This window comes from Salvelinus fontinalis, chromosome 2 (genome assembly GCF_029448725.1).
Source record: "Salvelinus fontinalis isolate EN_2023a chromosome 2, ASM2944872v1, whole genome shotgun sequence".
NCBI classification, from domain to species: domain Eukaryota; kingdom Metazoa; phylum Chordata; class Actinopteri; order Salmoniformes; family Salmonidae; genus Salvelinus; species Salvelinus fontinalis.
In genome coordinates, this window is record NC_074666.1 from 83,675,244 (window position 1) to 83,819,422 (window position 144,179).

Genomic DNA, 144,179 nt, shown 5'->3' on the forward strand with positions numbered 1-144,179 from the left:
CTGTTTGAGAATTAAAGGGGAGCTGAACACAGTCCTTTAGCGGCGCTTTTCCACGTCCTCATTAAGAAACGCTAGAAGCAATGAGAGTTTGAAGTGGGAGCTGTATGTTTGCTAATGTTGTGTGTTCTTCTTGAAATATCTCAAACAGCCAATGTACGAGACGAATGACTTAGCAACCGCATGACGCAGCATGACAAGCTCAAAGCATTTCCTACTTTCTAGAGTATCAGTATTTTTTATGACAGTTGTGTTCATGATGTTAACGTTAGCTCCTGTTCTTCCAACATAAGTGTCATTCTTTCAACATAACATTGGCTACGATGTCTATGTTTTGTTTTCTCATGTGTAAACATGTCCGAGGCGCTGCATGCTAATGGGTAGTTCTGTTGTCTGCAAATGGCCGGGCTGTATGTTGATTCTGCTGCTATGATTGGATAGAGTGCACTCAGCGCAGCTGTCTCTCAGTGCATGACAATTCTCCCTAGGTGTTACCAACTCATGTTAATGGTAAAGTAGGCATGACTGGGCATGATAGAAATCAAAACCCAACTCTCATATATACGGCTGTCTCTTACCTCGTAAGCATCCAGGATGAGTTGGATCACATTCCCAGAGTCATCCGACAGTGTTCCAACTGTGGTGCCAGGAATGAGCTGGCTGTAGTTCTGAGGAAAGAGGGTCCAAGGGGACATAAGAGATAATGTACCATATCCCTACACCTAGAAACCACGGTGACCCTGGTAAGTCATGTGTACTCACCTGGTAGAGGGGCACCACATTGTTGGTCACAGCAAAAATGAGGTTGATGTTGTTCTCAGACATCTTCTCTGTGATCAGAGCCAGAGAGGGGTAGTCCTGAAGGAGGAGACCATCATTATCATTACGTTTCTCTTGTGATAACAGAAGAATAGAACTCCAACACAAACTCCCTGACACACACCACTCACCAGGGTTGACGACTTGTCATAGTTGTTGTCTCTGTCGATGTGACACTGTCCGTCATTGGGCTGCACTAGACCAGCCAGCCGGCCGTCCAAGGCTATGTGTGTCGTAGCGTCGGTAGTGAACACCAACAGGTGGGAGGCATCCCCACGCCAGCCTATCTTGTCCTAGTGGCAGACGGAGGGAGAGAGAGGGAAAGAAGAGGAGAGGAGAGGAGAGAAACGGTATGTATTCAAGTTTGTGTGCTGTTTCTAAACCACTGATTGTGTGTGCGTGCGTGCGTGCGTGCGTGTGTGCGTGTGTGTGTGTGTGTGTGCGTGCGTGTGTGCCTGTATGTCTCTAAGTGTGTGCGTACATGCGTGTGTGTGTGTGTATCACCTTGCACACCACTGCCTGTATAACCGCGTCGAAGCCTCCCTCTGGAGAGTCTCTGTTACGAGACACCTGCTGCTTCGCCACCTCCTCTGTGAAGCGCTCCACCTGCTTAGTCAGAGACAGCACGTGCTTGTAGCCAAACTGAGGCAGGCACCGCGTCTGGATCCTACACATCACACCCCGTGCCATGCCGAAAACAGGAAATTGACAAAAAGGTGGAGAGAGAAATACATTGCTGTTAGACACAATTTGACAGCTATTAATGAAGCCAAATCCTGAGGGAATTTGAGCATCAACACAGAATATCAACCTTTTCAAATCTTCCCCTCTTCAAAATCTCCTCCTCCTCTCCCTCCTTCTCCTCCTCCTCCTCCACCTCTCTGTCCACTCCACCCCCCACTCACCCATAGCAAGGGTTACTGACAGCTTCCTCAGGGTAGGTGTACATATATGGGGACAGGGGCTTGTCCACAAAGGCCCCAAAGCCCATACGCAGGTTGCTGGTGGTGCGACCCATGGCTGCAGCCAGCTGGCTGCCCAGGGAACGCAGGCGGGCCAAGTCGTCCTTCATGGAGTAGGAGAGGTCCATCAGATAGTACAGGTCAACTGGGTAGTCCTCCACCTGCTTCACTGTCACTGTGAAACGCCTGGCATCATCTGAGGAGAGAGAGAGAGAGAGAGCGAGAGTATGTAACAATTCCTCTGTTCAATGTACTTTAGATGAGTTGTGAACCCGGTGTACAGTATATGGGTGTTTGCATGTAAGCCTATGCTGTGTTAGAGTACCTGGTCTCAGAGTGAGGCGTAGTTTCTGGGGTCTGATCTGGGTGACGTCGTCAGCCGCCCCCGATGCCTTGTCACTGAGGGGCGTGTCTTTCTGCACGGTGAGGGTACTGAAGGGGAACTCTAGCCCCTCCTTCGTACACCCCCCATCCAACAGGTTCTGCTTCAGATCACAACGGGACACACTGGAGCCCCCTTGGCCAAACTCCTGAAACCAGGAGAACAACAACACACAGTGGTAAGAGTAACACTTCCCAATGAGACAACCAGTAAAGGGACAGTGATCAATTTAAAAAAGAGCATCTAAATGCAATACAATGGAAGGGGAGCGCAGAAGATGAATACAGTATTTGGACAGTGACACGTTTTTACGTTGTTTTGGCTCTGTACTCCAGAACTATGGATTTGAAATGATGCAATGACTATGAGGTTAAAGTGCAGTAGGTCAGCTTTAATTTGAGGGTATTTTCACCCATATAGAGTGAACCGTTTAGAAATGACAGCCCTTTATGTACAGTGTCCCCCAGAGGATATACTCACTTCCTTAAAGCACCAAGCACAGCTAGGGTGGATAGCCAAACACTGTCTGCACGTGCTCACCCCTCGAGATGTGCAGATGTTTGAGCCTGAAGTACACACCAACATACACATGAGTGAATAGGTAGGAGGTCCAGTAGTGGGAATCAAATAAGCCATATATGGACACTTGAAAGGAATCATATAGGCTATTTTCTGTATGGACACTTTTAGATTGATTCTTTATTAGCTTTGAGTGTTTCTGACAATGTTATTCCACTTGCAGTCTTGCCAGGTAATTGTGTCTCGTGACCGTTTCTCCACACTGACTCTGCATTTAAACTACACTTCTTCTTCTTTTCTCACGACTTTAGTAGTTAGTTGGGCCACAGACGGTTCCGTTTCTCTACCACACGCTCTCTTTTCTCTCTCGGCTGGTCCCTCCTCCTCTGCTTCCTCTCTGCCCCAGGCTCTACTTCTCTCCTCCTCTGTTGCGCCATACTGCTTGCTACCCAAGCCTGTCCTGTCACGCACATTGTTCTGTAAAACAGCTGTTAACAGGCAATTCGATGCTAGAGGAAGACGCACACATTGCCGGAATTTCCATCACTGTATGACGCTGAAACGTGTCATGTTGACGCTGCTTAATAAGTCGCGGATGTTACACATTATGTCTTGCAACAGTTGGTTTAAAACCTGATTGCAGTCATATCAATTGAAAACGCTGTTTCATATCATTTCTTTCAATGAGATGTATACGCTTTGTCTATTAGACGTATTGAAGTTTAATTATGTGTTAGATATCCTTTTATTATTATTAGGCTATTATTATTAGGCTATTCGCTGTTGTGCATGTTGAAGTGATCGCTTGTCTATATAGCACTTGTTTCTATAAAAACAGGAGGCCAAAACAAATACTATGTGAAATGCAAAGGTGTGGCCTGTACAAATATGAGCGCACTCTGGCACAGCGTTTCGCGAATTAGCGCTCCCTTTTAAGGACTCAACATGCCCAATGTTCCATTCCAGTAGCGCAATACAGTGCCATACAGTTTATTGTCTTAACAAATAAAATCTTCAAAAACTATAGTTTTGTGAGTTTTCCTGTTTCTGAAGACGTATTACTTATTAAAAACATACGATATAACAAAATATAATATTCCGTCGGCTAGAATAGAAAATGTCTTATATAATGGCAGAGGAAAAGTTTTTACATAAAAACTATAGAATGAAAAAGAAAATACTTACCAAGAACTTCAGAAGAAGCTAATAATAAAGCAGAAAATATCCATAGTCGGTCAAAAAAAGTTCCCATGTTGGAGATACGGGTTAGGACTGACTGCTTGACTTTCTCTGCCTGCTCCACCTCTGTAGTAGTATTCGTAGCCTGCTCTCAAACCAGTGGACCACCAATTAGAATGCTTTTCCTCATTCTTGCAAAATGCAATGCTGATTATGATTCAGAGAGGCTCTTGACATACACGGTTAGGCTACTTTATAGAAACGTAACTGTACGACATAATATATAGACTAGAGTGTGGATGTGCATTATATTTACATGTCAATTTACATGTCAATGGCACAGATGTGTCAGTCGCTATAATGGTGGCACGCGTCTGTGTGATTCAAGACATTCAAATTGCCTGCTAATCTTTTGAAGTCTATTCGACAATATCCCCGCTCCCCCCAAAAAAACATAAATAAATAAATGAATACAAACTAAACTAAAATAAACAAATGTATGAATAAAAATAAAAGACACAAGAAATAGAAAATGGATAGAAATAATGACATATTGCCAAAAACAATACATTGTTATAACAATGCAGAGAAAAGTGTTTGTAAACATTGTTATTTACATATTTGTTTGGTTTTCAGCTAACGGCATGTATGTTCATTGATAGGATGTATGTTCATTGACACGCAACCCACGTAACAAAGGTCAGAAAAGTTTCAAAATCAGTGACCTGTGCTTAAAAGCACCCTAGCGGTTGAAACTGATATTCATTTTCAACCAGATGACTGTAGTATGAGTTTATAATTATTTGATTATAATCCCAATTAAATTTATGTATTCATACTTGATCTGTTATATCTTATTATCTGAGGAGATATGAGGAGGTTTGTGCTGTTCTTCACAGGGTTTTGAGCATAGTTTGCTTGTTGTGTATGTGGGCATGTAGGCTGGACAATTTACATCCATTCTCTCCCATCTCTTCTTTAGAGAAGGATGCAGTAGTCCTGTTTGATCCATTCTTCCTTTATCTGAATCTGACCTGCCCAGTGGCCCTCCCAGGCCTGTCCATTATGGAGTGATGGAGCAGGAGAGAAATTGTGTACCTCTAAAATTGCAGGAGGGGGATAAAAACAAGATTAGATCAATGCCCTGGCCGTCTCCAGCCCCGCCGCCACTGCTGCCTACCTGTCACCGTCACCGCCACCCCTGTAGAAATTGACTTGGGGGGGAGGCGGAAGTGGGAGCCGGACAATGCCTCTGTCTCTCTCTCTCTCTCTCTGCCTCTAAGCTTGTCCATTTATTGAATCACTGTCCGTCTCCCTCTATACCCGTTATTCTCTCTGTCTCGCTGGTTGCTAAGCTACTGCCGCTAGACAGTGTTCTGGAATTGCGGCGAGGTGGGGTGATAGAAAAAGAGAAATAGATAAGCTGTAATACCCAGGACGGCAGGCAGTGTGCATGCATTGGGCTCTGATTGCTCCTGGCTATGTGTGGGGGATAATGCTCCATGGCTCACATTGTGCTGGGTAAAGAGCTAAAGAGGGGGTCAGATGGCACCCAATTAAAACAGTGAGCCGGACCATCGGGAGGAGGGAGGGTGGGGGGGGGGGGGGGGGGGGGGGGGGTTTGGGGCCGGTGACAGGAGATTGGTCTTGACCTCTGTCTCCGCTCCATAGAACACTGGTCAAGCTTTTCACTGAGTCTGAGAATGCAATCACTCTGCCAATATCAGTGTTTGGATAACCAACCGCCACCACGTCACCCCTTTCCTTTTCACTGGGTCTGGATATAATGAAGACCACCTTGTCGTGTAAGAGAGGGTCCACCTGGGATTTGTTTGAACTCAGGTAGTCTATATATCAGTGGGGTTTACCTTCTGAGATGTGCCCTAGCTCTTCTCATGGCGGACATGTTGTTTGTGTTGTGACGCTGTGCCTCCTGACCCGCTGGCCTCCTGCCTGTCTGGCTCGGAGAGCACTGCTCCTCTCCTCAACAGGTGGCCCAAGGTAAAAGAGCAACTCAAATGAGAACGTATAGAGAAAGAAAGACCCTTCACTGGCATTTAACGGAGGGGAGAAAGAGATATAGCGATAAAGAGAGGGTGAGCATTTTTCTTCCACAGGCTCTTTTTAGAAGCACATCCACTCTCTGGCTCAATGGGGTTGTTTCATAGCCTGCTGTGTAACACAGAAAGACGGAGACAAAGAGAGAGAGAGAGGGAGAGCGAGGGAGGGAGAGAGGTGGCGAGAGAAAGAGGGGGCGAAAGAAGGAGAGGAATCAAGTTAGAAAGTTTCATGAGAGATGTGTAGATCTGCCAAAATGTTTAGGCCAGGAGATTCTTCAATGAGGGGAGTGGGAGAGACATTGTCCCTGGAGATAGGAGGCAGAAAAAGCAAGTTAATTCAATTAAGGCTATGCAATTCAAATTCACTGCCCTCGAACACACAAACAGATACACTCATTCAAACAAATGGATGCGCACGCACACACACACACACACACACACACACAAACACACAGGACAACGCTACAACAAATGAAGGCAATGAAGCCATTATCTCCCTGAAACAACTTGAATGACTAATGGATGTAGCCTGTTAAGGGGTTGTTGAGCGGAGCAGTCAGAAACACTCTGCTGCTGTGTACCTGGAGTCTCTGTCAGGGGGGAACTAATGACTACATTTAGCTCTATGTGATCAACTGTCCCACGGGTCACAGTGCCCACAACCCCAGACATGGCCTCTCTCTCTCTCTCTCTCTCTCTCTCTCTCTCTCTCTCTCTCTCTCTCTCTCTCTCTCTCTCTCTCTCTCTCTCTCTCTCTCTCTCTCTCTCTTGGTCTCTCTTTTTCTGTTTCTCTCTTCTATACTCCCTAACCTTCTCTCTGTTTATCGGTGTTTCCTGTTGTTTAATCCCCTCTCTCGCTCTCACTTAATCTAGACCCCCCACTCACACTCACACACAAGCCAGTCGCACACACACACACTTAGTTCATCTAATGAAAACTTGGCTGCAGGTAATCTATTAGACTAATTGAACTGGATCAACATCCTAAGAAGTCTGCCCCCAGCTGCACCTCTGGAGAAGGGATGTCGAGATGAAGGGGTTGGGGGGTGGAGAAGTGTATGGAGGGTGGGGACTTCTTCTCTGCTGTGTTCAGGTGCTGCCATGCCCTGTGTGAAGGCCTCTAAAGACATGGGTGGAGGTGGAGTGGGGAGGTGGAAGGGGGAGGTGGAGTATGGGCTAAACCCCTCCCTGTTGCTAAGGGATGTCTTCACTTAGTTTGTGTTGCTAGGCTGCCAATTCCCCCGTGCTAAGTGGAAGCGTTTTCCCTTCTCCTTGTCCAGGCACCCCATCTCTCTCTCCCTCTCTTCTTCCCTCCCTCCTTTTCTCAACCAAAATAACTTTACCAACCATCCATCACTACTCACAGGGTTACTGTTGCTAAGGAACAAGTCTGGGACACACATACATGTCTATATGTACTATCCATATCTATTTATATCTTTATACACAGGCCTACATGCGGTGTGTCATGATATGAAATAATAATGAGCTCATGCCACCTGTGACCTGTGTGTTGAGTTCTGTATCGCATCTAGTGTCACTAATGATGTAGATAATTGACCAAACCGAACGTGCTGCTTCTCAGAAAATATAACTTCTGTATTCCACATATAAGCCTCGGTTTTACCAACAGGTTGTGTGCAGCAAATGGACGAAAAATATAATTCATTGACTTCAAAGTCTGTGGAAATGTTGTGAACAAGTCTTTGTAAGCAGTTTCATATCAAAAAGTTTGAAAGTAACAGAATTTTCATTCAAGAACTTCCTCTTCACCCTGGCTGTACTTTGCATTGCAACCATATTTGACTTTGCGTGGGCTGCAGTTTAATGTTTCATAAATAGACGACTGTGTGCTTTATCGTTAACGGGGAGGCAGGCTGTATTTACAAAGGAATCGACATTTAAATCCATGTCTGTTTCTATAATGACAATACACTATTAAATGAATGAACAGAATGACATCCACGCCACATTAGTTGATACCGCCAACTGTTGTCATTTACAAGTCCCTGATCGAAATGAGAAACGGCTAATAGGATTATTCCAGCTTGGTGGACACCAAACACTTTGTTTGACCTCCAGTTATTATACAGTGATAAATAAACTGTAATTGACCCCCTAGAAGTGCAATTAAATATATTTGTGTAAAGAGCTAATCGTTGTTTGTACACACGCTTCTCAGTTCGCAGCCTAAAGCCGCTTATAGCCAGACATAAGGTGAGCATCCTAAATTGGTTTTCACAGGCTTTGTTTAGAGGATCAACAGAATATTCGGTCTGGGGTCTTAAATATTCTCTCACATTATCTGAGGGAGTATTTTTTTGAAAGCATCGTCATAGCCTACACCTGCCCACCATAACGTCGGGGCCATTGCTTCTTCATTTAATAGCCTACTCCACAATGCCCAGGGACAAGACGAGCATAAATGACTGTAAGGTTATTATAATACTCCTGTTCAAATATAATAAAGACTGAACCGTGGAGGTTCTGTGTGCATAATAGTAGTGTCTGGTCTATGATGAGAAAATACTGTTTACTACTCAAAATGATAGCACTTCTGTTCCAAGTCAATGTTCTCGACACTCAAAGTCATTGTGGATGCCAGAGATAATGACCTATGAGAATACAGTTCCCCGTTTGGCCATTAAAGAGGGCTTGATGGTACTAAAGATAACAGATGGTAATGGCAGCGGGAGAATAATATTACTGTAGCAGGTGATCATCACGAGAAGAAGAATATGAACAGTTGGATACATTTTGCCTCCTCTTAAGGCTCCTCGTGAGGTCCTCTATCTTGACACAGGCTCAACACCGAAAGGCAAACTGGGAAGGGAAAAAGTCCTTACAAACCATTGACGATATGCATAATATGAGCCTTGGAGACTCTTCCAGTAACTGGAATATGTACAGCCAATCATATAGCCTATCACTAGGGCACATGTACGTTTCTCAATACAAAGGCATGGTTGAGAAGGTTAACTCCATAGGGGGCGAAGACAATAAACTCTCATACCCAATCTCCAATCTGCATGTAGTTGATGGTGATTATGGTTGCGTTCCGTTTGTCAGAGCATCTAAACCTGCATCTCGTTGGCGGTACTGCAGAGATCTTAATGTTTGTCGAGGGAGTTGCCTCCTCGGCAGCTGAACTAGCTTGACTGTGCACTTGAGAGAGAAACTGCTATTTGAATAAGGAATGTTAATAAAACAGAGAGAGGCTGCTAATCTCAGCGAAAGTAGCACTGGCGTCCACACACACACACACACACACACACACACACAGTATGCAGAGAGAGGAGGAATGGAAATAGACTTCTCTGCTGAAAAGTTTGCCCAGATTGATCAACTTGATTACATTTCTCCGTCTCTCAATTCAAGAAGTCTGTCTCTGAATGTGTCTCTCCCTGACTGTGCTTAAGGTTGCACTGTCACGGTGGCATTTGGAGGATGAGTGCAGAACTTGACTGTACAGTACATCAGGTTATTTTCAGACCCCTCCTTTGTTGTGTGAGGCCTCCTGTTTTATTATGCAGTGAATATTAGAACGGTGGCACTTCAGGGAGAAATGCAGCTTGAGCACAATGTTGTAGAGATTGATACACGTATCTCCCATCATTAAGGTTGTAAAGAATTGTCATACTCTACATCCATCAGAAATCATATAATGGGAGTTCTTCAGTGTTGGTGGTGACAGAACAATACCAATCCTTATGCCATTGATTACATATTCTAATAATAACACTCTATAAGCCTGCTGTCACTGACAGTCGATGAGGGCTGCATAAATCGTTCAATTGCCTACTGTTCGCACCCGCCCACCCACCTCCCCCCGTGGAGATCCACCGGGGAACTCATCAGCCCTTTAAAATGCACGAGAGGCTAGCCAGGAAAGCGCACACGCGCGGGCACAGGTGCGCGTGCAGGGCAGTCTTACATACAGACTTACACCTCCTTCGAGATGTCCAATGGGACCCGCTTAAGAGGTTCGAGCTACGTATAAGTTGTGTTCAGTTTATTACGTTGACTTGCAAGTATGACGCTGAATAGGGCATCTGGTTAGGGCTGTGATAGTTTCTCTCCGCTGATACGCACCGACATATCAGCTTTTGGTAGTGCTGCTATTACCGAAATTAAAAGAAGATTATATATTTCTCATTTGATTTTTACTTTGGTTTGTTTTCACAGTCACATGACGCAACGTGCAACTGCGAGACAGGGTTTAGCCGTGAGTGTGTGTCTGTGGAACCGCGTGCGCCCATTGCTGCCATAGCGCTGTCAGACTGACATCCACGGAGACATGAACGGCTCCTTCTTCGACCAAGCCCAGGGCGCACTATTCAACAGGAGCCAAGTCCTCGCCGGTACTCTGGTGAACTGCTGCAACGGGACGGACGTGGCAACCAGTGACGGCGGCTCGGTGGCACTGCCTTCGGACGAGAGGAAACTCTTTATCAGTCGCGTCGTACAGATCGCGGTCCTGTGCGTACTGTCGCTCACCGTCATGTTTGGCATCTTTTTCCTCGGCTGCAACCTCATGATCAAATCGGAGAGTATGATTAACTTTATGGTGAAGGACCGGAGACCTTCCAAAGACGTAGAGGCGCCGGTGATGATAGGACTCAGCTAGTCTATGGCGCCGGGATGGAGAATGGTGTGTAGCCGCGCGCCACGGACCCATAGCTTCAACACGCTGTCTTTGGGGCGGCACGATGATATGCAAAGCGTTTGATTTCCTTACAAAACATGTTTGGCAGTATAGAAGGCAATTGCAGTCAAGCGCGGCCAATTCCTCACCTCAAACGTTTAAGGAGAACCGGGAATGCATCGTTGTTTACGCATAGGCTGTTGGATATTGTTTTGTTTTTGACTGTCAACTTGAAAAAAGTAATGGACTCTTGTGATAAAAATGTTTACACGTTGTTACCTCAAATTATATTTGCAAAAGTCGATATTTCCATGATTGTTTTAACAACTTTACGCATGCATATTGTATATCTTTTCCATTTCAGTTCTGACGGTAGGCTATACATTTTGGACGTGGGAATTCTCTGAAAATATATTTTTCTTGGTCCCGTTTCTAAGTAGCATGTCTGGCAAACACTCAAGGTGCTGGGATCTTGCATGTTTAATAACTAACCCCATCGCTGCCTCAACGACTGTTTTCATGTCCAGCTCAGCATGCACGCGGCTTGGTTTGTAGCCTGCAGTACAAAGTGGTATTTGGACCTACTGTTTTTGCACTTTTTGAAAGCACCTGATGCTGCATGATTTTTGTACCAAGATGAAACTTGAATGAAAAGTGCAGCATGCTACGAATAAACGTGACGTTGTCGTATCTCTTCATTGATATCTATTGTACATGTTACAGGCTACGTGTTGCACGAGATTAGATTGATTCATGTATGGCATAGGCCTATCGCACAAAGCAGCATAAATAGGCAGTATATATTCAACAAGTGAGTTACATTTAAAATGTGATCGAGGACCTTGTGCATGTTATACTGTACTGTAATAGGAATAACAATAACAGTAACAATAATAATAATGTAATGACAGTAATAATAACAACGATGATAATAATAACAATAATAATGTCACTAGTCTATTATAATTATAACAATATATTATAAGGAAATGGTTTTTAGACACAAGTGTAAACTTTTCCGCCATTTGCACACAATTACATACATAAATAACTGTGTAAAATCTAATATTGTTCAAATGCATCGATTTTAATTGGCTGTAAGACTGGTTCGTTTTAATGCACAGGTGAACGATTACTCAAGACTATTAAATATAGTGCACTCATGCCTTGACTTTTATCAAAATGAATTTGTGAATTTCTTATCTGACGATAAAGTGGAGATAATCCACAGAGGCTATGTTACACAGATGCCGTCTCTCTATAAAAACCATGCAGTCAAATAAAGTCTAGGTTGAGTAGAGACATACCTCACTGGGCAGAAACTGGTTGAATCAACGTTGTTTCAATGTAATCTGTCAATTTACTGTGACGTGGATCTACGTGCAAAATACATTGTATTTGAAAAAGTAATCAACTTGTTTTGAGGATGTAATTTCAACCACAGAATTATGTCATAATTGTAACCAATGTTCAACATATACAAACTTTGTATAAAATATGTTGCATTTGTACCGTTGAAACAATGTCAGATCTTCAATGTTATATACACTATCAGAAAAAATACATATAGGCTGGGCAACAACATCTCCTACTGGTCTCCCAACCAGAGATTGGCTTTGATATTTGTCACTGACCACTACCATTGTGCTAACGCGTGAATGATTGATTATCGATAGATCTCTAAATAACTAAATATATTCACTGTTCCTATCGAAGTCATTCCAAAGGGTAGGTTTAAACAGAGCAAATAAAATGTAACAATACGTTATAATTCATATCCTCAATATTATACTATTTAGGCCTATATAGCATTTGCGAAGTCATCAACATCTATTGTTTGAATTCAACCCATGGTTCAACTAAAAATAGACAATATATAAAGTATAGGTCTATGGTTTCAAGCTTTAATTGATTTCAATGTAATCTTCAAGTTAATCATTAATATGTTGGATTCTCATCTTCATCTCAACCAAACATTTAAGTTAAAGCATATAACTAAATAAAACCAAACTTTATTCAAAGTGCATTCAAAGTTTGATTAGGTTCGATTTAGTCTTATTCTTTAACTTGGATTTTTGGTTGAGATGGAGATGTGAATCCAACATATAAATGATTAATTTGTAGGCAAACTGGATATTGAATTGTGTTTGGTTGTCAACGCAACCAGATATAAACATTTGAAGGAGAGGTATTTTCAGTTTGCATAGTTATGCACAGTTCAGACGCCGAATTTATGGCGAGTTGAAGTGACTAGAAATTATGAGCGGGCTGGCACGGTGAAGAGCTTTGCTTGACGTACGGATTGGTTTCATACAAGACCATGTATGAGACCATGACTGTGCTTCCGTTGTGGGTGTGGTAGCGAAGAAGCCTTTATTTGCATACACATGTGTTAATACGCATTGCCATGTCTCCCGACAGTGGAAGAATTTCTCTGGTGGGCCACAGGAAACACCAGCACCGCGCCGAAAGAGCGGCAGAGGCTGCCAAAACTATTATCAAAAGTCCGACGAGGCGGCACTCTATCCCCGCTCTTCCAACGAGACAGTGAAGTGTTTTTGTTAGGTGCGGCGATAGAGCGCTGTTTGTACTAGGGCTAAGTCTGGCTTTAATTCCACTTTGGCTTTAATTACAGTTTGTCTAAATGTTTATAATTGATATGTTGGATTCATGTCTCCATCTCAACCAAAAATATAAGTTAAAGAATAGGACTAAATCAAATCAAACTTTATATAAAGTCCATTTAAAGTTTGATTTGATTTCGTCCTATTCTTTAACCTAGATTTTTGGTTAAGATGGAGACGTGAATTCATTATCCAACAGTTATTCATTTGTAGACAAATTGGAATTAAAGCCAGTCCGTGGCACAAAATATACATCTCTTGCTTTTACAACTGATTGAAAGTGCAGTTCTAACACATTTAGATGACAACTTAACCAAACATCTGATATTGTTTTTCCATTGGAATTTGGTTGTGCTTTTAGATGGTTGAAAGCATAGTGTAAACACATTGGGAATTCAACACACTTCTGGCTGTCTTATTGAGTAGGTGAGTAAAGGTTGAAATCTCATTGATGAATGTCTCAACCAAATATTACCCACATTTCCACTTTGAAATGATGTGGTGTGCCCAGTGGGAGAGTTGCCTATGGTTCAGACTTCAGAGTCGGACTGAGGTATGCCTGCAAGTCTGGTCAAATACTCTTAGCACTCAGCAAGGCGCTAAGTCTTCTCTCAATGCAGGCTCCAGTCCATGAGACTCTTTGGTTGCCACACACTCTCACACACACACTCTCACACACACCCTCTCACACACACACTCTCTCACACACATCCTCTCTCTCTCACACACACACACACAGACACACACACACAGACACACACACACAGACACACACACACAGACACACACACACACACACACACACACACACACACACACACACACACACACACACACACACAGACACACACACACGCACACACACACACACACACACACACACACACACACACACACACACACACACACACACACACACACACACACACACACACACACACACACCCAGGGGCATGAACCTCCAAAGTTATGAGGAATACTGGGCAGTGAACAGCTAACATTGGGAACAGCTAACATTGGGAACAGCTAATATTGTGAACAGCTAATATTGTGAACAGCTAACATTGGGAACAGCTAAAATTGTGAACAGCTAATATTGTGAACAGCTAACATTGGGAACAGCTAATATTGTGAACAGCTAACATTGGGAACAGCTAACATTGTGAACAGCTAACATTGGGAACAGCTAACATTGGGAACAGCTAACATTGTAAACAGCTAACATTGGGAACAGCTAACATTGTGAACAGCTAACATTGGGAACAGCTAACCATATACTCCCGGTCCAAGGCCTACAAGCTAAACTTCAACACTTTTATCCAGTACACTGAATAAGGGCTTGTAAACCTAATAATACAATCATTTACACTGTCTACCTTGAGATGAGAGCCTAGCCTCAGCTAAAACCCATAGGACTGGACTCACACCATATTGGGTTCACAGGATCTGACCAGTTGTCTCTAGTCAAACCCTGCAATTGACTGACCGCATCAGTTGACCGCAATTAGGAACCCTTTCACCCCTCTACACCTCCTCACACCCCTGGTGCATCTATCTACTGGACCCTAAGGACTTTGGTCCAGGCACACTGTCTATCCTCAAGACATCCACATTAATCTCTTTCCCTCAGGATCTAAACAATCCTGGGGCAGAGAGAGGGACAGAGAGAGAGAGAGAGAGGAGAGGAAAGACACACAGAGATAGGGAGACAGACAGACAGACAGAGAGTGAGAGAGAGAGAGAGAGAGAGAGAGAGAGAGAGAGAGAGAGAAAGAGAGAGAGAGGGAGAGAGAAAGAGAGTGCGTATGCAGCTGAATGCAGTCTCACTATGGCTGACATCTCTGGGCATTATACACCCAAGAAACAGCTAAAAGCACCTTCAGACATCTATCCTTCCCTTTCTCTTTTTCTCCCTTCCTCTCTCCATCTCTACCTGCTGTCACCCACAGCCTGTGATTAACGTCTCTTAAAGCAGACCTCACTCTGTTCATCACCAATATTTTTGACCCATCATACTTTCCACCACTTTCCCCGTCTTCCTTGAAGTTTCTTTGCATTTCAAGGAAATCATACCGAGTAGTCTACATCAAAATCTATCCCCCATCTTTCCCTCACCCATATATCCATACCTCTGCTTTCCTCTACCCCCTCTATTCTTGTCACTCCCTCTCCCTCTCTGACTCCCTACTCAGAAGCAACAAATGTTCTCATGATTATTTTATCACTTGTCAGGAGAGCTGAGTCTCTAAGAGGCGGATGAGTACATCCACACACACACGCACACACACACGCGCACGCGCACGCGCACGCGCACGCGCACACACACACACACACACACACACACACACACACACACACACACACACACACACACACACACACACACACACACACACGCACACAAACTAGCTCCTCGTCCACAGAGGTATCCACATCCCCTCAGATTGAAATCCATTTCATCAAACGAAATAATATACCACAGTGTTCTGAGTATGTGGACCCGTTGACATGGAGACCACAAAACCCTTGGACTTAGATTTGAAGCCCATGAAACTTGAAGCCCTTTGTTGTAGATAGGACCATTCTTTGATCATTGGCTAACCACTGCTTATAAGGCACATGTTTCTCCAAGGCCACTGTGTGATCAGGAGAACAAACACACTGTTGTGTTCTGAGAGACAGTCGTGATCTGCAGGTGAATGCTGATTGAGCGAGAACAACGTGCTGCTCTATATTTAGAAGAAAAGGCGGTTCACTTCTTAACTCATTACATGAGACCCCAGACTGCCTGGGTGAGGGAGGTAGGGAGGGAGGAAGGGGTGAGGGGGTGAGGGAGGGATGGAAGAGTGAGAGAGAGAGGGAGGAAGAGAGTCCAGCCCACTGTTGTGTCGGGGGAAAAATAAAATTACATGAGACCCCAGACTGCCTGGGTGAGGGAGGAAGGGAGGGAGGGAGGCGGAGAGGGGGTGAGGGGGCGAGGAAGGGATGGAGGAGAAGGAGAGAGGGAGAGTCCAGCACACTGTTGTGTCGGAGGAAAAACAACATCTATCATGAACCACTAGTTACAGCAGGGAAGATGACAATAACGGGAAAACACTCTTAGATGTGGAAAAAGGAAAAGGGTCAGCTACAACACTCACTGATGGATCATGGAAACAATGGGTCCTAATTGGAACTCTCATATCTGAAGTCCCTTAACGAAGATTAAAGATTAAAAGGAATGACATGCTTAATTATGCAAATTCCACTTTGAAGGGTTGATTGATTGTGTGACAAGGATAAATTAAAATGCAAATGATATGGTGAGGAATGGTGTGGGAGAGATAGGGATGATCGTTTCAATGGGGATGATTGAGAGGGGATGATGGGGATGATTGAGAGGCATCAAGATCATTGGATCGCTGTGCTGTGTGCACGCACAGCAAGTACACTGTACTGTTGCAGGAGCTGTTTCTCATGCAGTCATTCAGTGCTAGACTGACGGACGTTAACCCTTCCCCTTTGTGGAGAATGTGGCCCTTCATTGCTCTGGTACACTGCTCGGTGCGCTCCACAGCGCTATATTAGCTTGTCAGGCAACGTCAGGGGTGACCTTTTACAACAGAAACAGCAGTGGATATAATGAAAGCTACACCAGGACTGGAAACATGACAGAAATAATGGTGAGTAAGCCACGGTTGGTATTTAACACTTAGTGGGATAATGCATTAAAGGATTCGCCAGCATAGAAACTTTGTCTGGAATGAAACGTTCACATATTACACTGGTTTCTAGTGTTGCCAAATATGTTCTGTCTGGGAATGGTTTTGAGAATTTGAGAAATATCCAAAATACAAATTTGCCAGGGAGAGATGATGCCAACCTTTTATTAAAACAAGTAGCTATTCTCCTCGTATCTTGGGGGAGAGCAATCCACAATAAACACATTTTCTGTGCCGGTACCAAGCTCACTACAATTGAAGTGGCCTTTCTCAACCCAATTCAAGTCATTTCTAATGGGACGTGCTGTAGAGAACAGAGACAGCAGAGGCAGTGCAGTGACACTAGGCAATAGCGACATGGAATAGTAAAACCCCTCTTCTATATCTCCCCCTGCATCCCCCTTTCCAATTCTTCTCAGATAGATGGAGATGCATTCCTATTTAGCCATTTTGTGAGGCTGTTAGACATATTGTAAGGCTGGTAGCCATATTGTAAGACTGGTAGCCATATCGTAAGGCTGGTAGGCATATTGTAAGGCTGGTAGCCATATTGTAAGGCTGGCAGCCATATTATAAGGCTGGTAGCCATATTGTAAGGCTGGTAGCCATATTGTGAGGTTGGTAGCCATATTGTAAGACTGGTAGCCATATTGTAAGACTGGTAGCCATTTTGTGAGGTTGGTAGCCATATTGTAAGGCTGGTAGCCATATTGTAAGGCTGGTAGCCATATTATAAGGCTGGTAGCCATATTGTAAGGCTGGTAGCCATTTTGTGAGGTTGGTAGCCATTTTGTAAGGCTGGTAGCCATATTGTAAGGCTGGTAGCCATATTGTAAGGCTGGTAGCCATTTCGACGCCGGCCTTCTTCTTGAGAAATACCCACACGCCAAATACATATTCAGCCAATAAAACAGTCAATAAACTAACACCTGTACTCTTCCATTGTGTCATATATTCTCTAACATAAATATTCTTACTATAGTACAGTGAGAGGGGAAGGTTTGGCCTACTGAATGCAAGTCACTGGTGATTATAGTTAATTGTATGTGCAGTATAATGGCATGCTGTCAGATGTGAGCGGTGTGGATTCTTCAGCTCCAGGGTGAAGTGCATGTACCTGCACAGTCCTGAAGCTCCTTAGCTGTCAGCATGTCCTGCTGTTCTCCTCTTTCCTCCTCCTCACCATCCTCCGTTGTGCTTCTTTCTTCCTCAGCTTTCCATCTGCTGTTCTTCTCTCCATCAGCCAGCCCTGAATTCACGTCACACAAAGGTAGATGTCACGCCCTGACCTTAGATATCTCTGTTTTTCTATATATTTTGGTTAGGTCAGGGTGTGACTAGGGTGGGTACTCTAGTTTAGGATTTGTTGTATGTCTATGTTGGCCTGATATGGTTCCCAATCAGAGACAGCTGTTTATCCTTATCTCTGATTGGGGATCATATTTAGGTAGCCATTTTCCTCATTTGTGTTGTGGGATCTTGTCTATGTATTGTTGCCTTAGTGCACATCAGTAGCGTCACGTTTCGTTTGGTTGTTTGCTGTTTTGTTAAGGGAGTTTCAGTTTATTAAAATTATGTGGAGCTCTACTCACGCTGCGCCTTGGTCTCATCATTATGACGAACGTGACAGAAGATCCCACCACCAACGGACCAAGCAGCGTGTTCAAGAGGAGTAGGGATCCTGGGTCCGGGAGAAAAGAGAGTGGAGGACATCCTGGACCTGGGAGGAGGTAATGGCAGGGGACAAGACCCTGCCATGGAAGCAGGCGGAGGCAGCGAAAGAGGAACGGCGACAATATGAGAGGACAAGGCTAGCACGGAAGCCCGAGAGGCAGCTCAAAAACAAACAAAACAATTGAGGGGGGCACACGGGGAGATTGGCGGAGGTAGGGTTAGACCTGAGCCAACTCCCCGTGCTTACCGTGGGGAGCGTGTGACTGGTCAGGCACTGTGTTATGCAGTGATGCACACAGTGTCTCCAGTGCGCATTCATATTCCAGCTTCCCGTATTCGCCGCGCTAGAGTGGGCATCCAGCCAGGACGGGTTGTGCCGGCTCAGCGCTCCTGGTCTCCAGTACACCTCTTCGGACCAGGATATCCTGCGCCGGCTCTACGTACTGTATCGCCAGTACGCCTCCACAGTCCAGTACGTCCTGTGCCTCCTCTCCGCACTCGCCCTGAGGTGCGTGTCATCAACCCGGTACCACCAGTGCCGGCACCATGCATCAGGCCTCCAGTGCACCTCCACAGTCCAGTACGGCCTGTGCCTCTTCCCCGCACTCGCCCTGAGGTGCGTGTCCTCAGCCCGGTACCATCAGGCCTCTAGTGCGCCTCCACAGTCCAGAGCTTCCGGCGACAGTTCCCAGTCCAGAGCTTCCGGCGACAGTTCCCAGTCCAGAGCTTCCGGCGACAGTTCCCAGTCCAGAGCTTCCGGCGACGGTCTACGGTCCGGAACCTCCTGAGGCGGTCTACGGTCCGGAACCTCCTGAGACGGTCTACAGTCCGGAACGTCCTGAGACGGTCTACAGTCCGGAACCTCCAGCGACGGTCCACGGTCCGGAACCTCCAGCGACGGTCCCCAGTCCGGAACCTCCAGCGACGGTCCCCAGTCCGGGGTCTCCAGCGACGGTCCACAGTCCGGGGTCTCTAGCAACGAGCTGCAGTCCAGAGCCTCCGAAGATGATCCACGGTTCAGTTCTACAAAAGCGGAGGGATCAGTTTAAGGAGGGGAGGCTGCGTCCAGAACCTTAGCCGCCACCGAGGGTACATGCCCACCCGTACCCTCCCCTATAGGTTCAGGTTTGCGGCCGGAAGTCTGCACCTTTGGGGGGGTACTGTCACGCCCTGACCTTAGATATCTCTGTTTTTCTATATATTTTGGTTAGGTCAGGGTGTGACTAGGGTTGGTACTCTAGTTTTTGTATGTCTAGGGGTTTTTGTATGTCTATGTTGGGCTGATATGGTTCCCAATCAGAGACAGCTGTTTATCGTTGTCTCTGATTGGGGATCATATTTAGGTAGCCATTTTTCCTCATTTGTGTTGTGGGATCTTGTCCATGTATCGTTGCCTTAGTGCACATCAGTAGCTTCACGGTTCGTTTGGTTGTTTGTTGTTTTGTTAGGTGAGTTTCAGTTTATTAAAATTATGTGGAACTCTACTCACGCTGCGCCTTGGTCTCATCATTATGACGAACGTGACAGTAGAAGACTGAAATCATTTAGCAGCATGCACCAGGTTTACCAGGTAACAACCGATGAGACAGATGCTTTCGGTGGATTTGAAGAGACTTCAAACCACAAGATATGAAAGGAATTATTATGGATATTCAGCCAGCTAACTCAGCCTTCAGTTTGCCATTCGTCTCCACTATTACGCCTAAACCGACGTGGAATACAGGTCCTCTAAAATACAGATTCTTATGAAGTAATTGACAATATTGACGCCTGCAGTGAAGTTCAACATCATTATAAAATGGAATAATGGGCAGACTATGTCTATGACTCCCTCTCATATATTGACATTCAGACCTCTTGACTTCATTCACCAAACATATAGGATTCTGAATGGAATAGATCTAATGATACTCTAACCATATGAACGTTTGAGACTGAGCATTATATTACTGCGGCGCTCGTTGTCTGCAGAGGCAGCCCTTTGGCAGTGTGGCCAAATCAAATTCCCATGAAGAGGAATGGGCCATCAGAGACTGTATTGACCCATCTATTATCTCTGTTTCTGTATTTAGCTGAGGAGCATGTCCAGGTCAGCCCAATGTTGCAGGATCGAAATAAACAGATGCACAAACACACTAACAAGCTAAAGGGTTTACAGCGCGGGTGTCAAACATACGGTGTGCGGGCCGGAGGGGGTCCAATCTGGCCCGCGGGTGGTTAGAGTTACTTAAAATGACTAACGGTGCATGTACACTAGATAGCGGTAAATTTCCGCATGCCGCTTAGGCTACCCATTGAGACTTGCTTGTGGGCTTGCTGGCAGCACATGGCGGCATATAGCAGCATGTTAGATTGTGCATCAAGAATTCAGCATAGCAAGTTTGTATGAAGGTCTGGTTATTAAATGGGTAGATAGTTCAATAGTAATAAAGGCTATGGTGACAAACAAACTTGCTGCCCTGATTCCAATTGTCCACATGGCTGGGAGAACCTATTCAAGTAAGTAAATACATTTTGAAAATGTAAAGAAAATTATGTATTATTAGCTAACTAGCTACAGTGCAGGCTAACTCAAATAAGCTCCTAAATGAGCTAGCTAGTTGGCTGTGGTGTACTCCTCAATGCTATCGAAGGAATCCCGGAACATTCCAGTCTGTGCTAGCAAAACAGTCCTGTAGCTTAGCATCTGCTTCATCTGACCACTTTTTTATTGCTCTAGTCACTGGAGCTTCCTGCTTTAAATTTTGCTTGTAAGCAGGAATCAGGAGGATAGAATTATGTTCAGATTTGCCAAATGGAGGGCAAGGGAGAGCTTTGTATGCGTCTCTGTGTGTGGAGTAAAGGTGGTCCAGAGTTTTTTTCCTCTGGTTGCACATTTAACATGCTGATAGAAATTTGGTCAAAGGGATTTAAGTTTCCCTGCATTAAAGGCCCCGGTTACTAGGAGCGCCGCCTCTGGGTGAGTGTTTTCTTGTTTGCTTATGGTGAAATACAGCTCATTCAATGCTGTCTTAGTGCCAGCCTCTGACTGTGGTGGTATGTAAACAGCTACTAAAAATACAGATTAAAACTCTCTAGGTAGGTAGTGTGGTCTACAGTTTATCATGAGATACTCTACCTCAGGCGAGCAACAGCTCGAGACTTCCTTAGATATCGTGCACCAGCTGTTATTTACAAAAATACATAGTCCGCCGCCCCTTGTCTTACCAGACGCTGCTGTTCTATCGTGCCGGTGCAGCATATAACCAGCCAGCTGTATGTTGATAGTGTCGTCGTTCAGCCACGTCTCCGTGAAGCTTTGAATGTCCCTTTGGTAGTTTAATCTTCTGCATAGGTCATCTATTTTATTGTCCAAAGATTGCACATTTGCTAGCAGAATGGAAGGAAGTTGGGGTTTATTTGATCGCCTACGAATTCTCAGAAGGCAGCCTGCCCTCAGGCCCCTTTTTCTCCCGCTCCTCTTCACGCAAATCACAGGGATCTGGGCCTGTTCCCGAGAAAGCAGTATATCGTTCGCGTCGGCCTCTTCAGACTCATTAAAGGAAAAAAAGGATTCTGCCAGTCCGTGGTGAGTGATCGCAGTTTTAATGTCCAGAAGTTATTTTCGATCATAAGAGACGGTAGCGGCAACATTATGCACAAAATAAGTATAAAAATTAGTTACAAACAACAAATAATCGAACAATCGGTTGGGGGCATGTAAAACATCTGCCTTCTTCTCCGGCGTCATCTTACATCATGATTTGTTATCAGGTATATTATACTTTAATAATCCACAGTGACCTGGTGATGTAAAAGTCTAATAATTACATTGTCTTCCATATTCCTACAGATACCTGGAGATTCCTTCAAAACTATTGCCTACAGTTAACGTGTAGGTTACTGCAAGGTTGGGTGACCAGGGCCATCTGGAACTGCCTCCTGGAGGAATTCAGGTGTATGAAGGCTACTTGTGTCATGTATAACTTCACGAGGATGGACACGAGGACCAGGAGGGGGGTCTGCAACTCACCGCCGTGTGCCAGAGAAGAAGTCTGCTGTTTCAAGGATGGTGTCCAATAACGCAGCAAGAGAGGCATTCCATGTGCGGGAGATCTTCACCTCTTACTTCTTTGAAGAGGCTCCTGTTCCCTGGCAACACCATAGACTACACTATGCACAACCAAAGGCTCTTTTAAGAGCCATTCACATTGCAATAAGAGTTTTCTTCCATTTACTTAGCTAAGTCAACTGCAGTTATTCAATTCCCAGTTTCTCTCCCTTTGATGTATACTTCTTAGAAGTAGACGGTGCTGTTTAGGTAAGAGTGGGATGTCTGTACAAAAACAAAACAAGCTATTTTAGATCACCCATATTGAAAACATGTAGGACAATTAGACACCCTATAACTCACACCTACACACTTATGTATCAATCTGATTAATGGATTGTGTTGTGCAGTAAGCAGGCTCAGGTGTATAACTGTAGCTCCTTCCATCTTCAAAGAATAGGCAAGAGGGCCAACCACGGAGAATAGTAAGACACTTCATTATTTCTATAACTATGCTATATTGTTTGTCCTCGTGTGTCCGTTCATGTTTTTTCAGTATAAAGTACTTTGCAGCCACTTAGTGTGCTGTGGACACCAGGTTACGCCGCACACACAGATTCCTGTTGAACACTGTCTCTTAAACTACCTTATTTTCTCAATAACAGTCTCTCTCCTTCACTTCCTCCCTCTCTCCTCTTCTCCCTAAATCCTCTAGCTTATATCAGCTGTGTCGGTGAACCCCTCCCGCATCTGAACTGGCTACGTAGATGGCACAGCATGATCAGAGGTGAGAGGTCACTTGGTCAGGTCAACAGGAAGTATTAGTAAAGAGATGCTTTATATTGAAATGCAGATATAAATGCACTGGTCCCAGAGTTAATGACCCATGGTCAGTTTTGCATTTCACCTCCTGATTATTATGATGACTAACAATATTAGAATAGAAAATAAAAACACAACGCTTAAACATGCTATCTCTCTCTGTCCATCTGTCTCTCGTCTGCAGGTATGTTTTGATGCGAGAGAGGATGCCAACCCACAGTCCCATCATCGCCACCCGCTTTTAAGATAACCTTCAGGCCGAATAAAGACACTATTATGTAATTATGATGAACTGAGAGAATATTTGGGTAGCACTGTGATTCATTAATCATATGCTGCCTTCGCTGCTCCTATTTTCTTACCTCTTTCAATTTCTGTCTTTTACACCTCTCTCGCCACCTCCTCTTTCTTCCTCTGTTTTTATAATGCACAACAGATGTGCATTGAAGTACAGATTGAACTTGTATTTATAATATTACAATTATAATGTTTATAATACATGTATTTATAACACTTGGATAATTAACTATTTTCAATAAAGCGTTTCACATTCTCTACTGGTTGAAATTAAGTCTCTCATTTGATGAAATACTACACCTATCCTGTGTTTATCAGATCAATGCAGATGAAGGGAATTAGATATTGAGATGAACCGGGTTTAGAGTATTTACATGATGCATAGGTAGTGTAGTGTACTGTATTTTAAATTCTATTTCTGTATATATGAATTACAAATCAGCCTTTACCTAGTTAAATCCTGTTTCTAGTCTATTAGTTACAATGTGTAACCATTGATGTCCCAGGACCAGGAGTGGTAAACACTGTTGAAGTGTATAATTGTAATACATACATGCAGACACAGCATCATTCAAAGACTGGAATTTGATACTCCTGGTATTGGATATGACTGAAAAATAATCTCAAAGACATTCATACCTGAACTGCACCTTTATTGGCCAAGGTAGAGTACATGATCAGGGAATACATTAAATGTACAGGCTACAATGTAGCCTTGCTGATCTCATGGTAATAACTACATGTATATACAACTTGCATCCTTGGCACAAAGTTATATTATATTCTACTCAATCCATAGGCTTCGTTAATGTCATTAAGACTGTTTTGGAGTTGATACAACTGGCTATGATAGCTGAGGTTCATAGCTAGGTTCTGAACTAATATTTATACCAAACGTTTGGGTCCATACACAGATCGGCTACATAGCTAGCTACACATCCATAGGCATATAGGTATTTTTTATCCTCCACTGCACAATAAGCAAGAACATAGATAGCTACGTTATTTAATCTATCTGCATTGCATGGCAAATATCAGCAAGGCAAGCTTAGAAAATTATACATTCAATTTGCAGTAAATGCTTTAGCAAGCTAGATTCTTCACATCCACTGTTTCACACGACAACAGCCTGGTTTGCTGGTTGTTTCAGGAGTCCCTAAAACATTAAATGACCAGAATTACAATTGTATACTCATGTCACAACACCCATAAAGCTAGCCAGCTAGCTGGCTAATGTTAGCTAGTCAGCTAGCTTGCTAAATCACGGTTTTCGTAAATTAACTTTATGATAAAAAAAATATGCATAATCGTTTGTCTCTACATTAACTAACCTATTCCTGTCAACTGTACATTTTTGCATGATTCATTATGACGTTATAATCACTTAGTATTTTTGTATTTTTGTCAGCCATTTTTGCTGAAGAAAGTCTCCAGCATTGTGTCGCAGTGCGTCAAATTCGTCATGGGAACCACTCGATATGATTGGTCATCACCCAGCGGTCGCCGCTGGGCGTCACCCTCTCCGCTTCTCACCACTTTCCTTCCATTGAAATGAATGGGAAGCGGTGTTTCACTGCCTGGCATCCTGTGCTAGTGTATCATGAGAGTAAAACTGTGTAGAAATGATAATGGATCTACATTTATACCGTTTCTTGACTGTGTCTAGCGTGCTAATAATCACCGGAATTAAAGCTAGACAGCCAGGGAATATGGATAGAGGATGATTTATTTGCAAATTTTGAAATAACAATTTTTTTGTGCGGCCCCCGGACCTCATTGAAGACTGAATGTGGCCCCCGGGGCAAAATGAGTTTGACACCCCTGGGTTATAGGGGGACTGGAATCTTTCTTTCAGTAAAATGAATCACAAAGGTCTTGGGGGGGGGTTCTTTCCATAAGGTATCCCCCCCATCCATTAGCACCTAAAGCAACTCATGAGTAGTTCTGAGATAAGTAACGACAAAAAAATGTACTAGATAACATCTCTTTAAGTGTCCCTAACGAATGGGAGTAGCATAAGGACGGGCATGACAGCTCTGCTACATTCACTGCAGACAGAGGCAGGTATTTTTCAGTATTAATGGGACTCAATTTCTGTGCCTGCCTTTAAAAAAACATTAAACAAACAATGGGTTCTGGAGAGCTTAGAATTGCCTGAGACAATTGACATGAAGGTGTCTCTCTCTGACCCCTCTATCCCAGGAGGACTCTGGGTATTGTGCCATTGATTTCCACTGAAAATCACCTGTAATGAGCTTGCGTAACCACACCAGGGATGTTGGGTAAACAGTGGGAAGAAACATTCCCCAACTCCCAAGCTCCCTCAAAGACTAAATGAGATTGGAGTCTGTTACTAACTGGGTAATGCAGTATTCACGAGCGGAGTGTGTGTACAGAGACGTGTTAATTAGAAGCAGTCGGTGGTGGGGTGCACCACACACATGCTGCCTGCTACCACACATAGTGTGTGTGTATGTGTATGTGTGTGTGTGCCTGTCATTCAACGATTCTCCTCGGGGTACTGACAAGAAAAAGGGAGGACAGACATGTATTCATGGCCTTATCTCCCTCCCTCCATCCTTCCCTCTCTCTCTCTTTCAAAAGGTATATGTCAGATACGGGACCTACAAAGAAAGAATAACATTTACTTAGTCTCTCTCTCTCTCTCTCTCTCTCTCTCTCTCTCTCTCTCTCTCTCTCTCTCTCTCTCTCTCTCTCTCTCTCTCTCTCTCTCTCTCTCTTTCTCTCTCTCTCTCGCTCTCTCTCTCTCTCTCTGAGGCTCTCTCTCTTCATCCCTAGTTGGGTGCATTAATGTTTTAAAGAATTATGAAGAGATGTGTTAGTGTGTGTGCGTGTGTGTGTGTGTGTGCGTGCGTGCGTGCGTGCGTGCGTGTGTGCGTGCGTGCGTATGCGTGTGAAACCAAGCAAGTGAGATAAAGAGGGAGAGAGAGAGAGATGGAGAGGAAGACTGAGAAGGAGAGATTGAGTATATGTTCCAAAACAGGACATATCTATCCTAACTGTAAACATTCATTTTTGTTACACCAACAAACCCCACTGAGCACACATACTGTCACTGCTACCACCATTATCTATGGGCTGCAAGAGCAGGGTAGGGTTGCCATAGAAACCCGGGAAAGGTAATGGCCATGTTCTTGAGCACATGCCGCAGGGGGTGAGGGGGGCAAAGGAGGGGAGGGGACGCGGGGGGTGCAAGTGAGTCAGAATAAGGACCGGTGATGAGGGGTTGAGGTTAAAAAAACAAAACCTTCTCTCGTCTACCCATTCATAACCGCACCCTCAACATTACTCAACACCAGCACACAAAATGATAATAGCATAACATTTACAGTAATGTGATAACATTTGCAGCGTTGTCACTCTATTTTCCGTAATGTGTTCAGTGGAGGATTGAGTTAATGCTGAGTTAATGTTAATGATGTTATCTGTGATGAGAAGGGGAACTCATCTCAGGCATGAGGTTTCATCAGGGGCTTACAGCATTAATAAATGATCCCTAATGGGATGGAGCTAACCCTTACCCCACACTGTCCAGTGTGTGTGTGTGTGTTTGTGTGTGTGTGTGTGTGTCTTCATGAAATATTACTGAAGATAATTTAAGCATAATTCAGATGCAGGCAGCACACAACAGGCAGTGGATATTTATTTAGGATAGCCTACCTGTATTAATGCAGCTGGCCAGGTGTATATTCACTTAATTAAGCACTTTAACTGTATAGAATAGAATTACTTGATTTTTCCAGATGGATCTTCAGTTTTGGCAAGTCAGATAAGACAGCAACGTTCACACATGACTACAAATGCTTACTCGCTGCACATTGTAACGATGATATGTGAACCTTTCCATACAGCCGTTACGTCTTAGCTAGTGGAAAGCCACGGCAGCAATCTTTCAACTCTTGACTCGGAAGAAACAAAGCCTATTATAAACTTCTGTATCCAGTTGCAGTTGGAACACCAAAAACCAGAGAATATTCAGAAAAATATTAAAAACACTTTTTGTATCGAGTGAGAAAAGCCTCTTGCATGTGTGTAGATCTTTGTTTTGGTTGCACCGTGCTTAGAAAGGACTAGTTCCTGCAAAGATGTTGGGAAATGCAAAATGTCTGGCAGCTAAAATGGCGAGGGGAACTTAGGTGGATGGATTATCTTGGCAAAGGAGGAATGCTCATTAACAGGGATGTAAACAAATTTGTGCACAAGATTTGAGAGAAATAAACTTTTTGTGCGTGTGGAACATTTCTGGGATCTTTTATTTCAGTTTATGAAACATGGAACCAACACTTTACTTGTTGTGTTTATATTTTTGTTCAGTGTATAAATAAAGGGGCCAATGTGTGACATAAGGGTGAACATTTCTAAATGGTTTGATATACATTTAAATAAGATTTTCTTGTATCTCCACATGTGTAGTTACAGGAATAAGTGTCTAGATAGGCACAATGAGACCATAACTCCTAGCAACAACAAAACATCTACAAGTAATTTTAAAATGTCACTTTCTTTAGTAAGATTCTCTATCATTTATAGCCATGCTGGACCTTCCAGAAGAATGAAAAAGATAAACAACTGCCTTTCTACGTATTTTTTAATAGTTTATAGAATAATTGAATACAATAATATAATACAATGGGTTCTATCAACAAAATAATTGATAATAATAATAACCAATAATGAAATAATTATAATCAGTAAACTCTTCAAGCAGTGTGTGTGTGTGTGTGTGTGTGTGTGTGTGTGTGTGTGTGTGTGTGTGTGTGTGTGTGTGTGTGTGTGTGTGTGTGTGTGTGTGTGTGTGTGTGTGTGTGTGTGTGTGTGAAATCTATACATCATATTCTTGCTTCCTCTGTCCTTGTTTCCTCCATTCCTTCCCTCTGTGCATTAGAGCCCGAGGGGAGAAACCTGCCCTCCACTCCCCCAATGTGCTTCGAGAGGGAGGTGAGGAATGGAGGAAACAAGGGGAGAATCTCAGTTGCATTTCCTTCATTCCTCACATCCTCTCTCCTCGCCTCCTTCTCAAAACCCATTAGATATGAAGGTGAGAGTGGACCTTTTCTGACCTTTTCATCCAATAGTTTTTTAGAAGGAGACGAGGTGAGAGGACGCAACGAATCAAGGAAATGCAACTGAGGACAGAGGAAGCAAGTATTTGACAGCTATACCTTTTTTTGACAGTGCCAGACTGACTGAGCTACCCTAATGCCAATGGCCGGTCCAGAAACAACCCCTAGCCCCTACTGCCCAGAGTCTAGACACTTGTGGAGATCTGAGAGGGATTGATGGGTGGTGACATGGTGAGAGTTCCACCTTACCCTCTGATATGCTTTGTGGAATGTTGGCGGTATTGCTTAAACCTGTCCAATTCTATCAGATATCCACTAGGGGTAAGGGGTAGGGGCTAGGGGTTGTTTCTTTACAGGACCCCACAACCCTTCAGGTGTATGGTGGACCTACAGTACGACACTTGAGGCGTTGGTTGGATGTTTCATTCCATTGCTATACACACACAGATTTGCACTGGTGTAAACTGGACACACACACTGCACCCTATCAGGCTGATCAGGCAGGTCTGGTTAGCTGGAGACCTGCTGTAAACAGTGAACTGGAGACCTGCTGTAAACAGTGAACTGAAGACCTGCTGCAAACAGTGAACTGAAGACCTGCTGTAAACAGTGAACTGAAGACCTGCTGTAAACAGTGAAAGGATATATTTATATTTATATTATTCACTACTATTCCAGCTAGTTAGATGTGCAACCACTAACCAGTAGCAATTTCAGCATGGAAATCTTGGTGGGGCAAACTTCCAAAATGTTTTTTTTAGATGCATGCAAGCAAAGCCACTACACTACACAATACATTCATTTCACTATAACGGTGACAAACGGTGCCCACAAACTGTTAGGGCCTACATAAAGCTCTCCCAACAGCAGAGCTTTCTTTTCAGCACCATGGAGTGAATCTTTACCCCCACTACACCTGGCTATCAGCTGATCCTTGTCTGGCAGTGAAACAGTTCATTCAGCCTCATTTACTGCCTTTTAAAAAACATAGCTGATATGGCTGACTTGCTTAAACAAATGTGGTTCCTACTGATAATTGAGATGTACAAACTATGGCATAAGGGAACCATTAGCGGATAAGAAGCGATCCATAATTTCGATTAAGACATTATTGAGTGAGCTAAGATGGTCGTAGTCAATATAACTATTTGTTCAGCACTTTTGAAATGTACAGCGACAGAATTCAGAACATGAGCCGTTCTTACAGTGTTCTCCCTGTACACCAAGATAAATAAAGGGGGCACATAAGCAGACAATGAAAGCTTTCACAATATTCGATGATTACATTTCTCTAAAACAGGCTATAGTCTACACGTTCACCACCAAGTCAGAACAGTAGGCTAAGTTATGAGGGAGAAAGGGACCAAATTATTAGGGTGAGACACAAGGGCTTCTAACAGCTTACTACACAACATACACTTAGTATTACTTTCTTAGCTACAGTATACATATCTCCCGGGCATATTACACCATTTATGCAGCAGCATAAAATACATTTTTGGACTCACCTTGTTGTGCTGTGCTCACTTGAACAGGAAGGTGGTGCGGCGGTCCTTCCTGTCAACAATCTTTGTCATCAAAGTCTGGCATTCTCTGGATTTATGGTGCTTTCAAGAAGACTGGGAACTCTGGGAAAAAAACAAGGTCGAATCATGAAGTCAGTGATCTTCAGGTCGGAGCACTAGAAAGAGGCCCGACTTGGAATTCAGCGTCGGATGACCGTCAAAATGTATTTTCCCAGTCAGAGCTAATTTTTTGCCTAGCTCCCAGTTGTCTTGAACGCAGCAAAAGTCATGCTGGATTGACAGCATGGCCAATGTATTCAACTTTTTCTAGTCTATGGTGTTGCATGTGAATGTTTATCCTTTTAAGCTTGGAAAAGAGACCCTTAAACCCAAACTTGGACCACACACCCTCTCCACTGAATAACAGGCTAGTGATTGCTTTTCAACGCTTGCAGTTAGCCACTGATTCCTTCCAAACCACACATTGTTGAATTTACAATTTCTAACATGTTGTGTAATGTTTATGTGCAATGAAGGATGAGCACTGATACGTGTTTATCTATAATCTCTCTTCATATGACAAGGATTGAAAAGGATTTGCCTGTAGATTGTCGACTTGCTTCATGATGATGACTGCTTGTCTAGCTTACTAGCTAAGATTTTGAAAGTATGATCTTGACATGATCAGTCCAATCAAAGCTACGGTAGGTATAATGTCATTTGACCTCATTTTATCTGTGGCCAATGACCTTGAGCCTTCTTGGATGGGCTCTTCTAATGTAAATCTATGGCAGCACCCAATGGGCTTGAATTTTCGACCTCTCCCCGTAGATTTTGCGGTGACGTAGTTTCCCCATGAGTGACAGAACACTGAGCCAATCACGGCAAAACTAGAGAACATTACCAAACCCTACACTTCGTATTTTCCGCTGGCTGCCCCACCACCACAGAAAGCACTGAGCTAGGCTGAAACACATGCAACAACCAATATATATATATTTTCTTAATTGCTCAACAGTGGGGGCTCAAAATAGCTGGGGCTCTGCTCTGTATGACATCATTTAATAAGATTACCAATGGTTAGTTAAGTAACTAGGATATATCAGTCAGTGAACCATTTACAGTAACAGCAGTTCATTAATAAGTCAATACACACCAAATCTTATGCAGAAATTGACCTTACCTTATCTTGGCACTGTGGCATAGTATGAGCAGCTATTATTCAATAAATTAATAGATTCATAGAATGGATTCAGAAGGGTGACTTCCAACTTTGAAAGAACAGGAAGTGTTGGCTGTGCACTTGACCAGGTATTCCATATTTAACCCCACCCACATTTTATCAATGAATTATCAATTCATTTTTTGGTTGTATATGCAAAAATAAATTACATGCAAATTTTTCATGCTCCCCATTACTCCTCAGAAACCAAAGGATCAAAATGTACATAGACCTTAGTCTTACCTCAGGAATCTTGATTTAATGTTGTCAATGAAATAGGCAAATTACCTTGACCGTTTAACAACATAGACACCAAAATGTTCTGTCAATCCTCAAGATCTATATTAATTCCTGCACTTTGGCTGTTTTTAAATTGAGTGCAGTATCACACAAGCTCTTTGTCACTTGATGTCATTCAGAAATCAAATGCAAACCTGGTCTCAGAGCATTTCGTATTATTCTGTACGTAAATCCGAGACAACCCATTTAGTATATGTTACGAATTAAAATTTGTATTATATGTTATGAATTTGCAAAACGTACAATATGTTATACATTTTTCCATGATGAGATTTGAACTCGCTACCTTTGGGTTGCGAGACATTTGTGTTATACGCCTACCCATCCACCGCAACGTAACCATACCAAACGTAACGTAACATACACTAGATGACCAAAAGTATGTGGACACCTAATCGTCGAACTTCTCGTTCCAAAATAATGGGTATTAATATAGAGTTGGTCCCCCATTTTTCTGCTATAACAGCCTACCCTCTTCTGGGAGGGTTTTCCACTAGATGTTGGAACATTGCTGCGGGGACTTGCTTCCATTCAGCCACAAGACCATTAGTGAGGTCAGGTACTGTTGTTGGGCGATTAGGCCTGGCTCACAGTCGGCGTTCCAATTCATCCCAAAGGCGTTTGATGGGGTTGAGGTCAGGGCCCTGTGCAGACCAGTCAAATTATTTCACACCGATCTCGACAAACCTCTATGGACCTTGTTTTGTAAACGGGAGCATTGTCATGCTGAAACAAGAAAGGGCCTCCCCCAAACTGTTGCCACAAAGTTGGAAGCACAGAATCGTCTAAAATGTCATTGTATGCTGTAGCGTTAGCGGGCCTAGCCTGAACCATGAAAAACAGCCCCAGACAATTAATCCTCCTTCACCAAACTTTACAGTTGGCTCTATGCATTGGGGCAGGTAACGTTCTCCTGGCATCTGCCACATCCAGATTCGTCCGTCGGACTGCCAGATGGTGAAGCGTGATTCATCACTCCACAGAACGTGTTCCACTGCTCTGGAGTCCAATGGTGGCGAGCTTTATACTGCTACAGCCAACGTTTGGCATTGCGCATGGTGATCTTAGGCTTGTGTGTGGCTGCTCGGCCATGGAAACCCGAGCAGTTTGGAACTTGGTAGTGAGTGTTACAACCTAGACGTTTCCACTTCACAATAACAGCACTTACAGCAATTACAGTTACAAATACATGGCTGTGTGCTCGATTTTATACACCTGTCAGTGAAGGGTGTGGCCACGTACTTTTGGCCATGTAGTGTATCATACTAATTTGATTTACATTTACATTTACTAGATTACGTCTAGTCTATGAGACCAGGCTGCAAAAGCACATTTAAAAAACTATTATGCATAATTATTAAAGAACCTCATTAATGACAGTATCTATTTTTGTTTTATTAATCATATTAAGGCTGCTATTTCTGTTTGAAGCATTGGATTTTGCAATCACATACATTCTTTTGAATATGTGTGCCCATAAAAAACAGTTTCACACCATAAGATAGGGAGATACGAAATGTTAAAAGGTTACTGTACACTTCTGAGACATCCATACAAAGACGAATCTGACAGCAATATCCAGGAATTTCACAGGATCAAGGTCAATGTATTTTTTTTTTCATGTCACGATTTTTGCCAAATCTGTAGACTCCAAGCATGAGAAAGGGTTTTAAACATAGGTTTTCATTCAACTCATTAATTATGTTGATGCTAATTATTATTAATGACTTTGTAACAGCTCCAAAAACTTGTCCACTACAAGAAATGCTAACTGCTACTCCAGTTTATAGAAAGACCCATCAGCAGTTTTCCTCTATTACAGTCGTTGACAGTCACTCAATTTAGCCCATGTCAGCTAACATTTTATAGGTTGCTAGGTACGTTTCTAGCCATGTAAACTGTGTAGTAATCATGGCCGAATCGCAAGGCACATCCCCAGCAGTCAATTTAGGAAGTAAACTAAAATCCCAATTCAATCATCTAAAAATATTTAAAAAATTCAACAACTTCTCAATAAACTGAAAAGTATAAGCTATTTATTTCAAAAGTGTTTCAAAAAGTGTTTCAAATCACTTCCTGAATTGACTGCCTTCAATTTGAATTGAGCCCAACCCTGGTGTCCAGGGACTCTAACCTCCAGGGGGCCACCATTTATTTAATTGGTCTCTCTCACTCAGAATTTCAGGAAATTAGCTTTAAAATGGCAACATTTTCTCTCCGTCCCATGACAAAATGTGTAGAACTACAAGAATTTCTTTATTCCTCATGACACATTTTGGGTGAATTGGAGGACATTCACTTTAAAGCTGCGATTATTCCTCTCCTCTGCCAAGAGTGGGGCCACTAAAATGGTTTGTCCACGAGGTGGTGGGGCCCCACAACCACATCTCGCATAGGGCCCCAAAAATGCTAGAAATGGCCCTGGTGACTGGGCTTTTTAAAAATAGAGGCGATCATTCCGAGATGGCGCACACATTGATTAATTACACCGTTTGAAATGCTGCGGTGGGGGCGGATGGGATCCGCGTGGGAGACAGTGACAGCATATAGGAGAAGGGAAGGAGTGGAGAGAGAGACGCCGAGGAGGAGAACGGAGATAGCGGGAGTCGGAGTGGAAAACTCGTCAAATGGAAGCCGTAATTAGTGGTCTGTGAAGTGAAAGCGAGCTGGCCCAGGCCTATCCCAGGTGTCCATAACTTAGCCCACTCAATTTAGAGTGAGAGACCTAGGTGGCGGCGGCCCACCTGTTCCCAGACTTCTCCGTCAACGTTGATGCATGTGACCATATGGACTTGCCAGGCTCATTGTCTAGGGGCGGGAAATCCCAATTATAGGCTACTTTTAGGAATTCACTCACTTAACTGCATGGAAGAAGGCTACCTTTGTGCCACAGCTGTCAAAACCAATTCAAGTGTGACCATCTCATTTGCTCTTTTAGAAACTTTTAGAAAGTCAGTTACATCATACAGGCCTAAATGGTAAGAAAATACATGTGATAGAGAGAGTGACTAATTAGTCCTAGTTTAAATATCCCATAGCAGCATAATCATTACAGTGAGTGACGCACCAGCTTATATGTGCTCAACAACCTGCGCTTATTTCTCGCAATTGTTGTTTGCGCTTTGACGCCTTGTCAACTCAACTAGTGCGTGTATACTCCAAGCCTGGGTTGCATCAAAACAAGGTTTATCTTCAGTTACTGTTTACAGCTCTATTTTTACCGACATATGAAACTCAATGGCATGGACAGATGATACTTACCCACAGTTTCAGCAGTGGAACAAGGACGCACGGAATGTGCAGATAATAATACGTTTAATAATACGTTTTTGGTAGCAAAAAATACAGTTGACCTGTTTTCTTGGCATATCATAGAAACTGTAATTCTATGTGATATTTAACACCCACCCTCATTTCCAGAGAAAGTTGGCTCTCTACATGCCATTGACACCATGCGCAGCATCAGCAAGGGAGGCATCTTAGCCTACAACAGCTGTGATTTGAGTATTGTCTTAATAGCTTGATGAGTCATATCTTCTTGATGCATATCTCAGGCTCACTACCTTATAGTTTTAATTGGATGTTTTACCACGCATTGCTACTGTTAACTATGTTGAGTGAGTGGGCTGATATTGCCTGCCTCTCAAAAGTAGTTCATCCATGGCAGTATTAGATATGGGAGATAGATATTCTCCCTGGCTGTATGCCTCCAGGAAGAGATCCTCATTACAGTCTCATGTCTCCTTCCCAGGCTTCCCAGCAGCCCACCACCATCCTACAGCAGCTCTCTGCTGCCATGTCATCTCCCACTCCTTCCATCCGGCCAGCACACGTCAAGCAGGGTGCGTATGGCAGGCAGGCTGTCAAGATCCCTTTTCAGACAGAGCCCGCCTCACTCGTTCTCTGTGTGGATTGATTTCTGTGTTTGTGAATGTCGCTGCAGGTGCCAGTTGGACCTAAGGGCCAGAGCTCAACCATCTATAATTACAGTCATGTTCTTTATAGCACTCCTTCTCCACCTCTAGCCTCACCGTTGCCTGTCTGTTGGTCGCTCAGGCCAGGGCAGTGATTGTTTGCTCTGACTGACCTTTCTGCTCCTCTTACTTTCAACTCACTTATATTGAGGTTCATTTCAGTATTGGCATTATTTCTGATATTATTTAATGAGTAGTTCGGAATCCTCTCGTTTTGACAGAGTTGTATAATATAGTGTCGTTTTGCTAAATGTTGCATCAGGCTGTCGCCAGAGTACCATGACAAGCAGCCAGCAGGCAAAATCTGTATTTTCCTATTGCTGGAAGGATGTCAGACAGAAATTGAGGAATGGAGGGGATAAAACATTGAGGATGGTAGATCTGATTTATAACTCGTGATTGGACACCATGCGGGTTGAAACGGGTTGATTGTCACTTAAAGGATAAAGGACAGCACAACAGGCATAAAGAAGAAGTTAGCTTCCATGCAAGTGCAAGTGTAAGTGTGTGTGTGTGTGTGTGTGTGTGTGTGTGTGTGTGTGTGTGTGTGTGTGTGTGTGTGTGTGTGTGTGTGTGTGTGTGTGTGTGTGTGTGTGTGTGTGTGTGTGTGTGTGTGTGTGTGTGTGTGTGTGTGTGTGCAGATTGCTCTCTGCTATTCTTCAGACCTGGTGGACCTGATGATGATCCAGAATGCACAGATGCACCAGGTCATCATGAACGACATGACCATGTCAGCCCTCAGCTCATTTGGCTATTCCCAGCCCCAGCTCCACCCTCCGTCTACCTCTGAGGTTCAGTCATTTGGCTATTCCCAGCCCCAGCCCCCCCCCTCCGTCTACCTCTGAGGTTCAGTCATTTGGCTATTCCCAGCCCCACCCTCCACCCCTGAAGTACATTTACTGTTAGTCACATGTGCCAACTTATCATCCAGCCTGTCCGTGTGCAGCACACTCATCTTACATTATTCATCTGAAAACATGTGTTTCAGTAGGTAGAGACATACTTATTCTGATATGACAATCTGGAAAAGTAAACAGACCGAGGTCAGAGTGACTCCTCACATTAGCTAATGCACCTAAAAGTTATTTTTGGAGTCTGTTTTGGGTCACACTGTTCCTAGTCAGTTAAGTGGTTGGGTTGAGGCTCCATAAGCAGTAGGTCGTCCAACCCATTGCAGTGGAGAGTGAGGATGAGCCCCAAATGGCACCCTATTCACTATATAGTGCACTACTAGGGAATATGGTGCCATTTGACAAATGCAGTGTCTGAATGGGCTGTTTTTATCCTCCCCTCCAGGCCATCTGTCCCCAAGGGATTTTACAGCTCCCGAGTGGTGCAGCGCTCTAAGGCGCAGCATCTCAGTGCTAGAGGCGTCAGACCCTGGTTTGATCCCGGGCTGTATCACAACCGGCCGTAATCGGAAGTCCCATAGGGCGGCGCACAATTGGCTCAGCGTCGTCCAGGTTAGGGGAGGGTTTGGCTGGGGTAGGCCGTGATTGTAAATAAGAATTTGTTCTTAACTGACTTGCCTAATTAAATAAGGGTTACATACTGCAGGATGAGGAGGAGGAGGATCCAGAGGTGTACCATTACCAGCCTACCCCGGCCTACCTGCCATACCCAACCTGGTTGCCTCCACCCCAGCCTCACCCTAGCCTGGTCTACCACAACACTGCTGAACCCCTGGAGCTAGCACCCTCCCCACACGGAGACACCATCAGGTGAATCACAACACAACCCCATTCATAACCCCTACTGTACCCACACTTACATAGACTGATGTTGTGAAACAATGTGGGCCAGAGATAACAATGATATGTGATGTCATCCAGGAGGGCGGTCCCACCTCCTCCCCCACCCAGTGCTACCAGGACCGTGTGGGGCTGACGTCCCTCCAGCAACAGCTACACAACTGGAACACACTGTACATCTCTGCTGTATATCTGTCTAACACATATCGCGGCACTAACGTTAACACATGGGTGTCCATAGCGGAACACCAGATAAAACATTGGGAGGGAGTTACCATAGAAATAGAATGACTCAATGATCTGTGGTACTGTACATACAGAACATTGAGTGGGGGGGATGGGAAGTCTCAAAGCCCTTATTGGGCATGTAAGGGGCTGCGTAACATTCTTCTAACATGTAGGATCTAACCATAGATATCTTCTTCAATTACTACTACTACTACTAATTCTATGGATCTAACATCCCATTAGCACCCTCTACAGCATCCATTCATCGTTAGCCTTATTATTATAGATTTTAGATAGAATCATTCTAAACTCATAGTAAACAGAATACATTTCAGAGGCACTGCAGTTTTGTTCTTTAATAATAGATATTCATAATATCATGTTTGTGTATCTTGCAGAAATCGTAGAATTCTCACTGCATTTCTGTTTTTTTTTGTTGACACATTTTAATGTGGGCCTTCCTTTTTAGATTGTTGTTCCTTTACATGTTATTTCAAGTAAAGAAAAGGCCAAGCTCATCATTGTTCAGCATTGTTCAATGTTTTTAAGCTGACTTCCAGACTTGTACTGTAGCTCAGTTGGTATGGCACTTTTAACACTAGGGTTGTGGGTTTGAATCCTGACACCACCCATACATAAAATGTATGACTTTATGTAAGTCAGTTTGGATATATGTCTGCTAAATGGCATATATTATTCAATATTATAGCAGTTTTGGGTCTTATTCCTACATGCATTACATAAAACACCCAGCAGGGAGCAGCATCATCTTTGTCATGACAAAGTCAGATGGTGCTTTTCTATGAGCGTGTGAGTTAGTTCACAGCAGGTTGGCATTTATTGTCATGAATCTTGACCTGGAGGCAGCTCTACAGAGAGGTCACTAGCTAACACAGCCACAAAGTCATAAAATCAGATTTTAAACCTAACCCTAACCTTAACCTTAACATTAACCACACTGCTGACCCTACTGCCTAACCCTAACCTTAAATTAAGACCAAAAAGCAAATTTTTGTATTCATACTGTACATGTTTATGATATAGCCAATTTTTACTTTGCAACTGGCTCATCTAGCGGAAATCGCTCAGGTTTGCCTCCACGGCAAGATTCATGACAATAAATGTCAAGCCGCTCGTTTATATCCATGTCTACCAGCATGTCTATCAGGATGTCACTTGTTATTTCAGTGAGTATCTGACAAGTTCATATATATACTACATGACCAAAACATGCTCGTCAAACATCTCATTCCAAAATCATGGGCATTAACATGGAGTTGGTCCCCCCTTTGCTGCTACAACAGCCTCCACTCTTCTGGGAAGGCTTTCCACTGGATGTTGGAACATTGCTGCGGGGACTGGCTTCCATTCAGCCACAAGAGCAATAGTGAGGTCGGGCACTGATGTTGGGCGATTAGGCCTGGCTAGCAGTCAGCGTTCCAATTCATCCCAAAGGTGTTCAGTTGGGTTGAGGTCAGGGCTCTGTGCATGCCAGTCAAATTCTTCCACACCGATCTCGACAAACCATTTCTGTACGGACCTCGCTTTGTGTACGGGGGCATTGTCATGCTGAAACAGGAATGGTGGCGAGCTTTACACCACTCCAACAAACGCTTGGCATTGCGTATGGTGATCTTAGGCTTGTGTGCGGCTGCTCGGCCATGGAAACCCATTTCATGAAGCTCTCAACGAACAGTTATTGTGCTGACTTTGCTTCCAGAGGCAGTTTGGAACTCAGTAGTGAGTGTTGTAACTGAGGATATACGATTTCTACGCTCTAAACGCTTCAGTACCATGACCATGTCAGCCTTCAGCTCATTTGGCTATTCCCAGTCCCAGCTCCACCCTCCATGCTCAGTGGTCCCGTTCTGTGAGCTTGTGTGGCCTACCACTTTGCGGCTGAGCCGTTGTTGCTCCTAGATATTTCCACTTCACAATACCAGCACTTACAGTTGACCGGGGTAGCTCTAGCAGGGCCGGAATTTGCATACTGACTTGTTGGAAAGGTGGCATTCTACTGCCAATGATTGTATATGGAGATTGCAACGGGTGTGGCTGAAATAGCAGAATCCACCAATTTGAAGGGGTGTCCACATACTTCTGTATATTTAGTGTATGTCAAAAATCTGTATATTTTCTGCATATCTAAGCATACTCCTTGAGCTGTCTGTATCCTCCAGACTAGTTGTTATTCTTTTTAAAGAAACTAAATATGGTTCTCTGCATCTCTACTAAAATCTGGGTAAAAGATGGAAAGGAATGTGACTTATTCAATACATTTCGTTATTGCTTGCTTTCTAAAGTTTACCAACCGGCATGCCAGCTGAGACAGTTAGACAGGCTACTCTAACTTGATTGATAGCCTGAATTGCCCTTTTGGTAGTTAGGTTCCTAATCTCCCAACCTCATAACTATCTGGGCTAGCTAAAGCGAACTTCATAAAATTGCTAGGGGGCACAGAGAAACAACAGCAAAATGAACAACAAATTATTAAAAAAAATATTAAACAGGACAAATCTGAGGGGGCCCCTGTGCTTCCCCCCAAAATGTAACAAGAAAAAATTTGCAAGAGACTGAGTTTTGGGGCAGCAGATAGCCTAGTGGTTAGAGTGTTGGGCCAGTAACTGAAAGGTTGCTAGATTGAATCCCCGAGCTGACAAGGTAAAAATCTATCGTTTTGCCCCTGAACAAGGTGGTTAACCCACTAGGCCGTCATTGTAAATAAGAATTTGTTCTTAACCGACTTGCCTAGTTAAATAAAAAATATTTCTCACTGGAGAGAGCAAAAAGAACAGAGACCCTTTATCTCAGTATGTAGCTCATCTATCTGATGCTGTTTGTTCAAAAAGAGTATGACATGGTTATTGCCCGTAGCAAGGGAAGCTAGAGAGCATTTTGCCTCCCTTGATATTTAAAAAATAATAATAACAGCCAATCAGTGTTTGTGCTAAACTGAGTGAGCTCAGCTGTCCTGACGCAACAGAGTTGATAACATTAGCGAACATTTGTAAACCGTTGAAGGAGGAATCATGGACCAGGAATTTTGGAACAGGGAGACATAAAGGTGAGCTTCTGAGGAGGAATGAAGAGGTTGAAGAGAACGAGGAAAGCAGATGTTGAATCTGAATCTGAGGAAGATGGCGCTAAACACGGACATGGGGTTTCGAAGAAGATTGGTGTCAAGTGAAAACCGAGTGAGCCGTGAGCCAGACCGAGATCTGGAGGTAAAATGGAAGTGAATGAGGGCGAGTTAAGTGAGGTGGAAGGTGTGGTGAAGAGCTCGGAACCCGAGCCTGGCATCGATGGATAAAGAAGAATCTGGTCCAGTAGGAGTGCCATTTTTGGAGAAAGTGGATCCTTGCCTTTTGACGGTTCCATTTGTGGTTTCAGGGTGGTTGAGAAAGGAGTTGGGTGCAGTTGAATCAGTGAAGGTAATCTGTAGTGGACTTATTTGTATATATTAGATATTTGTTTGTGTTTCTTCTGACCAGAGGGAGCAGGCGCTCAGTGTCATGCGACTTGGGTAAAGATCAGTGCTGGGGATCGAAAGTGTCCGGTGCGATAGAGGCAGGTTGAAGTGGCCAGAATCAGAGTAGTGCAGAAGGTGTCGTATGCTGTGGCAGTGAAGAAAGTAGAGGAGGATGGGTCAAGGGTGAGGGAAGTAAATCACAGAAAATAGATGTTGTGGTGGCAGCTGCAGAGAAGTATTTGGGTATACGAGATCTGACGTCAGAAGTGTTACAGGGGGTGTTGAGTGGTGGTGTCCCGTCCTCCCAGGCTGTTGGCATGGTTCAGGAGCAGATCAGGTCAAAGTAGTGGAACAGGGCAGTGGGTTTTTAATGAGTGTAGGTGGCAGCTGCAGGGAAGTACCTGGGTGTATGAGATTTTACTGCAGAAGAATTATAAGATGTTCTGAGGCTTTTAATTTGTATGAAATAGTGGTATATGTGTAGGGTTGGTTGGTGGTGCAATTTTATATTTTTTCCCCCTTTTTATTTTTGTATCACAAATTGAACGTGATTGAACACATAGTAAGTGGCGGCATGCACAAACAAAATGTGCAAATACCATGAGACCAAAGAAGAAGAAAAACATGGTCCTGGGTCACCCCAAAAAAAGTGTCAAGGGAAGCCAGTTTGGATTTGGCTTCACACCAATCACATCAGAAACCAAACGTCATTGACAGAAAAAAACTTGATTTGTTGCTTCTCGCTATGTCAATGTCCTCCGGTGGTTAGCTAGCTAGCTAAAATTGGCATTTCCTAAATCAGCCATGGATGGAGATAGGAATTTGGACTTGTGGTTTTATTTAATTCTCCGTACTGGCCAATGACTATAATGGCGATTCTGATCCAACCATAAATTCATACATTGTGCCCCTGGACTGAGAGGATTAAAGTTCAACATGTAGCTAGTTGTAGTACGCTAATGTTAACTAGCTGGCCTGGCGCATCGTTGTCTATGAAAGGAAGTTAGACTAGCAAGCAAGCATTTTAGACAGGTAGCCTATGACAATAAAAACTAAAAGTGTGTACTGTATGACAGTCAGACTATAGGGCAACATGAAAGAGGAGGATGGCCTTGGCGTTTCCCTTCAAGTAGGGTCAGTCAAAATGTGTTTTTCTACTTGCATGCACACACAGAAATCAGTGCCATGGACAGCCACATCATATTTAGCTTACGTTGATTGAACTAAATCGTTTTTTTGGTATATTTTAGTTGTCACTGTATTATACTAAGCATAGGGGATTAGAAGATTAAGTTGAAATGGTGCTGCAATATTGGAGGCAGCTCCTGCTTTCTTTTCGACTTGTGGTATCTCCGTTGTTCTAAATCAATAGCTGTTTAGTAGTCTGAAAATGTTGGAAAAACCGGGAGGACTAGAAAACAGCAACAATGGAAACTCAAAAATTGGGAAAAAAACACTGATAGGACATGACTGGACAAGACGAACTGGCAAAAGACAAACAGAAAACGCAGGTATACAGTAAATACACAGGAGATATTAGGGACAAATGGGATACACCTGGTGAGGGGGGTGGAGACAAGCACAAGACAGGTGAAATAGATCAGGGTGTGACGTAAGAGCCTATTGATTGGTCACAAGAGAATAGAACACATGTTTTGACAGGCGTTCACAGTGACTCTTCATTCTACCGTACTTCAGCACAGAATGACCTCTCATGACCCCCCGAGGGTTTAAATGTACTGTGATGAGTACACAGGGGGGTTAGAAGGCAGGAGATCAAAAGCAAACTGACTCCATGAACCCTGAAGGTGATGAAGAATACAAGGAAATCTGGGGTCGGTCTTGAAATGGGAGACAATAAAGCACATACCGGTAATTCACTCACTCAATGAATGGATGGATTCATTCAATCAAGTTAAAGTTACACACAAGTAATATCTGTGCTAGAATGCATGTACAGTTAGTCGATGGAGTAGGAGATATGGGATGAGGGTTATCTGATGGACTGAGACTTGGGGGAGTCCGTGTTGTGTTGAGATTTTCCACATGAACTTCACTCTCCGTGTCACTGACATTCCTTGGCTACTGGAGGGGAGTTTCGTGACTTGGCAGCGTCTATGGTGGATTCTGTCTCGGCCTGTTTGGGGTGTGGCTGTGGCAGATAGGGTTTAGGGGGGTGGTAGAGGGGGGGAATATTCTAGATATGGGGGAAAGGAAGCAGACCAGATGAACCAAAGCTCTGATTAAAAAGTGAGGGATTAAGAGCTCAGAGGAGAAGAACAGGCAGATACGGCTGTCTCTCTGGCTCTGTCTCTCTAGTGATAGCAATGTTTACCCTGCTAATAATACCTAGACCCCTACACAGAGCCATACTAGACCCCATAACAGAGAGACAAGGGGTGGGCAGAGAAAAGGATAGAGAGAGGGAGAGATGGAGAGAAAGACCAAAAGAAAGGGAAGTGGGAGAAAATGTACAATCCCAGTTGGAGAAACTGTGAGTTGGAAGGAAAGAGTAAACATGAAGGGACAAGGGAGAGAAAGTAGTAGAGAGGTCACAGTATGTGGGTCGAGACTGGAACAGTGTGTCCTAGGCAGAGAGCCGGTGGAGATGTTAGCCTACTGGGGAAAAAGCAATAAAGAGAGATGACAGGGACAAATAAAAAACAGAAATACCTTATTTACATAAGTATTCAGACCCTTTGCTATGAGACTCGAAATTGAGCTCAGGTGCATCCTGTTTCCATTGAGCATCCTTGAGATGTCTCTACAACTTGATTGGGGTCCACCTGTAGTAAATTCCATTGATTGGACATGATTTGGAAAAGCACACACCTGTCTATATAAGGTCCCACAGTTGACAGTGCATGTCAGAGTAAAAACCAAGCCATGAGGTTGAAGGAATTGGCCGTAAAGCTCCGAGACAGGATTATGTTGAGGCACAGATCTGGGGAATGGTACCCAAAAAGTTTCTGCATCATTAAAGGTCCTCAGGAAGACAGTGGCCTCCATCATTCTTAAATGGAAGAAGTTTAGAGCCACCAAGACTCTTCCAAGCTGGCCACCCGCCAAACTGAGCAATCGGGGGAGAAGGGCCTTAGTCAGGGAGGTGACCAAGAACCCGATGGTCACTCTGACAGAGCTAGAGAGTTCCTCTGTGGGGATGGGAGAACCTTCTAGAAGGACAACCATCTCTGCAGCACTCCACCAATCAGGCCTTTATGGTAGAGTGGCCAGACAGAAGCCACTCCTCAGTAAAAGGCACATGACAGCCCGATTGAAGTTTGCCAAAAGGTATCTAAAGGACTCTCAGACCATGAGAAACAAGATTCTTCGGTCTGATGAAACCAAAATGTAACTCTTTGGCCTGAATGCCAAGCGTCACGTCTGGAGGAAACTTGCTGAAGCAGTGAAGCATGGTGGTGGAAGCTGTGGGGGTGTTTTTCAGCGGCAGGGACTGGGAGACTAGTCCGGATCGAGGGAAAGAGGAAGGGAGCAAAGTACAGAGAGATTCTTGATGAAAACCTGCTCCAGAGCTCTCAGGACCTCAGACTGGGGCGAAGGTTCACCTTCCAACCGTACAACAACTCTAAGCACACAGCCAAGACAATGCAGGAATGACTTCGGGACAAGTCTCTGAATGCAGGTATGCTAAGCTTGTAACATCATACCCAAGAAGACTCAAGGCTGTAATCGCTACCAAAGGGGCTTCAACAAAGTACTGAATAAAGGGTATTAATACTTATGTAATGTAAATGTAATATTTCTCAAATATTTCTAAAAACCTGTTCTTGCGTTTTCATTATGGGTATTGTGTGTAGATTGATGAGGGGGGGAAAACAATTTAATACATTTTATTATGAGGCTGTAACGTAACAAAATGTTGAAAAAGTCAATAGATAGAGATGAGAGATGTCCAGCTCAGTCCGTCTACAAGTTTCCATCCTTACGGTAAGATGTTAGGCACTAATTGTATCACCCTGTTGCAGGGGAACTTTAAGGAAATGTAAAACTTGTAATGTATTTGAAGTTTGAGAAATCTTCTGAAGTTTTTAATTTCCACTTTGAAATTTCAGACTTGATTTTCCTTACGAAAAAATATATAAGCCCCTACAAAAATGTCCATTAAATATAATCGACATAACAATTCACATTTCTTGTTACTGCAGGACTATTTTCCTGCTGTAACAAACTTGCTCAAATTAAGATCTTACATCTGTACTCTCCTTAGCCCAGAGCTTGACCATATTTATTCTACCCCACTAATAAAGCTGTATGTTGAAGTGTCTAACCCAGTCCAGCTGTTGCTGCCTGAACAGAAGTCTGTAGGTGCAAGGTCATGAGTCAGCCATGTTGTTTACAGCTGATAATCAGTCAGGCGTAGATTCATCTATCATCACCACTCCCCATGTACTGTGTGTGTGTGTGTGTGTGTGTGTGTGTGTGTGTGTGTGTGTGTGTGTGTGCGTGTGTGCGTGTGTGCGTGTGTGCGTGTGTGCGTGTGTGCGTGTGTGCGTGTGTGTGTGTGTGTGTGTGGTCTTTGTGATGGTTGTACTCAACTTATTTTATTAAGACAGGTCAACACACAGAAAAAAAGTGAAAAGCACTTCAGATTTTATTATACAAAAATTATTCTAAAAACATTTTAAAAACACATGAAAACAGATAGGGGAGAGTGGCATAAGTTGAGCCAAAGGGGTTAGCTGTTTCTTGGAAACCATACACCAACCATACATTAATAATTTGACAAAATATTTAGGAAGAGGTCATCATTTCATGGAGTCTGTGAAAAATTGTTCTATACATAATGTGGAGTCTCTATAAGCTACAATATGAGGTCCTAAACCTGGCATGAAAGTGCATCCTTGTAACTGTGTGGGCTGATATTGTCAAAATGTTTGCCTTGGGGTAAGTTGAGCCAATGGCAAGTGTTAAAAGATGCTTCAAATTATTACAAGACAAAAAAAGCGATTGTGATGGTGTTGAATTGTGTTTGGGAAACAGGTAGTGGTAATATTTCATTCAGTACAGAACTTTGTAAACGGCTTAACTTACCCGGCCCCCGGCTCAACTAAGTTGTGCCAATCGACCCCTTTTTTTGGACAAACTATGCTTTCAAAACTATAATGTTTACATGAATTCTGTTTATTTCCAGGGATACACACACATCCTGAAATACATGTAGATATCTTTGTTAGAACGAATACTATATTTCCCTTGACAGGGTGATGCTGAATGTAAGAAATGGCTCAACTTACCCCACTTTCCTCAACATCAGTAGAGACACATCATTCTGTATGATCTGTTCACTAACTCAACCAGATACATCAGATGTCAACATTAACACACAGCTAGGTGGGCAGATCAGCTCATACACGGTCAAATTACACCTTGTTAAAATATAGACAATAAGTCAATAAGTTGATTGTACAGATGGTCAGTCTATATCAATGAGTTGAGTCATGAATTGTCAGCTCACACACACCTCCCACTGGGCACACACCGGTTGAATCAACGTTGTTCCCATGTCATTTCAATGAAATGACATTGAACCAACGTGGAAAAGATGTTGAATTGACGTCTGTGACCACGGGGCTCCTTTGTCTGGGTTCCCAGTGTGGGATCGTGTTGTACCGTTCTGTCCTCTCACCCAGGATTAGAGTGTGTCAAGGACTTCTGAAGGTCTGGAGGCTCACCAGCTCTCCATTGTTACAAAAGAAGAGGGATGGATGCCAAGGTATGTTGAGCCCACCCCTCCCTCCCTGCCCACTTTCTTGTTCCTTTCCTCTCTACAGTTCCAATTCTCTTCTGCTCTCTCCCACTCTGTCCCATTTGAAGTGTCTTTGATATCTTCATATTTCCCTTCCTTCACCTCCCTCATCTGTGCATGGTCATTCCACATGAATGCATCAATAAATACATCCTCATACACACATTGGTTGAGCATATAAAACATCCTGCTGTCTCAATACTGTGAGGTGTCATTGCCATAATATGACAAGTGAGGTAGAATGTACCACTGCATACAATGCATACCACTGCATACCATACTACGCTGTGTGGCTTATCCACAGCTGGCTTTAGCCAGGCAGGGCGGCAGGGGCAGTTCATTCAGTGTGTAGATGTGACAATGACAGTCTGGTCTTTTCCAGTCAGCAGGGAGATTAGTTTATGGCACAGCTGAAAGAACAGAGCATTTGTCTGCCTTTCTGTCAGTCAAAAGATGCCATCAGATCTCTAAGCGAATAATACCTTGTATAACAAACAGTACGACATTGGACATGTAATACCTACAGTAATGAAACAGGAAAGGTATGCAATGTGACGGCTCTACTAGGGAATAGGGATGGAATAAATGTCACTAGGTATAAATCTATGCACACCCCTCCATGCTATTATCTGATGGGCTGAGCCCCACAATGAACCTTTCTCCCTAACATCCATTCTTCCTCTTCCTATTCCTCTCCTCTTCCTTCACCCTCTCTGGACCTCCTGTGACACGGAGCGGCCCAGTGCTTTGGGCGCCTTGGCGAACTCCATCCTGAGTGGCTTGGCGGGGGGCAGGTCCTGTGTGATCTCGACCACGGCCCTCTTGCCAGGGCAGGCACCGTCGGGGATGGGGAAGGTACGGAGGTCCTCCTGGGTGTGTGGTGCTCCGCGGCCCAGCCGGATGCCCAGCTGTGCGGGGGTGAAGATGGGCAGGGGCAGGGTGTTCCTCTTGGGCAGGAGCTGGTGCTCCCTCACACCCCTCTCCACGGTGCCCACTCTGTACACCCCCGAGGGACAGGCCTGGGCCAGAGAGCGAGCCTCCCACTGACGAGTGTAGGTCTCCCGACGAGAGGCATCGTTCATGTTCATTGTCTGTCTGTGAAGAGATGAGACCGACACAGTTAGGAATGAACAGTTGGACATTGCGCAGTGATTTTCAAACTCTAATCTCTCTCAGTATCAAGCTGAGAATCCTACCAGCGAAATGAAAATCATTACATTTTACAGTCAGCTGATAGATTAGCCTGACAGTTCTTGTAACTAGATACATTATACAGTAGGCTAGTCTTGAGTATGATGACTCGCAGGGTAATATAGGAGGACGTCTAGCTTTATTGATATCGAAGACTTTAAATAAGAAGAAATGACTTAATGTTGTTCAATATGTTACATCTACCAGAAGAAATGAATACAGTTTGTCTAAAGGCTGGGACTCACCTGTCCATGGCCCGGGTCTTCATGTTAACACTGTTCCAGTCGGCTTTGTAGCTCTCCCTCTGAGCCTGGTTCTCCTCCCGTACGCTGCAGGCCAGCTCAGCCCCCACCACGGCCCCAGCACGCTTCTCAACAACGGTACACACCTGCATTATCACGGTTCCGTGTGGGTGAAGTTCTGTCCTTATATCGGATTTATCACCTCCGTTAGTTTCTCAGACTCCTCTATCTGTCTGTCTTGGTATCTCTGTGTTCGGTGTTCTTCTCTCTGGACTATCTGTCTGTCTGTAGTTGCTAGCCAAGGTAATCTGTGACGGTTCAGGCAGGTCTCTCCTCTCTCTTGCGTCTGTGGTGATGGTGATGGTCTGGGGGTCTCTGCTGTCTGTGTCTGGGACCATGCCCGTCTATCTCTTTTATAGAAGCCCTGCTGCTATTTCTAAGCCATGTTGTCACTCCACAGCTAGTGTGTGCTGACACCTGACACCAAGAGCGGCCCGTCTCTGACTTTGTCCCGGGAGTTAGAACTGACTCACTCAGGGCAGCTGTTGAGAAAGAGAGAGGGAGGTGGCTGGGGGAGAGAGAAAGAGAGTGCGGTAAAGAAATGGGAGTGGGTGGGTTACCGGTAATTGTACTCAGAATCCCCTGATACTCAAATTATACCCCCAATCCCCTCTATAATCACCTCGACCTAACATGCTAAATTGAGGGAGATCTGGTTATCAAACGAAGTGGAACGTTTCCCTCATAAGAGCACTATCGGACCCAGTGTTCAGAGACATGTAAATACACACGAGCACACAGGGGGGTACTTCTGAGAGCTGGCATCTGAATAGAGCTCAGGTCTTGATGTACATATAGTAACCAGTGGCAGAACACTAATGTGGAAAGAGATTAGCTCATGCTAATAATGCTGGGTGTTGAGGGGAAACTCTATTGCCCCAAGAGAGAATACATAGATTGAACATACAAAACATGAAGAACTCTTTCCATGACATAGACTGACCAGGTGAATCCAGGTGAAAGCTATGATCCCTTACTGATGTCACCTGTTAAATGCACTTCAATCAGGGTAGATGAAGGGGGGAGACGGGTTAAAGAAGGATTTTTAAACCTTGAGACAATTGAGACATTGACTGTGTATGTGCCAGTCGGGGGGTGAATGTAAGTACCTTTGAACGGGGTACCAGGTGTACCGGTACCAGGTGCCAGGTGTACCGGTTTGTGTCAAGAACTGCGACACTGCTTAGCTTTTCAAGCTCAACAGTTTCCTGTGTGTATCAAGAATGGTCCACCCCACAAAGGACATCCAGCCAACTTCCCACAACTGTGGGAAGCATTAGAGTCAACATGGGCCAGCTTCCCTGTGGGACGCTTTCGAACACCTTGTAGAGTCCATGCCCCGATGAATTGAGGCTGTTCTGAGGGCGAAAGGCAACTCAATAATGTAAAAGTGTTCCTAATGTTTGGTATACTCAGTGTACATGTACATATACTGTACATATACATACAGATTTTGAAACTGACAGTTATCTTGATAGCTAGCAGTGTGAAAATGCTGAGTTTAAGGTTGTCTCTTTCAGTAACCCTGGAGTGCCCTGGCATGTACGGCCTGGCTATATTTGGGGTAACAGTTCCTTTTAGAGACTAGAGATCAAAGGTGATGTTCTGTAGGCAGGTGGTCAGTCTGTTTTGGATGAAGCTTAGCTATACGTGCTACGCAACAGATACCAGGCCAAGGCATTGACCAAGGGACCAACTCTTTTTTTGTATAAACTACGGTCAGTAAAACACAAGTCATTTCTATTTGACTAGAGAACAGTACCTTGTGAATATGTTATCGGGCTTATTAGCTGTGTTGTAGCAGTGTTTTGACTGTCATGGACTGTGACTTCTAACTTTGATTTATTAGTCTGATGACAGAGACCCACTCCAGCCAAGAGTCTCTCAGGTTACAGTCTTAAAGATTTTCTCTCTTTCACGCACACACACACACACACACACACACACACACACACACACACACACACACACACACACACACACACACACACACACACACACACACACACACACACACACACACACACACACATACAGACGCTCACGCACACATGTAATGTCGCCTCGGTGTCACTACCAGCCACTCTGTCAATGACTAACTCTTCCGCATCAGACACTGATGTCATCCAATATATAACACCTGCATAGCAAGAATACCTTTAAAGTTACGCATGTATTCGTTGCTTTCAAATTAATATTGAAACTAAATATGAATCTATTCTTCAATGTACAATATTTTACACAGCTGCTTAGTTATCGGATAATACAAATAATTATAAAGTATTCGATTCGTTCCTCTCGCTCAACTTTAGGTTATACATGAGCTATGACTTATTAGTTTCAATTAATATTCTCATGTACTTCATTTAGTTTAAATGTCCTCAAATAAAACCTCATAAAAATGGCCCCCAAGTACAGCAATATATTCCTATTCTCACGTCTAAGACATGTACCGTAATGACACAACAACGTATGTAAGATATCACATCGCAGACGCACGTATGCACACACACACACACACACACACACACACACACACACACACACACACACACACACACACACACACACACACACACACACACACACACACACACACACACACACACACACACACACACACACACTATGTGTTATGCAGCCATGGTAACCATAAAATGTCACTTCAGTTCAGGATTCCAATTGCAGAAACCTAGTAAGTCTCGAGGCATACTTCTGCAGTGAGATCATTCTCCTTTTCAAAAAACAGAACTAAATACATTTTGACATTTGATAAGTCAATCAGTCTTTTTTTGACACTCATTCACCTAGCACGTACAGTACATTAGTGACTGTCATATGAGTCAGTGTTACCGCTTTCTTTTATCGCTTTGGTGCTATATTCACAAATATGTGGTGAATTTGAAAAACTCTTCGTACAAAACTCCAAACTGGTAATATTTGTAATACGAGTAAAGAACAAGAAGGCCCGCACACTGTTAAACTCCCAATTCACCTCTTTATTGACAACGTATCCATCCGAAACGGAACTTCGTCAGGTCGAACAAACAAACTGATTGTAGATTATGTAACTTAATGGCAGCTGTAAATGTTTCCGCTAGTGACTGATAGATTTACAGTTAATGTTACATTACAGCCTTTTAGATATTTGACACAGCATTTCATGTCATATTGCTAGATAGCTATTTACGTGTATGTGTGTGTGTGTGTGTGTGTGTGTGTGTGTGTGTGTGTGTGTGTGTGTGTGTGTGTGTGTGTGTGTGTGTGTGTGTGTGTGTGTGTGTGTGTGTGTGTGTGTGTGTGTGTGTGTGTGTGTGTGTGTGTGTGTGTGTGTGTGTGTGTGTTTGTGGTGTGTAAATTATTTTATGACTGCCGGGTCAAAAAGGACCCTAAGACAATCTTTGTACCCTGCTGGTGTACAGCTTTCATGGAAATATGAACGAAGGCGATGTTTCACTTTTTCTAATGTTGGGGTCACTCTAGGAAAAGTAATCAAATTTCAAGTTGAAAAAATATAATTTAGGGGGTTTTCTCTGCTGTTTAAGGGTCAATTTTTACCCTTAATAAGACAACACAAGGGTTAACCACCAAAACACCACATAATGACACGTTCTCCATGTAGTTATTTTAGCAACCAGTTAATCCAATAGAAACAATGTAAGATACATGTTTCACAATTGCCCTTTGAATGTAAATGCTACGGTACTGTAAATTACATTACATTACACTGTTTTCACATCAGGCAATACACTTGCACGACCCATAGCAATTGACTGAACATCAAATTTCCATCATTTCTATCCCATGTGTGATCAAAGGTATGATCATTAAAGATGTCTTTCACAATGTAACAAATTAAATAAATGACAGAAACATCATGTTTAGCAGACACTATTTTGCATCAAGCCTGTCTTGAGCATTTGGCCATAGGTTCTCATCGGAATCGCAGTAAATATTCTCATTGTTTATGCACATGGGGAAAAACATTTTGGCATGGCGAATCCAAGCCTGACATAGGTCTGGGTTGATGCTATTGCATGCCTCCTCCATGGCGTGAAGGAGGGTGGCACGCTCGTGGCGATGGCAATCCTACATGTTTCACCTGTATGGTAATCGTGGATTGTATTTTACAGTATTGTATTGAATTTATGTATTGTAGTGGTCCTGTACTTTGCTCAGATTATAAGAGCACGGCACTAGCAACACCAGAGTTGTGGGTTCAATTCCCACTGGGGACACATACCAAAATGTGTGGACTGTTATCATTTTGTGTCTGCTATGTAAATGGTAGGTATTACAGTACTGTGTTGGCCAATGCAATTTTAGTAAAGCAGTGTGACCCCCCCCCCCCCTCCCCCTTACTGTGAAGTAAAATCATAACAGTCATCATCATAGTAGTACATTCGAGATTATAAACTGGGTGGTTCGAGCCCTGAATGATGATTGGCTGACAGCCATGGTATATCAGACCGTATACCACGGGTATGACAAAACATTTATTTTTACTGCGCATATTGGTAACCAGTTTATAATAGCAATTAGGCACCTCTGGGGTTTGTGGTATATTGTAAATTAGTTGATAGACCAAAAAGAAAGAGAGTTCCAAACCTGTCTGCCAATAACAGCTAGTTTTCAGTTGTCCTCCTCACTCCCAGACAGTCCTAGCAAAATTATTGCTTGAGAAATTGCTCTTTGCTAAGAAGATTTTTTGTTTATTTTTTACCATTCTAATTGAAAACAATCACAGCAAGTTACTTAATTGTAACCCAGAAATGCTTAGATATTGAAATAAAAATGACTGCATGGGTTCTTTAAGCACACAACAACAACACAAGTCAAATGTCTGGCAGTGAGCAATGATAAGGTGATCCTGCCAGGCTGATCATTCCGTCCCCCTCCACAGTGCCAGGGCTCTCTGTTACATAACTATACAGTCAGCCTCAGCTGCTGGGAAGAGACACTTAAATGAACACACAGAGAGAGAGAGAGAGGAGAGAGAGGAGAGAGAGAGAGAGAGAGAGAGAGAGAGAGAGAGAGAGAGAGAGAGCACGCACACACACAAAACACACGTACGCACAGAGAGAGAGAGAGAGAGCACGCACACACACAAAACACACGTACGCACAGAGAGAGATAGAGAGAGAGAGCACGCACACACACAAAACACACGTACGCACAGAGAGAGAGAGAGAGAGCACGCACACACACAAAACACATCTACGCACAGAGAGAGAGAGAGAGAGAGAGCACGCACACACACAAAACACATCTACGCACAGAGAGAGAGAGAGAGAGAGCACGCACACACACAAAACACACGTACACACAGAGAGAGAGAGAGAGAGAGAGCACGCACACACACAAAACACACGTACGCACAGGGAGAGACAGAGAGAGAGCGAGAGAGAGCGCATGCACACACACAAAACACACGTACGCACAGAGAGAGAGAGAGAGAGAGCACGCACACACACAAAACACACGTACGCACAGGGAGAGAGAGAGAGAGAGAGAGAGAGAGAGAGAGAGAGAGAGAGAGAGAGAGAGAGAGAGAGAGAGAGAGAGAGAGAGAAAAAATTCCTTGTTTTAGGTCAGTTAGAATCACCACTATATTTTATTTTAAGAATGTGAATGTCAGAGAATGATTTATTTAAGCTTTTATTTCTTTCATCACATTCCCTGTGGGTCAGAAGTTTACATACATGCAATTAGTATTTGGCAGCATTGCCTTTAAATTGTTTAACTTGGGTCAAACGTTTCGGGTAGCCTCCCACAAGCTTCCCACAATAAGTTGGGTGAAATTTGGCCCATTCCTCCTGACAGAGCTGGTGCAACTGAGTAAGGTTTGTAGGCCTCCTTGCTCGCACACACTTTTTCAGTTCTGCCCACAAATATTCTATAGGATTGAGGTCAGGGCTTTGTGATGGCCACTCCAATACCATGACTTTGTTGTCCTTAAGTCATTTTTGCACAACTTTGGAAGTATGCTTGGGGTCATTGTCCATTTGGAAGACCCATTTGCAACCAAGCTTTAAACATCCTGACTGATGTCTTGAGATGTTGCTTCAATAAATCCACATGATTTTCTTGCCTCATGATGCCATCTATTTTGTGAAGTGCACCAGTCCCTGCTGCAGCAAAGCACCCCCACAACATGATGCTGCCACCCCCGTGCTTCACGGTTGGGATGGTGTTCTTCGGCATGCAAGAATACCCCTTTTCCCTCCAAACATAACGATGGTCATTATGGCCAAACAGTTCTATTTTCTAGTTTCATCAGACCAGAGGACATTTCTCCAAAAAGTACAATCTTTGTCCCCATGTGCAGTTGCAAACAGTAGTCTGTTTTTTTTATGGCGGTTTTGGAGCAGTGGCTTCTTCCTTGCTGAGCGGCCTTTCAGGTTATGCCGATATAGGACTCATTTTACTGTGGATATAGATACCTTTGTACCAGTTTCCTCCAGCATCTTCACAAGGTCCTTTGCTGTTGTTCTTGGATTGATTTGCACTTTTCGCACCAAAGTACGTTCATCTCTAGGAGACAGAACGCGTCTCCTTCCTGAGAGGTATGACGGCTGCGTGGTCCCATGGTGTTTATACTTGCATACTATTGTTTGTACAGATGAATGTGGTACCTTCAGGTGTTTGGAAATTGCTCCCAATGATGAACCAGACTTGTGGAGGTCTACATGTTTTTTTTCTGAGGTCTTGGCTGATTTCTTTTGATTTTACCATGATGTCAAGCAAAGAGGCACTGAGTTTGAAGGTAGGCCTTGAAATACATCTGCAGGTATACCTCCAATTGACTCAAATTATGTCAATTAGCCGATCAGAAGCTTCTAAAGCCATGACATAATTTTCTGGAATTTTCCAAGCTGTTTAAAGGCACAGTCAACTTAGTGTATGTAAACTTCTGACCCACTGGAATTGTGATACAGTGAATTATAAGTGAAATAATCTGTCAGTAAACAATTGTTGAAAAAATTACTTGTGTCATGCACAAAGTAGATGTCCTAACCAACTTGACAAAACTATAGTTTGTTAACAAGGAATTTGTGGAGTGGTTGAAAAACGAGTTTTAATGACTCCAACTTAAGTGTATGTAACTCCAACTTTGTAAAATTGATAGGTGGCTACGGATGTAGAATCTTAATTTGAACCGCAGCAGGAATATATTCCTGAGCAACAGGAAATGTAAATTATGTGGATTGTAATTAATGGCCATTTTCGTAGGGGTTGAATCATTTTCCGTTAGGGCAAATCAAGTCTGAAATTTCAAAGTGGAAATTACAAACTTTAGAAGCCTTGTCCAGTCAGTGTGTCCCCTCCACAAAAAGTTGAGTAATTAATTTAACATCTGAAAAACGTAAAAACAGGGCAAATCTGAGGGAGCGCGTGGCTTTGTTCCCCCTTGTTCCCCACTGTCTGTCTGTGTTCTAAGAAACAGGCTGCTGCCCTGTTGAGAGATGGACCCTCACCAGTGTCATTCTCACGTAACATTACAGACAGCTGACCATCAACATCCTCACACCCCTGTGAACCCAGAGGGACGAGCACGCCCAGGACAGGCCAGGTCAGAGGCTATCTCTGTGGGGCGTGGCTCACAGCAGGCATGGCTGAGCCAGTGTTGGAGCTGTGACCACACCATGCCGACATGTGACTGGGAGTTTAGAGCTCCCCGTGGACACATTAACCCTCCCAAACAAACACACAACTTGGTCTGCAGGATCAGGTTGCCACTTTATTTCCCATATCAACTTTACAATAGAACATAAGACACATGCTGCATCCCCTTCAACTCACCAAACATCCCAAATACTCTCACAATCTTGACATGTACTTAAAGTGACCATTAGATACCCACATACTGCAACCTCCACTGTTCACACAGACCCACACACTCATTCAAAGTTGAGTCATCTTGTTACTAAACTCATCTCTGTAAACTTCATGAACAAAAACACACTAGTACCTCTTGATAAGCATGATCCGTAAGGAAATTGACAACTCAAAAATATTTTATTTGTTTACTACACATTTATTACAAGGTAATCTTAATGACTGGTTTTAAAACACTGTCTTGTGACTAGATAAAACAAGTGCTGATAATCATGAGACAAAGTGCTGTGGAACAGGACAGCTGTGCCCTACGGGTTTCAGTGCTGTGTTTACTGTGTCCACTGTGTTCCCTGGTGGAGACCAATAATGAACAGACCCAAGGAGTTGGGTAACTAACACTGTCAGATGGATTAAAAAAATGGCAGGGTGATAACCTCCAAAACTCTCCCTAATATACCTGAGACCCAGCTAAGAAAAATAAGAAAAACAGAACCATATTGGATCACGGTTCTGATGAGGAGAAAGGAAAGCTGTATATTTTTGTTCAAACCTCAGGCTCTACTAAATTTGAATCGCGGAAGTGCAGCGTTACAGAGTGATTGAAATGTAAAGGCAAAGTTCCCGTGTTAGCAGAGACTGCATTCACGGTAAACACTGCATGTGTCTGTTCAATCAAAAATTACCTTTACATTTCTATTGCACAATTTGTAACACTTCAGCAACACAGATTGAATAGATCCCCTAGTGTTAGTGCAAATTGGGAGAGTATTTTCAGAATCAGACATCCTAGTACTGTATACTCCCAACTCTGCAAAATAAACTAACTACTGCCCCCTGTCGACTGTTTGAGGTCATTGCAGCTCCTGTTCTGCCTAGAAGTTGTCCTCTCTTCCACTCCCATCTTCCTCATCCAGCCTCTCGTCCTCATCATCGCCCCCTTCTCCGTTCATGGTGCGGTTCACTCTGGCCAGTAGCAACGGCAGGTTGACGGCTAATGGGTTGTCCTCATCTTCATCATCAGTATCACGCTTGGGATAGAAGCGTCTAGCCTTCGCCAAGAAGTCCTCAGCAGCATCCAGGTATATGAGACGATCCTATATGAAAAGGAGAGAGAAGGGGAAGAGAGAGGAAGATGGAGGGTGAAAAATAAAGAGTGGAGGAAAAAGAGAAAAGACCCAAAGAGGGAAGGAAGAAAGAGTAAAGAGAGGAAGAGGGGAGGCATAAGAGTCATCATCATCAAACAGGAAGTGATTTGGAGAAAGAAGTGGAAGACATAACCATGATACAAAATGTCCCCCTCTGTTAGATTCTGTTCTCACCAGGATGAAGAGGTATCTTTCAGGTGGGGCCTCCCGGGTGTTGAAGATAGACGTCTCAGAGTGGAGCGTGTGCAGTAGTGTGCGTGACGCCGAGGCGTTCTTCATACGGTCATACGACGCACTGGCAGACACCGTCAGCAGAGACTCCGCCTCCGCCATGAACCCTGAGCCAATGAGAGTTCACAGTTGCTGAGATGAGATTTTATTCATTTTGTCTTTCTCTCATGTTACCCTTCCATTGGTTCTCCCTCACCCTCATGTTACCCTTCCATTGGTTCTCCCTCACCCTCATGTTACCCTTCCATTGGTTCTCCCTCACCCTCATGTTACCCTTCCATTGGTTCTCCCTCACCCTCATGTTACCCTTCCATTGGTTCTCCCTCACCCTCATGTTACCCTTCCATTGGTTCTCCCTCACCCTCATGTTACCCTTCCATTGGTTCTCCCTCACCCTCATGTTACCCTTCCATTGGTTCTCCCTCACCCTCATGTTACCCTTCCATTGGTTCTCCCTCACCCTCATGTTACCCTTCCATTGGTTCTCCCTCACCCTCATGTTACCCTTCCATTGGTTCTCCCTCACCCTCATGTTACCCTTCCATTGGTTCTCCCTCACCCTCATGTTACCCTTCCATTGGTTCTCCCTCACCCTCATGTTACCCTTCCATTGGTTCTCCCTCACCCTCATGTTACCCTTCCATTGGTTCTCCCTCACCCTCATGTTACCCTTCCATTGGTTCTCCCTCACCCTCATGTTACCCTTCCATTGGTTCTCCCTCACCCTCATGTTACCCTTCCATTGGTTCTCCCTCACCCTCATGTTACCCTTCCATTGGTTCTCCCTCACCCTCATGTTACCCTTCCATTGGTTCTCCCTCACCCTCATGTTACCCTTCCATTGGTTCTCCCTCACCCTCATTTTACCCTTCCATTGGTTCTCCCTCACCCTCATTTTACCTTTCCATTGGTTCTCCCTCACCCTCATGTTACCCTTCCATTGGTTCTCCCTCACCCTCATGTTACCCTTCCATTGGTTCTCCCTCACCCTCATTTTACCCTACCATTGGTTCTCCCTCACCCTCATTTTACCCTTCCATTGGTTCTCCCTCATCCTCATTTTTCCATTCCATTTGTTCTCTCTCACCTAAATTCTCCAGGATCATCTTCCACTTGTCCCTGACCTCCCGACGCAGATCTCTCATACCCTCAATGTCCACACTCAGACGCCGGTGTGCCTATAGAGGGAAAGGGTACAGGGTTACATACAAACAATATTAACCTAGTGCACAACTATCACCACAAACACAGGCCAATCAACTAGAGTAAGTCTACTGTGAGATGTGCAGCACATTCACCCAACAAACAGGAGACAACAGAGGACAGGCATGGTACCCAGTTGGATAATGTAGGCCTACATTATACTAGAGTGCATAAAATGCACCATCTACTGGCTGATGGAGGTAAAGTGTTGTATGCTGCCCTGCAAAACCTTGTAGACAGAGCAGACAATCTAGCATAACTTCACGCTGCCTCTCCTTTCCCCAGATTTCTCATTTTGTCCACCTCCCACTGGTCACAGACGTCAATTCAACGTCTATTCCATGTTGATTCAATGCCATTTCATTGAAATGACATGGAAACAACGTTGATTCAACCAGTGTGCGCCCAGTGGGTTGTTTCCCCCTCTTAGGGACCCAAACTCTCTGTTGTCATACAGTAAGTATCCCCTGTCCCCCTCCCTGGGTCCCCCCTCTGGTACCAGCGAGCCCCTGCGGGTCTGGTTCCTGTTCTGGATGAGGTTGTACAGGATCCGGTCATCGTCTCTCTCCGAGTGGCTCGGGTCGCCTGGCTCACTCCATAGGTTCTGTTCCTGTTCCCTTCGCTTCTTCGCCTCGCGGTCAAAGTACTCCAAAGTGTCAGGACTGAAACAAATAGACAAATAGACACTCACACACACAGGCGCGTGGTCTATCAGGGGAACATCGGGATGACTATGAAGCTGTTATCAATTCAATAGATATAGAGAGGATCTTTGTTTGTTGGTTGGTTCCACACCTGTGAATTACACTAGTGTGACTAAATCGGAGGGCTGTGGATGGAGAGCATGGCATATCTCTCAAATCTATGGACTGGTGTGGAGAGACATAAGGAGGGTGAGAAATCACATGAGGAATTGACACAGTTTGTTTTTAAGCATCCTATTGTGTGCCGCGATAAGTGTGTGTAAGTCACAGGAGGTTGGTGTCCCCTTAATTGGGGTGTACGGGCTCATGGTAATGGCAGGAGCGGAATAGGTGGAATGATATCAAATACATCAAAACACGTTTGATGCCGTTCCAGACATTACTATGAGCCGTCCTCCCCTCAGCAGCCTCCTGTGGTGGAAGTGTGTCAGGTTGTCATGGTGATAAATGCATATGTCATGGGCTGTCATGGTGATAAGTGTGTACGTCATGGCGATAAGTGTGAATGTCAGTGTGTCATGGCGATAAGTGTGAATGTCAGTGTGTCATGGCGATAAGTGTGAATGCCAGTGTGTCATGGATTGCATACCTGATTAAAGGCTCCTTCTCCTCCTCACTTTCATCATCGCTATAGCAGCAGCAGCAGCAACAGAACCGAGCACAGAACCTCTTGAAGGCAGCCCCCATCTCTGATAGAGAGACAGAGAGGGTAGTAGAGCGGTCGGAGAAGATAGTGTGAGAGCAGTTAGAGGTCCAGATAAGGTCTAGTGTCCAGATATGGTTAAACTCTTCAAAACAAGAGGGGGCATACGGTACCGTTTTTCAAGTCCTATCCAGGTACAGGACAGGTAAGAAGGGAAAAAAAATGTCCTCTCCACCGGTGTAGTTGGTCACACTATATCCACCTCTTTCTGTCTACCAGTTCCCTGTTGTGGCTGCTGAGGATAGGTGACCCAGTGGTGTAGAATGAGGGCTTGGACCTGGAACCTTGGTCACACCCTCCGAGTTTGATTCCAAAACAATATCCACAGGAACAAAGAGAAAAAGTTTGTCAAGCACTCACAGAGCTGCTGAGAGCTGTTGCCTCCACACTGACAAAATTAGTTTCAAGACAAATATCTCGTTCAGACAAAAACCAGTCTAAAAGAGTCAAGAGTGAACAGGTAATTTTCAACTAGTTTCCAGACACAAAAGTTACAGATCTATGGGTTCAAATCTCCATCCGACATCCACCCTGTATATACTAGTGTGGAATCCTCTTCTCATTCCAGGTCCCGATGTCTGAGGTCCAGAAGAGGTAGCTAGCTAGGGTCTCCAAATCCTGGCCCAGAGACTTTCCTCCTGGAAGAGAGGATGACCCAGGGAATGTCTCAGCACAAAGAGAGTACCGAGTAGCCTCTCCCCTCTTACTCATCACCACAGACCCACACAAGACCCAACTCAGTCACAACCCAGTCATGTGAGCTGAACGATCCTCTGCCCCCCAGCAGCAATAGCAAGGCCCTAGCTCCTGTACCCCCACTTTGCTGCCCACATTCTTATCTCCTTTATCCATCCAATCATATACACTTAAAACTACATACTCCACAAATGAAAGAAGCCTAGGCTACATATTTCAAACAAAACAAGCTTTTGTTTAGGGAATGTACTGCTTCGAAGTAAAATATTTGTTGTTAAATGTCATCGCCCCTAGGCCAATAATCTGGATGTATTCTAAACATAGTGGAAATGGTAAAATAGCAAATATATCAGAGAACTGTTTCATCAGTAAACAAGATAATCAGTGCTCCTATTATAAAAAGACTAGATTCTATCCATGCAGAATGGACCTATTTTTATTCTAGACTAAAGGTACGCTTGGTTCACAAATGTATCTCTACCCAAATTCTGTATCTTGTTATCTACCACACTCCAAAAGGCAAAAAAGGACAACATAGTGTAACTGTTAAATGGACAGCTCCCATGACAGGGTGACTTTCATGTGAGGCCAACTTTAGTCAGTGTTATAATCATGATATAAACACCTCAGCCTCAAGCACACAGGGAAGCATACAAATTGTAGACAGGGTGAGAAAGAGGGAGACTGAGAAAAATGGAGTGTGACCATGTTCATTAGGGAACGCAAGAAGAAACTTTTTAAAACAATACGTGTTTCTTATTGGACAGCCTGTCTCAGACTAGGCGTAATATACTTAACGAAAATCCGGGATGCGCAAACCAAAGGTTGCTGTGGACAAGTCCAGGTAGTCTCTCCATGTTCCCGTCCTCTGTGTTCAGTTTGGCACCTAATGGACAAAACCCTGTATTTTGCCTGCATCAACCCAATTAACAAACACACAGTGGTTTAAAATCAACTGCTTATGACCCCAGACACCTTCCCTGTCAAGTCTTCCTTTTCAGCGGAGTCACTCCTAACATCACAAGCGTACATTTTGTAAATCGGGCCTTTCTATGTAGGCCTACAGGATAACCTACTCACCCAGGCATCTTGGACAGTTTGTGTTACAGGGTTGAGGGGTTGGTTTACTGGAAAGGCTGAGAAATGAGAGTCAGGACGTTTAATCCATAACTAATTTCTACATTTTATTAGAGATTCGAGGCGGGCTAATCTTCTGTCTAAAAAAAAAATACAGTTGGTCAGTATCCTGTTAAAATGTTTGAAAACAATCTTAAATTGACACATTTTTGTAAACGATCTGCAGTTCGTATGATTTCAAAACATTAGAACAATCATAGGAATGAAAACATACAAAACTGAAAAAGAAACAACCTTTAGCAAACAAGTGATATTGTAGTAATAGATAAGTCCTAACAGTGAAAGAAAAGTGTGGTCACAGTGACACTATGCCCATTTCTGTCACTGTGACAAAGGCACCAAAAAAACCAACTGCTTTCTCAGCCCAATTATTAGTTAAGGGATTTACAGAACTGGTTTAAGTGTGAAACTCCCACTCACACAGATGGCAAACTGTTCAAATTAACTTCAGACTTTCTTTTTCTTCTTCATGGAAATCAAAGACCTTATTTTCACTTTCAGACAGCCCGTAAAAAAAAATGTAACATTGTTTCTTTCTTCAACATGTTGTGTTTCTGTTCTGATACAATAATGATGTAGCTAAGCCTGTTAACTAGGGACCTAAAATAGAGTGGGGCCAAAAACAGAACAAGTTCCAATTATTACTTTTTTAAACTTTTTTTTTCAGGACTGCAAGGCATGAGAGGGGAACATGAGTTCTCACAAGCGTAATGTTCAATAACCTGACATAGCAGACATTCAGCACTGCATCAACATGCACACAGCAGGCGGATGGCTGAAGGTTGTGATATGCGAAGCAGCTTGCTTTGCCATCGAGGAGCTGTCATATTTTTATTACAGACAGTAGAGAATCAGAACTCCAATTATAGTCAATTTCAATATTGCATCCACCACAATGATAAATGTTTAACATAAATAATCACATAACTCAATTTACTGCCACTTCTCCGTCTATAGTATGTCTGCAGTAAAGGCTTATTTCAGAAGGCTGCGATACATTTACCAATACAGTTACAATTTAGATCAACCATCATTAAGGGCAGACGGATTACCTCTAGCTAAAAAGGCCACTAAAGGCTTGGCACAAAAGAGTAGAGTATCTGAAACTCTTCATGAACCCGTGAGTGACCGATAAGTCATCACAACCACCCATCTTGAGCTCCATTAAGTAGGTGGTCTCCCGTTGTTAGTAGATCAGTGGTGGTGTCGCCCCCTAGTGGCTGGAGGACCACAGCACTCCTACAGTCAGCTTCCACGGATAACAGTGCAGTGAGGGCCAACGAGGACAAAAAGGCACACTGTGGGTTCATCGTGTTCCAACAGCTCAAATTTTGTTCATAATGTGGTCATGTGCAGCGGTTTCCCCGGTTACAAGAAAATAACAGTGAAGACAGTGGAATAATAACAAGAAAAAAGCAAAACAGACTATGGCTAAAATATATGTGCGGTAGGATAAGGCTCAGAGTTAGCGGTCTGTTGCAGCAAACTCAGTCATTGCACCAGTTCTGTTCCAGTGAGAGAGGGAAAAAAACCTACGCAGTCAAAAAGACGTCCACCTTCATCAAGTCTCGTCAAGCATAGTCCTAATCCGACCTCCATTACACTTTCAATACTGTTAGACGTCTTGGCTAGAAGGAGATGCATCCAGCACTAGCGTCCCAGTGAGAGAAACAGCAGAAAAGTTACATAAAAATGTGTGTAACTATGTTTAAAAACAACAAGGAGTCCATGGGAGAGGAGGAACACAGCCCCAGACCTCCTCACATCTAAAAGACCGGTGAAGTGCAGACACAGCAGTCTCCCATCTGCTAGGCTGTTGACTTTCCTCTAGTCTAAGTAAGTTTGATATCCACCATAATCTCAGGTGCACTTCCAAATGTAGGTGTTCCTAAACATCTGCAGTAGCACCACCAAACCTGCGGTGGCGCTGTGGGTTGCAGGCATCCAGCTTCCCTACAGGAAGTAAGTGGGCATCTAGCGAGTGGACCGTAGGTCAGTGATGCGCTGGCGTAGATGGGCCATAAACTCAAACATGGTGGCAGCCAGACTCTGGTGGATAAGGTAGCGGGGCAGTCGACCCTGAGACAAAACAAGATCAGACATGAAAGTTATACTGCTTCTCCCGCCCACCGACAATATATCAAAGCAACGAGCACACGCAAACCATCCTCAACAGTCTGTTCTTACCTTGAGGTCTGTGTTGAGCACCCAGATAAAGGTACAAACCGAGGGGTTACTGCTGGACTTCAGGACCACAAACCCTCCTGGACCATTCTCACCTCTAGGGAAGAGAAGAGAGAGGAGAGAGAGAGAGGAGAGGGATGGTAGTATCACATATCGGCTAATTAGCATGAATGGTTTGGTTGACATGATCTGCTTTCAGTATTGTTCCCAGTGAAATGAGGCTGTCTAGAGGCAAGGCCAGACCTGACATAACGACTGTGCGGAGGCTTGGCGCCATGGTCGGTTGCCATGCCAGCAGAGATGTAGCAGTCTCGTTTGCGTTCTACCCGCCTCACATTCACAAAGTCCCTGAGGGATACAAGGACATGAATTACTGTTACATTCAAAACATGGACAAAACTAGGGTTGGCACCCTATATAAAATGGCACCCTACATAATGTACTACTTCTGACCCAAAGAAGTGCACCACATAGGGAACAGGATGACTCCATATTCGAGGTAGTCCATGTTGTGTTACCTGGCAGACACTACCCCCCCCGCTGCTCCGGAAGAGATATCGTACGACACCAGGGTGTTGTCATCCACCCTCTGGAGGATCTAAAGGAACAAATGGAGAGCAATGTCAGCCTTTGGCATCATTTTTCCCCCTCACCTTTATTTACTTAACCAGGTAGGCCAGTTGCAAACAAGTTCTCATTTACAACTGCGACCTGGCCAAGATAAAGCAAAGCAGTGCGACACAAACAGAGTTACACATGGAATAAACAAACGTACAGTCAATAACACAATAGAAAAATATGTATACAGTGTGTGCAAATGAAGTAAAGAGGTAAGGCAATATATAGGCCAATAGTGGCGAAGTAATTACAATTTAGCAATTTACACTGGAGTGATACATATGCAGATGAGGATGTGCAAGTACAAATACTGGTGTGCAAAAGAGCAGAAAAACAAAAACAAATATGGGGATGAGGTAGGTAGTTGGTTGGATGGGCTATTTACAGATGGGCTGTGTACAGCTGCAGCGATCTGTAAGCACTGGAAATGGAAGGAAAGGCAGCCAATGAGGTGTTGGCTTTGGGGGTGACCAGTGAAATATACCTGCTGGAGCGCGTGCTACGGGTGGGTGTTGCTATGGTGACCAGTGAGCTGAGAAGATAGAGCTTTACCTAGCAAAGACTTATAGATGACCTGGAGCCAGTGGGTTTGGCAATGAATATGAAGCGAGGGCCAGCCAACGAGAGCATACAGGTCGCAGTGGTGGGTAGTATATGGGGCTTTGGTGACAAAACGGATGGCACTGTGATAGACTGCATCCAATTTGCTGAGTAGAGTGTTGGAGGCTATTTTGTAAATGACATAGCTGAAGTCAAGGATTGGTTAAATAGCCAGTTTTACGAGGGTATGTTTGGCAGCATGAGTGAAGGAGGCTTTGTTGTGAAATAGGAAGCCAATTCTAGATTTAATTTTGGATTGGAGATGCTTAATATGAGTCTGGAAGGAGAGTTTATAGCTAGACACCTAGGTATTTATAGTTGTCCACGTATTCTAAGTCAGAACCGTCCAGAGTAGTGATACTTGTCGGGCGGGCCGCCCGGCAGCGATCGGTTGAAGAGCATGCATTTCATTTTACTAGCATTTAAAAGCAGTTGGAGGCATTGTATGGCATTGAAGCTCGTCTTGAGGTTAGTTAACACAGTGTTCAAAGAAGGGCCAGAAGTATACAGAATGGTGTCGTCTGCGTAGAGGTGGATCAAAGAATCACCCGCAGCAAGAGCGACATCATTGATGTGTACAAAAAATGTGTCGGCCCAAGAATTGAACCCTGTGGCACCCCCATAGAGACTGCTAGAGGTCCAGACAACAGGCCCTCCGATTTGACACACTGAACTCTGAGAAGTAGTTAGTGAACCAGGCGAGGCAGTCATTAAAGAAACTAAGGCTGTTGAGTCTGCTGATAAGAATACGGGGATTGACAGAGTCGAAAGCAGAGCTGTTGGCCGGGGTTGGGGTAGCCAGGTGGAAAGCATGGCCAGCCGTAGAGAAATGCTTATTAAAATTCTTGATTATCGTGGATTTATCAGTGGTGACAGTGTTTTCTAGTCTCAGTGTAGTGGGCAGCTGGGAGGAGGTACTCTTATTCTCCATGGACTTTAGTGTCCCAAAGCTTTTCGGAATTAGTGCTGCAGGATGCAAATTTCTGTTTGAAAAAGCTAGCCTTTGCTTTCCTAACTGACTGTGTGTTTTGGTTCCTGACTTCCCTGAAAAGTTGAATATCACGGGGACTAGTTGAAGTTAGTGCAGTACGCCACAGGGTGTTTTTGTGCTGGTCAAGGGCAGTCAAGTCTGGAGTGAACCAAGGGCTATATCTGTTCTTAGTTGTACATTTTTTTGAAAGGGGCATGCTTATTTAAGATTGTGAGGAAAGCACTTTTAAAGAACAACCAGGCATCCTCTAGTGACAGGATGAGGTCAATATCCTTCCAGGATACCCGGGCCAGGTCGTTTAGGAAGGCCTGCTCACAGAAGTGTTTTAGGGAGCGTTTAACAGTGATGAGGGGTGGTCGTTTGACCGCTGACCCATAACGGATACAGGCAATGATCGCTGAGATCCTGGTTGAAAACAGCAGAGGTGTATTTAGAGGGCAAGTTGGTCAGGATAATATCTATGAGGGTGCCCATGTTTACGGATTTGGGGTTATACCTGGTAGGTTCCTTGATCATTTGTGTGAGATTAAGGGCATCTAGCTTAGATTGTAGGACGGCCGGGGTGTTAAGCATATCCCAATTTAGGTCACCTAGCAGTACCAACTCTGACGATAGATGGGGGGGCAATCAATTCACATATGGTGTCCAGGGCACAGCTGGGAGCTGAGGGGCGTCTATAACCAGTGGCAACAGTGAGGGACTTATTTCTGGAGAGATGGTTCTTTAAAAGTAGAAGCTCGAACTGTTTGGACATAGACCTGGATAGTATGACAGAACTCTGGAGGCTCTCTCTACAGTAGATTGCAATTCCACCCCCTTTAGCAGTTCTGTCTTGATGGAAAATGTTGTAATTGGGGATGGAAATTTCCAAATTTTTGGTGGCCTTCCTAAACCAGGATTCAGACACGGCTAGGACATCAAGGTTGGTGGAGAGTGCTAAAGCAATGAATAAAGCAAACTTAGGGAGGTTTCTGATGTTAACATGCATGAAACCAAGGCTTTTACGGTTGCAGAAGTCAACAAATGAGAGTGCCTGGGGACATACAGGGCCTAGGTTAACCTCTACATCACCATCATACGGGCCACAACAACTTATTCGAATCATAACAAATTGGTTTTCACAGTAGGTTCACTGTACTAGGTTAAGGCTGTTTGTCTGATGACTGGTCATGAGAAAAAGAGGCGACAGGATAGGGGAAAGGTTACCTGGCAGCCAGAAACGGTTTTGTTCCACTGGGCCATCTTCTCTGGCTGTAAGATCACCTCCTGGTACACCAGCTCTGCTGGACACTGCATGAAGGCCTGGGACAGACAACACACAAACACATAGCTATAAATACAAAACCTATCAAACAGTCTAGGAAGACCTTGAATATACGATATACAGTGCCTTCAGAAAGTATTGAAACCCCTTGACTTTTTCCACATTTTGTTACATTACAACCTTATTCTAAAATGGATTAAATCCTTTTTCCCCCTCATCATGCACTGTCAAAGTGTGTGCCTTTCCAAATCATGACCAATTGAATTGTAACCTTTTTTTTAACTAGGCAAGTCAGTTAAGAACAAATATTTCTTATTTACAATGATGGCCTACACCGCCCAAACCTGGACGACACTGGGCCAATTGTGCGCCGCCCTATGGGACTACCAATCACGGCCAGTTGTGAGAGCCTGGATTCGAACCAGGGTGCTGTAGTGACGTCTCTAGCACTGACATGCAGTGCCTTAGACCACTGCGCATCTAGAATTTACCACAGGTGGACTCCAAACAAGTTGTAGAAACATCAAGAATGATCAATGGAAACTGGATGCACCGGAGCTCAACTTCAAGTCTCATATTTATGTTTTTCTTATATATTTACAAAAATGTCAAACAGTCTGTTTTTTGCTTTGTCATTACGGGGTATTGTGTGTAGATTGCTGAGGAAAAATATGTATTTAATCCATTCTAGAATAAGGCTGTAACAAAATGCGGAAAAAGTCAAGGGGTGTGAATACTTTCCGAAGGCATATAGCCCAATGTGCCAAATACTTACACCAGACAAGCCACACGTTATGAAAGCAAAGGCCATACACAGAAATAAACAGCGATGACCATGTACCTTGAGAATGAAGGTCTTTCCATGGAAGGGGATCTCCAGTGTGTACACAGAATCCCCCGCGTCCTGACAAAAGGAGAAACAACGACATATTAGCAACATCCAGTAAATCTGTCACTATTAAACCATCTTGTGTCCAACCCACAAACTAACAGCGTACAACAACAAGTAGCTAACTAGAAGCAACTGGCGCACAGGTGTCACTCATTCCATGGAGAGCCAAGTGTATGCTCCTCCCTTGTACTTGATTGACCAATGAAGGTCACTGATTAGCTAGGAACTCCCCTCACCTGATTGTCTAGGTCTTAACTAGATACAAATTGAAATAACAGAAACCTGCAGACACTCAGCCCTTCATGGAATGAGTTTGACGCCCCTGAACTAACCACTCACATTGTTCTTCTCAAACTTCCAGTTCTCCTCCTGGGCCAGGATCTGTTCCACCACGGCCATGGCCTCTTTACCCTGCCTCACCAGCTCCTTCTCCTGGGGGGAGACTGCCCTGCGACCCAGCCCCTCCTCATCCAGGTCCTCCTCAGACCCTGACCAGCATAACACAGGTAGCATGGAGATTAGTTAGGTAAGAGACAGCGTAAAGGTGAAACAAAGAATCAGAGACATGGAAGATTGAGAAAGACATTGAGAATTATAAGGGAGAGAGAAAGGGAGATGTAGTGTGGTACCTGCGAGGGATTCAGGTGGAGAGTAGAACTGTCCTTCAGACACCGCGCGTGGGTAGATCATGGAAGCTCGCTCCGACGCTGCGTTCACTGCTGCTAGGTAGGCTGAGGGAGACAGAGACCATAAAGGGAGACGTAAAAGACTATATCTTCCTCTCCTCTTTGTTCATTCCATTATCCAATGCATCATTCCATCCCTACTTCTGTCTGTCTACTACAACCCACTTCCTCCTTCTGAAGGGATTTCCTGAGGGCACAAACCTTCAAATCAAATTTATTTATAAAGCCCTTCTTACATCAGCTGATATCTCAAAGTGCTGTACAGAAACCCAGCCTAAAACCACAAACAGCAAGCAATGCAGGTGTAGAAGCACGGTGGCTTGGAAAAACTCCCTAGAAAGGCCAGAACCTAGGAAGAAACCTAGAGAGGAACCAGGCTATGAGGGGTGGCCAGTCCTCTTCTTCTGCATATTCAAGTGCTTTCTGGCAAAATGACTGAACAAACATGTCCAGGAGTTTCCACTGACCCATTCAAATGTATCCATCGCTCTGTGACTCACCTCTCTCATCACCAGCCTCTATGGAGAGCACCTTGAAGTCCAGGAACCACGTCTCCAGCCACGCCACCACAAAGGATGTGATGGGTAACACATAGCCAAAGGCATTCTGGGATAGCAGCTGTGTGAGGAATGACATGTCAGTCTGAGACAAGTGGTGTATATATAGGCTACATCCCAAATGGCACCCTAATCCCTATTTAGTTCACTACTTTTGACCAGGTTCAAAAGTAGTGCACTATAGAGGAAAGGGTGGCATTTGGGACTCTACCCATACACTTGTGTAGACAGCCATATCCCATTTGAATAAACACTACTACTTATGCCATTTCTGAGAAATTATGCTGAGCAGTATCTTAACAGCAACATTTTGTCTCCTTCCCTTCGTTATGAATAAATAGCAAAGAGATTGTAGGGGTGTGTGGCTTCCGGCTGTCGACACGGCGCGTAGACACCGAGGGCAGAAGAAAGGCTTAACTCAGATCAGAATAGATTTGAATATATATAATCCCCACCATGCTGAATACACAGTAAAGGTCAACTGCAGACAAACTGACAATATATTCATGTTCTAATTGAATAGAGAAGTGAAAATGTGAAGTGGCCCAGAACACAGACAAGTGTGGAGCTCAGTCAAAACTCTTTCTGGTAAGAGAAGAGGGGGAGGCACTCACATTGGACAGAATGACTTTGGCTACAAGGAAGGAGCTGGTCACTAGAGTGGTGATCTATGAGAATGAAACACTGTTAAAAACAATGAGCTTTCACAGCTGGTACTGGGTGGTAGCAGTCAGCCCACCACATATCACCATCAGTCCATCTGGGTAACAGTCCGTCTCAAGGAGCGCTCTTACCGCAATCACCCACCAGTGCCTCAGACGCAGAGCAGCATAGCCCAACTGGAGACACAGGAAACGAAACAAGGCAAGGAGCTATGGTGGAGAGAAAAAAAAAGACAAAACCAGAAAACAGTAAAACAAAGTTATTTCCGTACGTGATCGTGAGAGCTGGCCATGACGACCTTGCTGTCAATAAAGGCACGCGTCGGCATGTGAATAACCGCGACAGTACGTTCAGTTCATTCAAACGTACGACTTTCGGACCCAGTACAATTATAGCTTGATCGTTTACACTCACAAAGATGTCAAAGAAGGAGGACTGAAAGTTGTACTTGACAACCTCCAGCTCAAGGCTCTGCCAAATGGAGTTATTGATCTGCAGTGAGACAAAGCAAGAGTAGAACCATATGTAAAACATGCAGCCAGAGGCAGGCTCTTCCTATAACATACATACATACCATCATTATTAGGGGACCGCTGACATAATGACAGAAAGTAACTGACACACACGGAGAGAAAATAACCTAAAGTAAACTGTTAACAGCTCTGCTGGGAATCTGACTAACAATCTTGTTCTCATTTTTAAGGAAGTGGTAAAGAGATGAGAGCAATACACTGAGTATATAAAACATTAAGAACACTTGCTCTTTCCATGAGAGACCGACCAGGTGAAAGCTATGATCCCTCGTTGATTTCACTTGTTAAATCCTCTTCAAATCAGTTTAGATGAAGAGGAAGAGACAGGTTAAAGAAGGATTTTTAAGCATTGAGACATGGATTGTGTATGTATGCTTTTTAAAGGGTGAATGGGCAAGAAGAAAGATTGAAGTGCCTTTGAACAGGTCATGGTAGTAGGTGCCAGGCACACCGGTTTGTGTCAAGAACTGCAACACTGCTGTTTTTTTTGTTGTTTTTTTTACACTCAACAGTTGCCCGTGTGTCCACGACCCAAAGGACATCCAGCCAACTTGACAGTCAACAGGGAAAGGGAAGGCCAGTATCCCTGTGGAACGCTTTCGACACCTTGTAGAGGAAGCGGTTCTTAATGTTTGGTATACTCAGTGTATACCCTGTGGTTCACACACACACACAATATATACAAATTGGCATAATATAGAACAGTGAAAATAAGTACGGAGAGTGATACTGAGAAAAAGTCAAAAACAAGGAACAGAGCGTTGTCCAGGTTAGGGTTTGGCCGGGGTAGACCGTCATCGTAAAAAATAATTTGTTCTTAACTGACTTGCCTGGTTAAACAAAATAAATAATAAATAAAATAAGAGTAGAAATAGATTGACAACGAGTGAACTCACATTGAGCTCGATGATCCACAGCAGGGAGATGAAGAGGAGGTCAAAGGTGACAAAGAGGCAAAAGGTGCGACGGACGTCCGAGATGACCTTCTTCTCCCCAGGGGGCACCACCAGGTAGTGGGGGGAGGGGAGGGATACAGTGGTGGAGTAGGACGCATTCAGAGAGGCGATGGCAGGAAGGCTCCCCCCAAACTCCCCATAGTCCACTCCGCCCGGCATTACTACTGAGAGAGGGGCCAATCCACATGGGACAGAAAGAGGGGGAGTAATGGTGAGGTGTGGCCAGTGAGCTGATCTCTCAGAAGCGGATTAAGCCTAGTCCTGGACTAAAAAGCTATTTGAATGGAGTATCTGTGTCTGGGAAACTGGCCCAGTGTTTAGGGATATAAGAAGAGGAAAATCACAGGGTAAATCCATTTGAATTCAATCTCTTTTTGACAGCATCCCTTTAAATTTAAACAACATTTCTATACATGTTTGCCCATGGAAGAAGTGGTCAGAAAGTGATTTTTTGGTACTGAATGCCAAAACATTCTGGAGAAGAAGGTGCTCAAAGTTGACCCATTTTGCATACCCCACCATACCATGAGACATCCATGTCTTCATCACTGGAAAAGATAAACGGTGGAGTTTGCTACAATTTAAAAGCTTACAAAAAACAGTGTTGTCGAACTATGACTATTTCTTGAAAAAACAAGTTTAACGTAAATTCTAAAAACACAAATGGATTTTTTTTAAATATTCTCATGCACTACGTGGTCAAAAGTATGAGGACACCTGCTCGTTGAACATCTCATTCCAAAATCATGGGCATTAATATAGAGCTGGTCCCCCTTTTGCTGCTATAACAGGATATCTGGGAAGACTTTCCACCAGATGTTGGATCATTGCTGATGGGACTTTCTCCCATTCAGCCACAAGAGCATCAGTGAGGTTGGGCGACTAGGCCTGGCTCGCAGTCGGTGTTACAATTCATCCCAAAGGTGTTTGATGGGCTTGAGGTCAAGGCTCTGTACAGGCCAGTCAAGTTCTTCCACACCAATCTCGACAGACCATTTCTGTATGGACCTCGCTTTGTGTACGGGGGCAATGTCATGCTGAAACAGGAAAGCGGCTTCCCCAAACTGTTGTCACAAAGTTGGAAGCACAGAATCGTCTACAATGTCATTGGGGCCTTGCACGAACCATGAAAAGCAGCCTCAGACCATTATTCCTCCTCCACCAAACTTTACAATTGGCACTATGCATTGGGGCAGGTAATGTACTCCTGGCATCTGCCAAACACAGATTCGTCAGTCAGACTGCCAGATGGTGAAGCGCGATTCATCACTCCCGAGAACGTGTTTCCACTGCTCCAGAGTCCAATTGCGAGCATTACACCATTCCAGACGACGCTTGGTATTGCACATGGTGATCTTAGGCTTGTGTGCAGCTGCTCGGCCATGGAAACCCATTTCATGAAGCTCCCGACAAACAGTTATTGTGCCAACCTTGCTTTCCAAAAGGCAGTTTGGAACTCGGTAGTGAGTGTTGCAACCAAGGACAGACGATTTTACGTGCTTCAGCACTCGGCGGTCCCGTTCTGTGAGTTTGTGTGGCCTACCACTTCGCGGCTGAGCCGTTGTTGCTCCTAGACGTTTCCACTTCACACTAACAGCACAGAAATTTGACAAACTGACTTGTTAGAATAAGAATAAGGCCGGAACAAATTGTGAAAATAGTCAAGGGGTCTGAATACTTTCCGAATGCACTGTACTGTATTCTAGTCAAGGCCATCTATTCAACTATTGCTGTGCATATACTATTGTATCTTATGTATTCTTCAGATATACTATATTTTCTATCCACATACTGCTTATACATCACACACACACACACTTATTTATACTCCGGACTCAGACATGGCTTGTTCTAATATGTCTATATTTCTTAATTCCATTCTTTTACTTTTAAAATAGCTTGTATTGTTGTGTATTGTTAGATATTACAGCACTGTTGGAGCTAGGAAACCACACATTTCGCTACACCCACAATAACATCTGCTAATTTTGTGTATAGGCGACCAATAACATTTGATTTGATCAGCATCAATGATGATATTCTATTCTAGACAGAAGATCATACAGAATTATTGTCTGATGATCTTCTGAATTTCCCAATACCCTGTTTGTAAGCTTTTAAATGATATCGATCTGAACAGTTTATCTTTTCCAGTGATGAAGATATGGATGTCTCATAGTATGCAAAAACGGGTCAACTTTGAGCACCTTAATCTCTTTGATGTTTTGTCAGTCAGGTACAAAAAGTGATTGAATTAAAATGTAAATAACTCACAAGGAAAACGTAACACAACACAGTGTTTTCAGTAAAAAGGCATACATGCACGGAAAGCGTAAAAGATGATCGATTTTGTCAATCAACAAGAGTTGATATTAACAGTGATGGCCGGCCCACCCTCTAATAAAGTAAACAAGTTACTTCGAACAAACGACTGTTAGAGATAACAATAAATGCTGTTGATTTATCGGATTCTGAGTAGGCCTATTTACAGTATTGATTAACATGGAATGCATCAGTTGAAGACTAAACACAACACATTAGGCTAAATTACCCTCCTACAGACAAGCAACTTAACTCTGAGATCTGGCCTGTGTACCGCCAGCCAAATTACATAAGTGACCAACGTGAATGAGTTATGCTCATATCAACTAGCTACGGTAGATAGCTAGTTAGCTAACCAGCTAGCTGACAGCTAAACTGAAACTGGCTAGCTACAACTGGATTAGCAATACATGCAGGTTCCGTTTACGTACACACATGTACAATTGGTATATAATACTGGGGGTAATATTTAATTGATATAGGCTTGCATTACAAGTGGAGCAAACAACAGTGGTAGCGCTGTCTTTAGCATTACCATTAGCTAGCTAACAACATAGCCACAGTATACACCCCATTATACACCCTATGAATATATTACAATTAAACATAAAAAAATATGATACAACTTTCACATCTGAACAATGACCACATGAAATTGGTTTGAATTTAAAAAGGAAAAACTGTAGTCATGAGCCTTTAACTCACCTAATTTAGTACATCATCATCGACGAAACATTTCTTCCGGGAATACCTTCTACATGAAACGGATCACTATCTCACTTCCGGTTTAGATTTGTGGTAATCTGGTTTTAATGTCTATGGTGGTACAATGTTAGCTATTTGTTTTTCAGTAGCATTAGGCTGACAGTAGCATTAGGCTACTTAAGCTACAAATGCAATATTAAAGGACCTACCATTATATTTGTCTATTGTTGCAATAACTTTTCAGTCCAAAGAAATTAATTAGCATACTTTCTAGGAAGCCTATTTTTAATTTGTCAGCTGACTTTGCCAGTTTTGTTTTCCATGAGGGTGTTTTCTGACATACTCCACAAGAAGAACATACCATCTGAGAAGCAACCAGACAGAATTCCAAGTATCAGAATTCCTTCTGGAATGTGGGTCATGTTCATTCATTCCATCATAGGTTGTGAAATACTGACCATCTTGTGGCAATAATTTTGTGCGGTCATATATATTATTTTATAAAGTATATTTTCAAAGTTTTAGGATTTTAAGATTAGTTTCACACACCAGAACACACAAAGTCATTTCAAATCAGGAAAATGTGTTTATTTAGATATTGTTATTGTTACTCACATTGAAATGTCTACATCTTTAACAAGTACAGAAAAAATAATTAAAACAAAAAGTGGAATAAAGAAGAATAGTGTGATTAGAGTTCATTCTTGCCATGGCACTCGTCTATTGACCATAGAGGATAGATAGACTTGGAGAAGGAGAGGATGCTCACTCCAGCCAGACAATGGAGGGAGTAGGTGCCATATGTCTCAACACTTTGTCCAACAAAAAGAGAATCAAAACAATGACTATATATTAACAGTTGGTATAGATTGAGACATTCAACTGTGACACTACAACAAATGTATTCTGCTGACTCAAGCAATCCTGCAGTTGGAGAACAGATGTGATGGAAATAAAGAAAACTGTTTATTAGACTGACATGATCAATTCTGAGGGTGAATATTTTTATATTCAAATGTGTCATTCCATTTCAGCAGGACGAGAGAGTGAGAGAGAGTCACTATGTATTGTATTGTCTGCGTTGTTTTTCATGACAATATGAAAAACACAGTTATCCAAGTTGTGACTAAAAGGTGACTAAACTTTGTGACAATTGTTCAACAGAGAGAGACCATATACAGCTAAGTTGATTAATAGGTCTTTACACAGGAAATGATTTAAACAAACAAACAATAAGAATCAGATTCGGTATACAAAATGAAAACATTTTTTCTCTCACAAAAAAACTAAATTGCACTACTTTTACAAAAGCATGGCATCCTCACATACACCCAGAATACATCATTGACACAACTAGCTTTGATGGGCACCAAAAATAACTTCAAATGCATCACAAATAAATGTTTCAAATGCATTACAAATCTAGATCCTTTCAATTATATAGATGCATATTATCTGAAGGCCTATGCAGTGCACAGTTTATTGTATGTGAATCCATGTCAATACACACACTCTGGTTATTCTACATCCCCTATCTTGCCACAAGATGGCAGTATCTGCTCACTTCTTCCAAGAACAAGATCTCAATATGATTAGGCTGCAGAGATATCCAATCTAGGCCAGAGTGAAATTTGGTACACATAATACAGGTCTTTGTGATTTTGAAAGGAACCCATATGGGAGTCTGTATTATCATATCTGTACAGTAATGGAGCAGCTTTAGAATATAGTCTGGACCGATAGTCAGAGACTGATGATATCTCCTCTGTGTGTGTGTGTGTGTGTGTGTGTGTGTGTGTGTGTGTGTGTGTGTGTGTGTGTGTGTGTGTGTGTGTGTGTGTGTATGTGTATGTGTGTGTGTGTGTGTGTGTGTGTGTGTGTGTGTGTGTGTTCTATACTGAAGCTGTTCATCAGCATTTGTCCGTTTACAGTTATTTTGAGTGTCATGTGTAGTTGATATTTTTAGCCATTATCCCATTGCTCTGTAACATTAAAGAGCAAAGCTAGAAAGTAAGAAGTGAATGGTTCCCCTGACATGGAAGAGAAGACTAGCATTGCAGTGAGGGACCTCAAGGTCACAGTGACCTTGATGACCTTGCCCTATCCATTAATGCCCTATCCATTAATGTACTAATTTTTTGATTTTTTTGCTCACAGATATGCTAACAGTACCTACCTACATTCATTAATTCATTGAATTTGAATATGCACCATTCAAACTTAGAAGCTCTCTTTCTCACTCACACGTTCACACATTAAATCACTCATTCATTCACTCAATCATTTACACATCTGCAACCATCCATCTCTCCCTTCATTTTTTTGGTTTAAAGTAGTGTTAAAACTTTACACTTTTGCGCACTTTCTTTGCCTTCTCCTCTGTCTTTTCTTCCGTCTTTTCCTTTTCTTTCTCTTTCTCTTCCTCCTCTTCATCCGGCTTCTCTGATTGATCTGTGGTGCTGGTCGCTTGGGGGTCTAAGGAGACAAGAGGTGACGTCAAAGAACAGCAGCACACACTGGTCTCCTTCAAATCAAACCACTAACCTTTTACACAAGTAAGCTTGAGGACTACTTAGATTTGTGGATTTTGATGTTTCAGAAAAGACATGCAGGGAAGGTAAACAAACAGCACTAGGGAAAAGAGGTTAATCAATTTATAGGACATCATAATAACTCTACTCCCAAACCAGTCTATGGTAATCTGGTTCTACCTGTCATTTCCTGGTCGGGCATATGCCTCCTGTGAGTGTGTGTGTAGAAATACATGTATGTGGAACATGGTATACAGGTCTGAATCATACCAGTACATATGAAAGTGTCTTCTGTATAAATGTGCATGTGTATGCAGGCCTAATTAGGCAATTGCTCTAGTTAGGATAGTCACATCCTACTTCAAAGTATCTTTAAGAGCCCCTGTCTAGCGATGTGTGACACTACAGCCACTCTGCAACCGTGTTGCGTTCAAATGACAGATTTACAGAAAAATGATGACAGTAATAGCCAATGAAACAGCGTTTAACGATGCTACAGGAGAGATTTCACTAGGAAGCTCTGCCATCTGGGCTGGCAGCCCAGCATCAGTACTGATGCCACAGAGAAAGCAGATAGACTGTTAGCCGTGGCTAAGCATCTCTGGCCCCTGACTGGCACAGGGCAGGATAGGAGCACAGGGAGGTCTGCTGTGCTCTCTGATAGATTTGGTGGAGTGATGCTAATATGTGCTAATATAATACCACTGCTACTTGTCGCAGAGAAGAGTTTATCTGAGGCCCTGCTGTTTTGAACATGGCATAGTGCAACGTTCATCCCATTTGACTTAAAAGTGGGCACTGAATAACAATGGCTATACACACAGCTAAACATGTAAGCCGGTTACACCATTGGTCAAAGCATCAATGCGATTATATGAGTGAGTGTATATAGTGTGTTACTGGTTGACAGTGTATGGAATCCCTATCTCACCAGCAGCTTTGGTGGGGAATCTCTCCTCCCTCTCCTCATGACAGGGGTAGTCGTCGTACTCCTCCCCCTCAAAGGGGTCTTCCAAGGGGGGGTAGACACCCAGGTTCTGCATGTGTGCCTCAGCCATCTTCTGGACGGCTGGACGCACACATACACATGATACACAGGATGACACACAGGGACAAAGGGAGAGAGGGATCGGTTGTTTTGGGTTTACCAGGCTTCAACACTGTCAACGGTACCATGCGTCATATGGGCTTTCAGATGCATGCCAGACAGACAGATAAGCAGCCAGCCAATCACCAAACAAGACAGACAGACATACAGACAAATTTAAAGGCAGAATAGCCAGCACTTTCATGTTTTGTAGTTTGTAATGGACTGGTATAATACATTTGTGTCCTATATATACACGTCTTAACTCTTTCCTGCATTTGTTTTTATCCTTTCATTTCTCCTGTCTGGTCCTCTGTTCTTTTGCTCTCTAAAAAAATGCAGACTCATCCTGCTCTCTCTTAATCCCACTCTGTCTAGGTCACCTTGGTGCCTCTCTCTCTCTCTCTCTCTCTCTCTCTCTCTCTCTCTCTCTCTCTCTCTCTATCTCAATTAATTCAATTAATTAATTAAAGTCGCTTTATTGGCATGACGTAACAATGTACATATTGCCAAAGCTTATTTTGGATATTTACACTATAAAAATAAATAAAATGAGAATCAAAATTGTCAACGGGACAACAGTAACAACAATAACCAAGGGTCAAAATAACCATACATTCAACAATAACAATAAGCATACAGTAGAGTACATGTGCAGGTTGATTGGTCTGTCAGACACTGTCCCTCAACTTATGGCAGGCAGCAATGTAGTGCGCTGCCAACCCACAGCTCTCTGCGTCCTCCCCCAACAGGACGGGTAGCCTATCCTCATCAGAGAGGTCTTTGAAACCTTGAATAAGGGTTTCAAATTTGGGAAAATGACACTCTCTAATTGTTTTATATTTTTGACATTTAGTCAGGAAATGCAGCTCTGTCTCAGGTTCTGCTGTTGTGCAGTGGTTGCACAGCCTTTCCTCTACAGGGAGCCAGGTTTTCCTGTGTCTACCCTTCTCAATGGCAAGGCTGTGCTCACTGAGCCTGTACTTTGTCAAGGTTTTTCTAAGGTTTTGATCAGTAACCATGGTCAAATAGTTAGCCACGGTGTACAGTCGATTCAGGGCCAGATAGCACTGCATTTTGCTTTGTGTTTGTGTTTCCCAATAAGCAATGTAGTTTTGTTTTGACTGTGTTGTAATTAGATTTATTCTGATTGGGTATTGGCCTAATTCTGCCCTGCGTGCATTGTTTGTAGTTTTCCTCTGGATATGTAGGAGAATCTTACAGAACTCTGCATGCAGGGTTTCAATGGGGTGTTTGTACCATTTGATGAAATCTTGTTTTGGAAGTGGACCCCACACCTCGTTGCCATAAAGTGCAATTGGTTCAATGACATATTCAATTAGTTTTAACCAAATTTTTATTTGCTTTTTAATGTCGCTCTCTCTCGCTCTCTCAGCTAATGAAGAATCAAATACTGATACAGGAACAAAGACTGGGTTATTATAATAACACTCTACACGCATATAGTAATCCCATATAATATATAATAATTCTTAAATTAAAATCTACTGGTCTTACTAGCACATGCTCTATGTTTATGGCTCTGCGTGAAACAACAAGTATGAAGCAACATTAAGAAACTCTGTGTGTATAGTGTGTGTGTGTGTGTGTGTGTGTGTGTGTGTGTGTGTGTGTGTGTGTGTGTGTGTGTGTGTGTGTGTGTGTGTGTGTGTGTGTGTGTGTGTGTGTGTGTGTGTGTGTGTGTATAGTACCTACTCTTATAAAGACATTCCAACCGATTGACATGACTTGTCACGTGTACCTTACCCCACTGACCCCATTTCACAAATGATATAATCAGGGGAAAACAGAACAGTAAAGCAAGGTAAACACAGTATCAACACAGGGATAATTCACCATACAGAGGACATGTATATTCACCATACAGAGGACATGTCTTACTAGCACATGCTCTATGTTTATGGCTCTGCGTGAAACAACAAGTATGAAGCAACATTAAGAAACTCTGTGTGTATAGTGTGTGTGTGTGTGTGTGTGTGTGTGTGTGTGTGTGTGTGTGTGTGTGTGTGTGTGTGTGTGTGTGTGTGTGTGTGTGTGTGTGTGTGTGTGTGTGTGTGTGTGTGTGTGTGTGTGTGTGTGTGTGTGTGTGTGTGTGTGTGTGTGTGTGTGTATAGTACCTACTCTTATAAAGACATTCCAACCGATTGACATGACTTGTCACGTGTACCTTACCCCACTGACCCCATTTCACAAATGATATAATCAGGGGAAAACAGAACAGTAAAGCAAGGTAAACACAGTATCAACACAGGGATAATTCACCATACAGAGGACATGTATACACTACTTACTCAGTCAGTTATACGCTTACCTTTCAGGGATGGTGGCTGATACACATTTGAGTTGACTCGCTTGGGCTTGAGTACCCCATTCTCTCCTACGATCCACTGTGGAAGGAAGAACAAGTTGAATGTAGCCTACAGTTTTGAAATAACACAACCATTCACATGACTATAGGGTGACATGCAGTTATCATCTGAGGCACTAGGGGCGCTCTGTTACCTGATGCGTGGACTGATCATCCTCAGGAGAACACTGGTCTGCCACTCTGAACAGCGTTGCAGGTGTAGGCCGCCGGCGCCGGATCTAGACACACACAAGAGAGAAGAAGAGAATCTGGTATTTGTTTTTTTGGGTGTAAGATCTCATCAGCGCTTGTAATGTGTCCAGTTCTCCTAATTTGACTCCAGGCAAGGAGTCAAGTATGAGTACTGCTGGGGAAGGCCAGGGGTCAGAGTTTAGGGGTCAACAAGAGGTGAAAATGAATTTCTTAAAAATCATATAATGTGATTTTCTGGATTTTTGTTTTAGATTCCGTCTCTCACAGTTGAAGTGTACCTATGATAGAAATTACAGACCTCTACATGCTTTGTAAGTAGAAAAACCTGCAAAATCGGCAGTGTATCAAATACTTGTTCTCCCCACTGTATATATAGACACTCTCTGTGTGACCCCGATTTAGCCCACTTAACAGAGCAACCCCCCGAGAGAAATCAGTATCACTCTGAACTCTACTTTAGTCTACTTTAGTCATGTACTTAGTACATGGTTGATATATACATTATATGGTACAAACATAGTTTACCAATCAATGTGTATGTGCCTGTGGGTATTCACTGCAGAACAGTAGTTTGATGCAAAACTATGTCACTCAAGCAAACAAGTCTGTGAGCATAAATTCACGTTTGCATATCTGCAAACAAAAACATGTAGAAACAAAAACATGCGACTAATTGATCAAAAAAATGTTTCTAGTGAGGGCCCTATAGTAGGTATTACTTGCTGGATCAAATCTCTAAGATGACAAGATACAACTCTGTTGTTCTGCCCCTGAACAAAGCAGTTAAACCACTGTTCCCAGCAGGCTGTCATTGTAAATAAGAATTTGTTCTTAACTGACTTCCCCAGTTAAATAAAGATAAAATGACTATATGTACACTCTCTGTCCCAATGGGTAACCTGCTACCCACTCTAACTGGGTGCTCACAGTACACTGCAGACGGCTCTCTCATTCTGTCAACACTGGCATTCTTAAGCTACAGTACAAGGTTCATTCATTTGACAATGGAAGGAATGCAGAGAGAGGGTCAAGGAGAACAGTTTATGGGGCGTTCTGTTCTGTCGTTTTAATTCCAGGTAGAACCCCACTGTGAAGGTTTGGCAACAACACTCACAGTGCATTGACTCGCAAACACAGTCTCCCACAGTCTAAAATAGATCAAGCAGAAAACAGTTTGCAAACTAGCTGTGGTAAGTTGTTTTGGATACATGCATTCAGGTCAGATGAATAGTGCACTACTTATAAGGATGGAATCCTGGAAAGTCAAACAGAGAAGTTCATGACAAGTCTCCTCACTGGGCATACAATTGGGTAATATTTAGTACGTTGATTAATGAGATTCCAACCTATTTTCACCCACTCAAAAAGACAGCCAAAGGTTTGTTGAATTCCCAATGTGTTATCAATAGTATTTTTAAAAAATAATCTAAAACAGAGGTTCTTTTTTTTTAACATACTTTTTTTTTGGGGGGGGGGGGTATTACTAACAACAGATTAAATAACTTTTGGCCAAGGATCTGTGGAATAAGTTAAGCGTATGTAAAACAACACAATGTAAAATTATGAATCTACAATCAAATCAATCAAATCAAATCCAATTTTATTTGTCACGTGCTTCGTAAACAACAGGTGTAGACTAACAGTGAAATGCTTACAATGTATGTTCTTAATACTGGGCAACATAGGCTTGGGAGACACAGTGTTATTGGTATCCACAGTACTCCACCAATTGTACATTTTTCTATTCAGTACTACCCCCCCCCCAAATTGTTTTTATTTGACATAAATGCACTGTAATTTAAAACTGCAAAGTTGTCTCTCTGTGTTGAATTGCAGGATATTAGCTTTAGAGCTGCAACAGTAAAACAAATATCTGTCCCATGACAAAATGTGTAGAATTACAGGAAATTAGATTGAAAACTTCTGAACGTTCCCTCTGATGCCAAGAAGCAGGCCTTCTAAATGTTCTTTCCCTGGGCCCGAGACTTGGTTCATCCTGCCATGTAATGCAGACGTCATAGTAAAACCTTTTGTAGGCTGTTGTTAACGCACTCGAGTTGTGTTCTGATTACGAACGGGTCTGTGATGAATTTGCTAACACAGAAGGGGTCCCCGGCCCCAAAAGGTTTGAGAACCCCTGATCTAAAATTACAACCAAATTCCAAGGAAAAGATCAATGTCTGATATTTGGTTCAGTTGTATGTCTTATCACTGCGCTTTCAACCGTTTAAAAGCACATTCAAGTTCAAATGGGAATAAAATGTTAGATGTTTTGTTTATTTCTACAACAAGTGAATGGGTTATCACTGTGTTTGATCTAACAGCATGACCAAATGACCTGGACTGCAGTTAGTTGAGATCACATTAAAGTACATAGTGCAAGGGATCAATGCTGTTTGAGAGTCTATGCAGATTATTACAGCAATTGGGAAGGTTTCCACAGACCTGCAAACCTGAACATACACGCTTTCTATGATTACATAAGAAGACATTTATTGTTACAGTAACCTCAAAATGTGGCCACTCATTTTAAGGTTGAAGAAATAGTGTTACATTAGTTGGTAAGATAGCCTTCACATTAGGCTATTTGCTGTCACACAAAAGTCATATTGAATTGTGTTCGGTAGACAACGCAACCCAATATCAACTTAAGAAGGAGATGTATCTTCTGCATGGATAGCCCCATCGGTGCCACTGAGCTTGGCTTTAATTCCAGCTTGACTACAAATTAATTAACAATTGATATGTTGGATTCCCGTTTTCATTTCAGCCAAAAATCGAAATACAGTTTGATTTGACTTCATCTCTATTCTTTAACGTTTATTTTTGGTTGAATGGAGAAGTGAATCTGACATAGTTATTACTAGTGCACATTGGTAATAGACAGTGACAACTATTAAAGCTATGCAGTGTTGGGCTTGGTTAAAAAAGTCTGGATAGGAGAACTACGAGATAGCTGTAGATCAAATCAAATCCAATGTTATTGGTCACATGCAGATGTTATTGCGGACGTAGCGAAATGCTTGCGTTTCGAGCTCCAACAGTGCAGTAATATCTAACAATTTCACAACAATACACACCAATCTAAAGTAAAAATGGAATTAAGAATGTATAAATATTTGGACAAGCAATGTCAGAGCGGCATAGACTATGGTACAGTAGAAAAGTATAGAATACAGTATATACATATAAGATGAGTAATGCAAAATATGTAAACATTATTTAAATGACTAGTGTTCCTTGGTTAAAGTGGCGAGTGATTTCAAGTCCATGTTCATAGGACAGCAGCCTCTAAGGTGCTCTCCAGCAGGAGGTGCTGCCCAGACTACTGCTTTCTATCTTATAGTGGATATTACATCGAAGATGACGTTGTTTCAAAGGTGAAAATTAAACATATTTTATACAAGGTTTGTCTATGTTGAATATTGGTTACCATGATCACATAATCCTGTGGTTGAAATCTCACCTTCAAAACAACAGTTTACGCCGACGACTTTTTTTCAAATCCAATGTATTTTCCACGTAGACAACAGGTCACAATACGTTGACAAATGAAGTTGAAACGATGTTGATTTAACCAGTTTGTTACCAGTGGATCCTCTCTAGATCTAGACCAGCCAACCTTGGCCATAGCCTGAACCTTTGCTCCTCTCTGTTTATGGTGTCACACAACATCAGTAGCACTTCTCTGTTTTCCATGAAGTTGCTCTCTTGATGTGTTCGTGTTTGACCCTGTGGATCTCATTCCTCTAGTTATCCAGGGCAGACAGGGTCTTCATCCCAAATGGCACCCTATTCCCTACATACAGTAGAGCACTACGTTTGACCAGAGCCCCATGTGCCCCGGTCAAAACTCTGGTCAAAAGTAGCACACTATAGAGGAAATAGGGTTCCATTTGGGAAAAATCCTGGGTCTGGGAGCTGTGCGTCAAAGCAAGCAGGTCACTGTTGCCAAAGCACAGGCTTGGTGGGCCACACAACACATCATAATCTCCTCATGAATGTTCTGTATATCTCTCCTCACTTCCCCTCTATCTCTCGCTCTCACTCTCTCTCATCCCCCACTTCCAATTCCACTTCATCCTCTCCTCCCTTTATGCTGTTCACCCCACATATCATTCTTCATTCCTTGACAGTGACATGACATTATCCTCAACCCCCCTCCTCTGTTTCTTTACGACCTTCTCTCTCAACCTCCCCCTCTTTCCTATCTTTTTCCTCTTTCTCCTCTTTCTCTCTCACCCATCTCTCTTCCCTTTCCCCACATCACCGGGCTGTGCCCACCGGGTTCTGTAATCTCATTATGGCGCTCAGCTTGAATGACGTCTCTCCACTCCCTCGGTGGGAGACATCCCAGCAGGGCTCCCTCACTGTGTGACCCCCTACGTCTCCATCTCTCTCCACTGACATGGTGAGAGGCCCTGGTTGTTGCTGTGGCTGCTGCTGCAGGTCAGCCTGGCTGACACCTGATATCTGTGCTGGGTAAAACCAACCCCCTCGCCTGCCCGCCTGCCAGAGGTAGTGGTGGAAGAGTGGGTAAGACAGAGCACAGCAGACCAGATGTTAACCAGGCCCATGTCCCAGCTACTATACTGGGATGCTTCGTGGTCTTATACATAGTACCAATCCAGGTATGTAGAGGACTCTGGTGTGACTCTCATAGTACCAATCCAGGTATCTTCCTAGGGCTCTGGTGTGAGCTCTGAGATGTCGCTGTTCTTTAGAGGAAGAGAGAGGAGAGAGAAAAGAACAGTGAGGTAGACGGAGCGAGATAAATTAAAATAACAAATGTCAAGGGAACTCAAAAAGGTAGAGAAAGCAAGCGGCATACACACGCAGAGAGAGAGAGAGAGAGAGAGAGAGAGAGAGAGAGAGAGAGAGAGAGAGAGAGAGAGAGAGAGAGAGAGAGAGAGAATGAGAGAGAGAGAGAATGAGAGAACGAGAGAGACAGGGGGATAGAGCAAGCGTATGTGTTTTTGCCCTCGAGCTGAAAGGGTGTTGCTGGATAATTGAGGTCATTATGGTATAATAAAAGGATTTATACAGTATGTGTGTGTGTGTGTGGACCCTCAGAGTGTGTGTGAGAGTGACTCAGCTCTTACTGACATCACAACTGGCCTCCCCATGTTAATGAAGAGACGGTGACGTTTAACCCTTAAAACCTCTTTACCGTCACTCCTACCTGTAGACTACTAGGACTGCTAGAGTGATTAATACTGGGGCTGCTAGAGTGATTAATGACTTCCTGTAATGGACCAATGAATGGCGTCAAGTTGCTTCCAGGAAAAGGTCACCATCGATTATAGAGAAGGTGAGTATATACAGCTATAAACGCATAGAGGGGTCAGGGTGAGTAACAGCTACTGTGACAGGCATCAATGCACAGTGATTATGCACACACGCCATTTCCAAAGAATAATACGCACCGTATACGGGTCAAACACACAGACACACACCTGGCATTTCTCATACACACACACATCCGGCTGGGTGACGGTGGCAGCAAGGCGGATGACGGTGGGAAAGGCCAGATGACATAACACACAGCCACTTGTAATTTTCCAGTCTTTCAATCGCCCCACTTCAGTAGTTACATAAGATCATCTGTGACCTTCACATGTAGGCTTTTATACTGGGCCACAGCATGTGAGATTACTCCTGTTATACTTTACCCCCCCCACTCCAACTCTCCTCAGTTGCAGCCATTGTTCAGTATCCTTAAGTATCAGTCCCACTGTTTCTGGCCTCTCAGCAGCTCTGTAGGGCAGGAGTGCATCCCAAATGGCACGCTATTCCATATATAGTGCACCAGAGTGGGCCCTGGTCAAAGGTAGTCCACTATATTGGAATAGGGTGCCATTTGGTACACAGACGTGGGCTGTTGATGAGCTGTCACAGGGCCACTCATGGGCTCCACAGGTGGGGCTACAGCCGGTATGTGTCCCCACGGGACTCCCTGTCCCCCACAGAGCCTACAAGCACAGGGGAAATATTACAGCTCTTAAGCTTGAAGAGAGCCAGGCCGTCATTATCAATAAGAAGGTGCTTGACTGACTCACCTGGTTAAACTAAGGTTAAATGAAATGGAGACCTTATTTGAACTGAAGGTGGGTTAGATACATGCTGATTAGGGTAAGTGTGTGTGTGCATCAGTGGAGGCTGCTGAGGGGAGGACGGCTCATAATAATGGCTGGAATGGAGTCAATGGAATGGAATCAAACACATCAAACATATGGTTTCCATGTGGTTGATACCACTCCATTGACTCCATTCCAGACATTATTATAAGCCACCCTCCCCTCAGCAGCAGTGTATTTGTGCATGTGTGTGTGTGTGTGTGTGTGTGTGTGTGTGTGTGTGTGTGTGTGTGTGTGTGTGTGTGTGTGTGTGTGTGTGTGTGTGTGTGTGTGTGTGTGTGTGTGTGTGTGCACGTGTGTGTGTACATGTGTGTGTGTAGAGCTGTAGTGATGGTGAGCGGAAAATGAGAGCGTTTTGAACCTACTTTGATTTATGTGACTTTCACACCTCCCCCTTGGATGTGTCACATCTGCTCCCTGCTACGCCCTCTGGTGTTCATCCGGTGTCTTCTTGACCTGCAGTTACTCCCCCTGTACACTCTCTCTCCCGCTCCCTCTCTGTGTGATTGTGTGGTTGGAGACAGGTGTGCTAGAGTCAGAGCAGATCCCTACCAGCTGCAACTTGTTCCATAATCAAGACCTCTACAAATACTGTCCTGCCACTTCCACTCTGCCAGATCGTAAACTCTGCTCAGTCAGTTCATGATTCTAGCTATTTATTATTACACAAAATCCTGTTACTCTGCTGTGCCTGTTTCTCTGACTGACACTGTTTATCCTCTCATTGCAGTTACTGCTCTGGCTCCTGTCTCCTGTTCCACATCTCACCACCCAACTACATTGCTCTGGATTGTACTCACCATCACTACCTTGGATTCCCCTCAGGACCTGTTTACCCTGTTCTACTCAGCCAACTCCAACCTCAGTCTCCACATCTGTTTTTTCTGCAACTCATCCGAGCTACCCCGGATCTGCACTCCATATCTCTCTGTGCAACAATAAATATTTTGGTTCATTCATCCCTGTTTCCTCATCTGGGTCTGCTCTTGGGTTCCCCTGTGTCGCTCCGCTTAACAGTACGATCTGGCCAAGAGATGAACCCAGCAGACTCCACTACTCTTCACCAAATTCTTGTTGGTCAAGGCACCCTTCTTGAGCAACATGACCACAGATGAGATGAGGAAGGTCTTCGACCACCCGGTCTGTGGAAAGGATGCTGCTAAACAATTTCTGTCCCTTCATCAAGGCTCCCAGAGTGTGGCTGAAATGGCATGAGTTCCGCACCCTCGCCGTAGAGAGCGGCTGGAATGACAAGGCCCTTCAGGGAGCATTCCGGAACGCACTCACTGAGACCCTCAAGGACGAGTTGGTGTCCAGAGAGGAGCCTGATGGACTTGACACACTAATTTCTCTCACTATGCCAGCAGCATACCACCCTGCATACCACTGCTGGCTTGCTTCTGAAGCTAAGCAGGGTTGGTCCTGGTCAGTCCCTGGATGGGAGACCAGATGCTGCTGGAAGTGGTGTTGGAGGGCCAGTAGGAGGCACTCTTTCCTCTGGTCTAAAAAACGAATAATATCCCAATGCCCCAGGGCAGTGATTGGGGACACTGCCCTGTGTAGGGTGCCGTCTTTCGGATGGGACGTTAAACGGGTGTCCTGACTCTCTGAGGTCATTAAAGATCCCATGGCACTTATCATAAGAGTAGGGGTGTTAACCCCGGTGTCCTGGCTAAATTCCCAATCTGGCCCTCAAACCATCATGGTCACCTAATAATTCCCAGTTTACAATTGGCTCATTCATCCCCCTCCTCTCCCCTGTAACTATTCCCCAGGTCGTTGCTGCAAATGAGAATGTGTTCTCAGTCAACTTACCTGGTAAAATAACGGTAAAATAAAAATAAATAAAACTATCCGCATTGACAACCATCTCCGTGAGCCTTGGAGGGAGAGGGGAGGTAGGGTTGCATGTCCCATAACATCTGCTTCAGTGACTTGCTCACTTTCTCCGACTGCATCACATCTCCAGGCATGTTCTAATCCTGAACCCATGCAGGTCGGCCGGACCTGTCTATCTCCAGAGGAGAGGCAGCGGCGTATCAGTACTAGGAGCTGTCTGTATTGTGGCCAGGTTGGTCACCGGGTCTCCACTTGTTCCCCGTGTCCAGCAAGAGGGGGCTCAACAGTAGTGGGGGGTATACTGTTGAGCCAAATCGCCTGCCCATCATTTCCCAGACCCCTGCTTGAGGCCAACCTTGTGTGGCAGAGCCAGGCTTTTCCTCTGCCTGCTTTCATCGATTCAGGTGCCAACGAGCTTTCTGGACCGAGGGGTCGTTAATCAGTTGGGTCTGGACATTGTTTCGCTCGATTCACCTCTGGATGCCAACGCTCTCAATGGAAAGCTACTGTTCCTGTTATCCTGCGTCTCTCTGGAAATCACCAGGAAAAGATTAGTTTCCACATAATCGACTGTTCTCACTCACCTCTGGTTCTGGGCCATCCATGGTTAAAGCTACACAACCCACAGATTGACTAGTCCACCGGAAGGGTTACTACTTGGAGTACATTTTGTCATTCTAATTGTCTACATTCTGCCCTTCCTCCTGCCTTGTCTGCACCCCAGTCCATTCCAGAACCACCAGACCTGTCTTCTGTTCCTCCAGAATGTCACGGTCTAGCTCCTGTATTCAGTAAGCACCACACCCCATCTCTGCCGCCTCATCGGCAATACGACTGTGCTATCGAGCTTCAGCCTGGAGCTCCTCTCCCTAGTAGCAGGTTGTATAACCTCTCTCGCACCGAGCAAGAAGCCATGGAGGAATACATCCAGGACTCCCTGGCTGTCGGACATATCAGGCCTTCTTCCTCTCCGGTGGGAGCTGGATTTTTCTCATCAAGAAGAAGGATGAGTCACTGAGGCCATGCATAGACTTCCGTGGGTTGAATAGTATCACTGTCAAGAACATCCCTTGCCACTCATCAGTGCTGCTTTTGCCCCCCTCCATGGGGCCACAGTGTTTACTTAACTTGACCTCCGGAATGCCTACCATCTTGTCGGCATCAGAGAAGGGGATGAGTGGAAACCGGCGTTCAACACACCACTTGGACATTTTCAGTATTTGGTCATGCATTTTGGTCTCACTAACACCCCTGCTCTTTATCAGAGCCTTGTTAATGATGTCCTGAAAGATGTCATTGGGTGTTTTGTTTTTGTCTATGTGGATGACATTCTTATTTTTTTTGAAGGACCTTGAGGCTCACAAGCAACACGTTCTCCAAAGGCTGTTGGAGAATACGCTGTTAAGGTGGAGAAATGTGAGTTTCATGTTTCCTCTGTGTCCTTCTTGGGTTACATTATTGTGCAAGGACAGCTACGAATGGACCCTGCCAAGGTTAGGGCAGTCACAGAGTGGCCTGTACCTGCTAATCTGAAGCAGTTAGAGCATTTCCTGGGGTTTGACCATTTTTATAGATGATTCATCCGTGACTACAGTCGTTTGGCAGCTTCTCTCACCACTCTGACCTCCACTCCATTCCACTGGTCCCCTGAGGCAGATGCAGCGTTCTGGGAACTCAAGCACCACTTCACTTCTGCTCCAATCCTTACCCAGAACTCTGCAAGCTCTTACCTGCAGAGAAATTGACATGGGTAACCGGGAACTCCTGGTTGTTAAGCTGGCTCTTGAGGAGTGGCGTCACTGGTTAGATGGTTTGGTCCTTCCCTTCATTGTGTGGACGGATCACAAAAATCTAGTCTACATCCAGACCGCCAATCGTCTGAACTCTCGGCAGGCCAGGTGGGCATTGTTTTTTGGAAGATTGAACTTCACACTCACTTATCGCCCCGGATCTAAGAATACCAAGCCTGACACCCTCTCCCGTCAGTTCACCGCAGACAACACAAGTTCCGAGCTAGAAACATTATGCCATCCTCCAGCATCGTTGCTGCTGTCTCCTGGGAGATTGAGTCCCGTGTTCGTCAGGCTCAGCTGAACCAGCCTGATCCTAGAAACGGTCCTTGTAAGGCTCTGTTTGTGCCAGATTCAGTTCGTTCTGATCTTCAATGGGCCCATTCTACTCACCTCACCTGTAACCCTGGCATGAACCGGACTGTCGCCTTCCTGCGTCAGCGATTTTGGTGACCCACCATGGAGACGCTTGGGAATTCATCTCAGCGTGCTCGGAACAAAACCTCCACCAAACCTCCACCTGGTCTGCTTCATCCTCTTCCCATACCCAGTCGCCCCTGGTCACACATAGCTTTGGACTTCGTCACTGGCCTTCCCCCATCGAATGGTAACTCAGTCATCCTAACTATTATTGACATATTTTTTTTATTTTATTTTCAAAGCTCTCTGGGTATTAAGGTCAGCCTTTCGTCTAGATATCACCCCCAGACCAACAGCCAGACCGAGCGGGCCAACCAGGAGTTGGAAACTGAAAGATGCTGTGTGAATTCGGCTAACCCTTCCTCCTGGAGTGCCCAGCTACCCTGGGTGGAATATGCCCACAACACCCTCATCAACGCCTCATCAGGTATGTCTCCCTTTGAGTGTGGCTCTGAGTTACCAACCTCTCTTGTACCCTGCCAAAGAGGTCAAAGTAGCGGTGCCCTCAGTCCAGAACCACATGCGCTGTTGTCGCACCTGGGGGAGGGCCCGGGCTGCCCTTTGTGCCTCCACCAGGACCCAATCTCAAGCTAACTGTCGACGTGCTTCAGCCCCAGTCTACACTCCAGGTCAAAAGGTATGGCTTTCCTCTAAGGACTTGCCCCTGAAAGTGGTTTCCAAAAAACTAGCTCACCGATTCATTGGCCCCTTTAAGATTGATCGTGTCATAAACCCCTCTGCTGTTCATCTGAAACTCCCAGACTCTCTCAAAATTCATCCCACCTTCCATGTATCCTTAATTTAACCAGTCTGCTCCTGTCCCCTCCTGCAGCTGCTCCTCCACCTCCTCGGCTCATCCACGACCATCCTGCCTATGCTATTCGGCGGCTTTTGGATGTGCGCCGTCGGGGCTGCGGTTGGCAGCATCTGGTGGACTGGGAGGGATATGGGCCTGTGAAGCCCTGCTGGGTGCCCTGTCGTCACATTCTGGATCCCTCCCTCTTACAGGATTTTCATACCTCGCACCCAGACAAGCTGGGCTGTGCGCCAGGTGGCGTCCGTGGAGGAGGGTACTGTCACATCTGCTCCTGCTACGCCCTCTGGTGTTCATCCGGTGTTTTCTTGACCTGCAGTTACTCCCCCTGTTCTCTCTCTCCCTCTCTGTGGTTGGAGACAGGTGTGCTGGAGTCAGAGCAGATCCCCACCAGCTGCAACTCATTCCATAATCAAGACCTCTACAAATACTCAGTCCTTCCACTCTGCTCAGTCAGTTCATGATTCTAGCTATTTATTATTATTCAAGATCCTGTTACTCTGCTGTGCCTGTTTCCCTGCCTGACACTATTTATCCTCATTGCAGTTACTGCACTCCATATCTCTCTGTGCAACAAATATTTTGGTTCATTCATCCCTGTTTCCTCATCTGGGTCTGCTCTTGGGTTTCCCTGTGTCACTCCGCTTAACAGGATGTTTCTCTTCCAGTCTCCTATAAAACCGTTGGCACTAATGGGCTGTGTGCGTCGACTCAGTGATGGTATTTTAATCAGTAGCATAGGGGTATGGAAGATTAAACTGAGCTGGTAGGACCAAGTCAAACCTGCACTGGGCACAACAACCCTTCTCTGCTCTTCACTCCTGCATTCAATGCGTGACAATGACTCAGGTAGGATTCATATGCCATGGTTGACATTGTGTGTGTGTGTGCATGATTTTGTGTTTGTGTGTGTCAGTACATGTACACTACCAGTCAAAAGTTTGGACACCTATTCATTCAAAGGTTTCTTTATTTTTACTATTTTCTATATTGTAGAATAAAACTATAACATTTCTAAACTATGAAATAACAAATATGGAATGTAGTAGTAACCAATTTTTTTTAAACAAACCTAAATATTTTGTGAGATTCCTCGAAATAGCCACCCTTTGCCTTGACAGCTTTGCACACACTTGGCATTCTCTCAACCAGCTTCATGAGGTAGTCACCTGGAATACATTTCAATTCAAATAAAATTGTATTTGTCACATGTGAAGACCTTACAGTGAAATGCTTCCTTATAAGCCCCGAAAAATGCAGTTAAGAAAAATCCTTTAAATAAAGTAACAAATTAAAGAGCGCAGTAAAATAGCATTAGCGAGGATATATACAGGGGGTACAGAGTCAATGTGCAGAGGCACCGGTTAGTCGAGGTAATATATACATGAGTTATTAAAGTGACTTATGCATAGATAACAGAGTAGCAGCAGTGTAAATGGGGGGAGCAATGCAAGTAGTCTGGGTAGCCATTTGATTAGATGTTCAGTAGTCTCATTGCTTGGGGGTAGAAGCTGTTTAGAAGCCTCTTGGACCTAGACTTGGCACTCCAGTACCGCTTGCCGTGTAGTAGCAGAGAGAACAGTCTATGACTAGGGTGGCTGGAGTCTGACAATTTTTAGGACTTTCCTCTGACACTGCCTGGTATGGAGGTCCTGGATGGCAGGAAGCTTCGCCCCAGTGATGTACTGGGCCGTACGCACTACCCTCTGTAGTGCCTTGTGGTCGGAGGCCGAGCAGTTGCCATACCAGTCAGGATGCTCTCAACGGTGCAGCTGTAGAACCTTTTGAGGATCTGAGGACCCATGACAAATCTTTTGTTTCCTGAGGGGGAATAGGTTTTGTCGTGCCCTTTTCACGACTGTCTTGGTGTGCTTGGACCATGTTAGATTGTTGGTTTGTGAACACCAAGGAACTTGAAGCTCTCAACCTGCTCCACTACAGCCCCATCGATGAGAATGGGGGAGTGCTTGGTCCTCCTTTTCCTGTAGTCCACAATCATTTCCTTAGTCTTGATCATGTTGAGGGGGAGGTTGTTGTCCTGGCACCACACGGTCAGGTCTCTGACCTCCTCCCTATATGCTGTCTCGTCATTGTTGGTGATCAGGCCTACCACTGTTGTCATAGGCAAACTGAATGATGGTGTTGGAGTTGTGCCTGGCCATGCAGTCATGAGTGAACAGGGATAATGGGGGGAACTAAGTACACACCCCTGAGGGGCCCCAGTGTTGAGGATCAGCGTGGCAGACAAGTTGTTGCCTACTCTTACCACCTGAGGCGCGACCCGTCAGGAAGTCCAAAATCCAGTTGCAGAGGGAGGTGTTTAGTCCCAGGGTCCTTAGCTTAGTGATGACCGCCGTAGCACTATGGTGTTGAACGCTGAGCTGTAGTCAATGAACAGCATTCTCACATAGGTGTTCCTTTTGTCCAGGTGGGAAACGGCAGTGTGGAGTGGGATTGAGATTGCGTCATCTGTGGATCTGTTGGGGCGGTATGTGAATTGGAGTGTATCTAGGGTATCCGGGAGTATGCTGTTGATGTGAGCCACGACCAGCCTTTCAAAGCACTTCGTGGCTACCGTCTTGAGTGCTACAGGCGGTAATCATTTAGGCAGGTTACCTTCGCTTCGTTGAGCACAGGGACTATGGTGGTCTGCTTGAAACATGTAGGTATTACAGACTCAGTCAGGGAGAGGTTGAAAATGTCAGTGAAGACACTTGCCAGTTGGTCTGTGCATGCCTTGAGTACCCGTCCTGGTAATCCATCTGGCCCCATGGCTTTGTGAATGTTGACGTGTTTAATGGTCTTGCTCACATTGGCTACCGAGAGCATTATCTCACAGTCATCTAGAACAGCTGGTGCTCTCGTGCATGCTTCAGTGTTGCTTGCCTCGAAGCGAGCATAAAGGCATTTAGCTTTTCTGGTGGACTTGCGTTACTGGGCAGCTCGCGTCTGGGCTTCAATTTGTAGTCCGTAATAGTTTCCAAGCCCTGCCATATCCGACGAGGGTCAGAGCCGGTGTAGTAGGATTCAATCTTAATCCTGTATTGACTCTTTGCTTGTTTGGTGGATCGTCTGAGGGCATAGAGGGATTTCTTATAGGCATCCGGATTAGTGTCCCGCTCCTTGAAAATAGCAGCTCTAGCTTTTAGCTCAATGGGGATTTTGCCTGTAATCCAAGGCTTCTGGTTGGGACATGTACGTACGGTCACCGTGGGGATGACCCGCCAGCTCTATGTTATTCATGTCGTCGTTCAGCCACGACTCGTTGAAACATAAGATATTACAGTTTTTAATGTCCCGTTGGTAGGATATGTGCTTTTAGCTCGTCCAATTTATTTCCAGCGATTGTACGTTGGCCAGTAGTATGGATGGCAAGGGTAGATTAGACACTCGTCGGCGGATCCTCACAAGGCACTGCAAATGACGGGGATGAGTGTCACGTTCCTGACCTTGTTTTCCTTTTGAATAGCTTTGTTTTGTTGGTCAGGACGTGAGCTGGGTGGGCATTCTCTGTGTTTGTTCCTTGTTAAGTGTCAGGGTTAATTGACCTTGTATGGCTCTCAATCAGAGACAGGTGTTTTTGTTTTCCTCTGATTGAGAGACATACATAGGGAGGTTGTTTCACATTGTTTGGTGTGGGTGGTTGTCGCTGTGTCTGTGTTTATTGCACCACACGGTACTGTCTCGTTCGTTTTGCCTGTTCGTGAGTTCTGCGTGTTTTATGTAAGTTCCATGATCAGGTCTGTCTACGTTGTTTGTTTGTTATTTTGTATAAGTCAAGTATAGTTCGTGTCAGTCTTCGTCTTTTCAATAAATTCATTATGTCAACATACCTCGCTGCGTATTGGTCCACCGATCCTTCTCTCCTCTCCTCATCCGAGGAGGAGGAAGAAGTAGACAATCGTTACAATGAGGGCCTGTTCAGGTGTCTGCAGTAAATCCCTCTCGTCCGACTCATTAAGGAGAAATTCTTCGTCCAGCTCAAGATGAGTAATTGATTTCCAGAAGCTCTTTTCACTTTGTGCTTTAACATTCCATAGTGAAGACTATATGCATTTAAAAGGAGAGAGGTGGTGGTAGAAAAAGTATGGAAGTATTATGAGTCAAATGATATGGAAATCCTCCTGACAAACCATGACTATACCTTTAAAAAAAAATCTAAATACATTTTTAGCAGCAGACATTTTCTGCTTTTCTTTTCACAACAGAATGTAATATAGGCTATTGAAAAAATATATATATTTTGCACTACACTTCTGAAGTTTCATCTTGAGCTGGACAAAGAATTTCTCCTTAATGAGTCGGACGAGAGGGATTTACTGCAGACACCTGAACAGGCCCTCATTGTAACAATTGTCTACTTCTTCCTCCTCCTCGGATGAGGAGAGGAGAGAAGGATCGGTGGACCAATACGCAGCGAGGTATGTTGACATAATGAATTTATTGAAAAGACGAAGACTGACACGAACTATACTTGACTTATACAAAATAACAAACAAACAACGTAGACAGACCTGATCATGGAACTTACATAAAACACGCAGAACTCACGAACAGGCAAAACGAACGAGACAGTACCGTGTGGTGCAATAAACACAGACACAGCGACAACCACCCACACCAAACAATGTGAAACAACCTCCCTATGTATGTCTCTCAATCAGAGGAAAACGAAAACACCTGTCTCTGATTGAGAGCCATACAAGGTCAATTAACCCTGACACTTAACAAGGAACAAACACAGAGAATGCCCACCCAGCTCACGTCCTGACCAACAAAACAAAGCTATTCAAAAGGAAAACAAGGTCAGGAACGTGACACTCATCCCCGTCATTTGCAGGAGAAAGAGGCAGAAAATATATCTCCGAAAGAAATTGGGGTGCCTTGTGAGGATCCGCCGACGAGTGTCTAATCTACCCTTGCCATCCATACTACTGGCCAACGTACAATCGCTGGAAATAAATTGGACGAGCTAAAAGCACATATCCTACCAACGGGACATTAAAAACTGTAATATCTTATGTTTCAACGAGTCGTGGCTGAACGACGACATGAATAACATACAGCTGGCGGGTCATCCCCACGGTGACCGTACGTACATGTCCCAACCAGAAGCCTTGGATTACAGGCAAAATCCCCATTGAGCTAAAAGCTAGAGCTGCTATTTTCAGCCATCCTCTCCAGAACCATCAAGAGGTTAAAAAGGTATGCCTTTTTAAAAGTTAATTTGTGGAATTTCTTTCCTTAAAACCTCTCTGGGATATGTGGGACGCTAGTGTCCCAACTGGCCAACATCCAGTGAAAATGCAGTGCACCAAATTCAAATAAATTACTATAAAAATTTTACTTTGATGAAATCACACATTCAATATACCAAATTAAAGCTACACTTGTTGGGAATCCACCCAACGTGTCAGATTTCGAAAATGCTTTACGGCGAGAGCAAACTATGCTATTATCTGAGGATAGCACCCAAGCAAACAAACACAGACCATCATATTTCAACCCTCCAGGCGCGACACAAAACACAGAAATAAAAATATAATTCATGCCTTACCTTTGACGAGCTTCTTCTGTTGGCACTCCAATATGTCCCATAAACATCACAAATGGTCCTTTTGTTCGATTAATTCCATCGATATATATCCAAAATGTCCATTTATTTGCCGCGTTTCATCAAGAAAAACACCGGTTCCAACTTGCGCAACGTGACTAAAACATCTCAAAAGTTACCTGTAAGCTTTGTCGAAACATTTCAAACTACTTTTGTAATACAACTTTAGGTATTTTTTAGCGTAAATAATCGATAAAATTGAAGACGGGATATACTGTGTTCAATACCGGAGGAAAACAAAGTGGAGCGTGCTTTCAGGTCATGCGCCTCTAACAAAGAGTACACTTCCCTCTACCCGCATTCTGAACAGTGTTAGCTCTTCATTTCTCAAAGGAAAAACCTCAACCAATTTCTAAAGACTGTTGACATCCAGTGGAAGCGATAGGAACTGCAAGAAGGTCCCTTAGAAATCTGGATTCCCAATGAAAACCCATTGAAAGGTGAGTGACCTCAAAAATAAAAGATCTGAATGGTTTGTCCTCGGGGTTTCGCCTGCCAAATAAGTTCTGTTATACTCACAGACATGATTCAAACAGTTTTAGAAACTTCAGAGTGTTTTCTATCAAAATCTACTAATAATATGCATATCTTAGGTTCTGGGCCTGAGTAGCAGGCAGTTTACTTTACTTTTCATCCGGACGTGAAAATACTGCCACCTATCCCAGAGAAGTTAATGCGTTCGAGCCAATCAGTTGTGCTGTGACAAGATAGGGGTGATATACAGAAGATAGCCCTATTTGGTAAAAGACCAAGTCCATATTATGGCAAGAACAGCTCAAATAAGCAAAGAGAAACGACAGTCCATCATTACTTTAAGACAGTATTTCAAGAACTTTGCAGTCGCAAAAACCATCAAGAGCTATGATGAAACTGGCTCTCATTAGGACCACCATAGGAAAGGAAGACCCAGAGTTACCTCTGCTGCATAGGATATGTTCATTAGAGTTACCAGCCTTAGAAATTGCAGCCCAAATAAATGCTTCACAGAGTTCAAGTAACAGAAACATCTCAACATCAACTGTTCAGAGGAGATGGTGTGAATCCGGCCTTAATGGTCGAATTGCTGCAAAGAAACCACTACTAAAGGACACCAATAAGAACAAGAGACTTCCTTGGGCCAAGAAACACAAGCAATGGAGATTAGACTGGTGGAAATCTGTCCTTTGGTCTGATGAGTCCGAATTTGAGATTTTTGGTTCCAACCTCCTTATCTTTGTGAGATGCAGAGTAGGTGAATGGATGATCTCTGCATGTGTTGTTCTCACCGTGAAGCATGGAGGAGGTGGTGTGTGGGTGCTTTGCTGGTGGCACTGCCAGTGATTTATTTAGAATTCAAGGCACACTTAACAAGAATGGCCCCCACAGCATTCTGCAGCGACACGCCATCCCATCTGATTTGAGTTTAGTGCGACTATCATTTGTTTTTCAACAGGACAATGACCCAACACACATTCAGGCTGCTGCATCAGATGACCTGGCCTCCACAATCACCCGACCTCAACCCAATTGAGATGGTTTGGGATTACATTTACATTTACGTCATTTAGCAGACGCTCTTATCCAGAGCGACTTACAAATTGGAAAGTTCATACATATTCATCCTGGTCCCCCCGTGGGAATTGAACCCACAACCCTGGCGTTGCAAGCGCCATGCTCTACCAACTGAGCCACACGGGATGAGTTGGATCACAGAGTGAAGGAAAAGCAGCCAACAAGTGCTCAGCATATGTGGGACCTCCTTCAAGACAGTTGGAAAAGCATTCCAGGTGAAGCTGGTTGAGAGAATGCCAAGTGTGCAAATCTGTCATCAAGGCAAAGGGTGGCTACTTTGAAGAATCGGTTTGGTTACTGTTTGGTTACTACATGATTCCATATGTGGTATTTCATAGTTTTAATGTCTTCACTAATATTCTGCAATGTAGAAAATAGTAAAAATAAATAAAAACCCTTGAATGAGTAGGTGTGTCCAAACTTTTGACTGGTACTGTATGTGTGTGTGTGTGTGTATAGAACAAGAGAGTGTGAGGGTTAGCACCCCTTGCATTGCTGAGTGGGGTGCAGATCTGGCTGATATGGGTCTGCTCTCCAGAGGCGGTCCTCGTAGATAGGCCAACTAACAGGCCAGCCTATTAAAAGACAGCAGTAGAACAACCTAAACTAGATCTGAGGACCCCCAGTGGACCCTGCGTAGGCGAGAGAGAGGCTCTCTCTAGCTAATGCTGCTAAAACTAAGCAGAGCTCTACTACATCATACCAGCCAACCATCTCTAAAGGGAGACACTATATCCACCCAGCACCTGCAATGCCAACACAACGAGAGACACCCCCCCATGTTATACTCCCCTGTCAACCCTAGGAAGCGTCCTGTCCTGTCCTCCAGGTGTATGGTAGGTACTACTTCATTACATTAGCCCATCTCATTAGCCCAGCGTAGGGCAGATCCCAGATATAGAGGTGGACGCAGCACTTTGGTCCCATAAAACGGCATTCCATTCTTGTCTCTCTCACTGTAATGATTGGGCCATAATTCAACTCAAACGCATATAGATTTACAAGTGATTGATATACTGTACAATTAGGATGCCCGGCCTCACACAGACACTCATGAGCTACATGAGTAGGGAATAGTGTTTGCAGATGTGCATGGCAACTTTTATGCAATTAAAAGTACACTTGCGTGTGCAACCAGGCACGTACTCACGACTGAGGAGTGACTCACCACCCATCCAACCTAACACTGTCAAACACAACTCATTAAAATCTCTCTCTCCCACAAGCAGGTCAATATCCCATCTGCTACTATTCTCTCTCTCCCTCTAATCCACACTTCCATCTCTGTCCCCCTCTCTCTCTTTAATTCATCTCTGCTCTGTCCATCTCTGATTAAGAGCACATAGCAGAGGGTGAATGAGGCTTTGCAGCTATCACAGCTCTGTGTCTGCCTGAACTCTAAGGCAGCAGGACTCACTCTATTCAATTCACCAGGGGCATCTCCCTTCTTCTCCGTGTCAGGTCCTGGGAGAGGCCAGACAAATGAAATGGTTGGACCTTTAGGTCGCTCTAAGTGATAAAGGAAATGACACAATAAAGTGAAAAGTAATCCTTCCCTTTGTGCACTGCGATTGTGTTGTTTCTATTAAGAGGCATTAGCAACGGGGCAACACTTCTGTCAAGAACAAAACCATCAAAGGTTTAAATCAAAAGCCTGGTGGTGCTGACGTGGTTTGGAAACTCGGCACAGCCCGAAAAGTAATGAAATTCTTTTGGTGACAGATAACAAAATATAATAGAGAAATAAAGAACATCTCTCTCCCTACTTGAACAGAATGCTGCTGGTATTATGAGCTTATGAACTAAAAAGAACTGAAACACAAGAGACATTGATGATCATCGTGTTTGAAGGAAGGGACGTACAGCACATGCGGGCTGCATGTGGATAGAAGGATAGCAGGTTGGAACTTTGTGTAAACAAACTGAAATAGGGGGTCAGAGCATCCCTATAGCCAGAGCGGCACGTCTTGCTCTTCATTGTAGTCAGAGGGCTAATGTTAATACTATGCATGCCAATCTCTCTTGGCTAAGAGTTGAGGAAAGACTGCCTCACTTCTTGTTTTCATAAGAAATATTCATGTGTTGGAAATTCAAAATTCTTTTCATAGTCAACTTACACACAGCACTGACACACACACTTTGTAAGGATCGACACAGGAGATGAGAAGCAGGTACAGGAAGTGAAGGTTTATTAGCTGACGGACATGAAACGGAACAGGTACAGCGTTTGGACAGGAACACATAACAACAATTAATGCGAACACAGGGAACACCACCGAGGAACAGACAGATAGACAGGGGGTAATCAACAACGTGAAGGAGTCCAGGTGAGTCCAATGAGTGCTGCTGCGCAAAATGATGGTGACAGGTGCGTGTAAAGAAGGGTAGCCTGGCGCCCTCAAGCGCCAGAGAGGGGGAGAGGGAGCAGGCGTGACAGTACCCCCCCCTCTAGGGGCGCCACCTGGGCGAGCCTGGCGAGCCGGTTGAGGCGTGGGAGCCTGACGATCCGGCTGAGGCGTGAAATCCCGATGGACCGGCTGAAGCATGACGTGATATGGGAACCTGCCGAGCCAACCAAGGGAAGGAAACCTCAAGAGCCAGCTCGGGCGTGACAGCCAGACGAGCCAGCTTTGGCACCCCCGGTTCCATTGGCGGCGGAATCCAAGCGCGACGTCACCAACAAAACAAAATAAATTATGGGCAGGCTGAGGCATAGGAGCCCAACGAGCCGACTGAAGCATGAAGTGAGATAGGAACCTGCTGAGCCAACCGGGGCAAGGAAACCTCTTGAGCCAGCTAGGGCATGACAGCCCGACGAGCCAGCTTAGGCACCCCCGGTTCCATCGGTGGCAGGCCCCGGGTCAGACATCACCAACAAAACAAAACCCTAAAAAACTCCCTGATGCTTCTTGTAGTGGTGTCCGCATTCTGTAAGGAATGACGCAGGACATGAGAAGCAGGTACAGCAAGTGAAGGTTTAATAGTTGATGGACATGAAACAGAACAGGTACAGCATCTGGACAGGAACACATAAGAACAATTAATGCGGACACAGGGAACACCACCGAGGAACAGACAGATATACAGGGGTTAATCAACAACGTGAGGGAGTCCAGGTGAGTCCAATGAGTGCTTCTGCGCGTAATGATGTTGACAGGTGCGTGTAAAGAAGGGTAGCCTGGCGCCCTCGAGCGCCAGAGAGAGGGAGAGGCGTGACACACTTACCCCACCAGACATGCCACCAGGGGTCTTTTCACAGTCCCCAGGTCCAGAACTAATTCAAGGAAACGTACAGTATTATTCAGAGCCATGAGTGCATGGAACTCCCATCTTAAATAGTGCAAGTGAACAGCAAACCTGGTTTCAAAAAACAAATAAAGCAACACCTCACAACGCCTCTCCCCCATGTGACCTACTTGTTGTGTGTATGTACTGACATGTATGTCAGTGGAGGCTCTCTGAGGGGAGGACGGCTCATTATAATGGCTGGAATGGAGTCAATGGAATCGTATCAACCACATGGAAACCACATCTTTGATGTGTTTGATGCCATTAATGTTTCATGTTTTTAAATGTATATAAATTGTAAAGTATTTTGTCTGTAATGTATTTTTCGTTATGTGTCGGACCCCAGTAAGACTAGCTGTCGGCATTGATGTCGGCTAATGGGGATCCTAATAAATAAAACAAAACACCAGCATCCCCATACTGTCTCCCGTGTGGCTCAGTTGGTAGAGCATGGCGCTTGCAACGCCAGGGTTGTGGGTTCAATTCCCACGGGGGGACCAGGGTTCAATTCCCATGGGGGGACCAGGATGAATATGTATGAACTTTCCAATTTGTAAGTCGCTCTGGATAAGAGCGTCTGCTAAATGACTTAAATGTAAATGTAAAATGTCTCCATGTACCTCTTCTTAAACCTTAACACACCCACCTATAGGAACCTCAGCCCCTTTCTCTCTAGCTTCTCTAACATCTAAGAGTCATTTACAGTACAGTAGCTACACAGCTCTATTTTATTTGTATTTTTTTATTTAACCTTTAGTTAATTAGGCAAGTCAGTTAAGAACAAATTCTTATTTACAATGACGGCCTACCCGGACGACGATGTGCCAATTGTGCGCCGCCCTATGGGACTCCCAATCACGGCCGGATGTGATACAGCCTGGATTCAAACCAGGGACTGTAGTGACGCGTCTTGCACTGAGATGCAGTGCCTTAGACAGCTGCGCCACTCGGGAGCTCTATCATGTCACACCTCTGTCAGATCCATTTACACTCGTCACAGTGTCACAGTAGAATATATGATGATATCCAGGCACCATTCACTGGGATTCGATGAGTAACCAGCAAACATCAGAAGAGACAGGAAGTAATTATAGCTACTGGCAGTATGATGTCACACCTACCCCAGTACCCATCATCACCCAACTGCCCACCCCACTACCCATCCTCACTGACCTGCCCACTGCACTACCCCACTGCTCAGTTAATTAGCCATCGGTCAACAGTCAGTCTAATACAAACACAGGACTGTTCCACTGTTCCACCTTTGTCCTGTCTTATATATACACTAAGGGGTTGATTCAATCCGCATCGTGGAAAATCCACAGTATAGTGCAGTTGAAATGTAAGGTTTTTTTTCGATTGAGCTGACATATGCAGCGGGAACATTGCCTTTAAATTCCAATCGCGCTATACCGTGTAGCAATCAATCAATCAAATGTATTTATAAAGCCCTTTTTACATCAGCCGATGTCACAATGTGCTATACAGAAACCCAGCCTAAAATCCCAAACAGAAAGCAATGCAGATGTAGAAGCACAGTGGCTAGGAAAAACTCCCTAGAAAGGCCAAAACCTAGGAAGAAACCTAGAGAGGAACCAGGCTCTGAGGGGTGGCCAGTCCTCCTCTGGCTGTGCCAGGTTGAGATTATACCAGTACATGGCCAAGATGTTCAAAACGTTCATAGATGACCAGCAGGGTCAGAAAAATTATTATAATAATCACAGTGGTTGTAGAGGGTGCATGAGTAAATGTCAGTTGGCTTTTCATAGCCGAGCATTCGGTTAGAGACAGCAGGTGCGGTAGAGAGAGAGTAGAAAACAGCAGGTCCGGGACAAGGCCTTACCTCGAACAAAAGAGATCTCAGAAGACCTATGATTAAGAATTGTTGACTTGCATAAAGCTGGAAAGGGTTAGAAAAGTATCTCTAAAAGCCTTGATGTTCATCAGTCCACGGTAAGACGGTCATCCCTCTCTTCAAAGGGGGAGACACTCTAGACCCAAACTGCTACATACCTGTATCTATCCTACCCTGCCTTTCTAAAGTCTTTGAAAGCCAAGTTAACAAACAGATTACTGACCATTTCGAATCCCACCGTACTTTCTCCGCTATGCAATCTGGTTTCAAAGATGGTCATGGGTGCACCTCAGCCAGGAAGTACGGCTGCACAAGGTTCTAAACGATATCATAACCACCATCGATAAGAGACATTACTGTGCAGCCATATTCATCGACCTGGCCAAGGCTTTCGACTCTGTCAATCACCACATTCTTATCAGCAGACTGAACAGCCTTGGTTTCTCAAATGATTGCCTCGCCTGGTTCATTAACTACTTCTCTGATAGAGTTCAGTGTGTCAAATCGGAGGACCTGGTGTCCGGAGCTCTGGCAGTCTCTATGGGGGTGCCACAGGGTTCAATTCTCGGCCCGACTCTCTTCTCTGTATACATCAATGATGTCGCTCTTGCTGCTGGTGATTTTCTGATTCACCTCTATGCAGACGACACCATTCTGTATACCTCTGGCCCTTCTTTGGACACTGTGTTAACTAACCTCCAGACGAGCTTCAATGCCATACAACGCTCCTTCCGTGGCCTCCAACTGCTCTTAAATGCAAGTAAAACTAAATGCATGCTCTTCAACTGATCGCTGCCCGCACCTGCCCGACCGTCCAGCATCACTACTCTGGACGGTTCGGACTTAGAATATGTGGACAACTACAAATACCTAGGTTTCTGGTTAGACTATAAACTCTCTTTCCAGACTCACATTAAGCATCTCCAATCCAAAATTAAATCTAGAATCGGCTTCCTATTTTGCTGCCAAACATACCCTTGTAAAACTGATCATCCTACCGATCCTCGACTTCGGCGATGTCATTTACAATATAGCCTCCAACACTCTGCTCAACAAATTGGATGCAGTCTATCACAGTGCCATCCATTTTGTCACGAAAGCCCCATATACTACCCACCACTGCGACCTGTATGCTCGCGTTGGCTGGCCCTCGCTTCATACTCGTCGCCAAACCCACTGGCTCCAGGTCATCTACAAGTCTCTGCTAGGTAAAGCCCCGCCTTATCTCAGCTCACTGATCACCATAGCAGCACCCACCCGTAGCACGCGCTCCAGCAGGTATATCTCACTGGTCACCCCCAAAGCCAATTCTTCCTTTGGCCGCCTTCCCTTCCAGTTCTCTGCTGCCAATGACTGGAATGAACTGCAAAAAACACTGAGGCTGGAGACTCATATTTCCCTCACTAGCTTTAAGCACCAGCTGTCAGAGCAGCTCACAGATCACTGCACCTATACATAGCTCATCTGTAAATAGCCCATCCAACTACCTCATCCTCATACTGTATTTATTTATTTATTTATCTTGCTCCTTTGCACCCCAGTATCTCTACTTGCACATTCATCTTCTGCACATCTACCATTCCAGTGTTTAATTGCTATATTGTAATTACTTCGCCCCCATGGCCTATTTATTGCCTTACCTCCCTTATCCTACCTCATTTGCACATACTGTATATATACTTTTTCTACTGTATTATTGACTGTATGTTTGTTTATTCCATGTGTAACTCTGTGTTGTTGTATGTGTCGAACTGCTTTGCTTTATCTTGGCCAGGTCGCAGTTGCAAATGAGAACTTGTTCTCAACTAGCCTACCTGGTTAAATAAAGGAGAAATAAAAATAAATAAAAAAGACAAATTGTCTATAAATGGAGAAAGTTCAGCACTGTCGCTACTCTCCCTAGGAGTGGCCGTCCTGCAAAGTTGACTGCAAGAGCACAGCGCAGAATGCTCAATGAGGTTAAGAAGAATCCTAGAGTGTCAGCTAAAGACTTACAGAAATCTCTGGAACATGCTAACATCTCTGTTGATGAGTCTACGATACGTAAAACACTAAACAAGAAGGGTGTTCATGGGAGGACACCACGGAAGAAGCCACTGCTGTCCAAAAAAAGCATTGCTGCACGTCTGAAGTTTGCAAAAGTGCACCTGGATGTTCCACAGAGCTACTGGCAAAATATTCTGTGGACAGATGAAACTACAGTTGAGCTGTTTGGAAGGAACACACAACACTATGTGGGGAGAAAAAAAGGCACAGCACACCAACATCAAAACCTCATCCCAACTGTAAAGTATAGTGTTGGGAGCATCATGGTTTGGAGCTGCTTTGCTACCTCAGGGCCAGGACAGCTTGCTATCATCGACAGAAAAATGAATTCCCAAGTTTATCAAGACATTTTGCAGGAGAATGTTATGCTATCTGTCCGCCAATTGAAGCTCAGCAGAAGTTGAATAATGCAACAGGATAACGACCCAAAACACAGAAGTAACTTAACAACAGAATGGCTTTAACAGAAGAAAATACGACTTCTGGAGTGGCCCAGTCAGAGTCCTGACCTCAACCCGATTGAGATGCTGTGGCATGACCTCAAGAGAGCAGTTCACACCACATCCCAAGAATATTGCTAAACTGAAACAGTTCTGTAAAAAGGAATAGTCCAAAATTCCTCCTGACTGTTGTGCAAATCTGATCCGCAACTACAAAGAAAACGTTTGGTTGAGGTTAATGCTGCCAAAGGAGGGTCAACCAGTTATTACATCCAAGGGTTCACATACTTTTTCAACCCTGCACTGGGAATGTTTACACGGTGTGTTCAATAAAGACATGAAAACGTATAATTGCTTATGTGTTATTTGTTTAAGCAGACTGTGTTTCGTTTATTGTTGTGACCTAGATGAAGATCAGATCAAATTGTATGACCAATTTCTACAGAAATACAGGTATTTCCAAAGGGTTCACATACTTTTTCTTGCCACTGTAAACCCAGACCCCTGTCAACAGTTCTTAGTCCTGGTACTGACCGAACCCTCTGATCCACTCCTGGTAGGATCAGCTAGCATGACAGATCCAGACCCCCACCACTGTTGTTTGCAACAGAGCTGTAAGATCATAATCCTTCCTCTCTCTCCCCTCAACGGAAATGGTACTGCTGTTATTGTCACAGCAGCAGGGTGCACTGCTGAGAGCCTGTAGCTCACAGGCTGGCTGGCTGACTGGCTGGCTGGCTGGCTGACTGACTGGAGTGGATGGGTAGTACAAGAGTGCACAAGACAACCTACTACGTGGATGTGGATGTTTAGAATAGGGTCTGAGATTATGTAAATTAATGCATTTTACTGAAATTATATTCAGAGGCATTGGGTAATCATTTCACATGATGCAATGTTAATTCCTATGGAGTTGACATTTAGGTAGGCCGTGCTAGGTGTGATTTATGGAGAGCGCTGTTGCAGTGTTGTATATGTGTGTACCCAAATCCAACAGGCAACAGGGAGCTCGTTTATCATAACACAGGGTTGGGTGGTAGCATTTTAACAGCGCACGCACGCACGCACACGCGCACACACACACACACACACACACACACACACACACACACACACACACACACACACACACACACACACACACACACACACACACACACACACACACACACACACACACACACACGTTACATCATAATAAGCCCCCATGCTCTTGAAGTGCTCTCTGGTTGATCTTTTGATGACTGTGTGCAGTGTCATCACACCACAAATCACTCTGCCTACTTTCAATATTTGTGCTTCACCTGTTTATACAACACCTGCAGACTCAGAGGACAGGCACACACAAGTATGAGTACATACAGTCACACAAAAGGAATAGGTCTGCCACACTACACAAGAGAGAAACATCCATATTGACTACAGTTAAATAATGAGAGAGAGAAGCCACATGGAAAAGATTGATCATAGAAAGCATGTAAAGGACAACAGAATATCAATCAGCCTGAGTTTATTAATAATAGTCTATCAATGAGTTTCAATTAAAAAGAGGAGCAGTATTAGTATGGGATTCACTTTCCTAATAGAATAAGATCGAATCTAGATATGCAAATGTACACCCTCACAGCCAGGGTTGCTTCTTGGATGACTTTTAAATTCTGGATGTTCTGTTAGCGAAAAAATACATTATGACACCTTTCTGCAATGACATTCAATTCAGCATTGAAAAATGGCACAAGGTTAAGTTTGTTCCACCTGAGCGAGCGTGATCACAAGTCAGAGACCCCTATGATGACCCACCAAAATAATGTGTTTGATGGATCCTTTTTGTCTTCTTCGAATGCCTCTTAAAACTTCTCTAGGCTAGGGGGCAACCCTTGCAGTTTTGTCATGAAATGCTTTCCAAATTTGTATATGAATTCCTACAATTTATAGTTGGTTTGAGGTTTTAAGTCATTGAAATTTGGAGATATTCAAATGTAATATATTGTGTAATTTACCAATGGTCCCTATCTAGCCCCATAGTGATATCCAAAGTCAACCCAAATTTACCACGATTGCGTCACCTAAAGCTACACTCCGAATTGATGATTACTTGTGTGCTGGCAGCTGTGGGCAGGATTGAAACAAACCCAACCTTAATGTACGTCAAGACCACAAGTATCACAAAACTCAATTTTGGACGAGACTGACTTGATGACCAAAATTATCCTATTTACACTTTGTAGTGTGGCCAATTTTGACAGTAGAATAACTGTGTCTGACTCATATCGACGCCACATGGGCCAATATCTAAATGAGAAGTTGTTTTTTAGAGGCAGTGGCTCTTTAACTTCTTGACACTAGGGTCATATTTTTTTTATTTTTTCTAAACGTTCCCAAGGTAAACAGACTATTTCTCAGGTCCAGATCGTAGAATATGCATATAATTTACAGATTAGGATAGAAAACACTCCAACGTTTCCAAAACTGTCAAAATATTGGAAGTGAGTATAACAAAACTGATTTTGCAGGTGAAAACCTGAGGAAATCTAACCCGGAAGTGATTTTTTTTTTTTATCTGTGTTTCATTTTCCGTCTTTCTTCCATTTAAAGGGGTATTAACCAGATTCCTTTTACAATCGCTTCCTCGGGCTGTGACCAGGCTTTAGACATAGTTTCAGGCTTTTATTTAAAAAAATGAGCGAGATTTTTCAAAACTAGTCAGGAGTCCTTTGATTAGTTCCTGCGCGCGAGAGGGGTAGCTCTCCATTTTCTTTCTCTCTTTTATCAAATAGGTTACGGTCCGGTTTAAATATTATCGATTATGTATGTTAAAAACAACCTGAAGATTGATTCTAAAAAACATTTGACATGTTTCTACGAATATTACGGATACTTTTTGGAATTTTCATCGAACGGAACGAGGCTGTAGTTTTCTGAACATAACACGCAACCCAAATAGCGTTTTTTGTTATAAAAGTAATATTTATCGAACAAAAATAATATTTATTGTGTAACTGGGAGTCTCGTGAGTGCAAACATCCGAAGATGATCAAAGGTAAGCGATTAATTTTATTGCTTTTCTGACTTTTGTGACCATGCTAATTTGGGGTTAGCTGTTCTAGCATTGATTGATACACTCACATATTTTCAAAATCTGACACGATAGGTGGATTAACAACAAGCTAAGCTGTGTTTTGGTATATTTCACTTGTGATTGCATGATTATAAATATTTGTAGTAATATTTTGCGCCCTGCAATTCAGCGGTTGTTAAGGAAAATCATCCCGCTAAAGGGATCTGTAGCGCAGAGAGGTTTAAGGTAGACATACAGACGCACACTTCAAATTAACACAACAAAACAAAATGGTGTAAGTAAAAGAAAACAAGGCCTTATTGGTATGGGCATGATTAAGCCATTGTGTTCTATATTGTTTGTTGTTACTGTGGGACAATAGTATATAATTAATAACAGCTGTTACTTTGTAATGTATCACACATTTGGCAATCCATAGTGCTTTGATCACACCAGCCAAATCAATTCCACTAATGCTGTTATTGATAACAAGACACTCATCAACAAGAGCTCTGGTGATGATGTTAGAAAGGGGGGGAAAGCACTGCCTTTTGTTGTGAATGAGGTATAACTAATGCAACACCTTAATAAGCATAAAATATTTCACTACTATTTTAATTTACAGGACTACTCATCGTTAGAAACAGCCCATTGGCAGATAAACTGCATTAACGAATCACCTCTGGATTAGAACCCACTCCGGTGACATGACACACACATGCAGCCTAAATGATCATGATGTCTTACCAACCCAGAATGCTCTGTGCTCTCCGCTGAGAAGCTCTGGTTAGGAGTGCATATTGACAGTCCATCAGATCCACAGTGTTACCACACAAACACTCGCTGAACCAAAGGTTGCCGTGTGACGCCCAGCCAGAGGAAGGGCACGTAACTCAGGAGAGTGAGGGGGGGTGAGGGTTTTCACCCTTCCACCCCAACAGAGGCTCTCTATCCCATCTGCTGGATTCATTTAGATTGGACCTAAAATAGGTGACCGGGCGGTTGTTGCCCTTTGGTGTACTTTGATACCCTTGGTCCCCTGAGTTTATCTATCAATCCATAGGATCAGAGGTGGATTGACATTAGGATTAGTATGGAGAGGGCTCGTGTTGTGTGTTAAGTCCATAGACGGATGGGACGGGCCGACTCACTGTGAGTGAATCAACTGGAGCCTCTCAGTCTGACCGATGACCCTAATCTGTGTCCATTATGAACATTCCCCCACACCAGTCCCTCCCAGAGCATTACATGGGGGAATACAGAGGTTAAAAACACACTGCTATGTGCTGTTGATCCAGTACTGTAGGCCACCACAATGACTTTTGTGACACAAGAGTTGCATTACATTTTTCCCTATTAAAATCGTACATTTCACTTGGGAAAATCTTAGAGCATGGATGGACACATCTAATGTTGAAACGACTGTCAAGAAAAACAAATCTTATCTGCATGAAGTTTCCCTAAAACAGATGTTGAGTGGTCATAGCCTACACGTGTACCAAGCCAGTGGACGTGGTGGGGTCTTGTCTAGTTGGTCTGAGTGGGGTGAATGAGGCCATGGGGTAGGGCGACCAGACATCCCCGATTTCTTGGGACAGTCCCCGATTTTGGTGAGCTGTCCCCGACCAGAGCTGTCCCCAGAAATATCCCCGATTGGCCCTGAGAAAGAAAAAAGCAACTCTGGAGTTAAATTGAGTCTGATATTTCAATAATCCAACGCTGTATCCAATCAGATTTGCATGTAAAAATGTTGTCTGTCCCTGTACCAAACTTGTTTGCTCCCGTGGCTTCGCCATAGCCCTTTTATGAGAATGTTCAGCCAAACATTTGATCAGTGATACATTTTAACCACTGAACCAAACTTGAAAACTACTAGATAGTCTAGGATGGGTAATCCATTACTGTGTTATAATTACTACAAGTATTTGAAGGGACTTTAGTGAAAATGTATTGAATATAGTTCCATGACATTGTTTTTATAATTTTTTCGCGCCGCTAGCTACAACAAAAATGTACGGTTTTCATATCCAAATTCTGGCCACCTTATCGTGGGGCATGTTTCTGTGCTCTTTCTCTCTCTTTCTCTCTCTTTCTCTCGCTCTCTCTCGCTCTCTCTCGCTCTCTCTCGCTCTCTCTCGCTCTCTCTCGCTCTCTCTCGCTCTCTCTCGCTCTCTCTCGCTCTCTCTCGCTGTCTCTCGCTGTCTGACTCAGGTCCAGGGCACACTAGGTGTCAGCTATGGGAGCCGCTCTCACATTAAAACTCCCAGGGCAGAAATCAGGATCCTGGAGCCACTCATACATTGACACATTTACATTACATTTTACATTTAAGTCATTTAGCAGACGCTCTTATCCAGAGCGACTTACAAATTGGTGCATTCACCTAATGACATCCAGTGGAACAGCCACTTTACAATAGTGCATCTAAATCTTTTAAGGGGGGGGGGGGGGCAGAAGGATTGCTTTATCCTATCCTAGGTATTCCTTGAAGAGGTGGGGTTTCAGGTGTCTCCGGAAGGTGGTGATTGACTCCGCTGTCCTGGCGTCGTGAGGGAGTTTGTTCCACCATTGGGGTGCCAGAGCAGCGAACAGTTTTGACTGGGCTGAGCGGGAACTGTACTTCCTCAGTGGTAGGGAGGCGAGCAGGCCAGAGGTGGATGAACGCAGTGCCCTTGTTTGGGTGTAGGGCCTGATCAGAGCCTGAAGGTACTGAGGTGCCGTTCCCCTCACAGCTCCGTAGGCAAGCACCATGGTCTTGTAGCGGATGCGAGCTTCAACTGGAAGCCAGTGGAGAGAGCGGAGGAGCGGGGTGACGTGAGAGAACTTGGGAAGGTTGAACACCAGACGGGCTGCGGCGTTCTGGATGAGTTGTAGGGGTTTGATGGCACAGGCAGGGAGCCCAGCCAACAGCGAGTTGCAGTAATCCAGACGGGAGATGACAAGTGCCTGGATTAGGACCTGCGCCGCTTCCTGTGTGAGGCAGGGTCGTACTCTGCGGATGTTGTAGAGCATGAACCTACAGGAACGGGCCACCGCCTTGATGTTAGTTGAGAACGACAGGGTGTTGTCCAGGATCACGCCAAGGTTCTTAGCGCTCTGGGAGGAGGACACAATGGAGTTGTCAACCGTGATGGCGAGATCATGGAACGGGCAGTCCTTCCCCGGGAGGAAGAGCAGCTCCGTCTTGCCGAGGTTCAGCTTGAGGTGGTGATCCGTCATCCACACTGATATGTCTGCCAGACATGCAGAGATGCGATTCGCCACCTGGTCATCAGAAGGGGGAAAGGAGAAGATTAGTTGTGTGTCGTCTGCATAGCAATGATAGGAGAGACCGTGTGAGGTTATGACAGAGCCAAGTGACTTGGTGTATAGCGAGAATAGGAGAGGGCCTAGAACAGAGCCCTGGGGGACACCAGTGGTGAGAGCGCGTGGTGAGGAGACAGATTCTCGCCACGCCACCTGGTAGGAGCGACCTGTCAGGTAGGACGCAATCCAAGCGTGGGCCGCGCCGGAGATGCCCAACTCGGAGAGGGTGGAGAGGAGGATCTGATGGTTCACAGTATCGAAGGCAGCCGATAGGTCTAGAAGGATGAGAGCAGAGGAAAGAGAGTTAGCTTTAGCAGTGCGGAGCGCCTCCGTGATACAGAGAAGAGCAGTCTCAGTTGAGTGACTAGTCTTGAAACCTGACTGATTTGGATCAAGAAGGTCATTCTGAGAGAGATAGCAGGAGAGCTGGCCAAGGACGGCACGTTCAAGAGTTTTGGAGAGAAAAGAAAGAAGGGATACTGGTCTGTAGTTGTTGACATCGGAGGGATCGAGTGTAGGTTTTTTCAGAAGGGGTGCAACTCTCGCTCTCTTGAAGACGGAAGGGACGTAGCCAGCGGTCAGGGATGAGTTGATGAGCGAGGTGAGGTAAGGGAGAAGGTCTCCGGAAATGGTCTGGAGAAGAGAGGAGGGGATAGGGTCAAGCGGGCAGGTTGTTGGGCGGCCGGCCGTCACAAGACGCGAGATTTCATCTGGAGAGAGAGGAGAGAAAGAGGTCAAAGCACAGGGTAGGGCAGTGTGAGCAGAACCAGCGGTGTCGTTTGACTTAGCAAACGAGGATCGGATGTCGTCGACCTTCTTTTCAAAATGGTTGACGAAGTCGTCTGCAGAGAGGGAGGAGGGGGGGGGGAGGGGGAGGAGGATTCAGGAGGGAGGAGAAGGTGGCAAAGAGCTTCCTAGGGTTAGAGGCAGATGCTTGGAATTTAGAGTGGTAGAAAGTGGCTTTAGCAGCAGAGACAGAAGAGGAAAATGTAGAGAGGAGGGAGTGAAAGGATGCCAGGTCCGCAGGGAGGCGAGTTTTCCTCCATTTCCGCTCGGCTGCCCGGAGCCCTGTTCTGTGAGCTCGCAATGAGTCGTCGAGCCACGGAGCGGGAGGGGAGGACCGAGCCGGCCTGGAGGATAGGGGACATAGAGAGTCAAAGGATGCAGAAAGGGAGGAGAGGAGGGTTGAGGAGGCAGAATCAGGAGATAGGTTGGAGAAGGTTTGGGCAGAGGGAAGAGATGATAGGATGGAAGAGGAGAGAGTAGCGGGGGAGAGAGAGCGAAGGTTGGGACGGCGCGATACCATCCGAGTAGGGGCAGTGTGGGAAGTGTTGGATGAGAGCGAGAGGGAAAAGGATACAAGGTAGTGGTCGGAGACTTGGAGGGGAGTTGCAATGAGGTTAGTGGAAGAACAGCATCTAGTAAAGATGAGGTCAAGCGTATTGCCTGCCTTGTGAGTAGGGGGGGAAGGTGAGAGGGTGAGGTCAAAAGAGGAGAGGAGTGGAAAGAAGGAGGCGGAGAGGAATGAGTCAAAGGTAGACATGGGGAGGTTAAAGTCACCCAGAACTGTGAGAGGTGAGCCGTCCTCAGGAAAGGAGCTTATCAAGGCATCAAGCTCATTGATGAACTCTCCAAGGGAACCTGGAGGGCGATAAATGATAAGGATGTTAAGCTTGAAAGGGCTGGTAACTGTGACAGCATGGAATTCAAAGGAGGCGATAGACAGATGGGTAAGGGGAGAAAGAGAGAATGACCACTTGGGAGAGATGAGGATCCCGGTGCCACCACCCCGCTGACCAGAAGCTCTCGGGGTGTGCGAGAACACGTGGGCAGACGAAGAGAGAGCAGTAGGAGTAGCAGTGTTATCTGTGGTGAGCCATGTTTCCGTCAGTGCCAAGAAGTCGAGGGACTGGAGGGACGCATAGGCTGAGATGAGCTCTGCCTTGTTGGCCGCGGATCGGCAGTTCCAGAGGCTACCGGAGACCTGGAACTCCACGTGGGTCGTGCGGGCTGGGACCACCAGGTTAGGGTGGGCGCGGCCACGCGGTGTGAGGCGTTTGTATGGTCTGTGCAGAGAGGAGAGAACAGGGATAGACAGACACATATTTGACAGGCTACAGAAGAGGCTACGCTAAAGCAAAGGAGATTAGAATGACAAGTGGGCTACACGTCTCGAATGTTCAGAAAGTTAAGCTTACGTAGCAAAAAATCAATAAAATTAAAAATCTTATTGACTAAAATGATATAGTACTGCTGGCTGGTGAAGTAGCCTGGCTAGCAGTAGCTGCGTTGTTGAAAGTGAAGCTGGCTAGGTGACCTCGACAGTTTCTCTAAGTTTCTCTAAACTACACAATTATCATGGATTCAAGGACAGCAAAGACAACTAGCTAACACTACGCTAATCAAGTCGTTCCGTTGTAATGTAAGCTTCTACAGTGCTGCTATTCGGTAGAAGTTGGCTAGCTAGCAGTGTTAGCTAGCAGTGTTGGCTAGGTAGGAGGACGGCAGCGCGGCAGGCGAAACTAGCTGGCTAGCTAACCGATAATTACTCAAAGTTACACAATTATCTTAGATACAAAGCTAGCAAAGAAAACTATGTAGCTAGCTAACACTACACAAAACAAGTCGTTCCGTTGTATTGTAATCGTTTCTACAATGCTCTTCGGTGGCAAGCTGGCTAGCTAGCAGTGTTGGCTACGTTGCGTTAATTTCGAACGAAAATAGCTCGCTAGCGAACCTCAATAACGACGCAATTATGTTTGATAAAAGACGGCTATGTAGCTAGCTAAGATCAAACAAATCGAACCGTTGTACTGTAATGAAAATGAAAATCAGACCGTTGTACTATAATGAAATGTAATGAAAAGTTATACTACTATTCGGTAGACGGTGGACGTTTGCTAGCTGCTGGGCAGATAGCAGTGGACAACGAGACGACGAAATACGATAATTACGCAGTTATCTTTGATACACAGACGGCTATGTAGCTAGTTAAGAAGAAATTGCTAAGGTTGGACAAATTAAATCGTTGTACTATAATGAAATGTAATGAAAAGTTATAAAAGTTATACTACCTGCAGAGCGAATGCAGAGCGAATGCAAACGCGACCACTCGCCCCAAACCGGACCACTCGCCCCAAAGACACATGTGCAAGCTAGCGCCTATGCAAACGACCCAACCACACGGAGACATTCCTCCATTAAAACAGTGACCTTTCAGAGGTGATCTGTGAGGGAGGCTGTGGAACGTTGCTGTGCGGTCGGTCGTCATGGAAACAACCCTGAGGTAGTATACAACCGGTCATTGTGACGGTGCTGTTTGTTAAATCATGTTAGCTGTGCTTCAGGGTAAATGGCTCCTATGGGTCTCTGCTAGTTTTGTATACTAACTGTACTGCAGTCTATGTAGTTAGAGTTGATAGCTGTCATTAAAACTGTGGCGCTAACATAATTGAAGTGATTTGTGTATCAAACCCCCTTAGCAAACACTGGCCTTGAGTGTGTTTGTGTGTTTGTATACGTGCGTGGATGTGTTTAATGCTGTGGGATAATGAGGGTCTCATTAACTATGCCCACCCCATTGTCCCTGGGGCCCCAAAACTAACCACTGCTAGATTGTATCTTCAGTAATACACACACACAGCTGTGAAACATCCTCCACTCTTCCCAAACTCCCTTTTGTCGTTCCTGTGACAGTATGCTTGTGTGGTATAGTAACTACACACACCTCAACACTCGCCCACAAACACACAAGTTAGCTCGTACACATGGGTACTTACATTAAATCACACACACACACACAACACAACTCACAGACAGCAGTCCCTTCATGGAGCTCCTCCCAGAGTAGAGTACACTTGTCACGCCCTGACCTTAGAGACCCCTATTATTCTCTATGTTTGGTTAGGTCAGGGTGTGACTCGGGTGGGAAAAGTCTATGTTTTCTATTTCTTTGTTTTTTGTCGTGTAAGTGTGTTTCCCAATCAGAGGCAACTGTCTATTGTTGTCTCTGATTGGGGATGATGAATAAGTTGTCATTTTCCTTGTGGGGTTTGTGGGATCTTGTTTTCTGTTTTGTGGTCTGTGCCTGACAGAACTGTACGCTTTCGTTTTCACTTTGGTTATTTTGTTTGAGTGTTTTTTGAAAATAAAAATCATGAACACTTTCCACACTGCGCTTCGGTCCACTCCTTTCGACGAGAGTCGTAACAACAGTCAGCACCATTTAACCTGCACCTCTCTTTAGATGTGAATGTTACTGTGGACTTTACTGTAAACTATCTGAACTGCTTTCAAATAAACCAGATGACCCCAGCCTCTGCTCTCCGGATGGGGGTGCCAGCCAGACACGATGCCCCATGGAGGGTGCGGGGGCAGGCCAGCCAGCTGGCCCCACAGGAGGCTCTGGCCAAAGGCAAAGGCCAGGGTCAGCCTGCCTGCAGCTGCAGGCTGAAATAAATCTTCTATCACAACATCTGATGTAAGGGGAGATTGAGCAACAGTTCCTCTGAGAAAAAGGAAGAAAGAGAGCCATCAACAGAAAACAGAAAAACGTTGACTAACAGACCAGAGGGTTTTAACACTTCTCTAAGAGAGAGAGAGGGTTTCAGGGCTGAAGCAGAGAAGGCCGTTGGACAGGGAGAGGAGATCTTGGGTTCACATCCCAAGGTATTTGAGTACTGCAGTCGTGCCCTGAGTCAGAGACTGTACCGTGTAAGTGATTCAATCAGGCTAAAGCATGGAGACGGTGCCAAACTATTAGCTGATGTGAGATAGAGCTCTGTAACAGGGACAGCAGACTGACACCAGACAGGTGAAAGTGAGAGAAAACAGGTTGTGCCTTTTTCTCTACACTCCTTCATCGTATAGCGTTCTTGTCTTCCTCTCTCTCTATTTCTCTCTCTCTCGCGCTCTCTCTCTCTGCATCTTTTGAGGCTGAGCCACTGGCCTGGATCTCACACAGCATCAACCAACTCCTACTTTGACCCACTTTCTCCTGGACTAAAATTGAACACACTGTCGACAGGCTGCAGTGCCAAGGAGAAGAACCAGAATTGTCCCGTTCCATCTTTTATGACTACAGGCAAACGGCAGAAAAGAACCAGGCAAGACAGGGAAACAGACTGTACAAACTGAGCAGTGAATAGAAGAAGTGAAGTGAGAAGGACTAGCAGTCCAAAAGAAAATCTGTCAGACCAAGACAAATATTAGTCACTTGTATAATCATTAACTACAGTTCTGTGACTACAACGATATAACAAAGCATGGTTGACTTTTATACGGTTTAACTGGTCAGAGTGACAACATTCAGCGACAACGGGACACATAGTTAAATCGGCCGAAGAATAAAGTATGAGAAACAGCCGAGAAGGAGATGACAACACTGTGTTCTCAACCGTGTGGCGGAAAAAGAGAGGATCAGGCCACAGATCAAGATACAAAAACAAAAAGAGAAGTCACACTGCAGATGAGACTGACGGTCCAATATGGCGTGGTTTGTCCCAGTCTGGTAAAACACAAGTTCCAATCCTGACAATGACCATGATCAACTATAAGTTATATCCCGCAGCTTGGCTGTGAGGTACAACATCTGTAGCACACGTGCGTAACACGAGAAACTGATGATGCATACAAGAAAGCACACTAGACACACAGGTCAGACGCAACACACACAGAACACGATGAACACACACACACACACACACACACACTCACACACATAGGTAACTGAGGACAAGCTAAACACATACTGACTGTACACACACAGACACTGTTCTACCCGGGTCAAACCAATTCTCTCACTTACCATCTCTACTTGCCGGGGGTCCAGTTGGGTGGGTGCCGAGGACTGCACAGCAAAGTGGATCTTCCTGCTCTCCTTGCACTCGTCCCCAACCTCATCCGACGCAGAGGGATCCATGGCTGTGTCTATGTCCCGGGGGGGGGTCACTCTCACCAGGCACCAAGCTCTGCTCCACTAGGCTCTGGAGGAAGGTCCCAACACAACACACTGTACAGCAGTCCTGCTTCTGCTGGGTCTACCTCGCTCTCTCTCTCTCTATATATATATATATATATACACCTCTCTGCCACTGTCTCCTTTCAAAAACAAACAGATGGAGTTCTCTTTGTTTATCTTTGTCGCTCTCCTCTTTCACTCACGGTCAGCTATTTCTCCTATCCTTTATCTCCCCTGTTCCCTCCCCTCTTCCTCTCTGCCTGTTTCTGTCTGACACTTACTCTTGTTTGACGTTCTAGGTGGTGTGTGTTTATCTCTCTCTCTCTCTCCTCCCTCTCTTTCCCTCGCTCATAACCTGTGCAACAAGAATAATTGAGACACGTCCTTAGAACTGAGAGAGAGAGAGAGAGAGAGAGAGAGAGAGAGAGAGAGAGAGAGAGAGAGAGAGAGAGAGAGAGAGAGAGAGAGAGAGAGAGAGAGAGAGAGAGAGAGAGAGAGAGAGAGAGAGAGGAGAGAGAGAGAGAGAGAGAGAGAGAGAGAGAGAGAGAGAGAGAGAGAGAGAGAGAGAGAGAGAGAGAGAGAGAGAGAGAGAGAGAGAGCAGGGGGTGGGACAGAGGCAGGGAGGGGGCGGGGGAAGCTAGAGTGAGGGAGGGGAGAGAGAGGGGGAGGGATGGACCGGAGGGTGGGGAGTTGTGTTTTTGTATATATTTAAGCTGAGGTTGATTTGTAATCAGGAAAAAATATATAATCTCATCCCGTCAGCTGAGCCTCTTTTGGCCTCTGTTTGTGAATGAGAGATTTGTGCTCTCAGAGGGAGAGAGGGGGAGGAGAAAGAGAGAGAGCAGGGGGGGGGGGACAAACAGGGAGAAATAGAGACACAACGGGATATAGAGAGTGGAAAGGAAGAAAGAAAGGACGGAAAAACAGAGGGGTGACTGAGCAAAACTAGGAATAAATCATGATAGATGCAGAAGAATCAGCATCAGGCATGGAGGCAGAGAGGCATGTGCTATGATCGGCTGGCTGATTTAGTCAACAGCTCCTGCACTGTATATCTGATGGTGACTCAGGGCAGGCTGAGTGCTCATCTAATGAACTTCCATAAAGAACAACATCTTAGGGTGCGGGGGAAAAATGTTTCCAGTCTCCTTCCTGCTCTGTTCCACAGAGAGCTGCGAGTCAGGCGCTGAGATGGTTCCACGGCGAAGGTGCATAACGACGGGAGGAATTCAGACGTTACGCCATTGTTTTTACCACTGGACCACGGAGTTCTTCAACGACAGCGCCCGACATGGTTCAACGTGCCCGGCAAATTGTTCTTTCAGATTGCCAATGTCTTGGAGCTAGATTTGGGATCATGTATACTGCGCAAAAGCCGGTGTACAAAAAAAAAAGAGCGACAAAGAGCAATATACAAGATGGCGAACTGAGCAAACAAGGCATGCGTGTAAGTACATGGGGGGCTGCCATCTTTATGCACCTTTGCCACTAAAACAACATCTCGGACACATCAGCGTACAAGCTGGGTGGATTTGGCCCCTGGTCAGGGAAGGACTTTGGTTGTATTGGGTTGGGAGTGGGAGTGGGAGTGGGAGTGGGATGAGGGAGACAGCACAGCGGTTGGTGGAGGAGGAGTGCAACTAGGTGACAGAGGGGGCCGGTCAGAGGAGGAACGCTGCCAGCCGTGTTATTCACTCTGCTTACATGTGGGAGGACAGATCGGAAGTTCATCAGTGGGCTTTAGAGCAGCGATTCTCAACTGGTGGGTCACGGGAGGTTTTGAACGGGTCACGGATGTCTGAGTAAAATATAAATATATATACTGTATATATACACTGAACAAAAATATAAACGCAACGTGCAATAATTTCAACCATTTTAACTGCATTACAGTTAACATAAGGAAATCAGTCAATTGATATGAATAAATGAGGCCCTACTCTATGGATTTCACATGACTGGGAATACAGATATGCATCTGTTGGTCACAGATACCTTAAAAGAAAGGTAGGGGCGTGGATCAGAAACTAGTCAGTATGTGGTGTGACCACCATTTGCCTCATGCAGCTCGATACATCTCCTTCACATAGAGTTTATCAGGCTGTTGATTGTGGTCTGTGGAATGTTGTCCCACTTCTCTTCAATGGCTGAAGTTTATTAGTTGCGGGCCTTTGGATCCCCCACGGGCCTTGGTCCTGGGGCTTCGGCCCCGGTAAGCCCCTGCATTACTCCGGGCCTGAGTTTATTATCGTTCTTCATTAAGAATATCAGAAAACGTGTATTATTGGCAATGAAAGAGGTGGGAATGTTGTTCCCATGTCATATACTTGCTGCATTTACTATCAATATAGCATTACAAATAGTTTTCCAGATTGTATTCTGGCGATCATTTTTCGTAATGAGAATATTGGGTCCAGCTGAGACAACCTGGTTCAATTTGGGTCCTGAGGCAAAACAAGTTGAGAAGCATGGCTTTAGAGGGTTTGGCCTCATCCTTCTCTGCACACATCTACCTCCTCTGTTAGCATGTAAGAGTGAAAGAGCCAGGGGCCATTCGGCTATGATCTTGGCAGAATTAGAGCCAGACATCCTGGAAAGAGAATGCAAAAAAACAGAAATCCACCATAAAACTCCTGGAAATGACTCTGGCTGCTGCAGGGAACACACATAAACACACACACCGAGAGAGAAGAATGCATCTCCTATGACAGACTGGACAAGTATGTAACTCTACCCTCTCGTAAATGGGGCATCTCTGTCCATGTGACAGCCAATAGGGCAGGGGTTGAAAGGGCTTCTCCCCAAAGTTATTACAGCCCCTCAGAGGCAAGTTCAGCCATGCTCAGCTCAGCTCTGCTCTGGCTCAATGAGCTCAGACTAAGAAGAGTGGAGGTTTGAGAGCTGGTCCCATATAATGACGTAATAGTCAACTATAGAACCTCTGTGGCTGGTCCTGTTAACAGAGAAGATCATACGATGTAAAGAAACGTAGATACCTGGGTACATGGAGATGGCAAGGCTATGGAAAGGTAATGGACCATTGGAACTATAATCCACAACCCCACTCAGTCGGGTCCAAATCCTGCCCCACCCTAATTCCTCATGAGCGCCAGCCAAGTGTTCTGTTGGTAATAAGCTGAAGCACCTGGGGTTTGGACGTCAACAGCAACGTAAAATGTGAAATCATTCATTTCTAAGGATCACAGAGAGGCTTTGTCCCAGGACGGCAGGTGTTCTCATAATTCATAACAGGTCACACAGAAAAAGAGTGTTTATCAGTCCTCACTTAAACTCATCCCTCTGCTCTCCACCTACATTACCTACATCGCTGACGCATCACAGCTGGCAAATACTAACTACGTGTTCACATCATACAATGATTCTGATCATGTGGTCGTTATAGGGTATGGGAAGGTAGCACTGGACAGGTGAAGCAGCTAGTTCAAATCCACCTGTGTATCTCCTGTCTTGCTCCTGGACTGAGGATGAGACAGACCATTGTTTAGGCACTATCTACTGGCCTGTCTGTCAGTATAGGGATGGCACTGTAGGAACCAGATGAATATGCATACGGTCATGCGTGCAAGTAGAAACACACACACACCATAATGGTATGTGATATGATAACATGAGTACAAGCACCACTATGAGATCACAGACAGACAGATAGACACAGACAGACAGACAGACAGACAGACAGACAGACAGACAGAGACAGACAGAGACAGACAGAGACAGACAGAGACAGACAGAGACAGATAGAGACAGACAGACAGACAGACAGACAGACAGACAGAGTGAGAGAGAAGGGGAGAGCTAGAGAGAGGGAGAGAGAAAGAAGGGGAGAGAGAGAGGGGAGGGAAAGAGTGTGTGAGAGAGAGAGAGTGAGGGAGAGTGAGACAGAGAGAGAGAGAGAGAGAGAGAGAGAGAGAGAGAGAGAGAGAGAGTGTGAGAGAGAGAGAGAGAGAGAGAGAGAGAGAGAGAGAGAGAGAGAGAGAGAGAGAGAGAGAGAGTGAGAGAGGGAGTGAGAGCAAAAGATCTCAGATCTCAGGGAATTAGACCAAAGTTCTCAATTGGTAAAAAATATATAGAGTACTGCACACACTACAACGACTTAGATTTAAAAATAAGCTCAACTGGACACCTTAATGAGGCAGTGAATGAACTGAGAGAGAAAGTACGCAGGGCATTCTGCGCCATTAAAAAACAAATTCAAATTGAAATACCTATTCAAATTTGGCTAAAACTAATTGAATGTGTCACTGAACCAATTGCACTTTATGGCAGCGAGGTGTGGGGTCCACTTGCAAAACAAGATTTCACTAAATGGGACAAACACCCCATTTAAACCCTGCATGCAGAGTTCTGTAAGATTCTCCTACATGTCCAGAGGAAAACTACAAACAATGCATGCAGTGCAGAATTAGGCCAATATCCACTAATAATAAAAACTCAAAAAAGAGCAATTAAGTTTTGGAAAATACAGTGACCCCCTCTCATATCATTACCAAGTCCTGCAACACCAAGAGCTGAGCAAAGAAAAGAGTCCCCTCATCCAGCTGGTCCTGGGGCTGTCACACACCTGACCTTAGAGAGCTTTTTATGTCTCTATTTTGGTTTGGTCAGGGTGTGATTTGGGGTGGGCATTCTATGTTCATTTCTCTATGTGTTGTATTTCTTTGTTTTGGCCAGGTATGGTTCTCAATCAGGGACAGCTGTCTATCGTTGTCTCTGATTGGGAACCATACTTAGGTAGCATTTTCCCACCTGTGTTTTGTGGGTAGTTATTTTCTGTTGAGTGTTTTCTGCCCCTGACAGGACTGTTTCGTTTTGCACTTTGTTATTTTGTTCTGGTGTTCAGTTTAAATAAAAGTCATGAACACTTACCACGCTGCGCTTTGGTCCGATTCTTCCTCTTCAGACGACGACACCCGTTACAGGGGCTCAGTTCACAAACCTGTTCTATAACACACTGAAGCCTCAGGACAAGAACATCCAATCAATCAGAATAAAACAAATTACAACACAGTCAAAACAAAACAACATTGCTTATTGGGAAACACAAGCACAAGCACAAAGTAAAATGCAGTGCTATCTGGCCCTAAATCGACAGTACACCGTGGCTAAATATTTGACCATGGTTACTGATCAAAACCTTAGAAAAACCTTGACAAAGTACAGGCTCAGTGAGCACAGCCTTGCCATTGAGAAGGGTAGACACAGGAAAACCTGGCTCGCTGTAGAGGAAAGGCTGTGCAACCACTGTACAACAGCAGAACCTGAGACAGAACTGCATTTCCTGACAAAATGCCAAAAATATAAAACAATTAGAGAGTGTCATTTCCCCAAATTTGAAACCCTTATTTAAGGTTCCAAAGACCTCTCTGATGAGGATAGGCTACCCGTCCTGTTGGGGGAGGACGCAGAGAGCTGTGGGTTGGCAGCGCACTACATTGCTGCCTGCCATAAGATGAGGGACAGTGTCTGACAGGCCAATCAACCTGCACATGTACTCTACTGTATGCATATTGTTATTGTTCAATGTATGGATATTTTGACCCTTGGTTATTGTTGTTACTGTTGTCCCGTTGACAATTTTGATTCTCATTTTATTTATTTTTATAGTGTAAATATCCAAAATAAGCTTTGGCAATATGTACATTGTTACGTCATGCCAATAAAGCAAATTGAATTGAAAAAATTGAGTGAGAGAAAGAGAGAGAACGTGAGAGAGAGAAAGCGAGAGAGAGAGAGAAACACGATTTTGATAAACTCCCATTTATACTGGGTGAAATGCCACAGTGTGCCATCACAGCAGCAATATTTGTGACCTGTTGCCACAAGAAAAGGGCAACCAGTGAAGAACAAACACCTTTGTAAATACAACCCATATTTATGTTTATTTAATTTCCCTTTTGTACTTTAACCATTTCCACATCGTTACAACACTGTATATATACACAATATGACATTTGTAATGTCTTTATTCTTTTGTAACTTCTGTGAGTGTAATATTTACTGTTCTTTTTTTCCCTTTTGTATATTATCTACTTCACTTGCTTTGGCAATGTTAACATATGTTTCCCATGCCAATAAAGCCCCTTGAATTGAATTGAGAGAGAGAAAGGGAGAGAGGGAGAGAGAGCTAGAGAGATCGAGATAGATAGAGAGAGAGCGAGAGACAGAGCGAGAGGGAGAGAGAGAGAGAGAAGGAGAGAGAGAAAGAGAGAGCGAGAGACAGAGCGAGAGAGAGAGAGAGAGCGAGCGAGAGGGAGAGAGCGAGAGAGCGAGAGAGAGAGGGAGAGAGAGCGAGAGCGAGAGAGAGAGAGACAGAGCGAGAGACCGAGAGAGCGAGAGCGAGAGAGAGAGCGAGAGAGAGGGAGAGAGAGAGAGAGAGCGAGAGAGACAGAGCGAGAGAGCGAGTGCGAGAGAGGGAGAGAGAGAGAGAGAGAGAGAGAGAGCGAGAGAGAGATTATTGTACCATAAGGACTATTATGATGACAAAGCCAGACACTGAACATACTGAGAAAGTGAGTACTCTAGCTCTGGCCTGGACCTACATCCATCTGGAATGTGTTAGGACAACAGCGGCGCACTCACCGAATAATGGGATAATCCCTGGGAGACAGAGAAAGAGGGAGAGCGAGAGGAACAGAATAGGGAAAAAGGGAGAATCACAAAGCACATGTTGACATGGACCAGGTCCACTGTGAGTGGTGGATTACAGACGAGGCAGGGGGAAGAAGTGATGAAAAGATCCACGGCAGGAACACTTTGTGTCCAAAGTCCACCATCTACTGGTAGAAAAGGAGATGCAGCAATGAAACAAACAGAAACCCTGCCAGGATGGAGTGTCACTTAATATCCTACAGATGTCGCTTTTGCCTCATATTTGATCATTTGAATAAACCCCCGACACTGACATCTAGACATGGTACTGTAGCAGGCAGTGGACATTATGACATTATGAGGAGAGGAGGTGGCTGTGACTAAGGCAGTGATTTATTTAGCGCTATCTCTCGCTCTCTCCCTCTTTGTGTCCCCCTCGCTCTCCTTCTCGTTTTCTCTCTCTCCCGCTCTCTCTTTCTCTCTACCTACCTATCTCTCCTTCTCTCTCTCCCTCTCACTTTCTCTCTCCCATTCTATCTCTTTATATATCTCTCTTTCGCTCTATATTTCTCCCTCCCTCCCTCTACACCCCCAAGCCCCTCACTCATATCATCAATAATATATGGGCCCTTGTTTCCACTGCCACAATTAATCCTCTATCGTTACTATAATTAAAAGGCAGAAATCCCATAAGATGGTTCAGCTTGGCCGGGCATGGTCTGGCACGGGAACTGATGAAGAATCCCTGAGCCACACACACCCTGTAGCCACACACACAGAGACACAGTCAGTCTAAACAGACAGACAGACAGACAGACAGACAGACAGACAGACAGACAGACAGACAGACAGACAGACAGACAGACAGAAAGGTAAGCAAAGCACAAAGTAATGTGAGTACCTTTCTCCACCTCCATACAGACAAACAGACACACATGGACCCACACACAGACAAATGCGGCTGGTATCCACGGCAGCCAGAGCCAGGCAGCACAGAGACAGAGAGGTGGAGCTGTCTGATGCTGCAATTAGGACCACACTGTCTTGGTGAGCGGTGAGCGCACAGGGATGAATATTTCAGACCGGAGATCTCTATGGGCACCTATGATGTGTCCTGGCAGACCTACAAACACACAAACACAGACAGAGCTGCCATGGCTGCCAGGTTTGTTGTATGCCTCTCAACTAGGCTACATTACCATTAGCGTCAAAACTGATACATGAGCTGAACCACAAACTCTCTGTATTCATAAACTCGCTCTTTTCTCTTCACTTCTTCAGTCTTTTAATGATTTTTTTGGAAGCTCCAGTGCACACACACTCTTATAGGCACACAGAAACACACACACACGCGCGCACATATACACACAGATGAGCAGTAGCAGCACTCCCCCTGGTGTGTGTTCATTGTGGATGCTGGCTGCACACAGACCTCATCCTGCCCCTTCATCCTCGGCCCCATCTCCACTTGATTTATCGCTCTCTAATACCACTGCACTAATTAGTCAAGTAATTAATTAATAGGCATTTGCATTTGTGCATATGCAATTAGGAGGCTGGAGAGAGGAGAGTGCAGATGGGGTCTGGGAGTCTGGCGGGGGAGGGTGTGTGTGTGTGTGTGTGTGTGTGTGTGTGTGTGTGTGTGTGTGTGTGTGTGTGTGTGTGTGTGTGTGTGTGTGTGTGTGTGTGTGTGTGGAAGTTGCAGTGTAGGACTTGCCCCACAGACGGAAAAGTGAAATACGTGTAATCTGGTCAGAATCGTGGTAGTGAGGGACGCTGGGAGGTGACAAGTACAGGGGTGTGGCAAAAAGACGTTGACACCCCTGTGGTTGATAATCTGACCAACCAATCCACTGCAGCCAATGAGAGTCACAGTGTTGAAGTACATGTGAGTGTTACACCTAAAGGACTACACCTTCATAGAGCAAACACCCATTGAAGGGTCTCTAAATAATAGTTTATATTGGGTGGTCGTCAACAGGCAATGATAACACCCAGGTGGTTCATAAGCACAAACCACCGCATTTAACCATGGAAAGGTGACTGGGAATACGTCCGAATACAAACAGTGTAGTTATTCCCTCCGCAAGGCAATCAAACAAGTGAAATGTCAGTATAGAGACAAAGTGGAGTCGTAAATCGAGGTGTATGTGGCAGGGTCTACAGACAATCTCGGACTACAACAGGAAAACCAACCGCGTCGTGGACACCGACGTCTTGCTTCCAGACAAACTAAACACCTTCTTTGCCCGCTTTGAGGACAATACAGTGCCACTGACGCGGCCCGCTACCAAGGACTGCGGGCTCTCCTTCTCCGTGGCCGATGTGAGTAAAACATTTAAACCTGTTAACACTCGCAAGGCAGACGGACCAGGCGGAATCGCTAGCCGCGTCCTCAGAGCATGCGCAGATCAGCTGGCTGGAGTGTTTACGCACCTATTCAATCTCTCCCTATCCCAGTCTGTTGTCCCCCAGTTCAAGATGGCCACCATTGTTCCTGTACCCAGGAAGGCAAAGGTAACTGAACTAAAGGACTATCGCCCTGTAGCACTCACTTCTATCATCATGAAGTGCTTTGAGATACAAGTCAAGGATCATATCACCTCCACCCCACCTGACACCCTAGAACCACTTCAATTTGCTTACCGCCCCAATAGGTCCACAGACGATGCAATCGCCATCCCACTGCACACTGCCATAACCCATCTGGACAAGAAGAATACCTATGTAAGAATGCTGTTCATAGCTCAGCATTCAACACCATAGTACCCTCCAAGCTCATCATTAAGCTTGAGGCCCTGGGTCTCAACCACGCCCTGTGCAATTGGGTCCTGGAATTCCTGACGGGCCACCCCCAGGTGGTGAAGGTAGGAAACAACATCTCCACTTCGCTGATCCACAACACTGGGTCCCCACAAGGGTGCGTGCTCAGCCCCCTCCTGTACTCCCTATTCACCCATGACTGCGTGGCCATGCACGCCTCCAACTCAATCATCAAGTTTGTAGACGACACAACAGTAATAGGCTTGATCGCCAACAACGATGAGACAGCCTACAGGGAGGAGGTGAGGGCACTCGGAGTGTGGTGTCAGGAAAACAATCTCTCACTTAACGTCAACAAAACAAAAGGAGAAGATCGTGGACTTCAGGAAACAGCAGAGGGAGCACCCCCCCCCCCCCCCCTATCCACATCGATGGGACAGCAGTAGAGAAGGTGGAAAGTTTTAAGTTCCTCAGAGTACATATCATGGACAAACTGACATGGTCCACCTACACAGACAGTGTGGTGAAGAAGGCGCAAAAGCGCCTCTTCCACCTCAAGAGGCTGAAGAAATTTGGCTTGTCACCTAAAACCCTCACAAACTTTTACAGATGCACAATTAAGAGCATCCTGTCGGGCTGTATCACTGCCTGGTACGGCAACAGCACCACCCACAACCACAAGGCTCTCTCCAGAGGGTGGTGCGGTCTCCATAACGCATCACCGGGGGCAAACTACCTGCCCTCCAGGACACCTACGCACCCGATGTTACAGGAAGGCCAAAAAGACCATCAAGGACAATAACCACCCGAGCCACTGCCTGTTCACCCCGCTACCATCCAGAAGGCGAGGTCAGTACAGGTGCATCAAAACTGGGACAGAGAGACTGAAAAAAAGCTAATATCTCAAGACCATCAGACTGTTAAAAAGCCACCACTAACACAGAGTGGCTGCTGCCTACATACAGACTTGAAGTCATTGGCCACTTAAAAAAATCGATCACTAGTCACTTTAATAATGCCACTTTAATAATATTTACATATCTTGCATTACTCATCTCATATTTATTTACTGTATTTTATACCATCTATTGCATCTTGCCTATGCCGCTCTGTCATTGCATATATTTATATGTATATATCCTTATTCCATTCCTTTACTTACATTTGTGTGCTTTAGGTAGTTGTTGTGGAATTGTTAGATTACATTTGAGATATTGCTGCACTGTCGGAACTACAAGCACAAGCATTTTGCTACACTCGCAATAACATCTGCTAACCATGTGTATGTGACCAATAAAATTCGATTTGATTTGATCTGGGAAAATCCATACACACGAACACATTATTTTGCATAAACTCTTCCCAGTATTCTAATACCAGTTTACAGCCGCCATGTTTGTTGTCTCCTTTAGCCTGTCATTGGCTAAAACGATGCTGTTGACATTTGCCATTTCTTTTGGCAAGGTGATTTGAAGGATGATTGGGACTTGTTGAAATGCACGGGTAAGGCAACCCGTGCTCACCGCCCTCCATTCCCGCCTCACTAGTGCTGCTGAGGTAGGGCAACGATTTGGCTGGCAGCAGGGCCTGACGCGATGCCTTCCATCCCCCACCTTTGGAGTGGTGCCAGGATGCCATCCTCTCTCTCAGGACCGTCAGGGACTGGATGGGACACATTATCGAATGTGCAGAATCATGACCCCCATAGCCACAGCTGTTGCCACACTACTGCTGACCCCGCAGGTGACCCTCCCCTGGTGGGTGTCTAACTGGGATCTCTGGGGAGTTGGAGGAGAACCTGGTCCAAGGACATGAACCCATGGTGCTATTTTCCTGCTTCAAAATGTCCCTTTTCCCACCTCTCAATGGTCTGTCATTGCTGTGCCAATGGACAGACACATGCATGCCAACTTGGACCTGGTGGTCACAGAGCTCGTTTCCCAGATTAACTTCACTAATGCCTGCCTAATGGTGAGATATTGGAGTTGGAACTTGGAATAGAGATAACTCAGGGATACCGATGACACAGGAAGTGGGGAAGAGAAAAGCAGGAATTCGCAGGCTTGCAGCTTTCTTATTTATAACGCCATTGATTTGGTTAGTGTGCCAACGCTCCTCCCACTCTGGGCAACAGCACAGATGCCAGCTTCAACCAACCCCTGGCCCCCTCCCTCACCCATCCCCGCCCTTATCCCGTCCCTGGTGGGGTCGCACACCTGGGCCCCATCGTTGTTGCTGTGCAGGAGGACTGGAGCTCGCTCGCCCCCCAGGCCCCCCTCAGCGTCTCACTCTGAAAACACCAGCGCTCAAGCAACCTCGTCATCTCTCCTACCCGTGCTCACGTCTAATCTCCGATCTCATCTCACGAGCACCTATAAATAACAAACAATCAATAGGGTCTCAATAGCCTATATTTATCTGTCTGTCGGTCTTTATCGAAGATGAGTCTCATTGATCATTCTGCCCCGTAGAGTCTGCGCGCAATGCTATTTGTTTTGATTATTTTCCCCCTGAATAGATCACTATAATGCCATTCAATTAGGTAAATAAATAGATAAACAATATCGCCTTCTGTTCCCAGGTCTGCAAATGCACCCCAACCCCCTCTCCTTGAGCACCGTTGTTTTATGCATGCTATCGTATAACTTAACCCTTAGGTTAAATGTACAAAAATAAAAAATAAAGGCAAATACACCAATAATTGCCGTTGTCTACAACAAACATTTTTGTTCGCCCACTTTTCTGTTTTCTCTCTTTCACTCGAATTGCCTCCGTCTCAGTTTCTCTCTTTTTCTGGCTGTGTGAGCGCGAGCGCAGTGACAGATGGCGGGGCCCTCTTCCCTCGGGAAGACAATCTCTCCGAATGCGGGCGCATGTCAATCACCGGCTCTCATGTGATGGTTCTTGCCAGTGACGTGCCAACCATATGGCCTGGCATCATAGCTGGTATGTAACCCTGCCTGGTAGCGATGCCACACTGTCTCAGAGCGCGCGCGCGGATAGCACACTGAAAGCACCCTGCCGCACCTATAGGAGCGTTTGCTCGCGGTCCCAGAAGATGGTCTGAACTCACGCGCTTTCCACCCCTTCAAGAGCTCCCGCGGAGGTAAGTTGGAGTGTAAACAAATCGACGAGTGACCTTCCCAATATGGAAAGTAATTAATTTAATAAATAGAGATTAATAATGCAAGGTTAATTCGTGACGGTTTTTCGGTGGATTTCTGTGCCTCCTGTAAACGTCTGTTTTGAGTTCACTCAGCTATATGCCATTTTTGAACATTTGGATTATGGTGTAGCTATGGTTCTTCGTTTGGCACGATGTTTTGCTCCATTTGTCCTTCAACTTTTAACAGCGCGGACCTCCATTCTGTGTGTTAATTATAGGCTAGGAGTGCAATATAATATTCCATGCTTATTTTATTCAGAAAACAGATATACACAAAGACACGCTCTAGTTTACCGTCTATCTCTGTGGACAATCGAAAAAATAGCAGCAATCTTCCTCCTGAATTGAATTAATTTCTATAGTCAGACAGTATAAGGCATTAATTTGATTAGTGAAAAATACAAAAGGAAGCCTGTTTCCATGGACCTATGGAACCAGAGAGATGAAGAGAAAGAGAGATACATAGGGAGAGAGGGGAGGCAGAATTATTCTTCGCCGTCAGCTAATTATTTCTCCGTCTCATGGCTTAGAGAGAAGATTTATCGATGATTTTATCTGAGTGTTCATCTTGGAGAAAATGAAAGGGTGGGTGGGGCGTTATTGAAAGCGAATGTACAGTAGGCTAATACGGACATTATTTATTTGGGTTTGTGTAGTTTTATCATCCACAATTATTCTTTCAACAGCGCAACCTTCTACATAACAATACATCGATAGCTCCCCTGAATCACGCAAGCACAGGCCATCCAAGAGGAGATTATTGTTGCAATTTAAAGAAAATACAAATCTGCTTTCGGAAATGCATTTTTGATATATATTTAACGACTGCTAAAGGGATACAAGCAATTTCCATCTGTAAATGCAAACATTTCCAACTAAAAGTGGTTTGGAATCGCTCTGTCGTGCATACTGAATTATGTGTGAAATATTTTTCTTGTAAGGTAGTCTACATGGTTTGTTAATTAAACGTTTTTTTTTTTTTTTAATTGAGCAAATCTCCTGAGCCTGAAATTTCCAAACGAGATTTTGCCTCTGGCACACCCTCGAGATAATTAGCACCGTATTCCTCCTGGTTGACTTTGGGTCTACACACATCACGTAGCCCAACCACAGTTCTCCAGCCTAGCAGAGATACAAGATATTTACAGTGATTTAGGATGACAATATGTTACTGGTTTGAGATGGTTTAAACTGTCCATCTATCATATCTTTGCACTGGCTATTTACATTCAAATACCATCTCGTTTCCCCTTTTCGGATAATTGATGCCATTTTCAAAAAAGGGCTGGCTCAATTAACTTCGTATTTTTGGATTATAATATTTGGATGATATTCTAATTGGCGTTTGGGTAAGATATTTACACATTAAATCATTATTGAGTGCCATAATAACAATGTACATTATTATTATCATTATAATTATTTATTGGCAATCAAAATGGATCTTTGTGGATAATATTAACCCATGTTATCCTATAGTGCCCTCTGGTAGGCTATAAGGCTGAGCGTGATAAGACAACAGCGGCTCTGCAGGTGTGGTAGAAGTCATCTCAATGTCACATTTTTACAAAAAAATATGACAGCCTATTAATTCAAATAATTTCCGATATCCACACACATTATTTTGTTATCTTCTGACACGATGATCAACACCGAGGTAGAGACACTGTACATATCCTCTTGCCATGCTTTCTGTGGAGGAGGGTAGTGCGGTGGAATAGTGCTGGAATGTAGCCAGGAGTATGTGGGCGTCGGGGGGGAGTGAAAGTAGGGGCACGTTGCTTCACAGCGCGCCCCACGGGTCTGTGATGTGGCCTCTGCTGTTGAGACCCGCTGCGCGAGGGCAAGAGGGGCACATGGACGACAGCAGGGAATTAAATAGGGGACCGGTTGGGCGATAGACCCGGGTGTTCACTGAAATGTTTCCGATGGCATGCTGTTTTAGTTCCTTCCAACACGTATCATTTCAGTCTTATTAGGCTATTCATGTCCTCTGCCTTTATCATGAAGGGATATTAATCCTAATTTGAGTATTATCCCATTGTTGTTGAATGAATTTCATTACATTCTTATTTTTTTCCTTTAGCCCTTTTCTGATTTGAAATGTCCTCACTCCTCACACAACGTCCTTTATTTCTTTCAGTGCCGCAATGTTGACTAGGCTGTTCAGTGACCCGTCGTTGCTTCCCGACATGCATAAGTATTCGGCCTGGGCAGAGGACAGCGAGAGCGAGGACTCGAAGACCAAGGATGATGAGGATCACTGCCGCGTGGGCGATGACGACATGGATGTCCCGGACCTGAGAAGCAGCCGGGCACATTCTGAGATCGGCGGTGAAGACGAGGACGACGACGAGGCGGATGAGGACGAAGGAGAGGACGGTGCAGAGGGGGACGGGCCCAAAAAACGGGGCCCTAAGAAGCGTAAAATGACACCTGCGCGTATCGAGCGCTCCAAGTTGCGTCGTCAGAAGGCAAACTCGCGGGAGAGGACGCGCATGCACGATCTGAACTCTGCGCTCGACAATCTGCGTAAAGTCGTGCCCTGTTACTCCAAAACGCAAAAGCTCTCCAAAATCGAGACTCTCCGTTTGGCCAAGAACTATATCTGGGCCCTCTCTGAGATCCTGCGCTCCGGGAAGAAGCCTGATCTTGTGTCCTACGTGCAGACGCTGTGTAAAGGACTGTCCCAACCCACGACCAACCTGGTTGCTGGTTGTCTGCAGCTCAACTCCCGAAACTTCCTAACGGAGCAGTGTCCGGAGGGGGGACGCTATCCCGGCTCCAACTCCTTCTCCATGCATCCTTACCCCTACCAGTGCTCCCGCCTCTCCAGCCCTCAGTATCAGTCTGGTTCCAACTCGCATCCCTTACGGACACAAGGGTACTGCTCAGCCTACGATTCACTGTACGGTGGCAGTGGATCTCCAGAATACAACAGCCCAGAGTATGAGGGGCCCATCTCCCCTCCCGTGTGCATCAATGGCAACTTTTCTCTGAAGCACCAGGGCACTACGTCCCCCGAGGTAGCCGAGAAGAGCTATCATTACTCTATGCATTACTCCGGCCTGGCCGGCTCTCGCCCCACTGCTGGCCACATATACGGTTCTTCAGGTGTGCGGAGCAGCATCCACTCTGAAAACGTATCGCCTTACCACGACATGCACCTGCACCACGAAAGGGCCCCGGTCCCCGTATACGATGAACTCAATGCGTTTTTCCACAACTGAAACGGCAGTGATATTTCCATGCGTGGGAGTCTTCTTGCAATCAACAATCAATTAGTTGCCCACCTTTGGCAAGGAGCGTGCACGGTCACCCCCCAGCCCCTACCCTTAAACTTAGTCTCAAAGGACTATGACACCAGACACTGATCATTGCGGAAACAGCGTTTTATTTATTGTTTTTCTATGTCCTTTTATATAATTGTATTTATTTTGTTTCTATTCTGTGACGATGGGATGCTGTGAAAATGTTGCATTTGAAATGGAATGTGTACAGATTTGACGGTGATTGACGTATGGGTTATTATTGAAATTGCTAGATGAACAGAGTTAAAATGCAACTGCATAGCCGCGTTTATAGCATTGTAACAACCGATGATGCTGTAACTAATTTGGAAATAATAGCCTAATATGAAAATAGAGGATTAAATTAAGAAGCAAGCAGTGCACTTAAAAGCAAGCATGTCGCAGAGATAGGAAGATATATATTTTTAAATGTCGACAATTGGCAACAGCTATGTCAGAAAATTAAACATATTTCACATCTATGCAAGAAATAGCCTACGCCAAACGAGTATACAAGGACCAACTATAGGCTATATCTAAAATAGTGTACATTAAATCATTAATTTAATACTTCTCAATAATATCATTCCATTGCTTCTCGGCCCCTATTCTGACTTGCCATAACACACACGGGGGGAATTGCTTGACGTCTATTTTTCTATTGAGGGACATGGATTCAAGTCACCATAATGACACAGAGAATACAATTTTCGATCCCTATTCACCAACGGATAAGGAAAAGCAAAGGAAAAGCAAACTATATTTGGCAGAGTAGGCCTATAAGGCTAAAGCCAACATTTGAAATTAATGATTCTAAAGAAGCAGATATGGGCTCAAGTCTTTCTAATGTAAACGATTCGATAGTGTTTACGTTCATTAGATTCGGCTACCTTTAATGGATTTGCACGTTTGCATTTTAATGACATCTCAAATTTAGTGCAATCGAAAATGGTTTAATGTAAGCCAATAGCCTTTGCCTTTATACATCTACTGGCCTTTATACATCTACAATCCTGTCAGTGACTGAACGGAGAATGGGATAGGCCGACAATAAAATATGCTAAACACAATATTTCATGTCATGCCACAGGAATAAATATGGCAAGTCAAGTAACTTTCTAATCCATCGAGCACATTGACTTGTTGAATAGGCCTATTTCTAAAAGTGTAAGGGCCAGGATTTAGCACTCAATTTCGAAATAGTCGAAGTTATATCAGAAGGTCGGTCGATATATTGCACTGAAATAACAGGATGATTATTGTTATTATTGTTATTATTATTTACAAACCGTTTTATTTCATGCATCATTTTGTCTATACTAACTAATCAATGCAAATATTTCCACTAAGGGTCCCCAGAGTCGTCAACATGTGTTGCATTTTTCATTGAAAGTGAAAGTTAAAACTTTGTATTTAAACAATGTGTGTGTGTGGTAAAATAAAATGATAATAGATGAAATTGTGCTACATCATTTCAGTTGAAACCTATATCCAAGTTGCTATTCTGTAAACGTTGTCCTTTCTCGTTGAAATTGAGAACCATTACATCATGTAAAAAAAATATCGCCTGGCTAGCTGGTTAAATGATCAGCATAATAATCAACTACGTAAGGACTGTATTATATTCTTCCTGTGATTATTCTTATCATTGGAAATGCTCTATGAAAAAATGACGCAATGTGGCCTGGAAAGGGATAGGTTTACTAATAAACATCCCCATATCGCTCTGCTTCCGGTAAGTGCGTTTACCGATTTCAAGAAGTAGCATCACTTGACATGTGACTCTAACAGGTTCGGCGGGCTATATCCAATGGTTTAATATGGCAGACATATATAAGCTATGTCAATAGGTTGCTGTAAATCCCATTATTCAATTAAGCCCACAAAAAGAGTTGCAGAATGAGTTCGAAAACATTTTCGAAAGACTTCCACGGTGGGAGATGCTAGCATTCCTAATGATTAGGCATGGAGGCAGAAACGGGCAGTATAGGATCTAATCAACAGGCCAACACCATCTTTCCAGAACACAACGAACATATTACAAAGACAAATGTGTCAACAAAGAAGCCCTGCAATGGACTCTAATGAGTTGAACAGCAGGATCTGGACAGATTGGGAAACGGCCTCCGGATCTGCAGGCGAGCCAAAATCCCTAACAGTTACCAAAGGGCCTGTCTGAAGCTTTCTGGGATTTCTAGGATGTTCAAATGATATGGGAGCCGAAATAAGCCTAACGAATTCCTTTGAAAGGAGGGACTGCTATGACAACTAACTTCTAGGTCAGGGGTGTGCAACTTTGATGTGGGTGGGGTCACAAAACATAGGAACTCATCATGAGGGGCCGCAGTGGCTCGCGGGTCTGCATACCCACACCCATACCCAGATGCAGTCTGAGCCGGTCCAAATCTTTTGGGGGCCCTCCCACCTTGCGAGCAATACATTTTAGCAGCCCCCCTTTTTACAGCGAAGAGAAAAACTTTACGTTTTAGAGTTATTTTCCTGCAATTTTACACATTTTGCCAGGGGGGTAGAGAACATGTTGCCATTTTAAACCAAGTTTGCTGCAATTCTACATATTTTGCCATGGGGTGAAGACAAATCTTTGCAGTTATGTAGTCTGATAATCAATGGTGCCCATCCCGGCTCTAGATCATGCTTTTGTGAGTTTTTCGGGCTTCTTTTGCGTTTGTGCATACAAGCAGCCGTGCTCCTGCTCCCTTTGAGCGCATGCCAGAATATTCTTGGCATCAAAGGTAAGCTTGACTCAAACGGACACAAGGGTCACAATGCACGGGATAGAGACAAATGGTCGGTGTATATGTACATGACATGATTTTTGAAACGCGGAAGAAATACAGAGACTATAGGCCCTATTCATTCACATTAAATTATCGAAATTTGTGGCCCAAAAAAGCACGAAACATACGGAATCCCAAACTAGCAAAGGATATCATTTGTAATCAAAACACGGCATTGGAAAGAGGCTGAAATATTTCGGCCAGCCGAGGACCTTAATACAGCCCATGTACTCCATATAGGAATGTTTTGGGAACAAGCAAAGGTAAGTCATGTATTTGCCACAGCGCATTTCTTCAACCCCACCTTTATTTCTCCACAGGTAGCCTACCCTGATGGACTAAGCAGGACATCATAACTTATCATAACATCCATAACTTTCACACACACACCGAAAGAGAAAGAGAAAGAGAGAGAGAGATAGATAGAGAGGGACTTTTGTGAGTGCAATGTTTACTGTTCATTTGATATTGTTTATTTCACTTTTGTTTATTATCTATTTTACTTGCTTTGACAATGTTAACATATGTTTGCCATGCCAATAAAGCCCGTTGAATTGAGAGAGAACTCTGCAAAAAATATCCTCCATGTACAACGTAAAACACCAAATAATGCATGCAGAGCAGAATTAGGCCGATGCCCGCTAATTATCAAAATCCAGACAAGAGCCGTTAAATTCTACAACCACCTAAAAGGAAGCGATTCCCAAACCTCCCATAACAAAGCCATCACCTACAGAGAGATAAACGTGGAGAAGAGTCCACTAGGCAAGCTGGTCCTGGGGCTCTGTTCACAAACACAAACAGACCCCACAGAGCCCCAGGACAGCAACACAATTAGACCCAACCAAATCATGAGAAAACAAAAATATAATTATTTCACACTTTGGAAAGAATTAACAACAAAAACTGAGCAAACTAGACTGACTCAAACTTAAGGAAAGCTTTGACTATGTAAAGACTATTGAAAAAGGCTGCTGTAGGCATCCCTGGCTCTCAATAGAAGACAGGCTATGTCCACACTGACCACAAAATAAGGTGGAAACTGAGCTGCACTTCCTACCCTCCTGCCAAATGTATGACCATATTAGAGACACATATATCGCTTAGATTACACAGACCCACAAAGAATTAGAAAACAAACACAATTTTGATAAACTCCCATATCTACTGGGTGAAATACCACAGTGTGCCGTCACGGCAGCAACATTTGACCTGTTGTCACAAGAATAGAGCAACCAGTGAAAAACAAACACCATTGTAAATACAACCCATATTTATGTTTATATATTCTCCCTTTTGTAATTTAACTATTTGCAGATAATGTGACATTTGAAATGTATTTATTATTTTTGAACTTTTGTGAGTGTAATGTTTACTGTTAATTTGTATTGTTTATTTCACTTTTGTTTATTATTTAGTTCACTTGCTTTGGCAATGTTAACATATGTTTCCCATGCCAATAAATCCCTTAAATTGAAATGAATTGAGAGAAAGAGATTTCCATTGTGCTTGACTTTCAGCATTTATTTTGCCAGGCGTAGCTAATTCTCTGGGTCACAGTTACAGCTTTTAACTTTAATCAAAAGTGTATTGTATGATTGTATTCCCTTGATGCAAAACTTTTTTCGTCGATTGTTGTTTGTCAGAAAATACAGTAGGCTTATTGTTTCAACTGAAATGATTTGTTTTTAATGGATCTCTACACTAACCTTAAAAAAATGTACATGGTGCATTCTTATGAGTTAATTTTGGGATTTTGAGTAAAATGCACTGAATGAACGTGTCTTTGAATGTGCAAACATGCTTTTCAAAATTGACTATCAACTAGTTGAATGGCCTCCCGCACTGTCTAATGCTTTTGGTATTGATGACTGCACTCAAATATTTATACGGTTCAGTTTTTAGCATAAGCACATTAAAAACACTAAAACATTCATATTCCTAAATACATATATTTTGTAATTCACACGTCTCCATCACTAGATAATAGCCTACTATCTCTCAAAATTTCATGGAGCATAGAAGACATCACTATATTCACGGAGGGGATTACTTCCCGACTATCAACTATAGTTAAAAACACATTGACATGTGCTGTAAAGTACATATCCGAATGAGAAAATAAAATGTCGTTTAAGAGACAACAGGCCTAGTCCCAATACGATCATGTCCGGCAGCTCGGGCGGTCTAATATTGTCGTCGCAACTCTTGAACTCTTCATGAAGCTTATTCAATGCCATGATAACGTGAAGAGAAAAAAAAGAATGACATTCATTTGTATTATTCTTGAACACACAGGTGTGATTTTGCCTTCTAGACGCACAATGCAAGGGGCAGCAGTTGCCCTCGCGCGTCCCTTGTGCATGAGACGATGTCACCCGGGTTGGTTTGGAGCACTGCCCCGGGACCCATATGTTCCTCAAAATGTCCAGGGTGCGATTAGCTGAGGACACTCCGGCTCACAGAAGAAAGGGAGCTGGATTTGAGCCGTGGAGTGATGATGACCGGCAGCAATGTAGGCCAGCACAGCCAACAGTATAAATTGAGAACAGCTTTGTTAAAAATATAATAAATAAAACAACATATATATGGATAAAATTCATTTTGTAACCCCAGTTTTATTGTTGTCCATTTGCATTAGAGGCAAGACTAAAACTGGTGTGACATTTGGACAGCAATCTAAATTGAAAGTTTAGCTACATTTTACATCAATAGACTAAATACAAATATAAAACGAACATAACTACATATCGGATATCAGCCTATAAAATAGACACAACTTTACTTAATCCCAAAAGCAGGCTATTTTGCACGCAGGAGATTTTCAGGTGCATGAAATTGGAATTAGTTTGATGTAGCCTAGGCTCAATCCAGTGCATTTATCTCAGTAATACTTGAGTTTGCTTATACAGTATATGTAACTAAAATCATCTAGGCAATTTTTTAGGCTAGTCTATTCCTTTCTCTCGTTTCAAACTGAACACTGAGCACAATTCACTCGCGCGTTTCATTCTGCGATGACAGTGCGCGAGAGGACGAGAAATAAACTAAAGTCTAGGCTGCATTCCCTTACACGTGACTGTGATGTGACTAAATTGAGCCTTCACTCACTTTGGGAAAATACAATTACCGGAACGATTTACGCTATCTTGACAAACGGAATATAAAAGTTGTGTGCAGAAAGTTGAGTACTGCATGATGTATTGCATAAAAAAGGGTTAAATAGCATATGATAATGCTATAGGCCTAGTCTATTCTTTGAAATGCGTTTTTAGGCAAATCAGCAAAAACCGAAGTATGCTGGTGCGTTTATAGAGTCAGTGCAGGCGGTGGAGCAGGCTCGAGCCAGTTGGAGAGGGCATCTATCAAAATATTCCCCCGTCCGGCGTGAGGTGCGCGCTTTCCAGAGGCGGAAGTTGGCAGCCGTGCAGAGCTGCGCGTGCCAAGTTCCTTAATGTTCTCCGGCACCAGCACGAGCTCTGGAGAGGACACCCGCGCGCCTCGCCGCTGTCTCGTGCCAGTTTGCCGGCCAAAGTGGCGCTGCTGGGAGGAGTCTGTATTTCTTTCCTAATTTCACAGCATCTGTTCATTATCCAGCACGTTTAAAAAGAAAGTTCTTATTCTGACTTCAAAACACACACACACCGAGTAAGTGCTGAACAAATCCTCTGGTGAAAATGTCTTCATGCTGTTTTTTGATCAATTGACATAGCAGGAATTTACATTTTGGTATTGTTAACGAATGTGGTATCTGGCTAAAACTTTGCATTGCAATCATTCCCTTACTTCTGCGCGAACCACGACGGATGCAGATACCCTGTACAGAGTGGCAGTAGGCTAATTTTCTGCACAATGGAGAGAGCTCCCGACCTGGGCGAGTGCCTAGGCTGTCCACGAGCTCGCACAGATGATAGGATGGTTCCCACACGTCAATTCATATTCTTTCTAAACATTGATTTATTTTTAAATTATGTATGAAAATATTTAGGCCAACGTAAACTGTGGACTTACAGTAACTCCTCTCTGCCCAGGATGGTGTTTATTGTTGACCACCAGCAGCACAATCCTCAGCTCTGAGAGATGGAGGGAGTCACTGCAACAGAAATGGAATAGAGATCGTATTGAAGGCTACGAACTTCACAAACCGAACACACAGTATTCACGTGCCCTCTGCAAAGTGAGAGAATACATCTCGCTGTTTAAATTATCGTGTGTGCCCACTCTTTTCTCGCTAAACTTGGTGGAATATATCAAAGAAAAGTGTTTGTCCGACATAACAGGCAATATAGTGCGATTATCAAAATGTCACAAGTATCCTTAACTGGTGTGAATTCCAATTAACAAGTCTAAATATTAGAAACGCAAATTAAACAGGAAACATTTAAGAACCTATAGGCCTACTTATAATACAGTGTGTATCAATAAAATACAAATATACATAATTGTTTTATGTCATTATCATAAAAGCTACAGGAGAGGACTTTTTTAAGAAGAGACCATGATGCTGAAGGTAAGTAAAGTAAATCAACATCAGGTCATATCTAGTGCCATTGAACACACACACACACACACACACACAGAGAGAGTAAGCTTACATTAAATATCTTGCCTTTCACATAGTGAATACAAGCATGCACACAATCCAACACAGCCAGCCCCATGCATGCACTTCTCAGCCCCAGTGCCAGACTGTATGCCAGACAAGGAGGCAAGGCTGTCACTGGCAGGCGATTCAGTGGAAATTCCACAACATCTGTTTGTTATCGCACAATGGGGCACGGCGGTGGGGCACGGGCGACGGGGGCAGACGAGGCAGAAGCTAAATGGAGAATCTGCTACTGTTGGACTGAATGCCAGGGGAGGAACGAGGTGGACACAGGAAGGTGACAGAGGTTTGGAACCTTAGGGGGGTTGCCACTTGCCACATAGGTTTAGAGGTTTTGGGGTTGCCATGTTTTGGGGTTTTGCGGTTTTGGGGACAATGCAGGCAGGGGTGGAGATTGGGAAGACACCAGAGAGGGTGAGGGGACAATGGCTTGGTAACTATAGTTTATTGTTTACTCTCTGCAGATGGATGCTTCCATCTGACAACTGTCAGTCATCTCTGTCGAGGGCAGTGGAGCTATGTTCTGGCTGGTCACCAGTGAGACCCTCCCTGAGATGGGCGTGGTTGAACCATGTTTAGGAGGTTAAGTAGGAGTGTGCATGGGGACACTGATGGATCAGAGGGGGTAGCTGTGGGTTGTTGCTGGTCTGCACAGATGGCATGTGTTATAGGCGTGTGTGTGAGTGTGCTCTTGCATGCTTGTGTGTGTGTGTGTGATAGGGTTGGATGATGCCACAGTCACATGGGCAGCAGTAATTGGCCTCCATATTGACCAGTTTGCAGTGCTGGGGGGCGGGCAGTCTCCCAGCTGGACCTGTCAGACGGTATCCCATCCACCTCACTGATCACCCCCCTGACGACCTCTCCACTATCTTCCTTTCCTCTTTTCTCCATCCCTCCTGTCCTCCAGCACCTCTCCTTTCATCTCCTGTCTTCTACTCCTCTCTCCTCCTCCCTTTCCTATCCTCCCTTACCCTTCACCACCTGTCCTTTCCACTCCTCTCCTCAGCTCTACCATCTCAACTCTCCTCCTAGTCCTCTTCCACCTGTCCTCTACCCACTCTCCACTCCTTAGTGTTCAGTTACATGTAGGTCACTAACAATAATTTAAACAACATGTAATTAATGTTCCATGTATTACTGGACTAATACTGACGTCTCAGCTCTCTGAATACAGACAGGTTGTGAAGGTTTGCTATGAGCAGTCTGAAGGCTCATCCCCAGCTAGAGGAAGCCATGCCCAGCCTTGGCAGCCGGGAGTCTCCAGGTACGTAGCAAGTCTCTCCATCGTCTCTCCTTCACTCTTATCAGCCAGGAAACATGGAGAGTTGGCACACACACCCTGGGAAAACGGTGGGAACAACAGGGGGTCGGAAACACACACGCAACCCTTCCCCTCGGCACAGACATGGGAGCCGATGCTGTCGCTAGGGATTCTGGGATGGCTGGCTGGCTCTGGGAGAGAGATGGGAGGACTACAGGAAAACAGTGCAGATGC

General features: G+C 44.3%; 7 protein-coding genes, 1 long non-coding RNA gene and 1 pseudogene across 10 annotated transcripts in view; 3 read left to right on the top strand and 6 right to left on the bottom strand.

Moving 5' to 3' along the window:
* The window catches only part of LOC129829385 (integrin beta-3-like), a 16,774-nt gene extending 12,745 nt beyond the window's left edge, over positions 1–4,029 (bottom strand). Inside the window, exons 1-8 of the mRNA XM_055891052.1 lie at positions 3,865–4,029; positions 2,641–2,726; positions 2,104–2,308; positions 1,722–1,974; positions 1,321–1,483; positions 948–1,109; positions 760–855; positions 576–665 (exon numbers count right to left, since the gene is read on the bottom strand). Coding sequence (XP_055747027.1) covers positions 576–665; positions 760–855; positions 948–1,109; positions 1,321–1,483; positions 1,722–1,974; positions 2,104–2,308; positions 2,641–2,726; positions 3,865–3,931 — 1,122 coding nt within the window. The 5' untranslated portion in view covers positions 3,932–4,029. The remainder of the gene's footprint in view (positions 1–575; positions 666–759; positions 856–947; positions 1,110–1,320; positions 1,484–1,721; positions 1,975–2,103; positions 2,309–2,640; positions 2,727–3,864) is intronic.
* A 5,772-nt stretch (positions 4,030–9,801) lies between these two features.
* On the top strand, positions 9,802–11,253 carry LOC129829394 (reprimo-like protein). The gene has a single exon (XM_055891064.1). The coding sequence runs from the start codon at positions 10,216–10,218 to the stop codon at positions 10,543–10,545; it is 330 nt and encodes a 109-aa protein (XP_055747039.1). The 5' UTR covers positions 9,802–10,215; the 3' UTR covers positions 10,546–11,253.
* A 24,305-nt stretch (positions 11,254–35,558) lies between these two features.
* LOC129867534 (proline-rich protein 29-like) lies at positions 35,559–37,683 on the top strand. Its single transcript, XM_055941005.1, has 4 exons — positions 35,559–35,664; positions 36,460–36,587; positions 37,363–37,517; positions 37,629–37,683. The coding sequence occupies exons 1-4, from the start codon at positions 35,559–35,561 to the stop codon at positions 37,681–37,683; spliced, it is 444 nt and encodes a 147-aa protein (XP_055796980.1).
* Positions 37,684–45,833: 8,150 nt separating this feature from the next.
* On the bottom strand, positions 45,834–53,314 carry LOC129829397 (telethonin-like). The gene is made up of 3 exons (XM_055891076.1): positions 53,113–53,314; positions 48,448–49,012; positions 45,834–48,106 (listed from the first exon to the last, which is right to left on the bottom strand). The coding sequence occupies exons 2-3, from the start codon at positions 48,594–48,596 to the stop codon at positions 47,716–47,718; spliced, it is 540 nt and encodes a 179-aa protein (XP_055747051.1). The 5' UTR covers positions 48,597–49,012; positions 53,113–53,314; the 3' UTR covers positions 45,834–47,715.
* A 2,929-nt stretch (positions 53,315–56,243) lies between these two features.
* LOC129829422 (melanoregulin-like) lies at positions 56,244–62,091 on the bottom strand. The gene is made up of 5 exons (XM_055891115.1): positions 60,216–62,091; positions 59,422–59,584; positions 58,807–58,897; positions 57,663–57,826; positions 56,244–57,437 (listed from the first exon to the last, which is right to left on the bottom strand). Exons 1-5 carry the CDS (start codon positions 60,311–60,313, stop codon positions 57,216–57,218), a joined length of 738 nt encoding a protein of 245 aa, XP_055747090.1. The 5' UTR covers positions 60,314–62,091; the 3' UTR covers positions 56,244–57,215.
* Positions 62,092–62,196: 105 nt separating this feature from the next.
* LOC129829404 (stAR-related lipid transfer protein 3-like) lies at positions 62,197–75,232 on the bottom strand. 3 transcript variants are annotated; one of them, XM_055891094.1, is made up of 14 exons: positions 75,134–75,232; positions 72,047–72,267; positions 71,032–71,109; positions 70,749–70,826; positions 70,569–70,622; positions 69,898–70,015; positions 69,341–69,442; positions 69,051–69,199; positions 68,661–68,723; positions 67,762–67,857; positions 64,865–64,944; positions 64,590–64,694; positions 64,350–64,443; positions 62,197–64,241 (listed from the first exon to the last, which is right to left on the bottom strand). In XM_055891094.1, the coding sequence occupies exons 2-14, from the start codon at positions 72,263–72,265 to the stop codon at positions 64,137–64,139; spliced, it is 1,341 nt and encodes a 446-aa protein (XP_055747069.1). In that variant the 5' UTR covers positions 72,266–72,267; positions 75,134–75,232; the 3' UTR covers positions 62,197–64,136. The 3 variants fall into 3 exon arrangements, with proteins under 3 accessions (XP_055747069.1, XP_055747061.1, XP_055747078.1); XM_055891086.1 differs by having other exon boundaries at positions 72,047–72,270; positions 75,134–75,214; XM_055891103.1 differs by lacking the exon at positions 70,569–70,622 and having other exon boundaries at positions 72,047–72,270; positions 75,134–75,214.
* A 467-nt stretch (positions 75,233–75,699) lies between these two features.
* On the bottom strand, positions 75,700–119,798 carry LOC129829430 (protein phosphatase 1 regulatory subunit 1B-like). Its single transcript, XM_055891128.1, has 5 exons — positions 119,297–119,798; positions 81,275–81,358; positions 81,084–81,159; positions 78,596–78,733; positions 75,700–77,608 (listed from the first exon to the last, which is right to left on the bottom strand). Exons 1-5 carry the CDS (start codon positions 119,408–119,410, stop codon positions 77,472–77,474), a joined length of 549 nt encoding a protein of 182 aa, XP_055747103.1. The 5' UTR covers positions 119,411–119,798; the 3' UTR covers positions 75,700–77,471.
* LOC129829440 (uncharacterized) lies at positions 82,916–95,563 on the bottom strand. The gene is made up of 3 exons (XR_008755391.1): positions 93,405–95,563; positions 87,835–87,967; positions 82,916–87,304 (listed from the first exon to the last, which is right to left on the bottom strand). It is a non-coding gene; the product is annotated as an uncharacterized LOC129829440 (long non-coding RNA).
* An 11,883-nt stretch (positions 119,799–131,681) lies between the features above and the next one.
* Positions 131,682–136,736, top strand: LOC129829446 (neurogenic differentiation factor 2-like; annotated as a pseudogene).
* Positions 136,737–144,179: the final 7,443 nt, after the last annotated feature.

Coding starts and splice junctions, on each gene's coding strand:
- LOC129829394 (XM_055891064.1), top strand. CDS start 10,216: ATGAACGGCTCCTTCTTCGACCAAGCCCAGGGCGCACTATTCAACAGG.
- LOC129829397 (XM_055891076.1), bottom strand. CDS start 48,596: ATGCAGGTGTGTACCGTTGTTGAGAAGCGTGCTGGGGCCGTGGTGGGG. Junction 48,107..48,447: donor AAGACCCGGGCCATGGACAG/GTGAGTCCCAGC, acceptor ATCTCTTCACAG/ACAGACAATGAACATGAACG.
- LOC129829430 (XM_055891128.1), bottom strand. CDS start 119,410: ATGGATCCCTCTGCGTCGGATGAGGTTGGGGACGAGTGCAAGGAGAGC. Junction 81,359..119,296: donor ACCCCCGGCAAGTAGAGATG/GTAAGTGAGAGA, acceptor GTGTGTGTCTAG/ATCCGGCGCCGGCGGCCTAC. Junction 78,734..81,083: donor TCAGCCACCATCCCTGAAAG/GTAAGCGTATAA, acceptor GTGTGCGTCCAG/CCGTCCAGAAGATGGCTGAG.
- LOC129829422 (XM_055891115.1), bottom strand. CDS start 60,313: ATGGGGGCTGCCTTCAAGAGGTTCTGTGCTCGGTTCTGTTGCTGCTGC. Junction 57,827..58,806: donor GATGATCCTGGAGAATTTAG/GTGAGAGAGAAC, acceptor TCATTGGCTCAG/GGTTCATGGCGGAGGCGGAG. Junction 57,438..57,662: donor AAAGATACCTCTTCATCCTG/GTGAGAACAGAA, acceptor CTTTTCATATAG/GATCGTCTCATATACCTGGA.
- LOC129867534 (XM_055941005.1), top strand. CDS start 35,559: ATGTCTCCTTCCCAGGCTTCCCAGCAGCCCACCACCATCCTACAGCAG. Junction 36,588..37,362: donor ACCCTCCGTCTACCTCTGAG/GTTCAGTCATTT, acceptor CAGGATGAGGAG/GAGGAGGATCCAGAGGTGTA. Junction 37,518..37,628: donor CCACACGGAGACACCATCAG/GTGAATCACAAC, acceptor GATGTCATCCAG/GAGGGCGGTCCCACCTCCTC.
- LOC129829404 (XM_055891094.1), bottom strand. CDS start 72,265: ATGCCGGGCGGAGTGGACTATGGGGAGTTTGGGGGGAGCCTTCCTGCC. Junction 71,110..72,046: donor TGTGGATCATCGAGCTCAAT/GTGAGTTCACTC, acceptor GTCTCACTGCAG/ATCAATAACTCCATTTGGCA. Junction 70,016..70,568: donor CCAAAGTCATTCTGTCCAAT/GTGAGTGCCTCC, acceptor TTCCTCACACAG/CTGCTATCCCAGAATGCCTT.